General features: G+C 28.0%; 5 protein-coding genes and 1 long non-coding RNA gene across 6 annotated transcripts; 4 read left to right on the forward strand and 2 right to left on the reverse strand.

The window, feature by feature from the left end:
* Positions 1-5,764: 5,764 nt before the first annotated feature.
* On the forward strand, positions 5,765-6,391 carry LOC136081124 (uncharacterized). The gene has a single exon (XM_065798411.1). It carries the CDS (start codon positions 5,765-5,767, stop codon positions 6,389-6,391), a length of 627 nt encoding a protein of 208 aa, XP_065654483.1.
* Positions 6,392-24,012: 17,621 nt separating this feature from the next.
* LOC100203121 (ubiquitin-conjugating enzyme E2 E2) lies at positions 24,013-40,626 on the forward strand. The gene is made up of 6 exons (XM_065798996.1): positions 24,013-24,167; positions 29,124-29,174; positions 29,252-29,384; positions 38,039-38,083; positions 40,266-40,368; positions 40,445-40,626. Exons 1-6 carry the CDS (start codon positions 24,103-24,105, stop codon positions 40,540-40,542), a joined length of 495 nt encoding a protein of 164 aa, XP_065655068.1. The 5' UTR covers positions 24,013-24,102; the 3' UTR covers positions 40,543-40,626.
* Positions 40,627-53,040: 12,414 nt separating this feature from the next.
* On the forward strand, positions 53,041-90,953 carry LOC100204196 (ATPase ASNA1 homolog). The gene is made up of 9 exons (XM_065798997.1): positions 53,041-53,212; positions 73,611-73,758; positions 73,844-73,901; positions 74,497-74,587; positions 83,344-83,494; positions 86,879-86,986; positions 88,445-88,589; positions 90,021-90,079; positions 90,681-90,953. The coding sequence occupies exons 1-9, from the start codon at positions 53,100-53,102 to the stop codon at positions 90,804-90,806; spliced, it is 999 nt and encodes a 332-aa protein (XP_065655069.1). The 5' UTR covers positions 53,041-53,099; the 3' UTR covers positions 90,807-90,953.
* Positions 90,954-92,304: 1,351 nt separating this feature from the next.
* Positions 92,305-104,812, forward strand: LOC100207769 (lymphokine-activated killer T-cell-originated protein kinase). The gene is made up of 5 exons (XM_065798999.1): positions 92,305-95,377; positions 102,126-102,301; positions 103,414-103,845; positions 103,919-104,047; positions 104,428-104,812. The coding sequence occupies exons 1-5, from the start codon at positions 95,217-95,219 to the stop codon at positions 104,526-104,528; spliced, it is 999 nt and encodes a 332-aa protein (XP_065655071.1). The 5' UTR covers positions 92,305-95,216; the 3' UTR covers positions 104,529-104,812.
* LOC105844431 (repetitive organellar protein) lies at positions 104,732-107,717 on the reverse strand. Its single transcript, XM_065798998.1, has one exon. The coding sequence runs from the start codon at positions 107,563-107,565 to the stop codon at positions 104,785-104,787; it is 2,781 nt and encodes a 926-aa protein (XP_065655070.1). The 5' UTR covers positions 107,566-107,717; the 3' UTR covers positions 104,732-104,784.
* An 8,524-nt stretch (positions 107,718-116,241) lies between these two features.
* Positions 116,242-120,956, reverse strand: LOC136081589 (uncharacterized). The gene is made up of 6 exons (XR_010638927.1): positions 120,845-120,956; positions 119,698-120,712; positions 118,496-119,030; positions 118,278-118,389; positions 118,125-118,196; positions 116,242-116,458 (listed from the first exon to the last, which is right to left on the reverse strand). It is a non-coding gene; the product is annotated as an uncharacterized LOC136081589 (long non-coding RNA).
* Between the last annotated feature and the right edge of the window lie 23,223 nt (positions 120,957-144,179).

The following is a 144,179-nucleotide window of genomic DNA, read 5'->3' on the forward strand; positions in this document are numbered from 1 at the left end:
CTTAACCATCCATACAAACAGCAAAATAAAAAAAAACGTAAAAAAAAGGATTTATTAGAATTTAACTTTAGTTTAAAACCAGAAGCTTAGTTTTAGTGGTAGAGGTTGAAAGACAAAGCAATCAGTTTGTTTCATACCTATTATAAAATGACAATATAAAAGTATGATGACAGTTTTCCTAATATAAAGTAAATTTTTGATTATCTTTATAATATATTAGTAAAATCAGCTATAATCAACGGTTGCTTTCAAGGAATATAAACGTGTTTAAAGTGTTAGGCGTAAATAATGAACAATTTATAAAGGAAGCTACTAAGCTACTATATTACACTATATTAAACTACTGAATTTGCGCTAATTTTTTGTAATTAACCTAAATAAATTTTAACTTGAAGCCTATACCATGTGGTTTAAGAGCTGGAACAGAAACACGCTCAAAAGCACTGGGGCAACCGCCTGGCTGAAAAAAAATTAATTTATCAAAAAAGGTATGCTTAACTCTTTGAACTTGGTTATATATGATAAAACAAAAATAGATATACAATTTAATTTTATCCATTTATTTAACCAAAAATTGAAAATCATAAATTTTTATAATTTTATAAAAATAGGTTAGGTGCCACTCATATAGTTAAAAACTAGTCATTGGAGTGACGCCTAAATAAAATGAACAAACAAACAAAAAATTCAACAGCAGTATTAATAAATAAATGCAAGGGTAAATTAAATTAATTTTAAAAAATAATGATTAAGCTATAATAGATTAAATAAAAAGACAAAAAAATATGAAAACACTCAATTAGTAACTACAATAAAAATAATTAGTAAAAATAATAACAAACTTTACGAAAACGAAAAGGCAAGCCCATAAACTTCGACAAAATAAAATAAATTATATTTGTTATTCTTGGTGGACACAGAAAAACGAAGAAAATTTGTAGCGAATTATTTTTGTTTTAATTAGTTCTTTTTATTATATTTTTGAAAATTTTTCAAACTTCTTTTCTTTTAACTTTTTACTTTGCTTTTAATTGATTGTTATTGTTTTATTTAAAATAAATGGAATTATATATTTCATCAATAAAATGTTAATAATATGAAGACTAGTCAGATCACACTAATTTCACTTTACGGGCTTTCTTCTTTGCGAAACTAGAGATGACATTTTCGTTCGTTAAAGTCTTGGCAAGGCAGTTTTTAATTAAAATCACCATAAGGTTAGTTAGGGCCAGATTAACATATTCAGGGGCCCTAAGCACTTAACCAAGTATGGTGACCGAACAAAGCCATCCAATAGCAGGTAAGTGCAAGCTGCTGTGCAACAATAATATTTATTACAATATTATATACACATGCTAATATCTATAAATCACACTGTCATGCATCATGTAACTATGATGATGTAAGTTGTAAACACCATGTATGAGTATGATGTAAACAGTTTCGAAACACTAGTAACTTTTATAATATTTATAAATCAGACATTTCGTTTCCTAGACTTTGAAAGTGCAAAATCGTTGATTACATTGTCAAAGTCAACTGAAGTAAGCATATCTGCCTTGATACAGAGTAGAAACAGAGAGTCCAATCTTTCCTGCTTAATTGTTGTTCTAATTGGGTTTTTGAGTCTCTTAAGCTGTGAAAAGAATTTCTCAGCAGAAACATTTGTTAGCATGAAGGTAAGGAAAATGTGATGTGTAATATCCAGGTTTGGAAAAACACTACGAAGTAGTGTTTTTCCAAACCTGGATATTACACATCTCGAACAGTAACATCATACAATTCAGCATAAGTGAAATCACTTTTGTTCCCCTGAAACTTTTAGCTGAGGTACTTTTGAAACTGCTGTAGTTCTCCAACAATGCCATGCTGAGATCTTCCTGGTAAAATCTGACTATGGTATGACAGCTTTTGAAAGATTCTTCTTAACGGTAGGTTATTGATAAATGAAAATTGTGCTGACGCATCTTTGTAAACTTTACTTCTTTTTTACATTTCAGTCGTCAGTTTGTCAAATATGCTGTAGAATGTAAACACTTTAAATGTATCCCTGACATTTATGTCTTCTGAAGCATCAACTGGTAAACCATCATCAGCTTGTTTTCTTCTTCTCCTGATACGATTCTTCAATTGCTTATAGTCAACATTTGTTAGAATTTTTTTGGCAGTCTTCTCATATTTATCAAAGTGGTACCTCATGTCGGTCAGATAAACTGCCAAACTCTGATTGAGATTTCCACACACTACCAGATTAAGTTCTTCGTGTTGCAATGCAGTAGTTGTTTTATGAAAATGTTGCAGTATGTCCTGCCAAATTACCAGCATCAACACAAACTACAATTCCATCATTTTATTAACTAAACTTGCTGCTTCTCGCACAGTGTGACCTTTCTGTGACTGGTCGTCAGCAATGTTCTCCAGTGCATCAACTATTTCTGAGATTCCAGAACAGCACTAGTTGCAGCTGAGTGTGCTTCCCATCAAGTATCTGAAGGGGGTCTTTAAACCTTCTTATCTTGTACATGAGATTTCAAGACATCCCACTTGTGCGTAGATGTAGATAAAAATGTGTATAGATTCTGAACAATTCAGAAAAAATTCACAGCATTCAGGCAGCAATCAACAGCACTGAGACCCACAAGATTAAAGGAATAAGCTGCACTCGGACAGAAAACTGCATACTTGTGCTTTTCTTACAGTTTTTGCTGCATGCCTTTTTAGCAATCCTATACACTTTGAGAAATCAATTTCACATACTTCACACATGCACTGTTTTCATTCGCCATGTTTTTACCGGTGTGAATTTTTAATACAAGAAAGTTGAGAAATTTTTCTACTGGTTTACTATCTGCTGGACATACATACCTGACAATAATACTAAGTTGATCTACATGAGATAAATCAGGTATAAAATTCACTTATAAGCTAAAGTAACCAGCATTCTTTTCCAAAATTGCCATATCTGGTAATGTGACCAGCCAAAAACGGGTCAAATTGTGATATTAGTTTTAGTTTTCCCAGAAAATTACCGTTGTCAGTTGAGCCAAATATTTCATGGGCTTCTGGAAAAGGTAAGCCTCTTTCAGTCAAAGTTTTCACAACAGCCACAACGCGCTTTAAAACATTACGCCAGTAATCTTGTTCTTTTCGCTCCTTTTCATCAAAACTTTGACTCAAACCGTATAAAGTCAAAAAAAATTTGACTGTATACTGTCTTCTGGTTAAATACGTAAGCATTGCTTTTGTATGAACAAAACTTTTCCCATGATGTTTTATGACAACAGGATTTCTCTAGTCACTGAACCGTTGTGCAGCAAATCAACTTAAGCGTGGTCTTGGTGAAAGAAGTTTGCATACAAAACAGTACAGAGATCCTGTAGACGGAGAGTAAAGAAGCCATTCATGAATGTTTATCGCAACATTAGGCATCTTGTGATAAAACATAGATTTTGAGAAAAATCTTGTCTTCTTGCGTTCATTAGGGAATGAATAAACTGATTTATGAAATAGTCCGCAATGATGTTGACAGTCTGATGATCCTTTGTCCAATATGCGACATCATCATTTTCAAAATCCTGCCAGATACCAGGATCATAACCTCTATTGCAATTACTACTGGATTTCTGTGATGTCACTAATGTGCAGGTAGTCACCAGCTTATCATTGTCATCATCTCCTAACACATTCACAGACTTATTCACTGTGAATTCTGCAGACGTTGATTCATTAACTTCACTTTGACCTGTTATTGTTGTTGCAACAGCAGTAACAGAGTCATCGTCTGCTGCTACTGCTACAAAATTATCAGAATGTGAATTATTGTCCGTATTTAGCAACAATTTAAATTTCAAATTTCCTTGGAAGAATAAAGGCATTTTTTGCACGACAGCTTCAGCCTTATGTTTCATTTCTTCTGCTTGTTTTTCGTTTCTGTGCCCCACTTAATTGCTGACACTTTATAATTTATTTTAAACTTATTTTAATTTAAATTTTAAGATAACTTGGTTACAATATGGAAAAGTAAGGTAGTCCTAAACTAATAAACACAAGGTTTTCAAAATACATTCATATTTTACGATTTTCAGATAAGGTATAGCATTTCATATTTAAAACACAGTAAAGAAAAAAAATTAAAAAAAAATTTTTTTGGTCAAGATTTTGGGTCCATGGAGCCTAAATATAAACTACAAGCTGCGATAAACAGCTTGTGAACTAATAACGGTATGATCATGAAATTTCCACAGCTTTTTAATAACAGATGGTTGCACTCACCCTACCAAAATGAAATAATTTAACAAATTATTTATAATTTAAAAGGAAACCGGTTTAAGGGCTAAAAAAAGCCCCAAAAAGGTTTCGAATGGACGCTAAAATTTTTGGAACCGGTTAACTAACATGAATTATTTTGGTAAGGTGAACATACATATATGAAATAAACAACACCTGAAAGTTTCAACACTATTAGGCAAACCAATCACAAGATTATTATCGCAGCGCGCAAAAATCTCATATTTTGAGAAAAACAAAAATAAAGATTTTTCATGAGAAAAATAAAAAATATATACAGAAAATTATATCTTGCATACCATTAAATGATTTTACGTTCATTAGAGGAGGTAAGTTTATTAGAACACAAAATTTTTTTAAAGCAGAATGGATCTTTCCTATTTCTCTCTTAGTAACGACAGTTCTAATATTTATTTCAAATTGTGACGTTCCTAAACCTTGCTTTTCAACATCTTTGTTGGATTAAAAAGACTGCTTCCAATCGCAAGAAGGTTTTATACAAAAAAAAATTAAAAAAATAGCTATTCCTTTCTTTTTTGATAAACCAGTAGAGATTTCAATTAAATCATTATGGCATTGCGGACAATGTCCAATTAAAATAATAATTGATTTTAAAATGATTGTGTCAATAAATATAAAACATTAAGGTAATTCATTTGAATTATTAATTTGTACATTACTATTAATACTGCATTGTGTTATTTTTTTGTAGATATTAACGTCAAGATTTCAGATTTTGTGTTAGTCGTGGTGCCCCTTTCCATGCGGTGCCCTAAGCACGTGCTTAGTGCGCTTAATGGTTAATCCGGTACCGAGGTTAGTAAGGCATTCTTCAGTCATTGTTGATTGCCATTTGGATTTGATGAGATTAAGCTTACTGAAAGAGCGCTCTCCTTCAGCCACTGAAACCAGGATTGTGTAAAAAATGCGAAAGTAAAATAAAATAAAATACTGAACTTAAAACTATTATGTCTTATCTAATAAAGGGCAAGAAGAAGACTAATATGTCTTATCGCCAAGCGCTTGACGATAAGACATATTCTTCTCGCCCCTGCTACGTATATTTCTTGTTATTAACATACGGATTGTATACATTTACGCGGCAAAAAAAAAAAAAAAAATGCAGATTGAAGAAAATATTGACTGAACAGAATTTACCAGAAAGGTAAATTCTGTTCAGTCAATAAATGGTCAACCCTGTTGAGCTAATAGAAAAACTCTACTTGGTGATATATCATTATAGACTTTCTAATTTGTCCGTGTAATATACTTAATTTAATATTAATAAGTAAGAAAAAAAAAAAAAATTTAAAAATGTAATGAATAAAGCAACAGGATTTACTAAATATGGCAGTTACATTAAGTGGAATAAAAAAGCTTATAAAGGAAATGTTCGATGAATTTGAAAAAAAAACAGAAGCAATGATGAAAAAACAGGAAATAAATTTTGCAAACATAATAAAGTACAAATACAAAGATGACAAACCAGCGACTGGATAGAGTTGAAAAAGATATAATTGACAATAGTCAAAAAATTAAATCGATTAAATCTGAGATAACGGAAATAAAAGAAAGTTTGAACTTTCACGGAAAGCTTATTCATAAAAAAAAAAAAAAGAATAATCTTGTATCTTATGACACAGAGAAAAATTTTCGCAACGGAAACCATAAAGACAACAACGAATATATGGATATGAAGAAAAAGCTAAGAGAGATGGAAGACAGTTCCAGAAGAAACAATTTACGCATAAATGGAATAAAGGAAACAGAAAATGAAAACTGGAATGTAAGTAAAATAAAGGTTAAAAAATCATTCGAAGAGTGTTTGGGTTTGAAGGATATAAAAATTGAACGAGCGCTCCGGACTGGATTTAGGGATAAAAATAAACTCAGGACAATAGTTTTAAAACTTTTGGGTTATAAAGACAAAGTTGAAATCTTGAAAAAATCTGTAATGTTAAAAGGTAAAAATATATATATTAATGAAGACTTTTGTGCTGAAACAAATAAAATAAGAAAAACTTTGAGAGAAGAAATGAAAGTTGCCCGACAATCTGGTAAATACGCTTTCATCAATTATGACAATTTGGTCATTCGCGATTGAAAAACAAAAGAGAAGAATTATGCTGGAGACGTTAAAACGATTCATGGAGATAAGTAAGAATTTTAATGTCATTTTATTTTTGAATATTTCACTGTTTAAAACAATTTTTTATTTATTTCTTAGTTCTCTATTTTTTTATTTTTTTATTTGTAATAATTATCTGAATTATCATGGATGTTTTAAACGACAAAGGTTTTGAAAAACAGATGTTTGATCCCTTTTATAATAACTTATTAAATAGTTTTTCAAATAAATTTACTGAATTCACCATATATTGATACTTATGATTTTAAAATATTAAATGATTTTCATTCAATTTCTATATTGCACATCAATATACGAAGCATGCAGCATAACTTTGATAAGCCTAAGGAATTTTTAAATATCTTAAAATACATATTTGATGTCATAGCTATTTCAGAAACTTGGCGTGACTCAGAAACTTTAATTGAATCTAATTCAAATTTCATCTTACCAAATTACCGCATAACTAGTCAAACACAAGGAAGAGATAAATATAAAAATAAAATAAAAGGTGTTGCACTAAACTGGTTCAAAAATTTTTTACTAGACAGAAAACAATGCGTTATTGCTCATGGAAAAAAATTTTCAAAATTACTCAAAATAAAATGCGGTGTCCCCCAAGGTTCCATTCTTGCACCTCTTTTGTTTTTAATATACATAAACGATCTTCCTAAAGCCTCAAGTAAATTAGATTTCATAATGTTCGCGGACGACACCAATTTATTTTATGCATCCTCATCAATTACAGAACTTTATGAAACTACAAATACTGAACTTGAAAAAATAAACAGTTGGTTAAAATCTAACAAATTATCGTTAAACACAAAAAAAACCAATTACATTCTTTTTCATTCTAACCTTAAAAAAATACCACCCGATTTACCTTCGCTAAATATAGATACTAAAGAAATAGAGAGAACCCAAGCAACTAAATTTCTTGGGATACTTATTGATGAGAACATCTCATGGAAATCACATATAGATATATTAAATACCAAAATATCAAAAAACATTGGTATCCTCTACAAAGCGAGTTCTATTCTGTCTCCTGATAATTTAAAGTTTCTATACTTCTCGTTTATACAAAGCTACTATATATACGCTAATGTTGCATGGGCGAGCACTCATAGATCCAAACTAACCACACTATATCGAAAGCAAAAACATGCTGCAAGAATAGTTTTTAATAAGGAAAGACTCTCGCATGCTGAGCCACTTTTAAAAAATTTGAAAGCATTAAATGTATATCAAATCAATATATTCCAAAATTTATTATTTATGCTCAAATATAAACTTGGACTTGTTCCTTCTTACTTTTCAAAGAATTTTTTCCAAAATTGCAAAAATAGATACCATACCAGAGGAACGGGAAACATCAACGTACCTTTTAAAAAAACAAATCTCTCGCAGTTTTCCATTTCGTACCGTGGTCCTTATCTATATAATAAATTAATATCAAAAAATACTCAACTGGAAAAATCGAATAACTTAAATACTCTGAAAACGTTATTAAAAGATCTCATTTTAAACACTAACAACTTTATGAACTTTTATTAACCCAAAAACATTTAAAACTATGTATAAATCTAACTTTGTTCCGAAACTAATGTAAACTCTAATAACTCAAAAAACTCTAAATAACCCAAAAAACTCTAAATAACTCAAAAACAACAGCAATAACAAAAACACAAAAGCAAATAATAGGCTTATTTATCAACACTCGAAGACTATATATTACCTATTTAGCAATTTACCTATTTAGCAAATCGTGTACCTACTTATATTAATGTGTATTAAAATAAAATCAAAAAATTAAAAACTTCTTTTTGTCTGCATTCTTTGTTTTTTTTGCATTTTGGATTTTTATTCTCATTCTGCCGAAAAACGATAACATTTTTTTTTTTTTTTTTATTATTAAAAAAAAAAAAAAAAATAAACTTATTTTAAAAAAAAGCATCCAAAAATATTAGTAACGCATAGCGGTTTTTTGATGACAAGACCGTCGGTCTTCTGCAAGTTTTCCGCGTTCTTTGAAGTAATTTCTAACACTTTACAGTTTTACTTTATATATTTTTTTGTATAACGTAACTTTGTAATTTTTTTTTTTTTTAATTTTATTTACTTTGTAAAGATTCTATTATATTTTACGAATTTGTAAGGATTAAAGAACAAAAAAAATTTGAATAAAAAAAAATAAAAAAAAAGATAAATAAGGCGGAGGTCTTTGTTTTTACATTTCAGAGAAGCTTACATATAAAATTATGCAAATACCGTCCTCCGAGTGGTACCGTAAAACCTTTTGAAGATTTTATAAAAAATAATATTTAATAATAATAATAAACTATGCATTATCGGGGATATAAATTTAAATTTATTAAGTTATGAAAAAAGTTTAAATACAAAATCGTTTTTTGATATGCTTTATAAATATAATATATACCCACTTATTAATAAACCAACTAGGATAACTCAAAGTTCAGCAATTGCGTTTGACAACATCCTTTTAAATCACTTTAGAAACGTCATTTGAAACAGGAATATTTAAAACAGACATAAGTGACTACTTTCCTATCTACATTAAAATTAATTATCTTGATATAAATTTGACTACTCGTCCAAAAACAATTAATTTAAAAAAACGCAATCTATCAACGTTAAATAGCAATAACTTCTCGCCAACACTATACGAAGAGAAATGTATGCTGATGACACTAATTTGTTTATGTCCAACAGTGATATTAATCAGCTATATGGTGAAATGAATATTAAGCTGTTAAAAGTAAATAAATAGTTCAGAGCTAATAAACTAACAATAAACGTTGACAAAACTCAATGTACATTATTTTATAAAAAAATGCAGTAAGCCTGCCACTTAAATTACCATTTCTTTCTATAAATAATTAACAAATTTAAAAACAAGAATGTTTAAAGTACCTAGGAGTATGTAGATGAAAACTTGTCTTGGCTTTCCCAGATAAAATACATCGAATCAAAAATTAAAAAAACTATTCGTTGTATAGTAATAGTATAGTAATGTATAGAGTTAGTCCTTTAATTAATACTCAAAGTCTTAAATTAATATACTTCAGCCTAATTCATAGTTATATTAATTATGGTAACATTGCGTGGGCAAGCATACAACCCTCTTAACTTAAAAGGATATTTAGTGTACAAAAACATGCTTGTATTATATAAGGAAAATTATATACGGAAAAAGCAAATTTGAGCATGCAAAGCCATTAATGAGGGAAATGAAAATGATGAATGTATACGAGATATATACATTTCAACACATGATCTTTATGTATTATCATTTAAAAAATCTCACAGCGAAAAACTTTGAAACAAAATTTAAGCCAAATCAAAACAATAACTATTCTCTGAGATTAAACGAAAGGCACTACCTCGTAAACTAAATAAATACAAAGAATATAGCATAACATATAGAGGGCCTAAGATATGGAACAGTTTTGAAAATAACCACATCAATATGGTGAAAACAGTAAATTCATTTAATTTTTATATAAAAAAAGAAACTTTGAAATCAAATAACAGCTTTGAAGTTTAACATATACATTATCGTTGTTTTAATATATACTATTGTTTTTTAACCTAATTTTTTTGATATATTCAACGAAATTTATTCCTCTTATTGTTTTTTTTTACAAAGTTTTGTTATTTTTTTGAAGATTTTTTTTAACGGAGTTTTTTTTTGTTTTTTTTCATTTTTATTTTACTTATTTTATTATAATTACTTTAATTTCTTTGCACTTGTTAAAGCTTACATAGGAGCTCTATAAAAAGATTGTGGTGGCTCTGGTCATCCATATCGTCTTTGAGCCCCTGTCTGTTTATATAAATATATATATATATTTTCTTTTTTTTATGGAATAATTTTTTTATATTATTGTATGAACAGCAATATATATATATATATATATATATATATATATATATATATATATATATATATATATATATATATATATATATATATATATATAAAGTAATTCTTAGGAGCTTATTAATTTCTTTTTATGTTTGTATATGTTATACGATTTGATTAATTTTTATGTTATATCAAATTTTATATGGTGTATATATATACGCACACACACACACATATATTTATACATTTATATATATATATATATATATATATATATATATATATATATTATATATATATATATATATATATATATATATGTACACTTTGGTACCGTCATACATGGACCCAAATTTGATACATGTTTGATGTTTGTGGTTCTCTCTCATATATATGTCAATGTAAAAAAAAACTTGATGTTACTAATTCATGGACTTATAAATTACTAATGATTATTGTAGAGAAAAAAATATTTGAGTGGACTTCGTCCCCCCTTTTTGGGGGGGGTTAAGGTTGGGTTCAAGTAGTCTCTGTTGTGGGGCTACTTGAACTTATAGTGTAAAAGCCCAGTAGTGTAGTACAGCCCTGACCCTATTGAGGTTTCCGGTAAATCTCTTGGATAGCTGATGATGTCTTGTAATAAAGATTTTTACCCATTTGATACCTGGGAGATTTTTATTGAAACATTGAACATCACTCCCTAATTGATCTAGATAGGATTTCACAGTAATTCAAAAATCAAATGAGGTCAGTGGGTGGAAAGTTAAAACTTTATTCAAGTGATCACAAAATGACTGTTATTCTTCAAGCGTGAAGAGAACTGGGTGCCCTGCATGTTTCTTTGTGATAGTAAGGCGTCGTCTTCAAAGAGCTCTCTTAATGCTGGAACTGCTGATTGTAAATTGTTCTTCAGTAAATCGTTGACTCGTAGCTCCACATTCAATATTAATACAGGCTTGCTCTAAGTTTTGATCCGTGTAGTCTTTGTAATCTCTAGGTCCCAACTTTCTTTTATATCTGCGAACCATTCTGGTAGAACTAGTTATGATAGCACAATGTACACGCAAAAAGGTGTATAACAATAACTTTAACGAACCATCAACATTGTTAAGGTTTACATTTTATAACCTTACAAATATTAAAAACATGGTTAAAATAACAGACTTATCAACTCCTTTTAATTATATTATTACAGTTTGGGGTTTAATGTTAATGGAAAACATATTTATTCATTTTTAAACAAAAGCTGCTACAATAACATTTGGGTTCAACAAGCCCCAATTTTGAACTTTAAATATAAATACAATTTTTTAATCAAAATCATAAAAATAAAAGACGATTATAATTGCTACATTTTGTAGCAACTGATACTTCTTTTAAGAAATGTTGTCAAATAGTTTTTATCTTTTTTGACTGTGTCTGGACAAACAAAAGTTTTACACTAAATTTTTACCATTATAGTGGTTTCCTTTGAAAAAATGTTTTTTTGATCAATTCTTGCAAATAAACTATACCTTTTTTTTATGTTACTTAATTTGAGTAATTATACACTTAATTAACTTATTTACTTTGATACCAAATAATTATATAAAAATAAACAAATAAATTGACATTTTATTATTTTGGGTTCAAGTAACCCCGGGCAGCTCAAGTAGACGCATGACGGTATTTACGTATATTAGGCTTGAACAGATATAGATACTTTGTTATAAATACTTTTAATTTTATAATTATTATATTATATGTAGTTATAGAATTAAAATTATGTATAACAAAGTATTTTCAAATTAGGTAACAAAGAAATACCTTGTTTTGAAGGTATTTATTTGTGAATTTGAATTGTAAGGTTCTGAGTTATTTTACAAATTATTGTAAGATAACTCAGAATCTAGTTGCACAATCCAACAAATATGAATAAAACAAATTTCTCGTCACATGGTCGTTTAGTATCTCCACAACGTCCAAGAAAAACAATTTCAAATTTCAACATTAAAGTGGTGATTTTATATCAGTTTTCCTTTTTCTAGGTGAGATGCTTTTATCACTACTAACAAGCCATGCTGAGGCTCGTTAGCCAAATAAATCTGTAATGGGTACGCGATAACGATTACATTAATTGCAAATATACTTTTTTTTCGTTCAATATTTTTGTGTTTTATAATAATTTAAAAACAAATTACTGTATGGTATAGAAGCAAGCAAGCAGTTAAAGGTATCAGAGATGTTTTTATATTAAAAACCTGGAGTTTAACATTTAAAAAAGTTTAATAGTTAAATCTTTTTTTATTAATCAATACATTGGTATGGCACCAAATATGTTTCCAGAAGACAAAAACATGTTTCTATTAAACAGCTTAAAAAATAATTATTTAGTACTTTACTACTTTACTACTACTAAGCACACTCTACAAAGTCACCTTTGCACCTTAATCAAAGTCACCTTTGCACCTTTATCAAAGTCACCTTTGCACCTTTGTCAAAGTCACCTTTGCACCTAGTGAGTTGATGTATGAAACATGTGCAAATATAAGATGATGGAAAACAATGGAAACAAATTGTTTAATCAGAAGTTATCATAAGGTGATTCCAGGTATGCCTTTCTCTAATATTGATCACACCACCACACACATTAGTTATTTACTTTTAAGATGTATATATGAAAATTATATGGATATAGAACTTTTTTTAACTTGACTCTTTGATTTCTTTTTCTCTTTTTATTTTTTATTCTCGTCGTCGACTTTTTTGTTATACATTTTTGTCAAATCCTTTTTTATCTTTTAGCGATCAGAGTATAAAGTTTTTATTATTATTATATTGTTTTTAACTTGTCTTAAAAATTTGTGTTTTAAGATAATTATTTTATTCAATATTCCTATTCAATATTCATAATTATTATTTAAGTTGTGTTCGTTTTTTTAGAGCTAAGTTTGGTGTCGCTAGCTATTATGGGAGAAAAATATCGACTGATTTATGAAATAAAATTTGAAGCGTGCTCTTCGTAAGTTGGAAACAGATCTATGACTTTGAACTTTTTACTTATTCGATATTAGGATGATATTTGAACAAAAATACAGTATTTATTACAAATATAAAATGTTTATGTCAAGAACTAATTTACTGACTAATGAAACCATGTAATTTAACACGTATGAAATATTTCCTCGACGTTGATTTTTTTTTCTTTAAACGAATCCTAAAGCTTGCAACTTTAAAGCATAATTATTGCAATAATGAAATATTTTTGACCCCTTTGAAATTTATGGAGACCAATAATTCACCTCAATGTCATGTGCCAAAAGTAACGTGAAAAGCACACCCATAAATTATGTCTTTTGGTCATTTCATGGAGATTAAAAAGTCAACTGAATGTCACGTGCCAAAGTAACATGAAATATACGTTTTTGTAACGTCACTATGCCTGTTGGGATAGTCAAATACTTAAATAACAAAGTCTATATTTCTCTTTTTCATTTTAGAAAATTTGTCAGTTATATGATCAATAGATATAATAATGTGCCTGTGAACATGCAGCAAAGCCAAACCCATTAATCAATTTTGGCCTATTCTCGATCTTAACCATTTTTTCAATCAATAAAATACAAAAATATGTTTTTGGCCAATTTATATTTCATAGTACCAGTAATTTTATTTGAATTAGATACAGTTTCTTTTTTTAGTACAAAGGAACCAACGTAGGTAGTAAATTCATTATACACATTCATTGATGTACTTACAATAGGTGGTTGACTATTCTGATCTTTAATTGCTTGCAGACCCTGAGGTGGATTTGGAGAATTTGATAGTTTTTCGATTTCGACATTTAATTTACTCGAATTCGGAGAAATATCATTAGTAATTTCATTATTTGGGCGTTTGTCCAGCCATTTTGATAAATTTTGTTTAGCATTGCGTATACTCATATTAACATTAATAGTTAAGCTTATAGTAAAAGTAAGTAAACATAAACTCAAAACAAAATGCAAAAAACGATAAAGTTTTGTAATAAATAATAACACAATTTACATTTAGTCATTATCACTACCTACTTTATATCATGGCTAAATACTTTGAATAAATTAATTGGTAATACCACAGATTATATGATACTAGCTCTGTTTACTCGGGATGTAAACAAAAACCACAGTAATACGGTTCTGTAGTTATACCGACCGTATTACTACCGTGTTACACGGTATAGAAGATTATCTTCTATACCGTGCAAAAACTATGAATATTATCACCTCGACAAAATCAGAGTTACCGTATTGCAGGCATAAAATTCTTATTAAGTATGTTATCATTAAAATTTACAATTTTTATTAAACGAACAATTATTTAAGTAAATCATTAATTAATGTATTATTTTGAAAAAAATACGAGCTATGGGGAGGTTAGGGAGTGGAGATGCCCCCTTCGCCTCGCCCCCCCCCTTTCAAACACGCCCTTGTTTTAGAACATCTATATGATGAATTTCTTCAATCAACTTCTCTTCTTTTACATCATTTATGTAAAGATTTGCTAGGACTTTACATTTTTCTTTCTGACTAAGTTTTTCTTCATCACTAGAATGGAGAACAACATATGAACGAAAACATATCCGTCGTCTTTTGAGCTGTGCCCATTCTGTATCTTATCTGCTGGAGCAGCGTGTCAAGAGCAACATTAAATACGTTCACCTCAAAACCCTTTGATTCGTTTTCGTGAAAGTGGGCTGTGTTCATCGACTCGCCGTGAAGTGTTTTCTTTTTCCTTTTTCTCTTCTTTATAAAATCATTTTGAAACCCAAACAAAACTAACCCAGATGCATCCAGTTTTTCTTTTTGGAGGATTTAGGGCCAAGAAAAACGTAGTTTGTTAAGATCATTGATTAGAGTCTTTAAAAAATTTGTCTCGTCATCCAAAAAAATGCTTTCTGATTGAAGAAGGAGACGGATATCGCTGAAACATTGGAGAGCCTTGAACCAGAAAGAGGCCGATGAATTCAAATGATTAAATCCTGTTTTTGAGTGCCTTAACTAAAGCCAGTTGATGATCTAAATTGATTTCCTCAGAAGTTTCAAGGACTTCAGTATTTCTTTTGGTCGTTTTGATAAAGGCTAGACAGTCTCTATGTGCACACTCTATCTTGTTAGAGACGTTTGGTGAGTTAATGAAATTGTTTCAGGAAATTTTACAACTTCTGTTTCTGATCACTTACCTTAATTTTGTATTAGTCCCAATTTCAATAAATTATTTATACCACGCAGACACAATTTATAAAGCAGGAGTTTTAAAAACTTTAATAAAGAAAATTTTAAATCTGATTTATCAAAAATTGACTGGGACGATGTTATAAAGTCCTATGATACTAACACATGTTTCCAAACGTTTGTTATTGAAACAACATTGATTTTAGATCGCTCCTCCCCGCTTAGAAAAACAAGTATCAAAAACTTCAAACATCGATTCAAACCATGGATTACAAAAGGAATTATATAATCTATTCAAGTGCGCAATCTTATCCAACAAAAAATGATATGATTTAAAGATCTTATTTATAAAAAAAATTTGAAAGAATTTTTTAAAAGGTGTAAATATATATTAATTACATTAATTAAACTTAGTAAAAAAACCCATTTAAAATTTTTTTTCTCAGAAAATGTAAAAAACCTTCGCAAACTTTAGAAAGGCATTATCATTCTAATTAATGTAAAATTTTAATAAATCATCTTCCAACTGTTTGCACGAAAATGAAATATATATAACTGATCCAACTCTAATCTCTGAATCATTAAACACTTTTTTTACAAATGTTGCTCATAAACTCAAATCCAATGTTCATTTGTTTTACATTAAATATCAAAAGTATCTTAAACATCCAAATTCAGTTTATTATTATCTCCAACAAATATTCTAGAAGTTTCATCTCTTATATCTAAATTGAATCCAAAAAATAATTAGGTCTAAACAGCATTCTTACAAGTATTCTTATAGATTTTAACTATGAATTTTCAAACATTCTTTCTAAACTATTTAATAGCTCATTTATAAATGAAACATTTCCTGATATTTTCAAACTATCTTGAGTTATTTCACTTTCATGGACTAACAGACCTATTTCTCTTTTATCTAACATTAGTAGGTTTCTTGAGAAACTTATGTATTCTAGAGTGTACTCTTTTCTAAACTCATTTAATTGTTTAAATGATTTTCAATTTAGTTTTCGATCAAAACATTCTACTTGCTATGCATCAATAAGTATAACGGAAAAATTAGGAAAGCTCTTAATACTGGTCATTTCGTTTGTGGTGTTTTTATTGATTTACAAAAAGCTTTCGATACCGTTGACCATAGTATTTTGATTTCTAAATTAAATCATTATGGAGTTTTCGGTATGTAAATGACTGGATTCGATCTTATCTTTCAGATCGAAAACAATTTGTAAGTATTAATGGTTTCATTTTAGTAATAAATCACTTATGTGTGGTGCTCCTCAAGGTTCTGTCCTAGGTCCTCTTTTATTTTTAATCTAAGTTTAACAACCTAATCAATTATGTTCACCTGTTTGCTGATGATACAAATCTCTTGTACATCAGCAAATTGTATCATACTTTATGTAAAATTTATCCATATAAATAATAATAATTTTTATATATCTAATATAAATTTAACCATAAAATCAAAAATTACAAAGTTAGGTTCAATGTCACTCATATAGTTTAGAACTAGTCAATGGAGTGACACCTTAATAAAATAAACGAACAAAATAAAAAAATGTTAGGACAAGAAAATAATAAAGAAAATAAACTACATAATACAAGTAATAAAAAAAAGAAGTAATAGAAATAATAATCAGAACAAAAATTTTAAAGGAGTAAGGCTAAGAAAAATGAAAAAAAAAAAAGAGACGAGATAAGACGAGTAAGAAAAAAATGTAAGAGAAAACAAAAATTTTAATTACATAAGTTCAGAATGATAGAATGAGAGAAAAAAATTTTCGTCGAAAAATATAAAAAAGTAAATAAATCCAAATTTAAATTTAAAAATATATATATATATATAAATATAATACATACACTACTACATACAATATTAAAACCTATATTACGCATTACATAGATTAAGACATGCATATTATTAAAGTATATTAAAACCTATATTACGCATTACATAGATTAAGAAAAAATCTGCGAGTGTTCTCATATGGTGTTTACGGAAACCGTGCATCATTTTAAATAGCTAACTGTTTTAAAATATAATTGAATTAGTGTTATTCAAAATTTAAACAACTCTGTTATCAAAACAATTAGTTTTAATTGAAATATCATCAAATCAAGATAAGAAGCGAGAAAAGATTTTGCATTTTCTCGTTGAAAATCCTGGTGTATCAAACAAAGCAATTTCAAAAGAGATGTAGATTGCTTTAAGAACAGTGCAGAGCATTGTGAAACGATTTAAGGACACTGATACAATCAAAAGGAAATCAGGAAGTGGAAGAAAAAAATGTTTTGTTAAACAGAAAACCGGAGATTTCTGTTCGAACTCTAGTCAATAAATTTAAGACGCTTAAGTGCTTCCATAATACAAAGAGTAAAGAGAAATTGTGGCTATAAATCTTATAAAAAGAAATCCTCGTCGTGAAGAAAAGCAAGAAAATGTTGCAATTTGTTGTTCAAAGCTACTTTATAAAAAATTATGTGGCAAAAAATCTTGTTTGATTATTGACGATGAAACTTATTGTGCTGCATATTTCTGATCTCTTCCAGAACACTTAAATTATTCAGCATTTAATCGCAAGAAACTGAGTTCCAATTATAAATGCATTGGAATGCAAAAATTCGCCGAAAAGTTCTTATTTTGGCAAGCAATTTGCGAATGTGGTGAAAGAAGCTCTTGTTTTGTGACTACAAGTACAATTAACACCAAAATATACACAAAAGAATGCCTCAAGAAACGTCTTTTGCCGTTTTTAAGAACACAAACGGGTAACCCGTTATTTTGGCCCAATTTAGCATCATGACACTATTCTGGAACAACTTTAAACTGGCTTTGAGAACATAAAGTAGATTTCGTTAAAAAACTCTGCAATCCACCAAATTGTCCCGAACTACGTCCTATCGAATGATATTGGGCTCTTGTCAAAAGAAAACTGAGGTTCAATGTAAAAGGAGCCAAAAACATTAAAGACTTCAAAAATAAATCGATTAGAGCTACCAAGAAAGTCCAGTTGAAGCAAAAGCTGATGTCGAGTGTAAAACGCGAAGTGCGTGCGTTCTCAAGATCAAAACTTTACAAACTTTCTTAGGTAAAATTTAAGAATAATAATATATGTACTTTCAAAATATATATAACATTCAATATCAAAATACAATAGTGAAATAAATATCCTTTAAAATGTCCGCACAGATTTTTTCTGATACATATCTTAGCTAAACAAAAGTAAATATAAGATATAGAAAAAACAACATTAACTAAATTGACAGAGAAAAATGCAAAAAAATAAATACATTCAACATTTTTTATATACATTAATACACGATATATACACAATGTACAAAATTAATTAAAATTGTTATTTTTCTTTTCTTTCCATAAAATTTAAATTAAAAATAGTAGAAAAAGTTTTAGTTCTTTTTTATTATTTTCGATGACTTATTTCTTCTTTGTTTTTATTTGTTTTTCTTGTTTTTTATTTTTATTTATTTAAAACTATTCTTGTTTATACAATCATTTTTTTTCCAAAAAATTTTTTTTGATTTTTTTTTAGTTTCATAAAAATGTTAATACGGATCTAAAAGGTATATTTCACTGGTTAAATGCTAACCTAATATGTCATTACACCGAAAAAACTGAACTAATTTTTTTTTTCATCTCCGAGAAAAAACTATTTCTTTGAAAATGTTGAAATCAAAATCAAAATTTATAATAAACGGCTATATCCTTTAAAAGTTATTAAATATGTATTAATTGATGCAATCTTTCATGGAACTTTTATTTAATGAACTAAGCAAGAAAATCGAGCTAACGATATGCTTTCGATATATATATATATATATATATATATATATATATATATATATATATATATATATATATATATATATATATATATTTTTAAACATCTTCGCTTCCAACAAGGCTGCAAACAGCCACTAATTAAAGTTGGAAGTTACTGAAAGAGAAAAGATGAAAATTGTAGAGCAAGATAACGATTGACGGACAACTTAAAGGATTGCAAATTATATGAATCAGGAAAACAAGATGAAGGAAGCGAATTCCAAAGAGCTGATGTTCGAGGAAAAAAACTAGACGAATAAGCGTTTTTGGAGCAATTAGGAACAGCCACAGAAAAAGGATGAGACTTAATTGAATAACGAGTAACACGAGAATGAATTTTAGTATATGGCACAAGAGACGCTAGCTCTTTAGAGCAGTGCCCATTAGAATATTTGTAGAAAAGAGAAAGAGTAGCAACATTACGACAATCTGATAATGGTTGGAGGTTGGCTGCAAGAGCAGGTCCAATTATGTTTACAATGCGTTTTTGCAACTTGTCTAAAAGAGAAAGGGCATCGTTAGAAGATCCGCCCCAGACATGGCAACAGTACTCCATACAAGGCCGAATTTGAGATTTATAAAGAGAATAGAATCCGAAGTAAGAAAGTGACGAGCTCGATAAAGAAATGCAACCTTAGCAGATGCTAATTTTGCAACTGATTTGATATATGGTTTCCAAGAAAGATTGGAAGTAAGAGTTAATCTTAGAAGATGAAGAGTAGATGACTCATCGAGTACATCACCATTCATAAATATAAGAAGATCTAAACTATTGCGGTAACAATTGGCTGAAAAAATTTAGTTTTATCTGTATTGAAGTTCACCAGCCACTGTGAGCCCCATGCTGTAGCAGAAGTGAGATGATGCCCCCTCCAAGCAATCAGAGATTGTTGGTTCTTATCACGACAAGAATAAATGGAAGTATCATCAGCAAACAATGCCACCTTAGATTTGAGAATATCTGGAAGATCATTAATGTAAATTAATGATCTTCCAGATTAGTTATGTAAGATGCACATTTGTTGAAAGGAAGACAAAAGATTTCTACCCAAGGGCCATCACAAAGAAAATCACAGAAAGAATCCCAGTCAGCTTTAAGGTAGTTGTAAGAGGTACGATAATAGGGGGGTTCAGGTGATGAAAAAGAATTAGATATTAGCTTTAGAGAGATCAAACTGTGATCAGAAGCACCTAAGGGGGAATGTGGAGAAACTGAGCACTGACTAGGATCAGAAACAAGACATAAGTCGAGTAGAGAAGGTAAATGATTCGGGTTGTCTGGATAGCGAGTTGGAAAGTTGACTATTTGAGTTAGGGATTGAGAAAGGCAAAAGTTGTGGGTTTTAAAACCTGCAGAGTCACTGACACTAGAGCCAAGCCATTCAGAGTGGTGAGCATTAAAGTCACCGACAACAACTATATCAGCTGATGGATAAAGAGAGAGGGCTTGGTCAATATGATCAGAAATAATATCAAAAAGAGTATAGTCTTGAGATGAAGGAGAGCGATATAGAACAAATAGAAAGGCAATGGAGTGAAGTGGTGCTAAACAAAAGCACATGAAAGAATAGTCTGTGGATTCAAATTTAGTTTCACAACAAATTGGTGAATTCTTACCAATGTAAATGCCCAGGCCAAGCATGTGACTATTGGAGTCTTTACGAATTAAAGGAAGATAACCATCAACACTAAGATCACAAGATGAGACAGCTGAACTCAAATTAGTCTCACAAAGAGCAAGTAGGTCTGGTGAACTTTGCAAGAGATAAGACTCAACAGAAGAAAAGTTACTTCAAAAACCACGAATATTAGTGAACGATAGGTTTAGAGAACTTGGTAATGATCATGGTTTTTTGTGTTTTATAGTTTTTTGTACTTTATTCATTTTAAAATTAGATTGAAGAACTTGAATCAAAGCATAGATAGTACTCAGAACACTGTTTAATAGCCAAAGCAATTGCCTCATAGCTACTAATAAACCCTAAGCCGTAACAAAGGGCTCTAAATATAGCCTCGGCAATGCACACCCTAAGTACAAACAGGGACACCATCCATGCGCAACATGGCACTGTTAATACTTTGATATTTTTCAGCTGTTGATGGAATCAGCCTCTCTGAGAGCTACCACAGAGTTCGGGAAACCTGACTACCAGCCGGCCTCAGAACCATAAAACTGAGTTTTAGAGCTGTACCCTCATTAGGAGATAATAGAATGAGTTGCGTAGTCATAAAAACAGAGACACAAGCAAAACCCAAACATTGAGTCAAGAAGATCCAGCATTCAACATCCTAAACTGGAAACAATGTATTAAAAATACATCTGCGCCAGCCTAATAGATGAATTCGTCATTATGTCGATAAAGTTACACTAAAGAATATTTACTATGCATTATTCTCATCTCAGATATTGTTATCAAGTTAGGGGTCAAGTTGAAAACTATCGACTTAGCAATTTGCTATCGTCTCAGCGTCAATCCATTAGAATAATAAACTTTCAACCAATTAAATCAGATACATCGAGTTCCTTCAAAAAACGTTTCATTCCAATATTTCCAGCATTAGTAAAGTATGCTAATCTTCTTTTTGTTTTCGACTCCTTAAATAAAAACTTACCATCTCCTATCATAAACTTGTTTACTGAAAGTAGACTATTACATTCTTAATCTACTAGAAAAATACACTATGGAAAACTAAATATACCATCTTTTAAAACCCAGTAGTATGGTAAAGTTTCTATCGTTTATCAGTGCGTTTGTGAATGGAACAAAAGTCTTGCATGCATTTTGAATGAGTCCAAGAAACTATATACTAAAATACCTTTACTCCATCTTAAACAATATCAATTTAAAAAAATACAGAAAAACTTTTTATTCTAACTTTTAGACATATTATCCTTACGATTAAAATCTTCTTTTAATTTTCTTTTCGTCAATTATTACTACAATTATCATCAGTGCAATTATCACTACAATTATCATCAGTACTTTTTGTTTAATTTTTTACTTTTTTATTAAAACCTGCACATTATGATTTCTTATGAATTATTATTAAATTATGATTTCTTATGAATTATTATTAAATTATGATTTCTTGTTTCTATGAATCTTTACGATTAAAATATTCTTTTAATTTTCTTTTCGTTATTATTACAATTATCATTAGTACTTTTTGTTTAATTTTTTCTTTTTTATTATTATTAAAACCTGCAAATTATGATTTCTTCCTGTTTGTTTTAATTTATGTGTTATGTGCTTTAACCTATGTTTTTACGGTCCATAAGATTCAACGTATGTCTTTGCTAATTATTACTTATATTATGTTTAAAAATTGGTGTCACTCCTTTGATTAGATTCCTGTATGAGTGACACCATCCTAAATAAATCATTACCTTATTATTATAAATAATTTTATGCTCATAACTACCATTATATTATTAGTTAATATAATTATTTTTTCATTGTAAACACACTTATTATCTAGTCATACTAAGTACTCGGATTTTGAGGCGGTCTATTTAGTATGACTAGATTGCATTTGACTTTAGATAAAAACTCTCTTCCACAAAGCAGGATCGTTTCTAACTGCTTGATCTCACAGTTGAATCGCCTCTTGATCCTAAATTAAAAAAAGCATTTAAGAATTGTGGTATGTTTTTAATATTTGCAGATATTAATTGATATGTTTTTAGAATATGCGGATATGTTTTTAGAATCTACAGATATTAAATGATATGTTTTTTAATATTTGCAGGTTTTTCATTAAACAAGAATGTGTACCAAACTCACCCGATTATAATCTTCTTCTTCAGAGGCCGTTGAAAAATTTGAAGAGGAAGATGGCTTTCTTGGACTCTCGGGTTCATCAACGTTATTGATAGCATGGTCCGTCTAAAAAATAAAAGTTTTTACAATTTTGGAATTAAATTATGAATATAAGATTGAGAATAAAAAAATAAAGCTGTTAACTTATACCTTGACTACTTGGTCGGACGTAGAGTTATTAGATGCCTTTTTTTTAAAACTTTATCGAAGCCACACTCTTTCAATGTTCGTTTGTTCTTGTATTCTTATACAACTTTTTTCTGCCTTGGGACCCTGAATCATGCTTTCTACCTTGGGACCCTGAATCATGCTTTCGAAAACTGGAAATGACATTTATACTCTAAGATGTGTGTTACTTAAATAAAAAATTTTAAATAAAAAAGTTTTTCATTTGATTTGAAATCGAAATGAATTTTTTATATAGAATTTAATTCTCAAAAGAATTAAAGAGAGTGCTAGGTAAAATGTACCCAGTGCCCTCCTTTCCACCTGGGCGGCCCGGGCTTTACTTTGAAACTGCTTATATTTTATAATTAAATTTCAAACTTTATTAAAGTAGAATTTGGCGTAGAATGAACTTTATTAAAGTAGAATGGACTAAGAATGTTTAGAAACACTTTATTTTTAGAGCGTTTTTCGATTTTAGATAACGGGTCACATGAAAAGGTGTCGTTTACAACGGTTTCTATTTTATGTCAAATTACTAGAAAGTGTGGTTTAAAAAAAACTAAATAAGGAATAATTTAGACTGAAACCATGTAGAAAAAAAGTTCTCTTACGCCCTTAACATTTTAAAAGCCTAAAGCGTTAACGTTTTTATCAGAACAGCATTGAAGCTTTCGCCTCATTTTTGCGCTTAATTAAAAACTTGTTTTGGAAATTCAGAGTATGGCTTAAAGGTAAATAACTTTTTACGATTTCACAAATGGAACAAAAAAATGGCTGAGAAACAAGAAGTAAAAAAAAAAGAAAAAGAATCCCGAAAAAGAATAGGAGCAGGAAGGTACATCTACTAGAAATCAGTAAATATAATAGTAAATCAGTAAATATAAATAATAGACTAAAATATATTTAAAAAATTTTAGTTACGTAAATTAAAAAAGTTTCAAAGTTAAACAAGTTTAAATCTATGAATATTTAAAAATTGCTTTTTAATTATTATTAAATTGATTATATTATGCATAGCTTATCTAAAAGTTATTAATTTTATACAATTGCAAGCAAATTTAAAAGAAAAGTTGAAATAAAAATAAAACTAATTGTAAATTGATGACTTTAAAATTTTTGTATGACTTAATAACGTTAAAATGTGAATTAAATTGTGACTTAAAATCTTTAAATTAATTATCATATTATAGGTATGTGTGTAACACATACCTATAATATGATAATTAATTTAAAGATTAATTATCATATTATAGGTATGTGTGTAATTTCAAACTAATAATATCTTTGATTTTTACTAATTTTTTAAAGAGGCTGAGTTAGTATTATAATTTGAAAATTTCATAAAAAAAGTAACAATCCTGCAAAAAGTTATGCCCATTAAGTAACACAATTTGATTACAACATTAAATTGCTTAATAAAACTGTGACCAATTTTAAAATGTCACATTTGGGTAAAGGTAGTTTTGTTATGAAATTTTGTAGTTGTTTGTGCTACTTTTGCTTTATAATGAATTTTATTTACAAAACTTAAACTTAAAAAGCCTCAACACTACTTCAAAATCAATTTTATATCTGAATAACGACAAAGTTTTTTAGATAAGTTCAATATTAGCAAAGATAAATGCAAAAAAGAACAACACAGAAATAAAGTTTAACTATTCTATTTTTTATAAAGTAAATGTTCATATAAAATTTTCAAAAGTAGCAAGATAAAAAAAATATCCTTACAACACATATGCCAGGCAAGCTATGATAAAATAGTCACATACTTTAATTGTTGCCGTGAATCAACTGATACGCACCTACCTACACATTATCTTTGTTTTTGTTATTAATATTATATATTTAAATAGTTGTTGTTGTTATTATTTATTTAATAACTATTAAAACCAACAATCTGATAGCTGATATGTTAATGCTTAAAGCATTAACATAACAGCTATCAGAGCAGGTTTACTAGTATTTGAATCATTATTTTGAAATGCGTTATCACAATTTTTTTTTCAAATATTTTTTCAAATTGAAAATAATACTTTATATCTTTTGTGTTATTGTTCAACCAGTATCACTTACTTCAGTTATAAGTAAAGTAATGGAACGTATCTTAAAAACTACATTTATGTAGCACTTAAAAAATAACAATCTCTTGACTAAGGAACAACATGGATTTTCTGAAAAGAAAAACTGTTGTACAAACCTTATAGAATTTATGGATCTAATAACTCAAGCAATGGAAGATAATTTACCAGTAGATATCATTTTCCTAGATATGAAAAAAAGCTTTCGATTCCGTGCCTCACAACAGATTGTGTCTTAAACTAAAAAGTTATGGATATAACAAAAAAGCAGTTAGATGGTGCAAAAATTTCGTAAGTAACAGGGTGCAACGTGTCGTCTGCAATGGCAGATTTTTAAATTGGTCTCCAGTTACAAGTGGAGTACCGCAAGGGTCTGTCTTGGGTCCGTTTATGTTTATTGTTTATATAAACGACTTACCAAATGAGTTATCAACGAACTGTAAAATGTATGCTGATGATATTAAACTAATTAACATAATTAGATCATCTTCTGATATAGAAAAGACTCAAACAGATCTAAACAAATTAATGACATGGTCACAATTATGACTATTAAAATTTAATGTCAGCAAATGTAAACGCATGCATATAGGTAGCAAAAATACTAGGCATATATACACAATGTATGATTCAGTGCTAAATAGAGTTGAATTACCAGAAACAAAAATTGAAAATGATTTAGGAATTATGATTTCAAACGACTTAAAATGGTCCAGTCAAGTTAATTATGCGTCTGGTAAAGCTAATAAAATGTTAGGTATAATAAAACACTCATTTAAAAACTTAGACATAAACGCATCTAAATTATTGTACACCTCTTGTAAGACCGCATCTAGACTACGCAAATTCAGTGTGGTGTCCTTACTTAGAACAAGATAAAAAAAAAATTGAATCGATACAATGTAAAGCAACACGAACAAAATGTCTTCAAGGGAAAAACTATGAAAGTAGACTAACCTACTTTAAATTAACGACTCTTGAAAAAAGACGCTAACGTAATGACTTAATCCAACTTTTCAAAATAGTAAAAAAAATAGATAACTTAACATTGGAATACCCACCAGATTTAATAACTTCAAATGCGAGAGGTCACAACATGAGGTTTCATAGACAATTAATTAAAAATCCAAAGAGGTACTATTTCTTAACAAACCGTGTCATTAACAGCTGGAATAATTTAGATCAAAACATTGTAGATTCTAAAACACTTAATCAATTTAAATCAAAGTTGGACTTATTTTTAACATAAATTGGCTGTTAAAGCCTAGATTACCTAGGCTCTGTACATTGTCATTGTACATGTACACAGTTATTAATAAATAAATAAAAAAAAAAAATAGTTGTTGTTGTTATTATTTATTTAATAACTATTAAAACCAACAATCTGATAGCTGATATGTTAATGCTTAAAGCATCAACATAACAGCTATCAGAGCAGATTTATTAGTATTTGAATCATTATTTTGAAATGCGTTATCACAATTTTTTTTTCAAATATTTTTTCAAATTGAAAATATCACTTTTATATCTTTTGTGTTATTCACCTCCCAAGCTTGAGAAGGCCACGTTTTTTTTTGTTTTGTTAATTTACCTCCCCAAGGCCAAGAAGGCCACTACATACGAGGAGGCTACTTAATTGTGGTTATAACCCTCTCTCAACTCTATAACTCCAAAACACGAACCTTGACGAACAAGGCCGCTGCTTGGAGAAACAAGTTGGTCAAGCAAGCTACCATATCGTGGTTACAACCCTCTTCTAACTCTTTTAATCCAAAATACGAACCTTTATAAACAAGGCTGCTGCGCAGAAAAACAGGTTTGTTCATTTGAATTTCAAGTTCAAATTTGAAGTTCTATTGAAACTTCAGTTATTTCCTCACATTTTCCAGCCATCTTTTTCCTATTTCTCATTGACATTTTTAATTATAAAAAGTATTACTTTTAAATCTAAAATAAATTAATACATATAGGTTTAAAATGATTTTTTTTTTCTTTTGCAGTTTTGAAAATTATGTTTAAAAATCTTTTTTTGTTATAAATTGTTGAATAACATTATATTAAATATATTTTAAATAAAGTTAAAGTAGAAAGTTATACTAATTTTCAATATTACTAAACAAACAAAAAAAATTTGAACAGATACGAATTAAAAATAACCCTCCAAAAAAAAAATTATTTTAAATTTAAAAAACAAATTAAAATTAAACCCAAAATTACCCAAAAAAACCCGCTGAGTTTTTTTTTAAAAAACCCGGATTTTTTCCAACCCTGTTGGCAAACATCAGCTATATCTATTTTTTAAATCAAAAAAGAGTCATTAAAAAAGTACAAAACTTAAAATGAAACAATAAAATGAGTTTAGAATTTAGAAAACAAATAAGACTTTTTAAGAATTTTTTTTTTCGATTATCTTTTTTAGATGATTAAGGTTCTAGAGCTACCCCTATAAGTTTTAGCTTTATAAATGTTATATTCTAGATTTTTAATCTAGTTTTTAAATATTTTAAGTGTTTTTATTTTTGATAGAAAGATGAATAAAAAAATAAATTCAAAACAAGAAGAGATTATAAAATATGTGTATGAATTTTATTTAAATTACAGAAATATTGATAAAATGTTCACTTATGACCACTTTTAAACTTTAAATTTAAACAAGAGATTTAAACAAGAGCAAAAATACTTTATAAATGATTTTTCCTTTTTGTTTTACCTTTTACCTCAAAAGAGATATATGTCTTTAAATCCAGTTTTGTTTTTAGTTGTCACCTGTGAGCATGTAAAATGACGTTCCATATTGTTACTGCATCTTGTATAACTGAATGTAAGGATAAATGTAGCTGTTGCTGAAGTTCATAGAAGTCAAAAAATTATGAAAATGTGTTTTTCTAGTTTTTGCTATAAAATTAAACATGATTTTTTGCTGTTTAAAAGCTTGCTAGTTATATAAAGCTAAAGAATATAAATAACAAAACTTAGATTTTAAATTAAAGGTGATATTTTCCAATGATTTTTTAAAATCATTTTTTAATTTGAATTTCATGCTATATTTTGCTATATGATGCTCTTATATCCAAAAATATTGTTGGCTTAGCATAGGAACAGCCACAAATAATCATATAGACTAATTCAAAGTAGCATATGTTGGGCATTAAATTGCACAGTTCATGTTATTAACATTTTATTTGACGCTCTAACTGATTTATCCAGCCATAAAAAAAATAATCAAAGAATCAAATAATGGAAAATTAAAGAATCCTGATATCTTTATACCTGTGTGACATCATTTTTTTAAGACCAAGCACCACTGTCATTGTTCTAATCTCTAAGTTAATCCAGTGTGCTATTGTGATGTAGTGAATCAAGTGTGTTGTTATAATGCAGTGAATCCTATATGCTTTTATGATACAGTAAATCTTGTGTGCTGTTAATGGATGAAAGCATAGTCTTTTTTGATTCATTGTCTATTTATCAGCGATTAACTCAAAAAAATGTGCCTTCTAAAAGGCATCGTATATCTAGGTTATTTAACCTAGATATACAATGTATATCTAGGTTATTTAACCTAGATATACAAAGAGTTCTAAAAATAACAATTGCTGTTTTTAAAACTCTTGGTTAACTTAAAATCCATTTCATATGCTTGTTAAAGATATTTTAAAATTTTTTCATAATTTTTATTTGTTAATTTTATTCTAAATTAATGGTTGTTTTAGAATACAAAGAGAGCTTGGAGAACTATCTCTTGATCCTCCTCCTAATTGCAGGTCTCTATTATGATTGGTAATTTAAATTTACTGAAATTCTTTTCTGTTGATAAAATTTTTGCTGTTATATAATTTAGTGCTGCTCCAAAGGGAGACAATTTATATGAATGGCTGGCTACAATAATGGGGCCACAAGGCTCCCCATATGCTGGAGGAATATTTTTTTTGGATATCACATTTCCACAAGATTATCCCTTCAAGCCTCCAAAGGTATTTATCTATAAAAAAAATAATTTTTATTAAGAATAACTCTTAACTAATAAATCTTATTTCTTCTATGATAACCATTCTAGGGTAAGATAAAATGCTTATTCTAATTTTGCTTTTTCTATGACAACTAAGATGAAACTAAGTTCACAAGTGTTTAAGCTTATTCTACGTCAGTGTTAAATTTGTTTCAGTATTTTTATCATGGTTTTTTAAATCTTTATTTAAACAATATTTGTATCCTTTGTTTACTTTCCTAAATTAATTCATAATAAAAAAAATTAATTAAAGTAAACCAATATTTATGTAAATATTAATATCACATCATTTTATTTCAAATTATAGATTATAAATTTACAAAAAGTTTTGAACACTATGAAAAAATCAGTGAATTTCAAAATCTATTTAAAATCTGTAATTAGTGTAAATAACTGTATTATATATAAACTATTGTTGTGTTGCGACAGAAGGAACGTTGTGGGTGTGTCATTTATTACATTGTATATAACGTTTATAATGTTTATTATACCCTCGGGGGTATTTGCAAATGTATATATATTGAGTAAAGATATTTACAAAGCGTGTGAGAAAAACAAATATAGAATTAATATTACAAGCTATTTCGGTATTGAGTATCGTGATAAAGTTTGCAGATTTGGTGTCGCAATATGATGGTTCGGGTGAATTTTCAGAATGGATACAGAAATTGGAACTGATAGCAAAACTTCAAAAAGTTGACGAGTTGCATGTGGTGCTTCCCTTATTGCTCTCTGGCGGAGCGTTTGCTGTTTATCAAGGTCTTAGTGATGAAATAAAAGAAGACTACAACGAAGTGAAAATTGCACTGACTACTGCCTTATCTGCTTCTCCGCTAACAGCATATGAAGAATTTGTAAATCGCCGTCTTGAAGAAAACGAGTCTGTTGACGTATATCTCGCAGAATTAACGAGGCTGAGCAAGCTAATATCATCTCACGTAAGCGAAGAGTGGATAAGGTGCGCATTCATTCTCGGGTTACCTGACGAAGCAAGAAAACAGCTGCAAACCGCATGCTCAATATCAACATTGTCGCTGTACCAGATCGCTGAAAAATCAAGAAGTTTGGTAATTTTATGTCGTAAAGAATCATGTTTTGTTAGTTGCGTGAATCCTGTTGCCATCAGTCCAAGTCAGGTTCCTCAAGGATGCGGAAAAAAGACCATAACTTGCTACCGTTGCGGCGAGGATGGACATATCAGTCGAAATTGTAGCGAAGAAATTGACAAAAAGAGGTGCTTTGTGTGTGGAATGGACAATCACCTGGCCCTGCACTGCTATAATAAGTGTTCGAACTCAAAAAACATGGAAGAGAAGCCACCCGTTATTGTGCGAGCGGCTTCCCACAAAATTTAAAACCGCCAACTCTCTGCGTATATGTTAATGGAAAAAAAATAAAAGCATTGTTGGATACTGGATGCTCCAAATTCATTTTAAGTCGGGAAATTGTAAACGCAAAAAATGTCAAACTCGCAAGAGAAAAGGTTGTTATGATGAATGGAAACTCAATTGAAATAAAACACCAGATTGTTGTTAATCTTTCTATAAATGATACCACCATCGATTTGGAATGCCTGGTGGCAGACATTGTTCCCAAATATCAAATGCTACTTGGTATGGACGCAATATGACTGCTTGGAGTTGTCCAAGTCGGGAGAGACGGCGAAACCATAAACTTCAATGTGGAACAACTAACTATCGGTGCTACTGCTGTTTCTCAAGAAAAAACGAGTGAAGTATCCTCGTCTACTATTCTAAAGCTGATTTATAAAGACTAGCAGAATTCAAAAATGGCAGTTAGAGCGTGTCTTGGAAATGGCTGATGGAACCACCAACTTTAACTAACAAAATTCCAAACTATCGTATCTCTGAGGACGTTAAAAGTGAGTACGCAATGGAAATAAGTGAATGGATAGCACAGGGATGGCTGAAACCATTTGAAGGGAGATGTAATGGCATCATTCCATTGATGACAGTAACTCAACGAAATAAGTTAAAAATACGTCTGGTGATGGACTACCGGGAGTTGAATCAATTTGTATCCAGTCATACTGCAGATGGCGATGTTTGCAGTACCAAACTTCGCAACTGGAGAAAGTTGGGAGAAAATCTTGAGATAATCGACTTAAAGAAAGCGTACCTGCAAATTCGTGTTGACGAAGCATTATGGAAATATCAAGTTGTGGAATATGAAGGGCAGCGTTACTGTCTAACAAGATTGGGTTTTGGTTTAAATGTGGCGCCCAGAATAATGATTAAAATCTTAAAAAAGGTATTATCCTTAGATAAATTTGTCGAGTCTGGGACGGATTCATTTATTGATGATATCATTGTCAATAATAACATAGTGTCAAGTTGGAGAGTTCAAGAACTCTTGAAAAAATATGGCTTGGATTCTAAGTTGCCAGAAAAACTTGTTGGTGGTCGTGTGCTTGGATTGCGAGTGTACAAACAATGCAACCAAGTCCGTTGGAAACATGACAACATACCCAAAGTTCCGGAAGGAAAAATGACACGTCGGCAAATCTTTTTTTGGTGCGGACAGCTGACCGGACATTTTCCAATAACAAATTGGCTGCGCCCTTCGTGCAGCTATCTCAAAAGAGTTTCGAGTAGTTGTGGATGGGACTCTTTGGTGAACGAATGAGTTGTTAAATTAGTAAGCAGTTTGAATAAAAGACTTACAAAGGAAGATCCCGTTCATGGGTCATGGAACGTCAAAAACATTTCTGAAGCAACATTGTGGTGCGATGCAAGCAGTTTAGCTGTTGGCATAGTTTTGGAAGTGGCTGGGGAAATAGTAGAAGACTGTTTGTGGCTGAGGAAACAAGATGATATGGCTCACATTAATCTTGCAGAGTTAGAAGCCGTGATAAAAAGAATTAATCTAGCAACAAAATGGGGATTCGAATGTATTAACATAAAGTGTGATTTGGCTACTGTTGTCGGTTGGTTGAGCTCCTTAATTATCGGTGCCAAACCCGTTAGAGTACACGGTCTTGATGAACCGCTTGTCCGTTGCCAGTTGTCGTTAATTGAAGACCTGTGAAGGACCTTGTGAATGACCTTGTGAAGGATCTTGTGAAGGAGTGAAGACCTTGTGAAGGAGTGAAGATGAAGACCTGTGAAGGACGTTGTGAAAGACCTTGTGAAGGAGTGCAATATAAAATTAAAACTTTTCCTGGTAAAGTCAGCAGAAAACAAAGCCGATGCTCTTACGAGGGTACCACAGAACTGGCTGCATTCAAACCATTCTGCAATGACAGCAAACATTGTACCGCCTGATGTGAAGTCGTTTCATAATCTTCATCACTTTGGAGTCAATCGAACACTTTATTTGATGAAACAGACATATCCGAAGAAGAAAGTTTGCAGAAAAGATGTTGAATCAGTCGTGAAAAGTTGCAAAAGATGTTTATCGGTGGATCCTGCGCCAATTAGATGGGAAGAAGGAAATCTTGAAGTTGGAAAGAGCTGGCATCGTTTGGCTATTGACATAACCCACTACAAATCAGAGATTTATTTGTCTATTATTGACTGTGGAAAAAGGAGCAAGTTTGCAATTTGGAGAAGGCTACAGAACGAGAAAGAAACAACAGTGTGCTTCCATTTAGAAGAAATATTCCGAAAAAGAGGACCTCTGTGGCAAGTTCTACTTGACAACAGCAAGACTTTTTGCTCAAAACTCGTTGATGAATTATGCGCAGAATGGGGAGTGTCCATCCTGTTTCGTTGCGCTTACAGGCCATCTGGAAATGAAATTGTTGAACGTCATCATCGCACAATCAAGTGCATGGCAGCCAGAAGTGGCAAAGACCCGTTAAAAATGGTATATTGGTATAACATAGCTCCCAGAAAAAATGTCGAGGAAACATCACTCCCCTACAAAGCTATATTTTCCTACGAGTGGAAAGCACACACAATTTCTGCCAAAACTAACGTGGAAGTTCTCCACAACTATACACAAGGACAAGAAGTATTTGTAAAACCACCTGACTCAAAATGCATGAGCGAATGGAACAGAGGAAGAGCCTCAGATGAAGGACGAGGAGTTTTGGTAGAAATCAATGGATTGCCGAGACACATGTCGGACGTCTGTCCTGCTCCCATTGTAGCTGACTTGTCTATCAGAGAATCGGAAGAACCCATTGCGGATAACCTAAATCTCCGAAGATCGACGCGAGTGCCGAGGTTTCCGAATAAGTATGCGGACTTTGTGATCTAGAGATCAAGGGGTGTTGTAATTAGTGTAAAAAACTGTATTATATATAAACTATTGTTGTGTTGCGACAGAAGGAACGTTGTGGGTGTGTCATTTATTACATTGTATATAACGTTTATAATGTTTATTATACCCTCGGGGGTATTTGCAAATGTATATATATTGAGTAAAGATATTTACAAAGCGTGTGAGAAAAACAAATATAGAATTAATATTACAAAATCTGAGGCTTATCAGATTTTAATTTGGTCCAATTCAAAATCAGATAAACAAAATCTGATAAGCCTCCTCCAAAAATAATAAAATATTTAAAAAAACTACATAAGTCTCACAGGCAGCAATCTTAGCTTGAATTAAAACATTTAATGGGCTTTCATTCAGAATTTTTATAATATCCAATGACCTTCAAAAACCATTGAAAGCATTAAATTTTAGTGCTTTTAACCTCCAAAATCTGCCATAAGTTATTTAAAAATAAATTAAATAAAAAAGATTATTGCTTTTACTGAGGGACTTCTTTAAGGAAACAGAAATATAAAAACATGAATCTTAACTCTAAGTTAAAGTTGGAATTAATGACTTTTTCCGAATCAATGGTAGTTTACCTGCAAAAAAATATGTCGCTGTTTTATTTGCCAATGCATTATTAGTACCAACTGGTCAGCAGTTGTGTTTGGCCTGTATTATTCAACTTGCAGTTGTAGATGTTCTATATAAAGTAAAAATAACTGTTGATAGATCTGCTTGAATAAATCAATTGACATTGATTCATATTCTGCTTCCAAAAAAAAACCAAATAAATAAAAAATAAATTATGTTAAACCGCCTCCATTAAAAAATAAGATACTACAGAATTAAATATATCTCCTAATTTGGTTAAAAATATTGGTTAATTGTAAATTCCAAAATAGATGGAATAGCCTAATAGTAATGATTGAACATTTAAAAAAATCAAAATCATGCATTTAAAAATCATATATTGATTTAAAGCTAAGTATAAGTTTTAGAGATATTTTAAAACAGTTTTAACTCAGCACTTTTGTTGGTAAAAATAGCTTTTGTGTTGGTAAAATTATTAAAATTTATTAAAATTAGCCTTTGAGTCACAAGGATGATAACTTCTTTGGATACAACAAGCTTATGTTTGATAGGCTAAGTAAAATTAAGTCATCACCGAAAATTATTATTCAATTAAGTGTCATCCTTTTTCTGTGACTGTTCCTAAGTGCTCCAAAAACACTTGTTCATCTAGTTTTTTTCCTCGAACATCAGTTCTTTGGAATTCGCTTCCTTCATCTTGCTTTCCTGATTCATATAATTTGCAATCTTTTAAGTCGCCCGTCAATCACTATCTTGCTCTACAATCTTCATCTTTTCTCTTTCAGTAACTTCCAACTTTAATTAGTGGCTGCTTGCAGCCTTGTTGGGAGTGAAGATGTTTAAAAAAAAAAAAAAAAAATGACGATGATATAAAAAGTACAAAAAAAAAAAATTTAAAATTTTTAATGCTAAATCTAAATCGAGTATTATTAATTCGTTGTTGGGGCATTTTCTGCTGCTATTGTAATTTTAACCAAATGATGGACAACACTACACTACATATTTTCTGTTTTTTAAAAGAATGAATGAATGAATGAATAATAGATAAAAGTTTAACTTTTATCTATTATTCATCCAAGTATCCATCAAAAGAATTAACGCAAAAAAAATCTATTTGCAAAAATTTTTTTTTTTTTGAAAAGCAATAAAACATCAGATGTGATGATCATCAGATGATCATCATTAGGTATGATGAACCATGTTTTTTCCAATTTTTTGCTTTTTGATATAGTGTACTATTAAAAATTTAAGTATAAATAAATTTTTCATCCAAATGGTTTTTTAAATTGATGTTTTTATTCAACTTTTTTGTTTGAATTGTTTTGCAAATGGTTTTTTAAATTGATGTTTTTATTCAACTTTTTCGTTTGAATTGTTTTGCAATATAAAGTGAGAAAATAAAATTTGGTTTAATAAATCAAATTATTTTCGGCAAGTTTAAATATATGTTTAAATTATTTTTTTTTGAAAAAAATTTCTTTAAGCAAAAGTAAAATAATTTGTTTTTTTTTATTTTAAATTTTTTATAATTTTATAATTTTTTGGTTTAATGCTTGCAATAATAATAGGTTTAATATTTGCAATAGTAAGTTTCTACTTTTAAAACTATTATAAAAAATAATTAACTTTTCAAAATGCTTACTATTTAAATAAAACTTTTTTGTTTTAATTTTAAATTTCAATTGCAAAATTATATAAAAAAAGATTATTTTAGAAGATTAACATTTTTTTTGTTCAAGATTTCTATTGTAAAAAAATACCAAAAAACTTGGGTATTTTTTACAATATGTTTGATCTTGATATCGCTTTAAATAAAATGAAAATTCAAAAAAATGGTATTATGTTTTTCAAATTCTGTTTTAGATTTCTTGTTAAAAGCATTTTTAGTTAAATGCTTGTTATGTGTTAACAACATATAAGATATAAATATAAACATTTGTATGGCCAACTTTTGTGAGTCTTTGAGTATATTAAGTATATTTAATAGTTAAGTAACATAACTGTAGTAACTTAACTGGTTGTTTTGATTTAGTTTATAGGTAAATTTACTGTGATTTACTTTATCCATTAAGTAAATCAAACAAAGTATAACTTTAAAATACTATTGCCTTCCAAGCAGAGATTTAAATTGATTTATATTCAAAAGCACTTTATGTTGAATGAATTTCTCTGTGCAAGAGAGCAAATGATCATACTTCTATTAATAAGACCAATTTAGCTTGATGTACTTTATTTTTCTTAATGACAAAAAAAAAAAAAAAAAAATTTTTAAACATATTGAATTTAACAAAATCATAGCATACAATTTATAAACTAGTTAATCATTTCTTATCTTTTTTTTTTTTAATGTTAATTCACTTCCCCCAGGCTGAGAAGGCCACTACAGACCAGTAGGCTACTTAATTGTGGTTATAACCCTCTCTTAACTCTATAACTCCGAAACACAAACCTTGACAAACAAGGCCGCTGTGCAGAGAAACAAATTGAGCGCAGTACTACCAGGGACAAGGTAGGGATTGAACTCAGAACCTCTCACTTATGAAGCAAGTGCTCTACCACTACACTACCAACCCTCGGAATTAGGGTCGGTATTCGGCAATGTCTACCTAACTGCCGACCTTAAAGTGTTTGAGGTCGGCAAAAAGTTGCAGACTTTGTTTCTATGTTTTATAGTAAGACCTTTGTATCAAATAATTTTTGCCGACCTGATGCCGACCTCTAAAAGATTGAGGTTGGCAAATTATTACCGACCTCATTTTTCCTAATTCCGAGGGTTGCACTACTACCGCACTAATTGATGTTTATTCTGTGATCAATCAGAAAAATTAATAAGGTTAAAAAAACTTTTGTTAAAAAGCAATTTCAAAACAAAAAAATCATTGTTTTATAAATTTGTTATATAAAGTTTACTAAAAAAATTCTCTAAAATAATTTTGCTTACAGACTTGAATATGGTTTATCTGGCAATGCATATATATAGAATTTTAAGTGCATTGAGCACTTTTGTATATTAGCACTTTTATAATAGGACAAAAAAATTGTATTCATGTGTATTGATGTAACTTTGTAACATAACACAAGTAAAACAAACATTAAAAAGCAACTTAAGTTTGATAAAAAGAATTTTCTTTTCTTTAACATAGTTTAGGTATTTTAAAAGTAAAAAAAAAATTGTAAAATGAAGCGTTTTAAGTTTTTTAAAAAAAGTTAAGTTTAATAATATAAATTTATGTTTATTAATATATAATAATACTGTTTCCTGTTTATTAAAGCTCCTTGTTCAATACCCTAATTCCATTGAAAAATATATATATTCAAATAATTACTATAATTATGTTTAATTAAATTTTTATATTTGTTGTGATCAGGGATGCGGAGTCCCAAAAAGAACTCCGGATTTGAAAGTCATAAAAAGATTACTTTATCATAGTTTTTGGTATCCAGGAACTCTAAAAATATAAATAAGTTTATGGACTACCTATAGGAAAAAAATTAAGACTTTTAGGTTAGAGGAACAATTGTTTTTTGAGCCGGGAGTCCTTGGGTATAATGGCGGCAAGGACTCCGGGACTCCAGAACTCCTGACTTAAAAATAATAAGTTTCAAGTCATTTAATCTGATGAATTTTTTTATTATAGCAGATAGTAAGTCAACAAACATGTTTAGAGCTTCTGGACACTACAGACTTGGAAAAGGTAGAGATATAAAGCCGGAGTCCTTTTGGGACTCCGCATCCCTGGTTGCGACACTTATTTAAATTTGTAAATATATTTCAATGTTTCAATAAAAAAATTTTAGGTTATTTTTAAAACTAGAATATATCACTGCAACATTAATAGTCAGGTATGATTTTCAAATTTTGTTTTATTTTTGTTTTATGCTTGTTATTTTTTCCAACTTTCATTTTATCCTTATATATTTATTACCGTAGAGGTGTAAAAAAAATTAAATTTCAATTAAAAGTAATTTGTTGGTTAGAACTTTGTTTTAAGAATTATGTCAATCTTTTTATCTTGATCATTAATGTTGTTTATATTGTAGATAATGTATAATGATAATAATAATAACAATAATAATTATTATTATTATTATTATTATTATTATTATTATTATTATTATTATTATTATTATTATTATTGTTATTATTAATTACAGTTAAAATAAAAATAAGTTTATATAAAAGTGTATAAACTGTTATTTGTCATGAAGAGATTGTTATTCAAATTTTTGAAAATTTCATTATTTCAAATTTTTTTATGAAATTTACACCTCCAAAAAGGTTTATGGAAAAAAGGTTTTCATTCTCTCTGTTCTATAGTTATGATTATCTTTTTGACAATTTGTTGTTTTTTTCAAATAAAATTTTTTATTGAATTTAAAAAATTTTTGATGCAAAATTAAACTCTTTCAAAAAATTTTCAAAGCTTGAAATCTTTAAAACAATATAAATAAAACCATGTAAATAATCTCTATTACAAGATGGGGAAAACCATATAAATAAAACTATGTAAATTATCTTTATTATAAAATAGGAAAACAGCAAAAATGATTTTGGGATCTTCTAGTTGCTGAGTTATCTAAATTTTAACTTTTTTATTAAAACAAGATTTCAGAACTCAAAATCTGCCATAAAGAATACATTATAAATCTTATAATATTTTTAGAACTTATCATATCTTTAAAGCGATTTAACATTTAAATGTCTAAAGTTTTATTCTACTTGAAATAAAGAAGTCAAAAGTCATAAACCCTGAAAGAAAATTTAAAATAGGCATAATCATCTAAATAAGTTTGAACAAATAAATCTCAATAACAATAACAACATCAATGGCAAAAAGTAAAAAATATTTTTTCACACAATAATTAAGTTTAGTAATCTTTTTTTGCTTTTCTAATTGTTTTTTATTTTTTTAAATTTAATGATATTTTTTCAAACTTGTTCATGTTTTAACTGCGTAATCCGGTTCCCAGCTGTTATGTCCAGTAATTACATACAATGTGTTAGTGAGTTTCTCAAGCAGTTCGTGAGTGACAATTGCAAGAATAAAAAAACAACAGCACTTAATTTTTTATACTTATTATAACTTATTATATCTAGTTGTTATAACTGCTTTTAGTTCTTATTTAACTTGGAAACAATTTGACCAAGGCTGTGCAACAACCTTGGTCAACCTGTTTCCAAGTTAAAAGTTGCAAATAAAATCAAGTTAAAAAATATTTAGTTGCCTCCTTGAATGTACCAGCCCTCAACTGTAGTGGAACCAGGATGAGACGATTAAAGATGATCAACAGACAAGAGAGGAGGTGAATTAGGAGGATCAACAGACCGTTTATTTTGTTTTACAAAATATAACTTCTGGTCTGTTGATTTTTTGCAATTCTTATTGATTGAGTAGGTAATTGATATTAATTTTTTGAAATTATTTATAGAGTGACCAGTTGAAATTTTAATTAAAATTTTATCATTATAATTTCTAAAATAATTTGAAGCTAGCACTTGACAATAATTTGAAAACTTATTATTATATTATTATTATATTTATTATATTTTATCATAAGTTCTACAGAGTTTTTGACCAGAGCCTAAAGTTATTTATAAAGCAGTTTCATTGTTAATTAATTAAAAGCAGTTTCTTTGTTGAAAGGGTTATAAATAAAAAGAAAAGTAATCAATATTTTTTTATAATTAGTAAATGTGAAATATAAAAACCGTGGGCACAGCATAAATAAGTTAGCACAAAACACATAAACGAATAGATTACTAAACAACTTTTTTCTTCTTCAGTAAACTTTTAAATGACTTTTTTGCCAATCAGAATAGATTATTTTTATAAAAGACAGCAAATTGCCAAGAATAGACAGTCTTTAAGTTTTCAAATAACTTTAGAATGCTGAGAGATATTTTCAATGAAATTTTTTTCCATAATGGTGAACCTATACAAACTCTTCGTTGAAGACATACAAAGGCTCGAATTACTTAAAAATATTTTCCCCTTTTTTTATAATATTTTAAAAACTTTTTTAGGGTGTTATTTGTTTGGATGTTCTTAAAGATAAATGGTCTCCTGCCCTGACCATATCTACTGTTCTTATCTCTCTCATTGCTCTGCTTTCTGATTGTAATCCTGGTAACTATTTTTGATTATTACCTAAATGAATTTCAATTTATTTGAAACATTTTAAAATAAACTTTTTATTTCTTAGCTGATCCTTTAGTTGGAAATATTGCTCAGCAGTATATAACAGATAAGGAAACTCACGATCTTACAGCAAAAGAATGGACAAAGAGATATGCAACTTGATGTGGTTTAAAGTTATTTGTTTCTAATCATTTCAGATGTGTGTTTTTTTAAAACTTTTGTTTTGTCAATACATTGCTAATTATAGTCTAATTTTCTTTCTAAATATATAAGTAATCCTATTTGGTATAAATAAATACAACAGCACTAATAATTGTTATTCTTTTGAAATTTTTTTAATGCTTTAAGAGAATTTTAAACAAAAATTCTCCACTTTCGTTTAAATTAAACATTAAAAATAATGTCTTATATACATCAGCCCTTGGCAATGTCAACCTAACTACCCACCTTAAAGGCGACACTCGTCAATAAATGGAGACTTCAACATATAAGAAATGCCATAAATTGCCCAAGTGTCTTAGCAAAGATTTATATATATATCAGCCCTCGGAATTAAGGTCATTATTCAACAATGCCGACCTCTAACAGTTTAAGGTCAGCAATTTATTGTCGACCTCATTTTTCCTAATTGCGAGGTCTGATATGTATATATATATATATATATATATATATATATATATATATATATATATATATATATATATATATATATATATATATATATATATATATATATATATATATATATATATATATATATATATATGTATATATATATATATATATATATATATATGCTTTTTTAACATATTTCGAATAATAGCTTCCGATTATTTTTCTATGTAAAATAATGTCTAACTTCAAACAATACTAAACACTATTTTAACAAACAAAAGCAATATTTATCAAAATTTTACCTAGATTTTTGTATTTAGATATCTAACGTGTTTATTTTTATTGTATGCTGATCTGAACCCAATTCGTATCAGCTCGTTTGTTTTTAGTTTGCTCTTGCATTTTTGTTTATTTACTGCTGTGAAGGCTTCATATTAGATGATAGTACAGTTTACATAGATATTTCATAGATACTCTGTGTTTAATATTATTTTTTATTTTTTACTAAGAGCGAAACTTATTCTAATTTACGTTTTTTGTTTTTATTCTTTTGTATTATTATGTTTGTTATTTAAGTAATAAAATGGGTAAAATTCCACTACTGGAATGTAAAAGAATCATCGTCTTTCATAAAGAAGATTATTCTCAACGACAAATTATTCAAAAAACAAATTATTCAAGGACAGTCATTAGAGAAATTATAAAAAAATTTAAAAACATGAGATCTCTTGAGGAAAAAACTCGAAGTGGAAGACCTCCAAAGCTTACAAAATATGACATAAAGTATTTTAAAAATGTGTTTCTGCGAAATCGTAAAAAAACTTTCAGTGAACTAGCCCAAGACTTTCAGGCTGTGACTGGGACAAATGTTTCCTTATCTTGCATTCGATGACATTTGCTAAAAGCTGGGTTAAGAGGGTGTGTTGCAGCTCAAAAGCCTTTACTAAGTCGTGGCAATAAAGAAAAATGACATAAATATGCAAAACAGCATAGTAATTGGACGCAAGAAATGTTAAACCATGTACTATACACAGATAAATCAAAATTTGAATTGTTCGGTAGCAGAAGACGACAGTATGTAAGAAGAAGAGTAGGAGAGGCTTATCGTCCTGATTGTCTACATCCAATAATCAAGCCTGGGGTAAGTTCTGTTTTAGTTTGGGGTTGTATTTCATCATCTGGAGTAGGTGATTTCATCAGAATTGATGGCAAACTGACAGGAGAACAATATTTAGAAATTTTAAGACATTATGCATTACCATCTGGAATGAGACTAATTGGTCATTTCATTCTACAACAAGACAATGATCCCAAACTTTGTTCCCAAGTGGCCAAAAATATTTACAGGACATGTGTAAGGAGGGAGTTCTCGAAGTAATGAACTGGCCTGCTCAAAGTCCAGATTTGAACATTATTAAACATGTTTAGGATTATTTGGATAAAAAAAAAGGCTGAATATAACCCCAAAAATGTAGAAGAATGTTTTCGATTATTAAAAAGAGAGTGGGACAATATTCCACAAAATTTCATTACAAATTTATATGAATCAATTCCCAGATTCGCTTCTGTGATCAACGCAAAAGACGGACATACGAAGTATTAATTGTTTTTTCTTTTTGTATCATATTTTATTGAATTATTTCTAGATATTTTTGTTTGTAATATGTGTCTATAAACCTAATTTTTTTTTACTTCATAAGTCCTTCATATTTTTACGATAAAATCAAAAATAATTATAAACTTATGGTGGGCTAAAACTTATTCACAGTACTGTGTATATATATATATATATATATATATATATATATATATATATATATATATATATATATATATATATATATATATGTAAATTATGTTAGTGTAATTTACAAATAGAGTGCTCAATGTTCTTAAAGAACAGAGCAATAATAAATTAGTAAAAAACACTTATCTAACTTTTATCTTCGACTTGAAGTTTCACCATTGCTGGATCATCAGGAAGAGTTACTAAATCTCAAAAAAAATTCAATTTATAGAAAAAAATATTTTACAGGAAGTTATAAATTATTATAAAAAATTTTTAATTACTATATTTTTTTGTTAACGGGAAGTTACAGAAAGTAATTATGAAATAATTCTTTGGAATGGGGATAGTTTAATTTGGTCATTTGTTTTTATAATTTTTTAAGAGGTATTTATTTTCGTGCCTACATTTAGAAATTAATTCAGATTTTTTATTTAATAAATTTTCTTGATTTAAATGAGTAATTATTTCAAATTTTTCTTGCAAACATAGCATACATTTTTTGGAAATGTTATTATTGGCAGGGGCAGATTTTAGAATAGACCATTGTAAATTAAAATTTTTATTTTTTTCTTTTAAATCCCAAATATATTTTGACAGCATAGTCTCTTTTGAATATTTTTTGTGTTTAAACGTTTGTTTGTGGTTGGCATAACGTTTTTTCCATTCCGCCCTAGATGGTTTAGTTATTTATAAAAGATTAACCCGCGGGCTCTGCCCGCGGGTAAATTTTATAATTAATTAAGTCATTTTGTGGGCGCCGCAGCCCTACTGGAAATTGGATTAAGTAGTTACGTCCTATAAATACGTCTTATTATTATTTGAATGGACATGTCACTAGACATGTCATATAGATAAGCCGTATTAATAGGACTTACATGGGTGGATGGGTGGGAGATTGAGCGCCGCATTGTTCCTGCCATCAATCATCGCTAATTGGATTAATTGGATTATAATAATCCGTTATAAAAGTCAATGTAATGTTTTATATTTGTCATTATGGCTTTGAATCCTTATGTTTTATATTTGTCATTATGGCTTTGAATCCTTATGTTTTATATTTGTCATTATGGCTTTGAATCCTTATGTTTTATATTTGTCATTATGGCTTTGAATCCTTATGAGAACAGAGGTCGTAACACTGCTATTGCTATCGGTGGTGCTGCCGCTGGTAATCATTTATATGAAAACGCTGATTATTATATAGATCAATTATTAGGTGTTGGTGGTCGATATATTAATCGTGCTGCTGCTGATGCTGCTAGAAACATATTTAACGATAGAGAAAACGATAATCGAAATATTATTTCCCCTCCTGGCTCCAATATTGGTTCCGTTAGAGATCGTTCTCCTATTAGATCCCAACCTTCTAGTAATCAACAACAAGGTGTAGATCAAGTTGATGCACCTATGGCTGATGATATGGTATATAATGGTGCTGCAATTCGTAATGGTGTTGTTGCAGGTGGTAATAACAGTGCTGGTGGGGCGGGTGGACCTACCATTCCTCGATTTCATGATCCTCTTTACGATGATGAATCTGAAATTATTACATTTAAGACAGCCTTTCGTGTTATGACTAAATCTGAAAATGCAGATGAAGGTAAAGTTATTACATTGCCTTGGGAATTTCTGATTTTATGTCATTCTGACGAACACATAGCTAAAGTATATGATTGCGGTGCTTATGCTTGGGCACCTGTTTCTGCAGAGGTCTATATGAAAAATGTTAGAAATCATGCTGAAATACCTATTGGTGCTGGTGGCTTCTTACCTGTTGGTTTTAATCATATTCGATTAAGATATCTCAATCAAAATAGTTCTTCATTATTACCTAGAACAGTTCCTTTTACTACTACCGGTAATCTTACCAAATGGTTTAGTGCTACAGCTCAACACGAAGATAATATTGTTGAAGAATTGCCTAAGGAATCTTTTATTATGTGTTATGATGAAACTGGCGGTCAATTGGGTAATGCTGCTAATATTGTATCTACTAAAATGTGTGCTGCACATGGTTTATGGATTAAAAAAGAACTAAATAATGGTGAACAATTTCATTGGCATTACGAATATCCTATTGGTCCTAAATGTACTATTCGTGAATTAATGGAACAACCCTATTGTCTTTTAAAAAATACTTCTGGCAATAAATATCAATTTTTTGGAGCTCCGCGTATGGATTATATGTGTGGGTTTTTGCAAAATCGTGTTCCTACTCTAGGTAGTTTTGGTGATGGGTTTACTGCTGGTAATATATTAAATATTCCTAGTGTTTCTAAAGATTTGCTAACTACGCAGATGCTATTAACTCCTGATCAGTTCTTTACATCAAGTACTGATTATGACGATGGTAATCATAAAATTATTAATAATGTTAGTTTGGTAAAATCTAATTGGATTCCTTCTAATGGTATTCCGTATTATGATCCTAATCAACAAAAACCTATTTACATGCAATTAGAAGCATTTATGAATGGTGATAATATTCAGGCTTATCAAATTTATTATACGTTAGAATTTATTCATAAAATCAGAGTTTGGAAAAATTCAAGATGTTCTTATAGTATCAATAATTTAAAGAAGTTTACTGGAGTTACAATGTATAATGTTAATAGAATGCCTAAGTTTATTTATTCTGCTGATACTGAATTTGGTTACATTAATCATACTGCTAATGTGCAATTTTATATGCCTTGTATATCGAATTTTATATAGCAATGCTCCCGTAACTGGTGTAGGTAAAAGTGGAAAGAAAGAACTTACTGCAATTACTAATAAAGACGAACCTGAAAAGAAAAAAGCAAAGGACGATGAAAAACAATAATATGTAATGTTTATTTTTATTTTAATAAATTTATACAAAATTTATTTCATTCTCTATTTCATTAACAAGAGTTTGATAATACCCAACCATATTAATATCTTCCATAATTTCTGGTTTATAATCTTCTAATAATCGTATTAATAAGGCGGTTACGTGTTCTTTGTTTTCTCTCCAAGCGGCAATGTCTCCTTCACTAAATCGCTCCTCTAATAATCGATTCATCACTATAATGAATGCTCTGTTCTCAATAGCTTGTCGTTCGCTACTTACAAATCTTGTAACGTCTGACTTTGAACTACCATTCATTGTAACAACTACAGGTCTTTTAGGTATCTTTATTGCGAAATGTCACTGTTTGCTTGTGTCACTGTTTGTTTGTTTGCTTGTGTCACTGTTTTTATGACTAGGCACTGTTTGCTTGTGTCACTGTTTTTATGACACTGTTTGCTTGTGTTTTTAGACACTGTTTTTAGACACTGTTTTTAGACACTGTTTTTATGACACTGTTTGCTTGTGTTTTTAGACACTGTTTGCTTGTGTCACTGTTTGCTTGTGTCACTGTTTTTATGACTAGGCAACTCATTCTATTATCTCCTTATGAGGGTACAGCTCTAAAACTCAGTTTTATGGTTCTGAGGCCGGCTGGTAGTCAGGTTTCCCGAACTCTGTGGTAGCTCTCAGAGAGGCTGATTCCATCAACAGCTGAAAAATATCAAAGTATTAACAGTGCCATGTTGCGCATGGATGGTGTCCCTGTTTGTACTTTTGGTGTGCATTGCGGAGGCCACATTTGGAGCCCTTTGTTACGGCTTAGGGTTTATTAGTAGTAATGAGGCAATTGCTTGGGCTATTAAACAGTGTTCTGAGTACTATCTATGCTTTGAGTCAAGTTCTTCAATCTAATTTAAAAATGAATAAAGTACCAAAAACTATAAAACACAAAAAACCATCATCATCACCAAGTTCTCTAAACCTATCATTCACTAATATTCGTGGTCTTCGAAGTAACTTTTCTTCTGTTGAGTCTTATCTCTTGCAAAGTTCACCAGACCTACTTGCACTTTGTGAGACTAATTTGAGTTCGGCTGTCTCATCTTGTGATCTTAGTGTTGATGGTTATCTTCCTCTGATTCGTAAAGACTCCAATAGTCACATGCTTGGCCTGGGCATTTACATTCGTAAGAATTCACCTGTTTGTCGTGAAACTAGGTTTGAATCCACAGACTATTCTTTCATGTGCTTTCGTTTAGCACCACTTCACTCTATTGCCTTTCTCTTTGTTCTATATCGATTTCCTTCATCTCAAGACTGTACTCTTTTTGATGTTATTTCTGATCATATTGACCAAGCCCTCTCTCTTTATCCATCAGCTAATATAGTTGTTGTCGGTGACTTTAATGCTCACCACTCTGAATGGCTTGGCTCTAGTGTCAGTGACTCTGCAGGCATTAAAGCCCACAACTTTTGTCTTTCTCAATCCCTAACTCAAATAGTCAACTTTCCAACTCGCTTTCCTAACAACCCTAATCATTTACCTTCTCTACTCGACTTATGTCTTGTTTCTGATCCTAGTCAGTGCTCAGTTTCTCCACATTCCCCCTTAGGTGCTTCTGATCACAGTTTGATCTCTTTAAAACTAATATCTCATTCTTCTTCATCACCTGAATACCCCTACTATCGAACCTCTTACAACTACAGTAAAGCTGACTGGGATTCTTTCCGTGATTTTCTTCGTGATGGCCCTTGGGTAAAAATCTTTCAACTTCCTGTCGACAAATGTGCTTCTTATATAACTTCGTGGATTCAGGCTGGCATGGAATCTTTTATTCCCTCTCGACGATTCCAGGTCAAGCCTCACTCTCCTCCATGGTTTTCCTCACACTGTGCTGCTGCGATTGCCAATCGAAACCGTTACTTCCATATTTATCAGCAAAACAATTCTCCAGAAAACAGACGTCTGTTTATTACTGCTAGAAACAACTGTAAAAAGGTTTTGTCTAACGCCAAAACCCGCTATTCTCAGGTCATGAAATCTCGTATCTCATCTCAAAAATTAGGCTCTCGTGACTTCTGGAGAATCTTTAATAATATCAATAATAAGGGCAAATCTATAATTCCACCTCTCTTGTATGGTTCAGACTTTGTCACCTCACCTAAAGACAAAGCCGAACTGTTTGCTAAAAACTTTTCATCAATATCATCTCTTGATTCCACTAATTGCGTTCTACCTGATATTGCCAACAAACAGGTTGATCCATTGCTTGACATTCATATCACTCCAGCATCTGTATCTAAAGTGATTTCCTGTCTAGACTCTTCTACAGCTTGTGGCCCAGACAACATACCTGTTATTGTCTTGCAGAAGTGTTCTCCAGAGCTGTCGTCTATACTCTCAAAACTATTCAACAAGTGCTTATCAGAGTCTTGTTTTCCAGCCTGCTGGAAAGCCGCATCTGTTATCCCTATCTTCAAAAATTCTGGGGAGCGATCTGATTCGTCTAACTACCGTCCTATAAGTCTTCTTCCTATCATAAGCAAGGTTTTTGAATCTTTAATTAACAAACACTTAATTTCTCATCTTGAATCTAATAACTTATTTTCTGACCATCAATATGGATTTCGATCTTCTCGTTCTACAGCTGATTTGCTAACAGTAATAACTGACAGGTTTTATCGTGCATTAGATGAAGGTGGAGAGGTTAAGGCCATCGCTCTTGACATTTCAAAAGCGTTTGATAAAGTTTGGCATGCTGGTCTTCTCCATAAGCTTTCTTCTTATGGTGTATCCGGCAACATCTTTAAGATCATTGAATCCTTCCTTTCCAATCGTAGCATAAAAGTTGTCCTCGATGGACAACACTCTTCTTCTTATTCTGTAACTTCAGGGGTTCCTCAAGGTTCTATCCTTGGCCCTATACTCTTTTTAATTTACATTAACGATCTTCCAGATATTCTCACATCTAAGGTGGCATTGTTTGCTGATGATACTACCATTTATTCTTGTCGTGATAAGAAACCAACACCCTCTGATTGCCTGGAGGGGGCATTTGAGCTTGAAAAGGATCTCACTTCTGCTACAGCATGGGGCTCGTATCAGCCTTGTATGGAATACTGTTGCCATATCTGGGGCGGATCTTCTAATGATGCCCTTTCTCTTTTAGACAAGGTGCAAAAACGCATTGTAAACATAGTTGGACCTGCTCTTGCAGCCAACCTTCAACCATTATCACATCGTCGTAATGTTGCTTCTCTTTCTCTTTTCTACAAATACTATAATGGGCACTGCTCGAAAGAGCTAACGTCTCTTGTGCCATCTACTAAAATTCATTCTCGTGTTACTCGTCATTCAATTAAGTGTCATCCTTTTTCTGTGACTGTTTCTAAGTGCTCCAAAAACGCTTATTCGTCTAGTTTTTTTCCTCGAACATCAGCTCTTTGGAATTCGCTTCCTTCATCTTGCTTTCCTGACTCATATAATTTGCAATCTTTTAAATCGTCCGTCAATCGTTATCTTGCTCTACAATCTTCATCTTTTCTCTTACAGTAACTTCCAACTTTAATTAGTGGCTGCTTGTAGCCTTGTTGGAAGCGAAGATGTTTAAAAAAAAAAAAAAAAAAAAAAAAATCATCTTTAACATCCGATTTAAGGCAAAGATTACCCTCCATCATCTGTTTTATAATTTGCACAATTTCCGGTCGTTCAAGGTGCATTTCTTCGCATCGATAGATATCTTTATTGATCAAATCTTGAAGCCAAAATGTAGAATAAGAATTTGTGTTTGGTGGCTGAAAAGAGCCAATGTCGTCTTCATCGTACACCGATAGTAATGCTTCAGCTATTGTTGTTTTGCCACTGTTACTTTTTCCTATGAATATAATTGTAGACTTTTTTTCTGCTGTGCCATTCATAATATCTACTATATTATAAAGAAGCTCTTTTAATGAATAACCGTTTTCCTCAGCTATACTTCTAAACACTTGAATCGCTGTAGCATACCCCTTTAATAAATCGACATCGATAGTGTGAAGATTGTATATACATTGACTCAAACGATAACATTTACACACTTGAAAATCTTCCTTAAATAAGTAACTATTGCACAACTCGGTATAACTAAAATTTGTTTTTAATGCATAGGCTTGCTGAAAAGCAATATTCTTAATAGACTTCAATTGTGTTGCATTGCATTTTCGTTCTAGATTTCGAAGTTGCGCATTATTTTGCAATTCCCTTACGTATCTACCATTATTGTAGAGTCGCTTATCTACTATCAAGTTGTGCAACTTTTCCTTATTTGATTCACGTTTAGACCAACTTTGGGTTGGGGCAGAATTAGATAATACAACATCACCTTCTATAATCTCAGTATTATTCTAGAAAAAAAGAATTTATTTTGTGTACAACACAAAGTCTACATGAACATTTACTATTTTTAAACATTTTATTTACACTTTCAAATATACCATCTCTCATTTTCATATATTTTTTATGTATAACCTTTAGATTAGAAATAGCAGCTCTTACTTCATTTGGTGCATACTGTTTCACTACATCAATTATACCATCCACATTATCGTTATTTACTTCAACATCGCATTTCGGTGCAATTTCGGCACAGGCACCTGCAATATTACATCTTGCGTTTTGATCTAGGTCGTTTAGGGCTTGGCTCTCCTCTTGCCATTTCTTCACAAACGCTTGATGACAAAGAGTCTCTTCGTTCAAATTGGGATGATTGTCTATCTCCGGCCATTAAATCGCTAGTGGAGGAGGACTCTCCAAAATCCTCCTGCGTTTTAATTTCCGCTTCGGTACAACTGAAGAAGTATCGCTCACAGTCCCAGCAGGCGAATGATCTGGACTTGTGTTTAAGGCAAGCTGGTACTGATTCTTCTGATGTTTCGAGTCTGTCAAGTATGTAGACTTTCGTCGCATCGTAATGTTCCTTGTTTTTGATTGACACAATGGAGACGTTACAACCACAGTCTGTACATTTGGAGGATTGTTCCTAATATTCTAGGAACAATCCTCCAAATGTACAAAGGATCGTTCGTAATACATATTCTACATTCTGGGTTTCCGTGAATGCTGAAGTATCGTCTGAAAAATCTTCTATAATCCCACACGAGTTTTCCATCGGGCTTACACATTGTGTGGACAAGGTAATGTCCATGATATTGTGGTTTGTTACACCCGTGATGATAGGCAGCAAATTTGATTCTTCCAAAATCGTTAACCCACAATTCTTTACCGTCTGTAAGTTGGATGTCATCCTCAACGTTGAAAATAATGTGCAATGGACAATAGGTTACAGTTTGTAACTCAACTGTATCTTTAATTACAAAAGGTTCAACTGTTAATGGATTTATACTAGATCTTCTTGCAAATTCTTCAATAGCTTGTTTAGGAGTAAGTCCTGTGAACTGTTTACTCTTCCACATTCTGATGCTAACTGAATAAAACTGCCCTTTATATAGTATTTTATATTATAATCCAATTAATCCAATTAGCAATGATTGATGGCAGGAACAATGCGGCGCAGTAATAAAAATGACAAAATTTTCTGTTTTTGGTTATAATTGTATAAAATATAGTCATATAGAAAATAGTATTAAAATAGAAAAAGAAATAAAGCCGCAAATGAAAACAAAAAAAAAGAATAGTGTCGCAAATAGAAACAACAGAATGAATTTAAAAAAATTTAAATTTAAAAATTTTCTAAGTTTTCAGTTCTTTTGAAATTTTTGATATGTTACAATTTAGATGTATGCTGTATTCCATATGTTACAATTTAGAGCTTTTCTTTACTGTCTCATAGTTTTAAAAAAAATAATAAATTTCTCTTTTAAAATGTGTCGCAATGTATAGCGTAGTGTCTGTCTAAAACAATTTTTAGTAGAATTAAGTAATCTTGCATAAATCAGTCAATAAATAAAACAAAAAAAAAAAAAAAAGCTGACACCTTTGTCTAGTTAAAAAAATAAACAAATGGTTATCGAAAGGAATAAAATGAATGGTAATATACAATTATATTAAGTTATTTATTCAATTTGCAACTTTGGCAAAGTCCACATTTATTTATACAAAAATATCTTTTGTTGAGTGTTTGAATCTCTTTATTGATCTTAAAAAGGTATTTTTTTTCTTTTTTTTTATACATGACTGTAAAAAAAAAAAGAAAAAAAATAGGTTAAATAGAAAAAAAAAATTTTTAATTTAAAAAAATATAAGAAAAAATGAATATACCTTTCATTTGATTGCGAATTTTTTTGACCAAATTTAACTATCCCCATTCCAAAGAAAATTATTTCATAATTACTTTCTGTAACTTCCCGTTAACAAAAAAATATATTAATTAAAAATTTTTTATAATAATTTATAACTTCCTGTAAAATTTTTTTTTCTATAAATTGAATTTTTTTTGAGATTTAGTAACTCTTCCTGATGATCCAGCAATGGTGAAACTTCAAGTCGAAGATAAAAGTTAGATAAGCGTTTTTTACTAATTTATATACATATATATATATATATATATATATATATATATATATATATATATATATATATATATATATATATATATATATATATATATATATATATATATAAACACACACACACACACATGCACGCACGCATGCACACACATATTTGCTAAGACACTTAGGTAGTCATGTTTTGTTGTATATGCTTTTGTGTTTTTGTTACAACAGTTTTTTTTTTAATAGTTTACAATTTTTAATCCATTATTATCATAAAATATTTTTTGAATTGTTACAAAAATGTTTTAATTTCTTTTTATTCTTTTGTACAAAAGAGAAGAGTAAAAAAAAGGCATAAAAATAACTGATAAGAACTAATTTAGGTTAATCAAATTTTTAAACAAAACAACTTAGTTAAACTAATTTGTTTTTTTTGTTTTTTTTTATCTATTGTTTTCTTTATTTATTTTTGTTTTTATTTTTCATGTGCATTTAAATTTACGGAATATCTATTGACTAAATAATTATGTGATAATCTTTGTTGATATATGTATAGTTAGTGTAATATATCAACAAAGGGTTTTTGTTTTAAAATTTCTAAAGTTAATTTTTCTATAAAGATTATAAGTAAATTATATTTTAAGCTCCAGGACTACTATGTTTTAATCTTTGTTTTTGAAGTCAGTAATAATGAAATTTTTTTTTTGTATTTTTTAATACTTTTTTTGTGTGTGGAAGTAGTGTAATCATGTGAAAGTTGTGTAACCACCTTTTGTGTGTAACCATCTGGAAGTGGTCTTAAGTCTTAGAAATATTTGATTTAAAAAAATTTTCTATTACATTAGTTTTATTTTTAATAATTTACAATATTTAATCTAAAGTTATCATGAAAAATATTTTGAATTATTACAAAAATGTTTTAATTTCTTTTTATTCTTTTGTTCTAACACTCATAACTCAATTTGAAACTTTGCTTTCATTATAAAATTAAAATAAAAACACAGTAACATGGCAACAGCTGATGAGGAGTTGTCTCCCACAGTTCAACATTTACTAGATCAACCTTCTTTAAAATGGATTTTTGTTGGAGGTAAAGGCGGAGTTGGAAAAACTACTTGCAGGTATTTTGATATTTATATATTTTTTCTGAAATATAATATATATAGGGTTCAAGTTAAGACCAAAAAATCTAATCATAAAAAATTAATTTTTTTTTTGAAACTCTTTCTCTTAACACCTAACTGCGAAGACTGAGAAGGAGGTTGCATTAGTACAAAATTGTATCTTTTGCACTTTATTTTGTAATTGTTATTTTTTTAACATCTTATCTCTCATTTTTACATATCATTTCATTATATTCTAATTACACAGGAATTTAAAACAGTTTAAGCTAATGCTGTAATTTACAACTTAAATTATAATTTAAAGCTAAAATTTTAAATGAAATTTAAAATGTATTTATTACAATTAAAATGTATTTATTACAATTACCATTAGCCCTAAATTAAGGCAATTAGGCTTAACTGTCGTCCTAAAATTGTTTAAGGTCAGTAAAAACTGCCGACCTTCTTTCTATGTTTTATGGTAAAACCTGTCAAATTTTTCTCCACAAACCTGATAGACCTGATGCCGATCTCTAACAGTTTAAGCTCAGCAAGAAATTGCCCACCTCATTTTTCCTGACTCCGAAGGTCATATTACTTTTACTCATTGTTTTAAGATGGTAAATACTTAAGATGGTAGTTATAAATTTATGGTATAAGTTTAATTGCAAATATTAGAATATTTAAACCATTTTAATAGTTATAAAAAACTATATAAGTTAAAGTTGATGAAAACATTAAATTTCATATTTTCCCAAAAACATGTGCAATCTATAAACCAAACGAGTAAGATCAAATCAAAAAAATACAATTAAAAAAAAAATACTGAACTTGTTATTAATTTAATCCAAGTTCTCTCAAGTTTTATTGCTTCTTGACCTAGCATAATAATAAAAATTTATGTGTAATTAATTTTTTTGTTCAACAAGTTTTTAAAGTAATGTTTTTTATTCAATTTTTTTATTAAATTATTTTGCAATAAAGTAAAGTGAGAGAAAAAAATTAAATTTGATAAGACAAATTATGTTTCCATAGTAAGTGTAATTCTAAGTATATACTTAAATTTCTGGGTTTTTTTGTTGTTGAAAAAATCAAATTTTGAACAGAATGAGTGAACTAATAACTGATTTTAGTTTTTAGTTCACTCCTTTAATGTATGCAATATAGTTTTTCTACTTTTTAAACTATTTTTACAAAGCAAAATATGATGCCTTTACAAAGTTTAAAAATATTTAACAATATTGATTTTAAAACTGATAATGACTTTTTTAATGAGTTTTTTTTCTTTTTGCTTCTAAATCTGTTATTATTGCTACTGCTAGATCTATGTTTGATTTTTAGGGAAGCTTTTATTATGTTTAATGTTATTTAATTTGTTTCTTGATTTCCCTTTTTAAAGAATCAAATATTACAGATGTGCAGTTTCCATTCAATTTAAATAGTTATTATACAAAAATGTTAAAAATTTGCAAAGATAAAATTTAGGTTATTTGAACAAGAACTCTTCAAAGAACTCTTTAAAGAACTCTTTAAACAACTCTTTAAAGAACTCTTTGAACAAGAAATCTTTAAAGAACTCTTTGAACAAGAAATCTTTAAAGAACTCTTTGAACAAGAAATCTTTAAAGAACTCTTTAAAACGAATTCCTAAAAAAACTTGCGTATTTCTTGAAAATATTATATTGCTATAAATAGTATTGAAAAAAAAAAAAAAATTGTATTGCATTTTTCATATTCTATTCAAAATTTCTTGTAAATAACTTTTAGTCAAAAGCTTTTTATATCAACATCTAAGATATAAATAAACACACTGCTATGTGTTTAGTATAAGTATATTTATATTTATATATATAAAGTATATTATGATTGTTTTAGTTTACTTTATAGGTTAATTTAGTGTGATGTACTTATCCATAAAGTACATCACACTAAAATTAACATTAAAATAAAAGTCAGAAAGTATTGACTTCCATCCAGAGATTTAAAGTAATTAAAATTTAAAATTTTTTTTAGTTTAATGAAAATCTTTGTGTAAGACAGCAAATAATCTCACTTTAATAAGCATCTTTGCTTCCAATAAGGCTGCAAGCAGCCACTAATTAAAGTTAGAAGTTACTGAAAGAGAAAAGATGAAAATTGTAGAGCAAGATAACGATTGACGGACAACTTAAAGGATTGCAAATTATATGAATCAGGAAAGCAAGATGAAGGAAGCGAATTCCAAAGAACTGATGTTCGAGAAAAAAAACTAGACAAATAAGCGTTTTTGGAGCACTTAGAAACAGTCACAGAAAAAGGATGAGACTTGATTAAATGACAAGTAACACGAGAATGAATTTTTGTAGATGGCACAAGAGACGCTAGCTCTTTAGAGCAATGCCCATTAGAGTATTTGTAGAAAAGAGAAAGAGAAGCAACATTACATTGATATGATAATGGTTGGAGATTGGCTGCAAAAGCAGGTCCAACTATGTTTACAATGCGTTTTTGCAACTTGTCTAAAAGAAAAAGGGCATCATTAGAAGATCTGCCCCAGATATGGCAACAGTATTCCATACAAGGCTGGATTTGAGATTTATAGAGATAGAGAATAGAACCGAAAGTAAGAAAGCGTTGATCTCGATAAAGAGATGCAACCTTAGCAGATGCTAATTTTGCAACTGATTTGATATATGGTTTCCAAGAAAGATCGGAAGTAAGAGTTAATCCTAGAAGGTTAAAGCTAGATGACTTATCGAGTACATTACTGTTCATAAATATAGGAAGATCGAAATTATTGCGATAACGATTGGCTGAAAAAATTGAGTTTAATCTGTATTGAAGTTCACCAGCCACTGTGAGCCCCATGCTGTAGCAGAAGTGAAATCCTGATCAAGAAGTGAGGGCCAAGGATAGAACCTTGAGGAAGTTCTGAAGTTATAGAATAAGAAGAAGATACAAGGACAACTTTTATGCTACGATTGAAAAAGAAGGATTCACTATTCTTAAAGATGTTGCCAGATACACCATAAGAAGAAAGCTTATGGAGAAGACCAGCACGCCAAACTTTATCAAAAGCTTTTGAAATGCCAAGAGCGATTGCCTTAACCTCTCCACCTTTATCTAATGCACGATAAAGCCTATCAGTTATTACTGTTGGCAAATCAGCTGTAGAACGAGAAGATCAAAATCCATAGCCTTGTTTTAAATAAAAAAGTGCTTAACGCATTAGCTTAACGCGATATTTGATGTCATAGACTTATCTTTATTTTTTTTATAGACATTAAGTGTTTTAACTACCGCAATAAATAAATGACCGCGAACTGGTTTAATTTAGCAATTAACTAAATTAACTAAAACAATGTATAAATGTTGTAAATGTGAATATATTATGAAAAGTTTGTTGTGTTTTCAATTGTTATTTTAATATCAATTTTAGTTCAATATTACGAAGTAAAATATATAATATATATATATATATATATATATATATATATATATATATATATATATATATATATATATATATATATATATTTATATGTATATATATATATATATATATATATATATATATATATATATATATATATATATATATATATATATATATTCATTATTTCTAAAAATTGTAATTGCATTAGTTAATAAAAAAAACAATTATTTTCTATTTTTTAAAACTTCTGGAGTAAACAAAAAATATTAAAATATTGATAAAGGAAAACCCTTGTTAATTGCGATTTTGTTTTGACTAGCAAAGAATAAGTTAGGTTTTTAAGATATTACATATATTAAGTATATTTATGTTGCTCAGCGTTTTCACTTGCGTTATAAAAAAATATAAAAAAGTTTAATGCCTGTTTTGAGCATATTTTTGCACTTATTAAGATCGCGTTCGCCAGGAATTTAATGAATAAATGTTTTACGTTATCTTATAAATTTTTTATACATTTAAACAAATCACAAAAAAACACAGCTATAGAAAATAATCGTTTTTAACAACTAATTTTTTTTTTTTTTTTTTGAATTTTATTAAACAAAAAAAATAATTAAATTACATAAAAAAGTCTTAACTATGCAAACTCTTTTGTTAATAATTCTCAAAACAAAAAACTTTTTAAATATTTCTATGCAATCGTGCAAACTTTAAAAAATACTCAATTAAAACAATATAAGTATAATTAATAAATCGTATCATATCTGTTTATAATAAGCATTTGTTAAAAATTGTTCATAAAAAATTAAGTTTCTTAACTTATAAACAAACTTAAAAGTATTTTAATTTTATTACAAAACTCTTTTTATTCGTCAGCAAGCAATTTATTTTAGAGTAATAAAATAAAAAGAAGGAGATAAATATGAGGTAATCTTTGTTAAGAAACATTCAATTTATTTATTGAACAATATTTGTTTTTATTTGCGTACCTACTTAAATAAAATATACTGTTAAAAAAGTCAAAATCAAGCTTAATGACGTCATTTATCTATATAAACTTGAATATATAATTTTTTTTTATTACATAATTAGTTCGCAAAGACTATCTGTTAAAAGATCATCGTCACTATCAATGTCCTTCGTATCACTTATTTCGATTAGTTGATCGAAATCTGCTAAGTTTTTTTGAGCTACTTTTTTTTCTGCAATAGCAGTGACACATTTTCGGCGTTTTTGCGTGTACTTGGCGAGAGAACGCTCAATTATATTATCAAAGTCTTCTTCTGACCAAAGGCTATGGTTTCCAAGAATTACAACACAATCAGTAAGTGTTTTGTGACTCAAAGAGAGGCGTTTATCCGATAAGATATTGGTGACAGTACTAAATGTTCTTTCAACTTCTGAATTGGACCCCAATATACACATAATTAATGACATAAGGCAACAGGTTTTGATATTCCATAAAGTATTTTTTAAAAATAATTTTCCGCAAACTGCGCACTGGATGACAATCAAACTCAGTTTTAACAAGCCGTTTTAGTTTTTTTTATTCACTTAATGCAACATCTTTTTGAAAACCCGCGTTTTTTAAAGGTGATTCAAAATGTAAATATGGTTGATTTCCTGCACTCCTGATTCTGGGTCTTCAATTATCCAATATATTGGGTCAATAACTTTCATGCTTCTATACAATATAAATTCTCTTAAATAGTCCTGAAACCTGCATGATAATATCGAATATAGTTTTGAAAAAATGGTTTTTTTAATTCGACAAAGTAGCGATTTATAAAGCTGTCAATAAATTCGTCATCTTGCCCAATACATTTAATTTTGTCTTCTATCTCCAATAGGGTTCGAGTTATAGTAGTAGGAATTTCATGAGCCAATAGCTCATTAGTTTCGAATATTTTAGACACAGGAATAACTATTTCCAAGCTGTCTAGATACAAACCAACTTTGTAGAGGAAAGAATGGCACTTAAATGATTTCAATAGGCCTTTCACTTTCGCTACAGTTTTGGAATTGGTCTGTTCAATAATTTTGATAAGCCATAATAAAAGCTGGCCATGTTTCTAACAGATTCAAAACTTTTTTCCTCCTGTGTCCAACAAACCTTGTTCCGGTAATTTGTGGTAAGTTGTAATGCGTTAAACCGAGGCATTTTGAAGCTGCTTCAACTTCAGCTTTTAATTTACCTGAATTTCTTAATAGATAGTAATTTGCAATATAAAAGTCATCAATTTTTATAAAATCAGGAATTTCTTTAAATGCATCTTTTACAGCCAATTCAATTCTATGATTAATGCAATGAATTTTAATCAACCATGGACGGTTTTGCTGAAACTGGGAATACTGCCCCATCTGCTGTTGCACATACAACTTTGTTGGTATAATCTTCGGTACTTAATTTAAATAATGATTTATCTGATTCAAAAATACTGTTTATACCAATGGTCACGGAGTTGGAGTTGCTACCACCAAAAAGTGACATATCCAACAACTCTGTTACCATGTAAATCAATACGCCATAGTTATCAGTTCGAACTAAAACTAGTTCCTTTTCTTTTCCAGTTTTTCTTGTTTGACTTCCATCACTAAGAATGGAAAAAAAATTGCACTTTTGGAGGTTTTCAAAGCATTTTTCCCGCACAGAGTCAGCACAACATTTAATCATTTCTCTGCATGTGTGCCCATTCCATAAATTGTTATTTTATATATATTATATATTATATTTTAAATCAACCAATCAGACTCCACTACCGCGACTTTGAGAGAATGTTAAAAGAACGGTACCATTGAGGGAACAACTTCCATATATATATAAAAAAAATCATAGTAGAAAAGTAATGAATTACAAGTAACAACATAAAACAAGTAAAACTTAAAACAAAGTATTTCAACGCAAATTGCAACTAATTTAGGACTTACCAAAACAGAAAAATGTGCATGAGGCATTGTTGAGTGGCACGCCAATTCATAGGCAATTTTTATAAGGTTATGGTAGGAATTTTGCATGTGTATTTCTCTCAGTGCAGAAGACTTGTTGACAAATTTTTGACAACAACCTAAACAAATAGTAGCATTTGTTTATTTTATTTTTTCTGCTTGTAAAGGCGATGATCACGAGACGAAAAAAGTTTCACGACGATAATCGTTTTCATCGCAGACAAATCGCTGTTTTGATTTTTACTAAAAACCATTTTTCACCATTAATAAGAAATATGGCAAAACGGGAAGTGTTGAATAGATGTGTTTTTAAAAAAACATTGTTAAATATTATTTGAAATTGTTATAGAAATAGAAAATAAAAACAGCGCCACCACAACGGAAAATAAATTTTTGCGACAAAATTACTGTAATAAACAAAGGCTACAAATCAATCTTTCATCACTTAATAACGCGTTACTAAGCAACAAAAGAAAAAAAAGAATGATAATAATGTTTCCTTTTTATTAATAATAATAAAAAGACAACATTTTTATTGTATTGATTATTAACAAATAATTTATTTTTTTGAGAACAATGTTTATTATGGCTGATATTTGTTTATTATAACGTTTTTAATTATAACGGGTGACGGGAACAATGTCGAAAAATGAATTTTGGAATAGTTTCGAATATATTAGAAAGGCCTAATATAGCAAAAAAAATAAAGAATAGTGTCGCAAATAATAAAAGGAATAATGTCGCAAATAGTAAAAACGGACCCATAGATTCATTTGCGACACTATTCCGTTTTTTTTTGTTTTCGACACTATTCATTAAACTCCTTTGCAACATTATTCCTTCTTATATTTTCAACACTATTCATTAAATTCATTTGCGACATTATTCCTTATTCTGTTATTCGACAACCAATCAAGCGACAATTTGCGACACTATCCCTTTTTCACATTTTCGACAATCAAATTTGCGACAATCAAATTTTGCGACATTATTCCTGTCACCCATTATAACATGTTATTAATAGTTTTGTGAAAATAATTTTTTTTAACAATAACAAAATATATTTTATAAAGTGATCGAACCTATGAGATGAGAATTTATAAGATAATATTATTGAAAAATTTTTAGCTTTAAAAATTGTTATTGAAAAAATATACTATAAATTAAGTTATTTATTAATTCCCAAAATTATAGTATTATCCAGAACATGCATTACTGCGTTAAAGTGATCGTCATATTTAATGCAACTTTAGTCAATTATAAAACGTTATTACATTTTATATTTCGTGACTTTTGAATAATAGGGTTCAATCTCCATTTTTTGACGTTGGGAATCGACCATAAATTACGCAATGCTAAATTTCACTAATAAACAAGACAAAATAATCAAAAGTTTTCACTTGCAGCGCCTAAAGTTAAAAAAAAATGAAAATAGCGTATTAAGTTTAGTGAAAATCGCCGAGTTAAAGAACTTAAGAACTCCTACTACTGTTTTTCAAATAAATTTAGCGTTGCATAATTTATGGACGATCCCTTGAGAGAATTGAAGGGTTTAGTGCTAAAAGTACTTAAGTCACAAAGTAAATGTTTTGAGAAAATCTACTTTGATCAGCCATTTTAAATCCTTGTTTTGAAGTGTTATATCTCTGATCAAACTAAATTTTCTTAAAACATTAGTTTTGTGACTTAAGTACTTTTAGCACTAAGCCCTTCAATTTAACTTGCGATTTTATGTTATTCAATTATCCGTTGTTTATATTGATCAAATATGTATATTTTTTAATGTTATTTATGTTTTATAATTAATTTTACATTATTAATTGTATTATTTTTAAACTTGCTTGTTTACAAATTGGTTGATAGTTCCAACTTTATTAAACAAAGTTGAAATTAACAATGAAAAAAGAAAAACATACAATTTTAATATTATATAAACAACAATAATAAGATTAATATACTAAAATTATATAATTTTAAACGCAAAACTATTATAAGTAAATACAAAAAATTGAACTTTTTCACTATGCACCTTGGGAGATAGAACCTTATAATTCTCATCTACCGATATGCTATTTTGTCTTAAACCAATTTATATTACTTAACAAATAATAAAAAATGTGTGTTCTAAGCAATCAATTAAACAAATTTGATGTTTTGATTATTTAATTTAACCAAGTTAACAAATTTTTACTTTAGATTTAAAAAATTTATAAGGGTATAACAAATTTTTAAATTCTTTCAACATTACAAAAGGGAGATAGAACCCTATTATTCTAATGTGACGATTTACAAGATTTAGCAATTATTTCAAGTCTAATTATTCTACTTGGATAAATATTTAAGTTAATAAACCAAAAATATAATTTTTTTTTTTTGCTTTTAACTGAAAAATGGAATTGATTGACAATGAAACAAAAAAATTTAACTAATTTATAAACCCTTACACTGTTGGCTACTCCATCTTTATTTTTGTCTTCATTTTCTAATTGAATTGCGTGTTGATGAGTTGCTCCTGACAAATGTCTACAAATACTTTTTTAACATAATTGGTGCCATTTATAAACCGTAGAGCAGCTGCCCTCACGGCACCATTGGTTTTGGATAAGATTTTCTGTTAATGAAGCTTACATAAACTACATATGATTTTAATGACATTAATCTTCCTTTTTTCTGTGAGTGTTTCAATTTTAAAAACATCGGCAAAGTCCCAAGACTTAAAAGTTTTCAAAGTAATTTTTTGGTTCTTCAAAATACAATTCATTATTGAATTTTAAACAATTTGGAGAGAATAAAAATATACTAGGTTTTGATATTCGAGTTTGTCTTATTTTACATAGAAAAATACATAGTCATTAGTAAAGAATAAAGACTGTCATTAAACTAAAACATGCCTTAGTTTTAAATTAACGGAGTCGGCAACAACAAGTAACTTTCTTTTCTAATGTACCGGCCCCCTCCTCCTGTATATGTTAAAGTTAAAGGTATCCATATACTTTTAACTAATTAAAAAAACAAAGAGTAATAATTAATGAAGAATTAATTTTATGTAAATTAAAAATAAATTATTCATATACTGGCACATTTTTTTAATATCTTGAAAAAATGTCTTCATATTTTTGTTTTCAGAGATTACAGAATATAAATGTTTTTTGTAATATAGGTTTGTATTTTTTACTGTATTTTTTATTAAAATCATCTGCAAAAAATATTTAGTTAAGGATTGACGAACTTTTTTCATTTTGTAAAATATTTAGATAAAAGGTGAGCGTTAAATATAATCGTTATAAAAAGATAAGAAATATCATCGCAATAAAAAGTTATAACAATTATTTTTAACGTAACTACTTTCAAACTTTTGTAAAAAATATTTTTACATATCGTCATTCAAAAGTTAATGTGGTTTTTTTAAAAATTAATTGCTTCTTATATCTTACCGATAATTAAAAAGTTAAAAAATGATAAAAAGTAGCTTAACCAAAATTGCTCTACCCGTACGTAAAAATCGCTTAAGGCGTATGTAAATCGCTCTAGGCGTAACGGTTTAAAACAAGGCCTGGGATGGTGGTTGGACGAATCAGATTGCTCTCAAGGATATTTGAAGATAAGGATAACAGATGCTGCTTTCCAGCAGGCTGGAAAACAAGACTCTGATAAGCACTTGTTGAATAGTTTTGAGAGTATAGACGACAGCCCTTGAGAACACTTCTGCAAGACAATAACAGGTGTGTTGCCAGGCCACAAGCTGTAGAAGAGTCTAGGCAGGAAATCACTTTAGATAAAAGAACTGGAGTGATATGAATGTCAAGCAATGGATCAACCTGTTTGTAGGCAATATCAGGTAGAATGCAACTAGTGGAATCAAGAGATGATATTGATGAAAAGTTTTTAGCAAACAATTCAGCTTTGTCTTTAGGTGAGGTTACAAAATCTGAACCATACAAGAGAGGTGGAATTAAAGATTTGCCTTTATTATTGATACTATTAAAGATTCTCCGGAAGTCACGAGAGCCTAATTTTCGAGATGAGATGCGAGATTTCATGACCTGAGAATAGCGGGCTTTGGCGTTAGACAAAACCTTTTTACAATGGTTTCTAGCAGTAATAAACAGACGCCTGTATTCTGAAGAATTGTTTTGCTGATAGATATGGAAGTAACGGTTTCGATTGGCAATCGCAGCAGCACAATGTGAGTAAAACCATGGAGGAGGTGACCTGAAATTGCCGAGAGGGAACAAAAGAATGTGAGGCTTGACCTGGAATCGTCGAGAGGGAACAAAAGATTCCATGCTAGCCTGAATCCATGAAGTTATGTAAGAAGCACATTTGTCGACAGGAAGACAAAAGAAATCTACCCAAGGGCCATCACAAAGAAAATCACGGAAAGAATCCTAGTCAGCTTTAAGGTAGTTGTAAGAGGTATGATAATAGGGGGGTTCAGGTGATGAAAAAGAATGAGATATTAGTTTAAGAGAGATCAAACTGTGATCAGAAGCCCCTAAAGGTGATTGTGGAGAAACTGAGCATTAACTAGGATCAGAAACAAGACATGAGTCGAGTAGAGAAGGTAAATGGTTCGGGTTGTCTGGAAAGCGAGTTGGAAAGTTGACTATTTGAGTTAGGGATTGAGAAAGGCAAAAGTTGAATCTCTGACACTAAAGCCAAGCTTTTTAGTGTGATGAGCATTAAAGTCTCCGGCAACAACTATATTAGCTGATGGATAAAAAGAGAGGGCTTGGTCAATATGATCAGAAATAACATCAAAAAGAGTACAGTCTTGAGATGAAGGAGAGTGATATAGAACAAAGAGAAAGGCAATAGAGTGAAGCGGTGCTAAACAAAAACGCATGAAAAATTAGTCTGTGGTTTCAAACCTAGTTTCACGACAAATGGGTGAATTTTTACCAATGTAAATGCTCAGGCCAAGCATGTGACTATTGGAGTCTTTACGAATTAAAGGAAGATAACCATCAACACTAAGATCACAAAATGAGACAGCTGAACTCAAATTAGTCTCACAAAGAGCAAGTAGGTCTGGTGAACTTTGCAAGAAATAAGACTCAACAGAAGATAAGTTACTTTGAAAACCACAAATATTAGTGAAGATAGGTTTTGAGAACTTAATGATGATGATGGTTTTTTGTGTTTTTATACTTTTGGTACTTTTTTCGTTTTTAAATTTGTTGAAGAACTTGAATCAAAGCATAGATAGTACTCAGAACACTGTTTAATTGCACAAGCAATTGCCTCATTACTATTATTAAACCCTAAGCCATAACAAAGGGCTCCAAATATGGCCTCGGCAATGCACACCAAAAGTACAAACAGGGACACCATCCATGCGCAACATAGCACTGTTAATACTTTGATGTTTTTCAGCTGTTGATGGAATCAACCTCTCTCAGAGCTACCACAGAGTTCGGGAAACCTGACTACCAGCCGGCCTCAGAACCATAAAACTGAATTTTAGAGATGTACCCTTATTAGGAGATTATAGAATGAGTTGCCTAGTCATATAAACAGAGGCACAAACAAAACCCATGCATTGAGTCAAGAAGATTTAGCATTCATCATCCTAAACTGGAAACAATGTGTTAAAAATACATCTGTGCCAGCCTAATAGATGAAGAAAGGGTGCCAGACTGGTCAACAGATTCTGTTTACCCCTTAAGTATTGCTCCATACTTGGCTTGCAAATATTTAGCTCGCAAAGCAATTCTTTTTTACACTGAATTCGAAACTTATACCATAGCTTTACAACAAATATTGTTCTTGTGTAACTCTGTTACCGGAAGATGCCATTTTCTTTACTGAGTTTTACTTTTTAACTGGAAAATTTGAGTAACTTGAAAACTTAAATAACTTGATAACCTGACTAACTTGATAATTTTATATCAGACACTCAATTTATACTATAAAATCCGATTATACATCTATTTTTTATCTTTTAACACATAATAATATAGAATAATTATAGCTATTTGAAATAACTTGTTTTATTTTTTATTTTTACATCAGAATATTCAAAAAATTTTGTTTTTATAATTTTTTTAAGATATTCTGAATAAAATAGTTTTGTTTTTTAATTAGTAAAAAAACAGTTTTACAAATTTACATCATTTGAGATGTTTTTAAAAGAGTATATTTTGCAGAAGCTTTATTTTGCCCATGTAAACTGTTTTGCACGGGTGTGGAGGCAGGCATGGGCGTTCGCCCCGTCAATCCTTCCGAAGCTTTTATATATTTATATATATATATATTCATATATATATACACACACATACACACACACATATATATATATATATATATATATATATATATATATATATATATATATATATATATATATATATATGCAGTGATCGAAATTTACTTAGCCGCACACAATTTTTATTCGAAATTTTAATTTTTAAGGAAAATTTATTAGGTAAAAAAGAAAATATGATTTTTATTGTATAGCTTAGTTATTAAGTATTTTATTAGTAAAGTATTTATAATAAAAATATATCACATTAAAAATAGAAGAAAAAAAAATAATAAGGAATGCACTTTTCATATGCGAATTTTCGTTAGACGCACTTTTAAAAATTAAATAATGAAAAGGAAAAAAATATATTTTTTAAATTTTAATATTTGGTGGGTCCTCCGTGGTTCTTAATCACTTCAAAAATTCTATTTGGCATTGAATTAATGAGCGATTGGAGTGTCATTGGTTGAATTTCTTGCCAACACCTATTGACTTCATCTCGAAGCTTTTTAATGCTGCTTTATTGTCATCCATTTTCATAAACCTTTTGAGATAAGATTCCCCAAAGGTTCTCAATTGGATTGAGATCTGGACTATATGCAGGCCATCTCATCACTTTGATGTTTTTGGATTCAAACCATGCCAAAGTTTCTCTTGATTTATGAATGGGTGCATTGTCTTGTTGGAAAATGACTTGATCAAGTTATTTTTTAAAATATCGATTAAGACATCTTCTAATAAATCTGTATAATTAATGGATTTCATTTTTGTTGATATAAAACATATCGATGTCTTTCCATTGATACAAAATGCTGCCCATGTCATTAATGATCCACCACCAAAATTGCGTGACAAACGAGGTGCATTGTTTTTTCGCAAATCATGCCAGTAATAGCTAAAACCATCTGGTCCATCAAGATTAAACTTCTTTTCGTCAGAAAATACGACATGTTTCCACTTTTCTCCAAAATCCATATATTTTCTGGCGAATTCAAGTCGTGCTTCTTTGTGTATTTGCTTTAAACATGGTTTTTTTAGTGGTTTTTGCCATTTTATATTATCAGATCTTGACAATATTTGTTGAACACGTCTAGGAGTGATTGTCAAACTTAATTCTGATATGATTTGACTCGCAGTTAACTTTTGTTTTGTCGCTAATTGTCGAATTTGTTCCACGTTCCTTTTCGTTATCTTGTAGTTTTTACGTATTTTTTGATTGACGCCATATATTGACCCAAGTTTCAAAAAGTTTCTAATCACCTTTTCAGATCGTCCAATTTTTTGTCCAATTTCTCTATTAGATAACCCGGAATCCTTATATGCTTTAATTAAACCTTTTTCATGGTCATTTAAAAATTTTCCATGTGCCATTTCACTAAAAATATGAAACATTGAATTTTAAATTTATGAAAAATATTTTTATAAGTCAATTATGAAATTACTTACAATTTAAATTGATTTTTTCAACACCAAAACCAAAAATTATATTTCAAATTTAATAAAACAGAACTGCGTCTATACAAATTTCGCACTCAAATAAATCAAATAACTAAATTTTTTTATATAAAGAAATTATAATAACAATGATATCAATTATCTTTTAATTATCAATTAACAAACAATGGTATAAATAAATCACATACAGAAATTTCTTAATAAAACGTTTAATTAAGTCTCTATAATGAAAAATCTGATAAAATTTGTGTGCGGCTAAGAAAATTTCGTTCACTGTATATATATATATATATATATATATATATATATATATATATATATATATATATATATATATATATATATATATATATATATATATATATATATATATAAATATATATATATATATATATATATATATATATATATATATATATATAGAGAGAGAGAGAGAGAGAGAGAGAGAGAGAGAGAGAGAGAGAGAGAGAGAGAGAGAGAGAGAGAGAGAGAGAGTAATTGTGTGCATAAATTTATAATATTTAAAGTAATATAATTATATAAATTTTCTCCTATCCTCTGCTCAATCCTATAATTTTGCCAGGGCCGGGGCTAAGTTAATTAAAAGTCTCATTTTTAGCCCGGGTCAGGACCCTGGTAAGTTACTACTGGTCATATGAACCTACTTTTTTATAATTATCTTCATAAAGGAAACTTTTTTATTTAAGTTTCACACTTTTGAAAAGTATAGTTAGTGCTTTTCTACATGAGAATATATATTTTACGAATATCTCATGAAATTTTTTTAATGGTTTTGCTTGTGAATAACAAACAATAAAAAACAGATAACTGCAAGCTATGTATAAAACATAAAAATTATAAAAAGAACTTTAATATCTATTTTGATTAAATAAAATTTACTAAGCAACATAGTTGTGTTGGTTAAACTACCTAGTCAAATTTTTTATGTTTTTTAAGAAATTTTTTAAAATCAATTTTGAATTTTTTTCTTATTATTTCCAATCATTTTACCTTAGAAAATGCTTTTACTTAGAAAGTATTTTATCAAATATATAATAACTATACATTGTCTATTTTTTAAAGTTATGAAAAGAAAATTATTCAATAACAAAATTAATTTTACTAAGTTTCAAACAGTTTTTAACCCAAACTGGTACCCATTGCACCAACCTTTATTTATCAACGGTTTGGATATTAGTAGCTGTTTCTAGTTATGTAAAAATATTTTTTAAATTAAAAAAATATATAAAATACAGAGGAAAAAAAAAAAAAATTTAATGAATGTTTTGAGAATTTTGAGGTGATGTTTAAACAAAAGCAATTATGTTGGAACAAAAAAAAAAAGTTTCAAAGAAATTTAAAGTACTTAATTTTTAAATAGTGGTCTTTTATTCATTTTATTTAAACAATTATGTTCTTTACATATGATTCTTTATTTATTTATTTTTTACTTGAAAAACCATACTATTTCAAACAAAAAAGTTGTTAATGATCTGAATTTCAATAAAATATGATAGATATGATTTTTTAAATTGTGGTTCTATATTTTTTAGAAAAATTCTATGGGTATTGTAACAAAATAATAAAATAAAAATTTACTTTTGGCAGGCTTGGACAAGAATGGCGCGCAATCGAGTGTTTTTGCTGACCACGCAAATGATTTTTTTTTGACAACTTGTTCACGATTGTTTAAATGTTTTGATGATTTAAACATTTCAGAAATACACTGAAAATAAAAATGATAAGCTTAACCTAAACTAGGGAAGAAAAAAAATAATAATAAAGAAAAAACAATTATAAATAATATATATAAGCACTAAAACAAAAAATAGAAACTTAAGCTCAAAGCAAAACTTTTTGTTATGTTTTTAATTGCGTTTAAAATATATGTTATTAAAACTTAACTTTTAAACGTTTATTCAATAAAATACTTATCTACTAAAAATGATAAAATTACTTACAAGCAAAACAATTCTATTTTTATCCAGTGTAAAGTTTTTAGTTTATTAAACGTTATTTTTAAATTTATGCAAAATGCTTTTAAATTAAGTAACAAATTAATACTAATGGTTTTCTTTGTTAAATAAACAAATTTTATCAAATTTATTAAAAAGTGTTTTATTTTTAAATTGTATAAACATTTTTTCAAAAAAGTTGCAAAAAAAAAAAAAAATTGTTTAAAAAAATAACCTAGTCTTTTTAAAATAGTAATTTTTAATAATTTCATGCTCTCATTAGTAAGTCAAGTTAAAAAAAAGTTTTAAATTTTTTTTTAAAAAAAACAACAACTAGCAATTCAATTTAATTTTAATTTGAGCATTACAAGCAATTTGTAACTTTATTTATAAGCATTTCATGAAATAAATTTAAAAATTATTATAAGAGATTTAAACTCATTTATTCCTATTGTAATTAAATTTAAAAAAATTTCAAAAAATACATTGTTTGTTTAGAAGATTTAAAAAATTGTAAGTTTAATTATAAAAGTTAATCATATTAACATTACAAAATACTTCAAAACTTTTCCATTAATCAACAAAATACATGCTTATATAAGCAAATAAAGTTATTTTATATTCTTGAACATTTAAAATGTTCCTAAATGTTTTAAAAGGTTCTAAGCAAGTAGTAATAAAAAGTTTTAAGCTTGTTCATGAATTAAAGTAACTTAAAAATAATTCTTTTACAAAATAATCATTTAAAAAATTTTCAAGACATGGAAAAATAGTTTCAAATGTTTAAATTTATCATAAAAAATACATACCTACAAAAAAAATAATTATATAAAACATTTTTTCGAAATTTTCACAAAATGCATTTATATACACATTCATTATAATTAATTTTATGTTTTTATTTATAGCCTTCGCGTAAAATAAAAACTTTAAAAAAGATCAACGATTAAAAGTTATTCATAACATAACACTTTTTTATTGCATTTAAATTGTTAAACCATCAAAATAGCTGTGGTCAAGTTGTAAAGAAAAAAAAACTATTAGCACGGTCAGTTACAATGTGTGATTGCATGCCATTCCTGTCCAAACCTGTTATAGTTTTTTTGAATTAATATTGTGGTTTTCAAATTTTTTTCATAAAATGTACCTGCTATGCAATATACTTGCACTTATTTAGAGCTCAAAAAGTCTTGAATAATTACAATCATTAACTGTTATTACTAAAATTTATTATTATATGTTATTATATAAAAAGTTTATAAAATGATTTGTTTTGACAAAAACTGATCATTTTATCAACTGACAAAAAATGACAAGTGACAAAAGACAAAAAAAAGTGTTTTAAAATTGTTAAAACTTATATGATACACGACCTATATGCATACAATTCAAATTATCTCTCATTTTCAGTAACCTTATCATACTCATTTTCAGTAACCCTTAAACTTTCTGGAAATGAAGACGAGGGGAGGTCTTTACGAACTTATATACTGGGGTTAAAAAGAAATAATTTAGTTATCTTTATATAAAAAAAAAAAACTAATACCAGAGAGAAGACTAATCATCGGATCGTTGGAGAGGTCAGTGTGCTTTCTAGAGTTTTTAAAAACTAAAACCACTTATTTAGCTCTTATTAATAGTTTAGTAAGAATTAAAGAGAGTTCTGGAGAACACTTTTGTAAGACTATGATGGAGATGTTGTGTTATCAACAAGTTAGTTAACAACAAGAAGTTAACAACTAGAAGAGTTTAATTAAAAATCAACTTTAGCATCAGAAGCCAAAATGATTTTGATGCCTAACAATAAGTAAATCCGTTTAACAGGAATAGCAGGAAAAACATGGCTATTAGATTCAATAGTCAATTTAGGGGAAAAGATCTTTGAAATTATTTGCCTTATTTTAAAGTAATAAGATTAGACCAATGGATTAGAGACGGAATGTCAAACTTGCTTTAGTTAATGAAACTTTTAAACATTTTCCAAAAGTCTCTAGAACCTAACATCTGAGATAATATACAAGATTTAGTAAACTGAGAATAACGGAGCTTTGCATCAGACAGAACCTTTTTACATTTACTTCTTGCAATAGTAGAATAATATTTGTTTTTAAAAGAGATGTTCTTGTAAAAAATATGAAAAAGTTCTTATGGTTTAATATAAAAACTGCACAAGAAGGCGAAAAACATAAAGTAGAATGAGGCTTGACTTAATGATTGGCTGATAAGAAGGAATAAAAGCACACATACCTGCTTGGATCCAGGAGGTTAGGTAAGATGTACATTTATGCATACAAAATATGAATATATAGAGAAATAAAGATATAAACTTTAGTATTTATATAGTGTAGTAATTGCTGAAAGAGATGATCAGATGGATGTATAGCATGACTAACAAGACAAGAAAAGTAGGCATAATTTTAGACAGAATTAAAAAGCATTTTTAATTCTAAGAATTTTTATTATTGTTTTTCGAGAAGATTAAACTGATTTGGGTATCAGTATGTATAGTGGTAGCAGTATCAGAAGAAAATTGTAGAAGTAAGATAACTTGTAGAGAATGCATTACATATGATATGAACAAGCTTTAGTTTAAGAAAAGAAGATGCTTGAGATTATGTTACAGAAACAGCATAAAAGAAGAAGGCTAAAGCTTGATGATGATGACAATGATGATGATGATGATGATGATCATGTTGATCATAAAGATGCTTATATATAAATATACATGAATATATATAAAATATAACATGAATTTTGAATTTAAAAAACTTTAGGATGTATTTTTTATCAAACCTGGGCCCGGCCTAATCAAATTTCAATCCTGGTTGTTTCCTAATGACAATTTAAACCTTTTTTTATAAGCAGCACAAACACAGCCTTGTTGCTTTAATTTTGTACACCCCGTAAAAATGTTGATAAATTTATGATTCCTTGCATCTTTTAAAATTCTTTCTGGAAGATGATTTCTCGATGCAGCTGATATAGTTGGTATAAAATCATTTTCATTTTCCGTAGTAGATTTGCATTTCTTTGGTTCATAATTTAAAAATAAATTGTAGGTTACAATCGTATTTATTGCAAAGTGATGAGCCGGTGAAAAACTGTAACATGTTTATGAAAGGTATTGATTGTACTTCTCAATATTCCTAATATTACTGAGTGCTGCATTATAACAAAAATTAGACAAAAAAAGCTATTTTTTCATCTAATGTACTCTTTAATGTGCTCTTTATATTTCTCATCAAATGTACTTTTTAATGTGCTCTTTATATTTCTAATCAAATTTACTCTTTAATTTCAAATTTAGAAGTAATAAGTACATAAGATTTTGTACTTTTATTCATTTTTACATTAGTTTTACATAGTTATATACATTGATTTATTTAAAAATATTAAGAGAGAATTACCTAAACTTGTCATTTTCATCCTACTATATATTTTCACATATATAAATTTATTTTTTATGAGTTTATAGTAGATTACTTTGTTTATTCTATGGGTATGTTGCTTTTTTTCTTGGCTAATACAGAAAGTTGTTACAAGAAAAGTCTAATTGATAGAGTTTACATATTTGATGTAACAAGCACCCATGACCTATTTTACAGGTCCTTTTTAGCTAGTATATTATTAATGCTATAATAGTATATATGTTATTCTTATAATAATAATAATAATAATAATAATAATAATAATAATAATAATATAAATTATTATTGTTATTATTGTTATTATTATAGTAAGCACATATAAACAACGGGCTTGCTAACTGCAGTTAACAGCAAGCCAGCTGGCTTGCTATCTGCTGTTACTGAAATTCTATTGTTCGTTTTAACATGCTAAACCTTATCAAAAGTTTTTCTGCATTAATGATCTTTCTACATTAATGATCTTTCTACATAAATGGACTTTCTACATTAATGATCATTCTGGCGATCTTTATTCTAAAGTATTTGGTTATGGCTTCATTTTACACTCATTACCACTTGACTAGTCATTCAGGAAAGCAATATTCTTTTATTGTATCTAGCCCTGCATGCTTTAAAAAAAATGTCTTGTTTTTTTTCCTCACACTTAATTCATTGTTTTCTAGTAACTTTCAACTAAATAATGGTTGCATGCAGCCTTGTTGGGAATGAATTAGGTTAAAAGTTAAAAAATCTTTGTATAGTTATAAAATTATAAATTTTATCTTAATATATAAATTTTAAACATTAATATAAAAAATTTGTTTTAAATGTAATTATTTTAGACTAATATATAAAATTATAATAATTAAAAAATTGTATTATATATTATATAAAAGTTTGTTGTACTATATATTTTATAAAAGTATATTGTATTATATATTATTATAAAAGTTTAATCTAGTTAATTATAAAAAAAGTATTTTAATTTTAGTTGCAGTTTAGCTTCACAGCTTTCTTACTGTCGTAAAAGCGTTTTAATCATTTCCACTGATCCTGCTCACAATATATCAGATGCTTTTGATCAGAAATTCGGAAAGAAACCAACATTAGTAAATGGATACTCGAATCTGTTTGCAATGGTGGGTTGCTATGTTAACTTTATTTTGTTTAATATAATGGTAAATTATGTTGTTGATTTTTTTAAAGAAAAATTTTTTCACATAGGAAATTGATCCTAACTTTGGAATGAGTCAAATACCTGAAGATGTTATAGAAGATGATGGTTAGTTCTCAAATACTTTCAGAAAGTTTTTAACCATCAAAGAAGAAGATTTAAAAAATATTGAATAATCTATAAAAGTTATTGTAGAGAAATGAATGAATATCATGATAAATACATCATAAAATGATTGATTATTTCATTAAATACATCATGTTTGATCGTCAGGATCAATGCATTGTGTAATGATGAATATTTCATTATGATAAATGATAAAACAAGGTTGAACTAACACTGTATAACACAAATACTCCTAACTCATAGGTATTTTTTTGGATTCAGAGTTTCCTCCTAGTCTAAAAGTAAACAAAAGAACAACCTGATCTAAGAGTAGCCACTATTTAAGTTGGGAATAACTAGGAAAATAAAGTAAAATATTATTAAGCAAGAAAGTGGTTAGCAGACAACTGTAAATTATATAATTCCAGAAAACATAGAAGTAAAGAGTTTTAAATTACTTACAAGTATTGAAAAAAAAATTTGAGTACAAAGAGACACTTGGAACAATCAATTTGTAATGATGTTGTTTCACTCTCATTTATACTTTCATTCTTGTTAGAGATTTGATACAATTACTAAAGTTTTTAATTTTTGTTAGGTATTACTTCAGTTGGTAAAAAAATGATGGCGGAGCTACTTGGAGCATTTCCTGGTATTGATGAAGCTATGAGTTTTGCTGAAGTAATGAAGTAAGACTCCTATATACTTTAGTTAAATTGTAATAGATGATTAAATTGTATTTTTTTAAAACATTACATTAACTACTAAAATGATAAACAATTAAAATTCAATATATATCATAAAACATGTAAATAATACCAAAAATACATTTTTATGTGTTTGTAAAAACAAACTAAACTCAATGCTTCAATCTCTATTTTTTTACATTTGTCTTACATTTTTTATCTACATTTATTTGTCTACATTTTTTCAAGATACTTGTCTACATAAAACTTGTTATAGAAAGAGTTTTTAATTAAGTTTTATATCATTAATATTTTCTTGTTCAATAGCACAATAATGATTTCAGCTTAACATAATTCATTACAATGACATATTTATATATTTATAATAATTTAGATTAATTAATATTATCATAATAATAACACAAATGTTTTTTTTTCCTGTATGTTTATCATAGTAGTGTTGTGATTAGGTGCGCTGTTCTATGTGTTAAATGTCTCTGAAAATTCAAACTTGTTTGCATGAAAATCTATTTTGTTTTTTGATCATGCTAACTTTTTAAGTACAAAGCAAAATAATTTAAGCAAAAAAAACTTGTAACTCTTAGAAAAGTTTTTTTTTTTATATGTATACATGCACAATCTTTACATATACAATTTACAAATTTGATTTACAGACTTCATATTTAACTCATGCATATAATGTGTTTTACAATGTATGTGTATTTTATTTTTAATTTCTTCAAATTTTGTTGCTTTAATTTATATTTTTGCTGAATACTAATGTTGAATTTTGAATACATTTATTCTTTGTTATTCATTAGTTGTTACTAGGTCATTGTTACAAAATCAAATGTTGAAAATGCTGCTTTTAATTTAAATCAGATTGTACAAAACCTTACAATAAAAAAATTGGAACTGGTTTCTAACATTATTTTTAAGTTTATTAATGCAACTTTTTCAAAATCTAATATTATAATGAGAAAAAAACCATTAAGTTTAATTTAGAATTTTATTACTTATAAGGATAAATAACAGTTAATGATACAGAATTTATCAATAACTTTGCTGAACAATTCTTTGAACATTTTTACACAAAAAAAATTTTTTAATTACCTTTGCTTCCAAGAAGGCTGCAAGCAACCATTATTAGAGTTGGAAGTTACTGAAAGAGAAAAGATAAAGATTGTTGTGCCCCCTCTAAGCAATCAGAGAATGTTGGCTTCTTATCATGACAAGAATAAATGGTAGTATCATCAGCGAACAATGCCACCTTAGATGTGAGAATATCTGGAAGATGGTTAATGTAAATTAAAAAGAGTATAAGGCCAAGGATAGAACCTTGAGGAACCCCTGAAGTTACAGAATATTAAGAATCACTTCTGCTACAGCATGGGGCTCACAGTGGTTGGTGAACTTTAATTCAGATAAAACTCAATTTTTTTCAGCCTGTCCATCTCGGAAAATTTTTATATTACGATTGGAAAGGAAGGATAAAATAATCTTAAAGATGTTACCAGATTCATTGTAAGAAGAAAGCTTATAGAGAAGACCAGCATGCCAAACTTTATCAAAAGCTTTAGAAATATCAAGGGTGATGGCCTTAACCTCTCCACCTTGATCTAATGCATGATAAAACCTATCAGTTATTACTGTTAGCAAATCAGCTGTTGAATAAATAAATCAAAATCCATATTGATGATCAGAAAGTAAGTTATTAGATTCAAGATGAGAGATGAAGTGTTTGTTAATTATAGATTCAAAAACCTTGCTTGTGATAGGAAGAAGACTAATGGAACAATAGTTAGACAAGTCAGGTCGCTCTCCAGAATTTTTGAAAATAGGAATAACAGATGCTGCTTTCCAGCAGGCTGGAAAACATAATATTTTTGATAATAGTTTTGAACTTCAAGCTGTAGAAGAGTCTAAGCGTCTAAGAGTCTAAGGAAATCACTTTAGATACAGAAACTGGAATGATATGAATGTCAAGCAATTATTCAACCTGTTTGACTAAATCAGGTAGAACGCGACTAGTGGAATCAGGAGATGATATTGATGAAAAGTTCTTAGCATACAATTTAGCTTTGTCTTTTGGTGAAGTGACAAAGTCGGAACCATACAAGAGAGGTGGAATTAAAGATTTGCCCTTATTATTGATACTATTAAAGATTCTCCAGAAGTCACAAGAGCCTAGTTTTTGTGATTAAATACAAGATTTCATGGCTTGAGAATAGCAGGCTTCGGCATTATGGTTTCTAGCAGTAATAAACAGACGTCTGTTTTCTGGAGAGTTGTTTTGCTAATAAATATGGAAGAAACGGTTTCGATTGGCAATCGCAGTAGCAGTGTGAGGAAAACCATGGAGGAGAGTTAGACCTGACCTGGAATCGTCAAGAGGGAATAAAAGATTCCACGCTAGCCTGAATCCACGAAGTTATGTAAGAAGCACATTTGTTGACAGGAAGACAAAAGATTTCTACCCAAGGGCCATCACGGAAAGAATCCCAGTCAGCTTTAAGGTAGTTGTAAGAGGTACAATGATAGGGAGATCCAGATGGTTAAGGAGAATGAGATAATAGTTTTAGAGAGATCAAACCGTGATCAGAAGCACCTAAAGGTGAATGTGGAGAAATTGAGGACTGACTAAGATCAGAAACAAGACATAGGTTGAGTGGAGAAGGTTAATGATTCGGGTTGTCTGGTAAGCAGACAACCCGAATCATTAACCTTCTCCACTCAACCTATGTCTTTAGGGGTTGAGAAAGACAAAGATTGTGGGCTTTAATTTCTGCAGAGTCACTGACACTAGAGCCAAGCCATTCAGTGTGATGAGCATTAAAGTCACTAACAACAACAATATTGGTTGATGGATAAAAAGAGAGGGCTTGGTCAATTTGATCAGAAATAACGTCAGTAATAGTGCAGTCTTGAGATGAAGGGGAATGATATAGAACAAAGAGAAAGGCGATACAGTGAAGTCGTGCTGAAAGCTGAACTCAAATTAGTCTCACAAAGAGCAAGTAGGTTTGGTGAACTTTACAAGAGATAAGACTCAACAGAAGAAAAGTCACTTCAAAGAAGTTTATAATATTATATATAATATTATTAAAAAAGTATAATTAATATATAAACACAAAAATATGGATGGCTTAAAACATTAACAAAAAAAAAAAACCATTAACAGAAAAGTGTTATTGTTTCACTTGTATATAAATACAAGACTTACTTAAGAAAAAGTACAAGAATTAGTCAAGGTGTAACATTTTAGGCAGTTTTAATTTTTTTAAACATATTTTAAACAATTTTAGTAATGATTTATGACATTTTTCATTTATTATTTAATGAATATAATATATATATATATATATTATAATACAAGACCAACACTCTTCTTCATTTCCAGTAACTTCTGGGTTACCTCAGAGTATCTCTTCTATCCTTGGTCGTGTTTTGTTTCTTATCTACATTAATGATCTTCCTGACAACCTTACATCTAAAGTAGCTCTTTTTGCTGAAAACTCAACTTTATATTCCTGTCTTGATAAAAAATCTTTTTTTTTCGATCGCTTAGAACAGGCAGCCAATCTTGAATCTGCTCTCACTTTTGTAACAGATTGAGGCTCGCAGTAGCTTGTAAATTTTTACTCCAACAAAACTCAGTTATTTACTGCAAACACCTATCACAATACTGTAACATTCCTATATTAATGAATGGCAGCCCTCTTACTGAATGGCAGCCCTCTTAAAGATGATAGCTCAAAAAGCTATCATCTCTAGTTCGATCAACTAAAACTCATTTTTGGTTGACTCACCATTCAGCAAAGACTCATTCTTTTACTGTATCTGTTCCTGCATGCTTTAAAAACTTTTATTCATCTAGTTTTTTCCCCCACACTTCAACCCTTTGGAACTCTCTCTCATATTCATGTTTTCTGACTCATACAACCTTCAACTTTTCAAGTCTTTTGTCAATTGTTTTCTTGCTTATTAACTCAATTCTTTTTTTCTAATAACTCCTAACTTAATAGTGATTGCTTGCAGCCTTGTTGGGAGTGAATCAGAATTAAAAAAAAAAAAATTAATCAATAGGTTAAAATATGAAGGAGTTTACTTAGTTGAATAAAAATCTTACAATAAATATAAATATAAAACATACATGATGTATGTTGCAAATATGGCTGATATATCAGGCTTGGCCAGGAAGGCATTTGATTTCACGTCATAATATGACCATGGCTGTTATGATGTTTTAAAAATTTGTATACATTTTAAATGCGCTAAAAAAATTATCTAACTAAAAATAAAAAATAACTTTAAAAAAATTTTAGTTGAAGTTTTACAAAAAACTTAAAATAAATAAACTATAACAATAAAATAACTTCTTAACAATTATTTGCAGTAATGTAAACAAGAGAAAAAATCATTTCTTTAAAAAGTTGATATAATTTTTTTATATGAAGACATTTATAATAGCAATTACATACTTATATAAATAACAAGTATATATATTTACCATATTCATTAATACTTTGAATAAAAAGTCATTAGCAGTGGATTTGTTACTTTATTTAATGTGTTTCAATAATTAAAAACGTAAGTAAAAATCAAAGTTATTTAATTCAAATTAACTTTAATGATTCTAATATAAGGTTTATTAAAGAGACTATAGTTGTTTAAAGTTGTTGCTTATAAAATTTAAATTATTATTATTTTTTTAAAATTACATTTATTATAAACAAATCTTATATAATTAAATAATATAAATAAAAATTTATTCAACTTTCATTGATACTTTAATTAAAATCATTAGTTATTTTATTTGAAAGCGCTAATATAAAAACATTAGTTATTAGTTAACCTGTCGAAGTTATTTACTTTTAATGTAGTTAAAAAAACTTTTTTTCAGTGCATTTTTAAAATGTTAAAAACGGGTCAGGGTAACAACATCAGTTTTTACCATGTTTAATAACATCTGTTCAACAACATCTGTAAATATAATGATGCGTAATAACATCTGTCCAACAACATCTGTAAATATAATGATGCGTAATAACATCTGTCCAACAACATCTGAAATTTCATTGATGTCTAATAACATCTGTGCAAAAATTAAATGAATATTACAGATGTAGTTACATCTTTTTAACTTTCTAAGTATAACAACATCTGTGCAACTACATCTGGAAATTCTACAGATGTAGTTACATCTTTTAAATTATCAAAGTGTATCAACTTCTGTGCAACTACATCTGTAGATTTTATTAAATAATAATGCATTATTTTACCCAGATCTTGTTACATATAGGAATTTTTTCAGATGTAACTACATCCGCAAAAATATATTAACTATTAAGGCATTATTTTAACCACATGTTGTTACATATAGAAATTTTTTCAGATGTAACTACATCTATAGAAAATTCTTCCAGATGTTATTGGACTTGATATTGGAATATTCCTAAAGATGTTATTAGGGTTCATTGAATTTTTAGATGATATTGGAGAGATGTTGTTAGATTAAAAAAAAAATACATATGATCTTGGACAAAAGTGTACAGATTATATTAGACTACTTCATAGAAGTTGTTGTAAAGATGTAGTAATCTTTTCCCTTAAAAACCATGATCAAATCATCAAAACAAAATATTATTTATGTGGTCATAAAAAGGCTTGTTTATGTCTTCCTGGCCAAGCCTGTATAATAATACTAACTTGAACAAATTGAATTAAAGTTTTTTGTTTTGTTATTATTATTACATATTGTTATAATAATATGTAAAGTTATATTAATATTATTTGTTATTTTAATCATATATATCCTCTTATTAATTTTTATAATTTTTTATATACAACTTTTAAAACATTCAAAAGTTTCTTGACTTCCATTTTATATCCAACATTTAAAAGTTTCTTGACTTTCATTTTATATACGACATTTAAAAGTTTCTTGACATTTATTTTATATATAACATTCAAAAGTTTCTTAACTTTCATTTTATATACGACATTCAAAAGTTTCTTAACTTTCATTTTATATACGACATTCAAAAGTTTCTTGACATTTCTTTTATATTTACGACATTTAAAAGTTTCTTAACTTTCATTTTATATATGACATTCAAAAGTTTCTTGACATTCTTTTTATATACGACAATTTTATATACGACAACTAATACGACATTAACTTTCATTTTATATACGACATTTAAAAGTTTCTTGACTTTTATTTTGTATACGACATTCAAAAGTTTCTTGACATTTATTTTATATACGACATTTAAAAGTTTCTTGACATTCATTTTATATACGATATTCAAAAGTAAATAGAAAAAAAAGTCTTTAAAATCTTTATTTTAAGTTAACAATTAATTTTCAATACATTATAATTTCTGATTGTAAAATGGGCTTATTAATTTATTTATTTATTAAGTTTCAGATCAAAATTTTTTTTCAGACCATCTGCAGCTTATTAAGACCCTCACCCATTAATTAATTTTAAATAAAATAAAAGTTTGAATGTAAAATCTTTTTTTCCTATAAGAAAGTTGTCTCTTAAATGTGTTAAGTCCGCAGGCTTCACTAATTACCTGATCACAAAAATAAAGTTAGTATCTCAATCATGACATGCGCAACAAATTTCACTGGGTGTTTTAATGTTTTTAGAAATTTTAAACATTTAAAAAAATTCTCTCCCTTTCATTTGTTATACAGTGGGGTACATTAGGATTTTGGTTTTTCTCCAACTGAGAGTAATAATTTAGCTAATAATTTTGAATCATCCGTTATTATTAAAAAAAAAGTTTTATTTATGTCTTAAACAAGTTTTTCAAAATGTGTTTTTCACTTGGAATAAAATTATATTTTCATATTTGATGAATATAAAATTATAAAAAAGATTGTTTTTATTAAAGATTATTTTTTTAACTTCAGGGTTTAGGATATGATATGATTTATATTTATTGTAAGAAAACTATTGATGGATTTATAAAGTAGCTTTAAAAACGTCTTGGTATTTTTATTTGGGTTACGTTTTATGCAATTAAACTTTAAATAAATAAGAATTGCGACTTTACCAACTTTTAAAAAAAGTTCTTTTAAAAACATTAAAAACAAGAATAGTGTTTTAAACATCTTTATATTTTTATTGTGCACTTGCTCTTTTAAAAAGAGAAAGAAAAGTTTTTTTTGTAATTAAACTTTAATGAACGATAATGGAAAGACAAAATATTTTTCAATCAAAGTTTTTTTGAAGTTATTTTTTAAAATAAAAATGTATCATTATATTTAAATCATTTTTAATAATATAACAATGGCATATTTACTATTATAGAGATTAAAACAAAACTTTATTTATATATTAAAATGTTTATTATATTATTTAAACGTACCGTTTTCAACGAATGTTTTAAGGAAATTAAATAAAAAAAGTTTATTATATAGTTAAATTGTTTGATAAAAGGTTTTAAAAAAAGACATTTTTATAATTTAATTTCATAAAAATGTTTGCTGGTTATTAGCAGTTATGACTTCAAAACTTTCATTTGTTCTTTATAAAAGGTGAAAACCGGCGTTTTAATTTACACAGAATGACGTAAATTAATAGAAAAGAAGAAAAAAAACCTCAACAATTAGACTTTTAAAATGTTGCTTTATTGTTACGTTAGATTAAAAGTAATTATCAAAAGAAAAATAAATTTGTTCTTTTGAAAACAAAAGAACAGATTTACCTTTAGTGGCAAAAACTTTGCTAAATTTAGAAATGCAAACTGCGGCAAAAAAATCAATTTGAATAATGAGTAATTTAAATTTAAGTAATAAGTTAAAAATTGAATCAATTTAAATAGTTGTCCGGCCGGGCGATTCAATTGCATCAAAACACTAATTCCAATTGCCCTTCGAAAGATTCGGGTGGCATTTGCCATCGGGCAACCACTAGTGTACACCGCTGTTATAGTATATAATATTTATATTTATATGTTTTGTATATAATATCTATGGAACTTCAAAAATTATTTCTTTTATATTTTAAAAAGTTTAAAAAGTTTAAAAATTTGTGAGCAAGTGTTAGGATTTGAACCACGGTGATGCACTTCAGATACTCTGCGAGCTAATCACTTTGGCCACTAAGGCCTATAGTTCATTAAAAGTTTTAGCACTTTAATAAACAAAAGTTTTAACTTCAATAAACAAATAACTTTATTAAAAGGCAAATAAAGGATAAAAATCAAAATTACGGAGATATTGTCGCAATGCAGTTTTCAAGCAAAACTGTATAACTTAGTATAAGTTTTAACATAATTTGAAGTTTACATAAGTTAGATATTTGCATACACTTTCATTCGCATTTTCTTATTAAAAAAGTGCTGTGAGACTTTCTTGCTTTTTACTTGGTTGCAATGGCTGCCAAGAGTACCGTGTCAAACATGTCTGAATGGGCACTACTACTACTACTACTACTACTACTTCTTCTTCTTCTTCTTCTTCTACTACTACTACTACTACTACTACTACTACTACTACTACTACTACTACTACTACTACTACTACTACTACTACTACTACTAAAACTATTAAGTTCAGCGTTAGTGTTAAGAGATATTATTAATAAAGCATATTTTATTTTGTTCTTCCTTACAAAACATATTTTATTTTGTTCTTTTTTGCAAAACATACTTTTTGATTTTAGATCTACTTTTAGATTTTTTGATAAAGTAACAAGTAGGAATTAAATGTTTTTAAAATTATTATAAATTGCTTATTAGGTTGGTTCGAAGTATGGACTACTCTGTTGTAGTGTTTGATACTGCTCCTACTGGGCATACTTTGCGTTTAATTTCATTTCCTTCTGTGATTGAAAAATCACTAGAAAAACTTATTGCATTAAAATCTAGAATTCAACCATTTTTATCACAGGTAAACAGATTTTTTTCTCAAGAAACATTCTATCGTATTTACAAAAAAAAAAAAAAACTTTGTATGAAGTAAAATAAATTTTTTTTCTTATACTAATAAATACTAAGTTATCATTGGAATAAACAACAATGTACACTACATCCTGTTGTTATATATTTTAAGGAAATTTCTAAAACAAATATTCAGCATAAGTCATTCTGTTTTTTAAGTGATGACAATGATCATGATAAATGCTTTGTGTATGAATTTCAAAAGAAAATAGAGTACATTAAAGAATATTTAGTTGGTATCAATAAAATTTATTATTTTTCTAATGGATGTTTCGCTCATTATAAAAACTATAAAAACTTTATAAATCTATGTGACCATAAGGAAGATTTCGAGATTACAGCTGAATGAGTATTTTTTGCAACATGAAAAATCTACTTGTGATGACATAGGTAATACGGTTAAAAGAATAACAGCAAGAGCAAGTTTGCAAAGATTATTAGAAAACCAAATATTGACAGTTGATGATATGCTTGAGTTGCATCACCAATATAAACCAATAATAATTTATAAAATTACCAAAGAAACAGTTAATTCAAGGCAACAGCAACTAAAGGAGCGATTTGAAACAGGAAAAACTGTTCTAGGTACCAGAAGTTCTCATTATTATATACCCATTTTAAAATTTGAAGTTAGTTTTAAAAGAACAAGCGAACATCAATGTGTAGACAGATTTATACTGTCAAAAGCAGTAACATCTGATGTTTTAATTGTACCAAACCTAAATGATTTTGTTGCATGCAAGTACAATTCCTTTTGGTGGATTGGCATGGTTACAAAGATAGGTATTACAACAAATGATATTCGAATTAAGTTTATGCACCCTCATGGTCCTTCTTAAAACTTCATTTGGCCACAGAGAGATGATATCTGTTGGGTACAATTTAATTGCAGTAATCTAAGTCCCAACAACAAAATCAGGGCGAACATATAACATTGATGTAAATGATTATAGCATTATAACTAATAAATTTTAATTTTTTTTGAGTTTTTAATTTTTAAATTTTGTATATTACTTTTGTTTCTTGAACTTCTTTTCAAGTGCTCTATTTGTTTTGGAGCCTTTTTTTTTTAAGTTTATTTGTCTTAGTTTGATAAATATGAAACTAATTTTTTATAAATAATAAATTTAAGTATATTTGAAGATGTTTTTATTTTTTCTATTACCTTTGAAACTATAATTTTTTAGGATCAGATTCTATAAAGTTACAAAGAAAACAGAAACAGATAGTCAACAACAACTAAAAGAACAGTTTGATGTTCCCAAATCAGTTTCAGTTACAAAACTGTCAAATTACACCCTTTTTTTCTTGTTTTAATTTATAAAAATATCTGTTTTTCAGCACTAAATTCAAGTAGGTTTGACCATGTTTTTATTTCTGTTTTAGAAAAGACCACTCCCCAATTCTTTGTAATAACTATAACTTAACTATTCAGGACAAATTCTAAAAAAAAAAAATTGAGCTACATCAGCATTTTTGTGATTGGACTCGTCCCAGTAAAATTGTGGTAAACATTTAAATTTTAGGTGTTATGTTCGTTTTTAAATATTTTAAATTGTTTCATTGGATTCGTTAGCCCAAAATATGTAAAGGTACAAATTTTCAGCTTTTTAACATACATATAACAGAAACTAGGACCAAAACCATTTTTAAAAATGGCGGATTTTTGTTGGTTGGAGGCAAACTTAAAATAGCTATATCATTGGAACCAATTGAAATTAGATGATAAAATTTTCAGGATGTTCATAATTTACTAAAATCTTTAAGTGGTTTAAAAATCAGCAAAATCTGAGACTTAGGGTTGCATGCCCTGGATGTTTTCTCATGGAATCGTCCATATAAAACTCTTCAGAAAAAAATTATCATCACCAATTGTGTTTTAACAATTTTAGAAAAAAAGAAATAAGGGATATGCTTACATTCAAAAGTTAAATCTTCACAGAATAAAAAGTTAATTAAAATATTTATATAATTTAAAACAGTTTAAATGTATATATTTTACAGTTTTTGTTTAAAGCATTGCACACATTTTAATTTTTACTGAGTATTACTTCTGTTTCAGCTTTTAAATTTCAGAAAAAGATGAATAGAGACAACAATAAGTATTAAACAACACAATTCTTGTTATAAATCCATGTCTTTCCATACCTAAATGAATTCTGCGTAATCATCATACTTACTGCTACATTTTTTATAAAAAATAATGTAGCAGTAAGTTGCCCATTTGAAAAGTCTCCTTGATTATAAATAGAGATACATTTATTTTTGTAATTGTGGTGTTTTTTTTTTCATTAAAAAAAGATGTTATAAAACCTGTTTGACTGTTACTACAGATAATAGCAGCAATATTTATTATTATTATAGTTTTCAAGTTTCAAGTTCATATGATGTAGTATACTATGCATTTAGGTACAGAGTTTAGGTACATGAGTGTTTATACTGAGAATTGTGTTTTTTAACAATTATTGTTATTTTTATACATTTCGTTTATATAAGAAGCTAATAAAATCAGTAAAAATTAAAATGTGTGCAAATGTGTTTTAAACAAAAACTAAATATCTCTATAAGCTTATATTTAATTACTTTTTATTCTTTTTATTTTTGAATGTATGTTTATATTTTCTAATTTAAAAAAGTTTTGTATTTGCTTAAAATTTATTTTTGAATGTATCCTTATCTTTTATTTTTTTTTTCTGAAATTGTTAAAACATGATTGATGATAATTTTTTCCTGAAGAGTTTTACATACATTCAAGTTAAAATTTAAAAATTTTAAGCAAAAATTGCTTGACTGAATATTGGAAAAATCTGATTTAAAACCCACAATTTAGTTGTGGGTAAGTGTAGGAAAATAGGAAGGGCATCCAGTTGTAAAAAGTTGACTAAACTCTTATGTAATATCATATGTACATAAGATAATAATATTACAGAAACCTGGCAAAATCACACAAGTGTGGAACTATAAACATTAAACTTAAAACAAAAACTAAAGATGCATAAATAGTTAAGTACTTATGACTATCATTGTAACTACATTCTGAAAAATGTACTCTAGTTTTTTATAGTGTGGCTATCAATGATATCTTGATCTTGAAAGATTATGAATTTAAAGTTTAAAGACAGCATTTGATTAGTCATTTATCTTAAAACTTTCCACAACATTTTTTTTCCTGATCTTTGAGGCAACATCACTGATATCAAAACTATAAAACATAAGTTTTTAAATTTCTTATTTTTTCTTGTTTTTCCCATTTCTTAATTATTTCTTCTTTTTTTTATTTTTATTTTCACTAATTTTTATAATAGTAATTACTTATTATATTTTATTATTTTAGATGACTGGATTATTAGGAATGGGAGATTCAAGTATTGATATGCTTACAAATAAACTTGAAGATACATTACCAGTGATTAAAGAAGTTTGCAATCAGTTTCAAAATCCCGTAAGTTATTTAGTTTTTTAATTGTCAATTGTCAATTACTCTTTTCAATTATTATGATTATTATTATTATGGAGAAAATTATTATGTTATGGACAAAATAATTGTGTTTTAATACCATGTGCATATGAAAGCTACTTTTGTTTTAGATCAATTGCAGGGTGAAATACATATGCATTTTTTTTTGTAAATTTTCTTGTTAATGTAATGTTTAGATTAGTTTTTAAAATGTTGTAATATACTTATTAAAATAGTAGCATATTGAATTTATAAATATACAAATATTTATAAATAAATTTATGTTTAATAATTTAAATTGTGAACATGCAAATTCAAAAGTGAACATGTAAAATATGCGCAACAAAAAAAACACCTCAATATCAGTTTTTTAGAAGAAAAAAAAGACCCTTTGAATAAACAATGAAAGCCCCTTCAAGATAACTATCAACTTGTTCATTTGAAAAAATTTAACTTTATATCTTAAATCTAAAAATGTGGCTAAGATTTTTATTTAACAAGGTTTTTGTGGTTGAGATGTTTTTCAAATTTGTTTGCTGATTTTTTACATTCTAAAAACTAAGGAAATTTTTCAGCTTGGATAAGCATTTTTTGTATTGCTTGTTCATTTAGAATTATAGAAGATGTATATGCTTCACATAAGATTTATTTGCTTCACATTTAATAAATTTGTAATATCATTAATCATTTTTTAAAATCTCAGCAATTTTGCTTAGATAATTCATTCAGAGTTTTCCGTATCAGTTATTTGTTTCGTATCAGTTATTTGTTTTTATACTTAGTTATCAGTATCAATGCATGCTTTAGTATGAAAATTCTTTTAAACATAAAACACTTTTCCATCTTGCTGTGATGTCTTTTGAATGTTTAAATCTATTTAATCGCACTTTATACTGAGTTTGATATTTTTTACAAGCTTCAAAAAAAAGGGAGAATGTTTAAAATAAATTACTATGTTTTTATAAGTTATATTTGCTACTAAATATAACTTGTAAAAACACAAATTACACTAGCAACTAAATGTACCTTAGAAGCTAGAATAAGAAAATTATTTATAGAACTATTGAATTGAATTCACATATATTTTAGGTAGTATGTGTTAAATTAAGTTAACAAACTCTAAGAATTGCTGATTTTTGAAGAAAGTCATAACTTGTAAATGAAATAGATTAATCATCATTTAGTTTGTTTTGGATTTTTAATGTATTTCTTAATTGGAATGCGTTCCAAGTAGTAAATACATTAAAAAGCAATAGTTTGGACATATATAATTATATACTATTCTATAAAATAGTATGGTATATAATTATATAGACATATATTATACAGATGGTTTTATACTAATTTTATAATAATGATAAAATTTTTATAGTAATGATAAAATGTTTGATGATAAAAACATAATATATTAAAAATTTCAGGAAAATGCAACTTTTCTTCCAGGACCATACAACATTTGTTTGTGTGTGCATTTCAGAGTTTTTATCGCTTTATGAAACAGAAAGACTTGTTCAAGAACTAACTCGAATGAATATTGATATATCTACAATAATTGTCAATCAACTTGTTTTCCCAAGAACATCATCTGGTAACACTTTTTTACTTTATCTTTATTATACATATTATGTTGCGTTTGTTTTATATATTTGTTTAGTGGAAGTTGGAAAACTTTACTGTAAATTTGGATATACTACTGGAAATAAACTACTGGATCAAGTTGCAATGCATTTATAAATAAAAAATACTGGGACAGAAACACTGAAATTTCAGTGAAAGCATTTGAATAAGCAGATTGTAGTACTTATGTTAACACAAATGCAAATTTGAACAAAATTTAAAATCTTATTTTAAAATGTTATTCATTTAAAATGATTAATCAATAAAAATGATTAATATCATTAAAAAATGTTGTAAATAATTGTAATGTTGTAAACATTACAATACAATAGTATCTATTATACTTATAACTGAACTATTTGCGCACTTCAAGCTAAAAATGGTTTATTGTTAATTTAAAAAAATAAATATATTTAGTACCATTTATGATTTTTTTTTTAATTATATAATTAAATAGAATTTAATTATTTAGTTAATTTTAAAGAGTTCTTATTTTAGCGCCAAAAGTTATAAAATAAACAAAGGCTAGTATTTTAAAAATACAATCATTTTTTTGCTTACCATTTTCTCTTTTTTAATTGAATTCAAAATAAATATATTTCAGACACCAAACAAACTGCGTTCTCACTTTCTATAATTTATTAGAGTAATAGAATAAAATAGTGAAACCTTAGTGAAGTTAAACAATAAGTGAAGTTAAACAATAGTCAATAGAAGTTATCCCGGAATAACTTCTATTAAAGGGGTAACTTCTATTAACTAAGGGATAACTTCTATTGATTATTCTTCAATCAGAAAAATTTTTCTGCACTTTACTTGATCACATGATTACGATATTTTTAAACAATAAGACCATTTTGTCAAAATATTTTATTTCTTGATCAGGAATAAGTTCTATTGACTATGATATAATCAGCTATTTGTTAAAAAGAAATCTTATTAAATAAAGAAACTTAAAAAAAAAAGATCATACAAGTTTTTTTTTCACTTTCCAATGGGAAGTGATGGGAAAGTGTTTTGAAGTAAGGTCGAATTTAATTATTAGTAATAATATAAATTTAATGTCATGTGACATTTAAAATCATCATGTTACTTTTTATTCAAATGTTACTGTGTTGCTTTCGCTGAAATTTCAGTTTTTGTTATATATCCCAGTATTTTTTTATCTATAAATGCATTGCAGTAACTTGATCCAGCAGTTTTTTCCACTAGTATATCTGAATAATTCATAAATCGTATCATGTTAGTATGACATAACACCATAATATATTAGACATGCTAATATGATATGACATAACACAAAATGCACATACTAATATTTTATTTAATGTCATTTTATTAATTTGTTATTAAAAATGAGTTACCTTTTCATTCTGTATTATATATTGTGAATAATTTTTAGGTACAAGGTGTGATCTTTGTGTTGCTCGGTCAAATATCCAAAACAAATATTTTGAACAGGTATTTTAGAAAAATAGCAAAGATTGACTGTTTATCTCTGTTATATGTTTGCTTGTTTAATAACATTTTTATATTTTGTTTACTCCATAATCAGGGGTTATCTTTTTCCGGATATTAAAACTTTTACTTTTTCCGGATATCCAAAACGTTTTCCATAATATAAGTTTAGGAATATATTTTTGTAATATATTTGTTTTTTAAGTAATTTCACTTATCACCCATACTAAAATTAAAAAAAAATTAGAAAAAAGAATTTGAAACAACTAAAAGCAAAATTAAGAGGAAAATAAGGGAAAATATTTTCTGGATTTTTTCTGCATGTTTTACCCAAACAATTTACCAGATTTTTAAAATCTGACCTGGATGATCTATGCATAATCCATATGTGACTTGAACTTAAATTAAGAAGTTGATCTCTTTATTTTAAAAATAAAAATTATTTTTTATTCATCAAATCTTTAGTACTCAATCAAAGCATTAGTTTTTTTTATAAGCTTCTATTCATATACTTTTTTTTCTTTCAATTTAGAATCATAAAACAAGTTCAGTGTTAATATTATTGTACAGGGTAAATGGGTTAATAAATTTTCTCTGTTTTTAGATTAAAGATTTGTATGAAGATTTTCATGTAATTAGACTACCCTTATTACCAAGAGAAGTTCGTGGATACGTTCAAATTAAAGATTTTTCAAACTTCCTTGTTAAGCCATATAATCCTCCAGCCTGATCTCCTCCCCTGGTCTAATACAAGATATACTTTTGTTGAACAATTCAACTGGAGTTAAGGTGTTGAACAAATGGAAACGTGTTAAAAGAATGGAAGAAAAAGTTAGAAAGTTCATATTTCTTGAAATAAATTTTCTAATAAACAGTTTATGGTATTGTCATTTAAGAGTTTTTAAAGAAGCAATAACCATATACTTTTATTTTGATTTTCTTGTCCTTTTCCTAATTTAACTTAAATGGTATTTAAGATTATCTTGGGATAATTCAGAATTAAATTATATTTTTTACTTATAGTATTTTGAGTACTTGAGTCATATTATTTTATTTATTGTGTTTTTAGGTCATGATTTTTAAACTTTTTTATTCGAATTTTATTAAACATTTATTTTTTTTTTCTTTGTTCTAAAATGAACTACTTTTACTATTGTCACTCAGGGTATTACACTCAGCTTTTTTTATTGTCATAGATATAGGGTATTCATTTTTTCATCAATTATTGATAAAACTTAGTACACTAAGAAGTCATTTTTTGTTTACAAATTTAAATACAAGTTGTTCTGTATGTTACATTGCTATGTTTTGTTCGATTTGAACTTAATGATAAAATATAGATTTTAATTTAAATAAAAACATAAAATTAAACATAAACATAAAATTAAATAAAAACATAAAATTAAACATAAAACATAAATTTAAATAAAAACATAAAATTAAACATAAAACATAAATTTAGGATTGAATACTTATAGGTTTTTCAGCTTAACAATTTTTTTATTGATCAAACTAAGCTCTACTGTCTGTTATATTGTCATAACCATTTCACAATCACCTAAGTTATTTGGTGGGGGGAGAAGGGGGGGGAGGGAGGGGGAAAGGGGGTTAACTTAAATATATAATTTATACTATCTTTTGTTACATGATATATTGCCTATATCTTGAATCTACCAGAACATAGTTTTTTTATTTGTTTTATTTCTGCCAAAATGTTTGTTTTAAGATGACAGTACTTTCAACATAATTATAATAACAGTTATAAACAAAGTTTCAAAATTATGAGGGTCTTAGTTAAAATATGTCACAAAATATAAGTAACAAAATGTTATTAATTAGTTATTTATTATTTTCATATTTACTAAATTCATTACTTATTAAATTTTTTTTAGTTTTGTCAAAACATGAGAAAATGACAAAGGCAATAGTGAAATGATAGTGACAGTATAAAAAAATTTAGGTGGTTAATGTAAACTTTTTTTTGTTGTTTTAAGAGCCATTATTTATTTTAATAAATATATTGCAAAGAAAGGCATATATAAAAGGTTGCTGATTTTCTATTCCACTTTTGTTTTTTCTCCCTCAAAAAAATGTCTCATATCTTACAAGAAAAATGTATTTAAGAGTTATAATTTAAATAGTCAAGCATGTTGATTTTTAAATCTGGGAAAGTGCAAGTTAAAAAGTTTAGATATACAGTTGTTTTTTTTTATAAACAATTTTACTTTAGCACATTTACAATGCAAATGTACTGCTCTGGCTAACATGAAGAAAAAAATCTTCTTTAGAAAAACAAGCCCAAATATAACATAACAACAATAATAAATTCAATGGTTTTTAGTTCTAGAGAGTGGAATTAGGAGAAAGAAAATGACAAGCACAACAAAGGTAACCTTAGCAAACTCTGCAATGGACTGTATATTTGGTTTCCATGGATTATAGTTTTTATGAAAGGTTAGCAGTGAAAAATTTTATGAAAAGATGTAAAGTAAAGGACTCAGTACGAGTGGTATCATTTATTAAGAATATCAACAATAACGCAGTAAACAAATGAGTTTTGTTCGCGTTTAAGTTCACCAACTATTGTGAGCTGCAAATCATCACCTAAAAGTTTACCAACTATAGTGAGCTGCAAATTGTTACCTAAAAGTTCACCAACTGTTGTGAGCTGCAAATTGTTACCTAAAAGTTCAAGATCGACTGTTTTAAGCAAATTTGTGTTAAATCATAAATGTGATTTAAATTTTATGTTGTCTACTATTTTTTTATGCTGTAATGCCAGTTAGAACTTGAAAATATTTGATAATTAAAATTTATGCTAATTAATTTTACAAGCTACAACTTGCATATTTAATTTATATATTATTTATGTATAAACATATTGCTTATAATGTTTTATTAAATAATCACTGTTTTTAATTATTTATAGTTTAAATTTGCCATTGTTTCAAGACCTAAAAAATATCTAAAAAAAACAGCAAGAGTAAATAAAGCTAAGCATCAAGAAAAAAAAAGTGTCATAAAAACAGTTGATTATTTACTTTTATTACATACTAATTTTTTATTATTTCTGTTTTTTTTTAATTTTTTGATTTAATTGTTTTTGTTATTTGTAATTCATATTTTATATTTACATTACATTATATGTTTAAATTAGTTTTTTCATTTGTTAATACTACTCTGTCTTTAATTTTAATGTCATAATGTTTTTTTATCCTTTATTTTGTTAAAAAAATTTTTTTTAATCAATTGCACTATTTTAAAAATTTTTATTTAACAAACTTACTGAACTTAGTGAAAATTATAAGCAAATTGATTTTGTTGTAACAGCCTGTTTTGGACAGGGAATTACATTACATTTATGACTAATGACATAACATTAATGACAAGTAACATTACATTAATGACAAGTAACATTACATTAATAACAAATAACATTGCATTAATGATGAATAACATTGCATTAATGATGAATAACATTACATAAATGACAAATAACATTACAATAATGATGAATAACATCACATTAATGACAAATAACATTACAATAATGATGAATAATATCACATTAATGACAAATAACATAACATTTATGACAAATAACATCACATTAATGACAAATAGCGTTACATTAATGACAAATAACATTACATTAATGATGAATAACATTACATTAATGATAAATAACATTACATTAATGATGAGTAACATTACATTAATGACTAATGATATTACATTAATTACGAGTAACATTACATTAATGACGAATAACATTACATTAATAACAAATAACATTGCATTAATGATGAATAACATTACATTAATGATGAATAACATTACATTAATGACAGATAACATTACAATAATGATAAATAACATCACATTAATGACAAATAACATTACATTAATGAAGAATAACATTACATTAATGATGAATAACATTACGTTAATGACAAGTAACATTCAATAATGACAAATAACATCACATTAATGACAAATAACATTACATTAATGTCAAATAACATTAACATGCTACAAGGTAGCACTGTTTTTTAAATAACATTCTACGAGGTAGCACTGTTAAGACTGATATTGTGCATCTGGCAATAAAGTTTTATGTATCTGTTGATAAATTCTTTCTGAGAGCTAAAATTCATCAACTTAATAGTTAAATTTTTCTACTGTTAAATAAAGTGTAAAAGATGGTCCCCAACTTAAAGTAAAAAAGGATGATCTCTAACTTAAAGTATAAAGGGTGGTCCCCTACTTAAAGTATAAAGGATGATCCCCAACTTAAAGTATAAAAGATGGTCCCCAACTTAAAGTATAAAGGATGATCCCCAACTTAAAGTATAAAAGATGGTCCCCAACTTAAAGTATAAAGGATGATCCCCAACTTAAAGTATAAAAGGTGGTCCCCAACTTAAAGTATAAAGGATGATCCCCAACTTAAAGTATAAAAGATGGTCCCCAACTTAAAGTATAAAGGATGATCCCCAACTTAAAGTATAAAAGGTGGTCCCCAACTTAAAGTATAACGGATGATCCCCAACTTAAAGTATAAAGGATGGTCCCCAACTTAAAGTATAAAAGGTGGTCCTAAACTTAAAGTATAAAGGATAATCCCCAACTTAAAGTATAAAAGATGGTCCCCAACTTAAAGAACAACTTGCATATTTTGCTTTTGCTTTGAAAGGCATTTTGAAAGACACAGTTTACACAGTTTACAGTAGTTTAAAATATGTTATTGAAATATCAATTATAATTAGAATATTTTTTTTTATTTATTTTTATTATTCAAAGTTGTTAAACGACTACTCTTTTGTAATTTATTGGGGAAACTGCTGGTGTGTGGTATGCTTAATTTACATATGTAAATAATTTAACTTTAAATGTAATTTTGTCTTTTCTTGTTTATAATAGAAGATAATATGTAAAGACTAAATTTTCAACACATTTTTAGCTAGCCTATGGCAAGGCAAACTGCATTCAGTTCACAAGTTCTTTAAAGCAGTGTTCAACTTTTTCAAAAATTCTTTGAAGCAGTGTTCAACTTTTGAACAGTTCTTTGAAGCGGTGTTCTACAATTTTAGTAAAATATTTGAAGCAAATGCAAAGTTAATGTTTTTTTTAGTTTAAAATGTCTGAAATTCAATCTCAGTTTATGACACCTGTAGCTAATAAAACCGTTTCAGCTTTAAAAAGTACTTCATCAAAAACTTTTGGGAATACTCCTCTTGTAATTCCACCTTCTCCTTTTATGAAAAAACTTGGTTGTGGTACTTTTGTAACTGTTTATAGGTTAGTATTTTTTTTAAAAAAGAAACTAGGGTCTATATTTTTAACATGTTTTTTATTTATTATAATTTTTATTTTATTTTATTTTTAAACAAGTTCACTTCGGACAAGGCTGCAAGCAACCACCAAATTAGGAAAATGAAGAAAAAAAACGTTTTCGTAATTCTCTTGAATATTTGGTACTGTTCTTAAGAGTAATTTTTTATTGTAAGATATCAGTAATTACACGCTCCTCCTACACGCAGCTCCTCTCACAAAAAATTAAAAATTTAAATCAAAACAATATGCATCATACCTATCATACTATATATAAGTAGAAAGCTGTAACTTTCCTCATTCAGAAAGTTTATAATTTTAGTCTACACCTATCATACTATATATAAGTAGAAAGCTGTAACTTTCCTCATTCAGAAAGTTTATAATTTTAGTCTACACCTATCATACTATATATAAGTAGAAAGCTGTAACTTTCCTCATTCAGAAAGTTTATAATTTTAGTCTACACCTATCATACTATATATAAGTAGAAAGCTGTAACTTTCCTCATTCAGAAAGTTTATAATTTTAGTCTACACCTATCATACTATATATAAGTAGAAAGCTGTAACTTTCCTCATTCAGAAAGTTTATAATTTTAGTCTACACCTATCATACTATATATAAGTAGAAAGCTGTAACTTTCCTCATTCAGAAAGTTTATAATTTTAGTCTACACCTATCATACTATATATAAGTAGAAAGCTGTAACTTTCCTCATTCAGAAAGTTTATAATTTTAGTCTACACCTATCATACTATATATAAGTAGAAAGCTGTAACTTTCCTCATTCAGAAAGTTTATAATTTTAGTCTACACCTATCATACTATATATAAGTAGAAAGCTGTAACTTTCCTCATTCAGAAAGTTTATAATTTTAGTCTACACCTATCATACTATATATAAGTAGAAAGCTGTAACTTTCCTCATTCAGAAAGTTTATAATTTTAGTCTACACCTATCATACTATATATAAGTAGAAAGCTGTAACTTTCCTCATTCAGAAAGTTTATAATTTTAGTCTACACCTATCATACTATATATAAGTAGAAAGCTGTAACTTTCCTCATTCAGAAAGTTTATAATTTTAGTCTACACCTATCATACTATATATAAGTAGAAAGCTGTAACTTTCCTCATTCAGAAAGTTTATAATTTTAGTCTACACCTATCATACTATATATAAGTAGAAAGCTGTAACTTTCCTCATTCAGAAAGTTTATAATTTTAGTCTACACCTATCATACTATATATAAGTAGAAAGCTGTAACTTTCCTCATTCAGAAAGTTTATAATTTTAGTCTACACCTATCATAAAAACTTATTAGGACTGAAAAAAATATATAAAAATCCCTTTTTTGGTTTAATATGCCACTTTCTCATGCTGAATATAAAAAACAGAGTCAACCCTACCATCACCCAAAAGGAAAGCTAATGTTGGAAAAAAAAAAAAAAAAAGCAGGCAGTAACAACATTAGATACCTTAACTGCACAATTTAGGATTTTTACAAGTGTATAATAGGGTAGGGTGGGGTAATATGGATTGTTGGGGTAATATGGATATATTCAAGAAGTATCCATGGAGTAAGTTATCTATACATAATTCTAAAACTTGAAAATTACCAACAGTTTCTACACATAATTGGCTTCTTTTTTTTTGCGTTAACAATGTTTATATTTGATTTACATAAAGAGTTAATATATAAAACACGTTGTTTTAAAAAAAATATAAAAAACATTATGTTTTAGAACTTTTGTCTGCAGACTTCAGTAATATTACTTATGGAAGTTTAATGATGTATATTCATTAGTTGGACCATGATGTAACAATATGTAAAATTTAATTTATAAGTTCTCTAACCCATATTGATAAATAAACAAAAATCTAAAATGGGGTAAAATGGATATACAAGTAAAATAATAGTGGGGTAAAATGGATATATATAAAATCCTACTTACGTTATAGTATTTTATTACAAAAACACAAGCTACACGACATTTAAATATACATTTATGCTCACTTTTGCTTTTTAATATAGTATTATACACTTTTCAGTGACATATAATAGTTTTATATAATGCTTCTGAACTATTTACATTAAGATCATAGTTCAAATTTGTTTTCCCTGAATGGCTTAGGTAAAATTTAAACTCCCATCTAAATGTTTTATATTTTATTTTTGTATTCCTCTTTACTTTATAATTAAATTATAGACTTTATATAACTAAAGTTTGTTTTGAAATATTTTAGATAAAATAATAAAACTGAAATAAATTATTATGCCTCGTGAATACTAACGCAAGACTATTGGTACATATGATCACAGCAAACTAATGACTGCCATACAGCTTGTTAAGAAGGAGAGTCAGTATACAGTATATCAAAGTCTTCTGGAATTCCTTATGGGACATTATACAGACGATCCAATGATCAAATCCAAAGGAATGACAAAAGAATCGGAAGCGGTCGTGGGTTTGTTTTGAATAATTCTAAGGAAAATCTTCTAGTAGAAGCCTTGATGTACTTAGCTGATAAGGATTTTCCACAAGATAGAGAAGATATCAAACTGATGGTTAAATCCTATATAACATTTATTGGCAAAAAAACTCTATTCAAAGATGACAAGCCAGGGAAAGACTGGTGCATGTCTTTTGAAAAAAGATGGAATGTAGTCCTTGGAAAAAGAAAACCTGAACTTTTGACAAAAGCAAGAGCTAATGATCTTTCTCTAAAAACATTGACAGATTTTTTTGAGTTATATGAGAAGACATTAAACAATAATAATTTATTTGATAGACCACATTGCATATTTAATTTAGATGAAACAGGTTTACGTACAGATCCTACAGCAGGAAAAATCTTTGTTCGTAAAACATCAAAAACAGCCTATTACATTGCTCCATCATGTGGTAAATCAATGTATACTTTACTGTTTTGTGGGTCAGCAAATGGACAGTGTCTACCTCCCTTTGTCGTCTACAAAGCCATCTACCTTTATGATGCATGGTGTCAAAATGGACCAGAAAATGCAATGTATGGTGTAACAAAATCCGGTTGGATTGAGGACTATATTTTTGAAAGTTCGATTGACAGGTTTATTATACATGTAAAGGATTATGAAAAGCCTTTGTTGCTGCTATGTGATGGACACAACAGCCATATAACATATTTTACTGTTAAAAAGGCTCTGGAGAATCATATAATTTTACTTTGCTTACCTCCGAACACAAGTCATGCACTACAACCTCTTGATGTTGGTTTTTTGCTCCATTGAAATCCCATTGGAAGAAAATCCTTAAAGATTGGTCAGAGAAAGCAGACATAAAAATGTTGACAAGTCTGTATTTCCAACTTTACTAAAAGCTCTTATCAGTAAGATAGATAACAAACTCCTGAAAAGTGGTTTTAATGGTAGTGGTCTTTACTCTGTTGACAAATCAAAACCTATGAAAAAGATAGTGAATATGCAACCAAAGCATGAGGAAGTAGATAAGTTTAACAAAAAAGAAAATGTTGTAAAAAACCTGCAAAGAGCAATCGATTCTGTACTTACACCTAGCCCAAGTCAACCTACACTGACAGCACTTGCAAATTCATAAAAAAAACCCAGAGCACGTGTCCAGGCCAAAAAGGGAGAAATTTTAACAGCACAAGATGTTGTCGCAAGGTTACAAGAAGAAGAAAAGAATAAAGCTGAAAAGAAGACTGTATCAGTAAGTAAAAGAAAACTGCTTGTCATAACTAATACAGTTTGACTTTTTAAATACGTGAAAAGCATTAAGTGTGATATCAAATCAAATATAATGAGTATCCTTATATCAAATATAATGAGTATCCGCATTACCCCACCAATGGGGTAATTTGGATATATGAAAGGTGTTGTTAAAAGAGGATTAGTATGTTAGTTATTTAAAATATATTTATGTTTTACTCATTGTGATTTTATTGTATACACCCTGAATGTAAAGAAAAATAACAAAAGTTTTTATGGTGGTTTTTAACTAAAAAAAAAAATTATGTTAGAAAAAAATATATCTAAAATTCTATCTGTATTACCCCTCCCCATCCTATGTCCCATCAAGCTCCAGAAAAATAAGAAGCCATTGTGGAGAAATTGAAAAACAAGTAAGAAAATTTTCAAAAGCATTATTTGTCTATGAATATTCAGTTGGAAAATCAAAGTTTGTATGTGTACATCAACTACATGTGCTTTTGTCTAGTTTAATTGCTTGTTTTTGTCAAATGCTTGTTTTTGTCAACAACACCTGAACATAATCCTTGAAACACTGCACAAGTTTGATTAAATTTTTCCATTGTATTCATATGAATTTCCTCCTAGAAATGTATCTGATAGTGCAAATGAATTTTTTTATTTAAACATGTACATCATGCAAAGATGTTGCAAAGTTTCATTATTGTTATGCTTTAAATAAAATTGACAAAAATAAGTGCAGTACTTGGTACCAATTGTATAAAGTTCTGGAAAGTAATGGAAAAGAGTATATTAATAAAGTTGATAAAAAAAAAGGAAAGTTGATGATCTTTACAGTACCTTTTCAAAATCTCTACCTTTATTTCTTTGAATAGAAACAGTTCAAGTTATATGATCAAATGACCCAATTTTAGAGTGATCCATTCTTCAAGTGAATTTTGCTGAAAGTTTTTCAACTACGTGGCAAGATGAAGTGCAGTCAACACATTGGTACAAGAAGCAAGTTACTGTGTTTACTGCTGTATTTTGCTACCAAGTTCATCAGCTGTTTTAGATGATTTAAGCCATTCGAAGAAATCTAATTTTGTATTTGTTCATAAATAATATCTAACAATGTTAAAGTGCAAAATCTAAAGTAAAGTACCAATAACTTAAAATTTAATATTTTGTTTTTAAGAAAAATTATACAAATACAATAAAAAAGTTTGAAGTTGATGCATTATTCAAAAAAGCAAAACCAGGTGTATTTACTGCACATCAAATAATGGAACAAATAATGGAACAAATAAAATGTGACCCCATTTAAGTGAAAATTATCTAGTGAAACAACTTATAACTTCAGATAAAATCACCAAAATACTTTAAAACGTGTATATAAATTTGACAATGACATAACATGGGTGTGTTCTAAGTCAACTAAATATGAATTTTTTTTAATGAGAATGAAAATTGACTTATTATTTCTTTAATACATTTATACTGAGTTTTAAATTTATTTAAAAAAAACCATTAACCTGGTATATAAACACCCAAAAGCATCTGGCCATGTTGTGATGTCACATGATGTTTACTACTAGTAATTCAAAGATATGCCTCATCGAAAATTTGATTTAAAAATTATTTTTTAGCTGTAAAACCTTTAAGAGCATGGTCTAAACCTTTTGTTTAATGCCAATGTTTGTCAATCTGGTCTAAAATTACCAACAAAAAAAGCTCTTAAATAGTAGGTAATGTTGGACCTTAAAAGAAGCGAAATTATGATTAAATGTCAACAATAATTTGATGTTTTATATACAAATGTTTATTACATTTTATAATTGCTTTTTAACATAAAATAAAAACAAAATTTTACAGTTTTTAAAATGATTTCTTTTCATATCTATGAAATAAATTATGAAAATTTTATATAAAATATGATTGTTTTTGAAATTTTTATGTAATCCTCATTATTTTTTATATAATTTTATTTACTTTTATTTACTTATTTAATTTTACTTATTTTGAAACCCGACATGACTAACTTTGAAAGAACTTTTTTTTTTTGTGGTAATGTTTGGACTTGTCTGAAGTTTTGACCCTTAAACAAAATTTTTATTTTAAGAATAGTGTTATTTTAATATATAAAATACATTTAGGGATTAAGAGCAGATATTTTTCAAAAAAATTAAAAACTCTTTCTCAAGAGAATTGCATCCAAACACATTTATTGACAATGTTACAATCGATTTATAGTTTATTAATAATAAAATTTATAGTAGTTTAAAGAAGGAGGAGTTCGAGCAACTTTAGAGAAAAAGAACATTTACAAACAGTTTATAAATGAGATGAAGTTATTTAGATTCATTTGAAGTGTTTACTGAAATTTTTAATAATGTATACATATTACTGTTTGTGTGAATACAGTCAGTGAGAGTGTTTATTTTTATGAATTTATGAAAAGTTTATGAAAATAATTTATGCACATGTAAAAATGAACAATTCAAAGTAATTAAACTAGTTGATTAAAGCAAAATAGAAAGCAAAACCAGTACAGGATAAGGAAGTTAGTTTTGCCAAGTTTTTATTGAATAAAAACAATGATATAGAAGTTAGTTGTGTAAAGATTTTATAATAATATGGAATAAAGTGACGATTTCCAGTTTAACTTTTTGAATATTATCCAAGAAAAAAAATTCAGATTGTTAGAGCCAATTTTTATGATCCATTGATTCTTATTGTTTTTAAACTATTATTTCAAACTTTATTTATTGGTAAGCCTGATTGAGATGATAAGTTAACAATTGAAATTCAAGAAATATGGTTGTTAACAAAACTGAAAGTTAATGCCAGATTCTTATTCATGCAGTTTTTTATGTTAAAATAAAAACAAATGGTTTTTTTTTAATTTTAAAATGACAATTATATGGCAGATTGTATTAAATGTAAAAGAATTTGTGGGAAAACTTTACACGGTCCTGTTTTTTTATTTATTTACAAAAATTGAATATAAAAGTTTGTTTAGGTACAAGCGTATTGATCCATCAGGCGATGTTGCTTCCCCTTGGGCTTTGAAAAAAGCTAAACATGGCCATGCACGAAAATCTATTAAACAAAGACTTACAAATGAAGCAGAAATTTTGCGCTCACTAAACCATCCGAATATTGTTGCTTTTAAAAACTTTTGTCAGACTAGTCAAGGTTTTTCAAACTTTTGTATATTTTAAAAATTATGTGTGTGTGTATATATATATATATATATATATATATATATATATATATATATATATAATTTCTTTTTAGCATCAAATACCTAAAAATTCTAATAAAAGAAACTTTTACCAATGCTTTTATTTACTCTGTCTCTGTCTGTTTATCTGCGAGCATCAAATCTTGCAATCAATTTTTGAGTCTCTTTCTGATGATAGATTTTCTTCAAATTTTGCATATTTACTCTTGCTTGATGACAATACAATATTCAATAATTAGTTTTGTAATAAGTCAATTAATTTAGTTAATTTTAATTAAGTTTACTTTTTATTAGGAAAAAAGAATAATAATTTTTAAAATAAGAATATTGATTGTTTTCATACTTCTACGCGTTTAGCATATTTGGATAAGGTGTTGACTTCGTAAACGGAATGTCTGTGGTTCGAGACCCGCATCTTCCTAATTTTTTTTGTTTTTTTACACACACATACAGCAGAATGCTAATAAAATAAAATAGTAATATAAGAAAAAATTGATTGCAAAATTTGTGTTTTAACAATATATAAAAGCATCAAGTTTTAAAAATTCGTTTTTAGTTTTACTTAATTTGTGAAAAGCCTTTTAATTTAATTGGCAAGTAGTTTCGCCAATATAACAGGATTAACATCCTGCACATTCAAATTTATTTAAATACCCTATTTAACCAAACAAAATCTGAACTCAATCATCAAAAAAAGTCTTAAGCCTGTCACCGTAACTTTCGTTTTCTCTAGATTCCTTTTGATTCTAAATTCCTTTGTAAGATTCCTTTTGATTTTAAATCATCTGTTGTCTATCAGTTTCATTGTGCAGGATGTAAATCTCGTTTTTTTGCCATATCATAACGTATCGCCATTTAAAAATAAATTTAAATGTTTAAAATAACAAATTAAATTATCACGATGAATTTAATTATAATCAATACATATATTCATATATATATATATATATATATATATATATATATATATATATATATATATATATATATATATATATATATATATATATATATATAAACACATTTATTTATTAATTGAACAGTTACTTTTTCTGATTTTAAGGTGACATGTATCTGTCAATGGAAGATTGTGGAAAAGGATTAGATAGCATAATAATGAACAAACAGCAAGATGATGATATGTTTACATCGACGCAAATATTAAAAGTTTCGTATTCACTTGCGAAGGCTTTAGATTACCTTCATAATATTAAAAAACTGCTCCATGGAGACTTAAAAAGTGGAAACGTGCTTATTAAAGACAATTTTAGTCAAGTTAAGCTTTGTGATTTTGGTGTTTCGATTTTTCTTAAAGATGATTTAAGTGGTCCGACAAACGAAAATGCTTCATATGTAGGTTCGGAACCATGGATAAGTCGCGAAGTTATTGAAGATTCGATTATTACAGACAAAGCAGATATATTTGCATATGGATTAGTAATATGGGAAATGCTTGCTCTTGATGTACCTCATGTGGCCCTTATGACTGAGTCAGGTAACTTTTTTCATTATTTAGTTTCTTTGTACTTTGTTTTACGTTATAGAAAATAATAATCTTTGACATTCAGCGGATTTGGATGGAAGTTTTTCCGATACTTCTAACTCCTCATTGACTTATCAAGCGTATTACGATGCTCTGGGAACAAGACCACCCTTGCCAGATCACGTTTATGATAAATCATATGAATCTGTTATAGGTATATTTATATTATATTTTTTTAAATCTTTCATATACTAAAAAAATTTTTTAAAAATAATAAAGTAAAAATAAGTTATAGTAAATTTGAAGTTTATTAATAAGTTGTATTTCATGCACTGACAAGATATAAACAACGTAAGCGTTAAAATGTTATGTAGTTTGTACTCTAATTTATTTATGAAGTTTTTTTTTCTGCAGTCTCCTTTGAAAGGGTTGCATTTCCTGGCTCGTACGATTATAATTTTACACTCTACTTGATAAGATATACACAAAACTTAATAGAAAATATGACACACGATCATATATTTAAAGTATGATCTCAGGACTTTAAGATTTCACTTTATATTTTAATGTTAAAAATTACCTTTATATTTTCAGCAATTTTTGTTTGCTGTACGAATGAAAATTATAAAGAACGACCAAATGCAAAATGTCTTGTAGAAAGCGTTTCTTTGATAATCGATAACATGGAAGTTTAAAATGGTTGGATTCTTCGAGTATTGGGCATAATCTATGAAGTTGTTGATATTCGTTCACACTGTTTTAAATATATAGGAAGTGGCATTATACGGTTAGAACTTAGAAACACCTAAAGAATATTATTTGCTTAGGAACTTAAAGAAACATACTATCTGCTTAGGAACACCTAAAGGAACTTATTATCTGCTTAGGAACACCTAAATATATACAACTTATTTATTATTGTGATAAAAAATTTTAATACAATGTATATTTTTAATCGGATGACCACATTCTTTGTGAGCGAGCGAACTCTTGATTTACCTTATTGATAATAGACGATACATCCGCGTTACTAGGTCTATAAACTATGGACTTGAAGTTTTTTTCGCTTTTCATATTCTGTTCTTCCTGCTCTGAAAATTTTAAGCGATTAACTTTTCCCAACGTTTTTTCCTCCCACTTTCTTACTTCTTGGAACCATTGGTTCGGTATTGAAACCCCTTCATTTTTTAACAGTAATGTTTGGTTCTGAACTTGCTGAATAAGGTTTTCTACAGTTTCGTTGTTTTCCATATATCCAGAATCTTGGAAACTATCTCGGGTTTCTAAAATTTGTGAAAATCTAGAACCCTCCTGTCTTATTTGATTAGATAATGGTGGTGAAAGCGCGCTCTCGCCTGCATGGCAAAAACTTTCCGAGTGTAAACTTTGGCTAAGTTTATTTTGCATCCAGGTTCTTATTTTAAAGTTTACTTTACGTTGCAAATTTTCTATATGTTTTTTTTTATAGTATTGACTGTCTTTTAAGTTATCTTGTTCGTTAATACTGCTCTGCTTATTGTCAGAAGAATATTCATAACGTAAATTGATTGAGTCGTGCGTTGAAATATATGTTTCTGCAACTGATGTAATAGAGTTTTTTTTATCTTGGATTATTCTGTTTAGCTTTTCTGAGAGATAAAGGAGAATTTGCGTTGTTTCTTTGTTGGTCGTTTTTTTTTCTAGTTCTACTAATAATGAACGTCTAACAAACTCCGTTATTTGCATTTGACAATCGAGCTGCACTTGGGCGTTTTCCAACTTTGATTCCTGATGTTTTAATCGCATACTAACATCAAAGAGTTCTTTCTTAAGTTTTGATATAGTATTTTCGTACATGATCTCTTTCCAAAGAAAATCTTCAATACTTTGTGAACTATTATTGTTTGAAAGCTGGTTTGTTTCTATTTCGATATTTGTAATTACCACAGAATTTTCTTTGACAGGCGTTATATGTTCCTCTAACTTATTTAATGAATAGCTTTCTACTTCTAATGATTCGCTAGTGCTGTTAATTTTTTCTTTGCTCTTTTCTTCCAAAGATTCGTCAGCGATTTTTACCTCCGTCACTTCGGTGTCGAAGTTTTTTTTGCATTTAATGTCCTTTTCTTCTACGTTTGCCACATCGGTGTTAATTTCGCTTTTACGCTTGATATCTTCGGGTTCTTTATCTTCCTTGTGAAGTTTTTCTATTTCTTCTTCTAGTACGTGTATTTGCTCTTCTTTAAAAACTAACTTTGATTCGATGTTGTCTAATTTTAATTTGTTTTCAATGAGTTCAGATTTAATTAAATTTAGTTCGGCTGTTAGTTCCCCAATTTCGTTTTGATACTTCTTTGTTAAGTTTTCTATTTCTATATTCCGCTCACAAATGGTTTCTTGAAGCTGAGCGTGCAACAGTTTTTCACTTTCAAACATTGTTTCAAAACTCTTTAAGTTATTAGAATGTTCCGCTTGAAGTTTATCGTGTACGATTATAAGTTCACTTAAGTTATTATTTAATTCTAATAAAGTTGTATCTTGATTTTCAACTTTTGATTTAAGTAAGTTTATTTCGCTTGCATGTTCATCTTTTTCCTGGCGCATTCTGGATTCAACTTCAACAACTTTTTTTTTTTCTGAGTCTAGTTCCGTTGTCAATTCATCAATTGTTTTTGGTTTTGGTTTTAATGTTAATTCAGGGATCGATTTTCTACTTGACTTATTATTTGCATCTGTTACTGATTTTTTACTTGTGTTGGCACCTTTTGATTTACTGCTTGTGTTAAGATTCGTTAATGATTGGTTGGTTGTGTTAGTACTTGTTGCTGATTTATTAATTACTTTAGTGCTTGTGTTAACGCTTGTTGCTGATTTAACACTTGCAGCTGGTTTGCTAGTTGGATTAGTGCTTATTACAGATTTTGTTGATTCTTTTTTAGAAAGATCCGGTTTTTTATTAATATTTTGTTTTGAAAGAATTCCATTTTTTGTAGAATGAAGAGTTTCTTTTTTAAAGCTATCATTTGATGTTGTTTTTTGCGTTAATTTTGTTTCTATTGTTATTTTCGTTTTCTCTATTTCTACATTTTCTTTTTTTTGTAAATTTATTTCTTGTGTTTCTATTGGGTTTTCGTTTTCATTTTTTCTGATTTCATGATTTTTTTCGTTTATTTCAACGTTTAGCTTCTCGTTTAATGCGTTTATCTTCTCGTTTAAAACGTTAGTTTCTGTAATTTTTTCTTTTATTTCAGCTTTCAGTTTCTTGTTTAAAACGTCTAGCTTCTCGTTCAAAGCGTTAGTTTCTGTGATTTTTTCGTCTTTTTGTTTTATAATTTCTGTTAGATTACTATTAATTGTTTCCAAGCAACAGATATTTTGTTTAGAACTTTGACTTAAAGTTTGTAAACTTTCTTCTTTTTTTGCTAAGGTTTGCCTTAAAACGATCATTTCAACAGATTTTTTGTCATTTTCTATTTCTAATTTAGTTACAAGTTGTATCAAGTCTTTTATTTGACAAGAATATTCATTGTTTTTATTCTCGGAAGTAGAAAATTCTTCGAGTTTTTTTTTTAGTTCTCCTAATAAATTTTGATCCTCTCTAGTTTTTTGCTCTTCGTCTTTTTCGTTTATCTTTGTACAGTATACTCTACAAAGCGTTTCGATTTCATCTCTGCTTTCAGAAGTTATATGGCCAATTGTTTCCTCATTTGTTGAGTTTTCTGTACTAGTTCCCTCAATAACGGGTGTGTTCATATTATTTCAAGGAATATTGAAGCAATAATTCAACAAAAAAAATGTGTAAAAAACTATTTATTTTTATTCTTGCAAAGCCACAAATACGTAAACTGTTTTTATTCGAACGAAATCGATCAAGTTACCGTTTTACTAACGTCATTTTGAAAGCAAAACACATTCTTATTAAAAATTTATTTTTTTAAATAAAAAATTGTGGACGATTAACAAAGCTTTATTTACTTTAAAATATACGACAAATAAAAAATCTTTACTTATTGTCGTTGGGGCGTCACGTTTTCGATAAAAATATAATCAAAATTTTAAACTTTTTCTTTTTCCTTTCACCTTAAATATAATCGCTTTTTTATAACCGTTTTTAATTTTTTTTCTTTTTTTTTTTTTTTTAATTAGAGGTTAGTTTTTAAATCTTGAATGGAAATAAAATAGATAAAAATAAATAGCAAGATATAAATACTACGATATAAATATAGTAAATAAGTAAAGTGATTTCAGGATTTAAAAAACGTAACAGGAGCTCGTTTTATAACTTTTGTTTTAGTTTGATTTCTACTGAGTTCTTTGAATTTTTTAGATTATTGTTTTAATTTTTTTTCCCTATAATTATCTTGATTTCGCGGCAATACGTGTATTTTAGTGTGTCAAATTAAAATGAAAAAATGCCAAGTTAAAGTTAAAAGTGCTAAATTAAAATAAAAAGGCTAAAATAAAGTGAAAAATGATAAATTAAATGGAAAAAATGTCAAATTATAATGAAAATTAGCCAACGCAAAAAGGTGTAGTTTTACAACTTTTTTCGTTTAGTGCTTTACTTGTGATTAACAAACCAACGCAAATTCCTATTATACAAACTTTAAACTAACATAAATATTTATAACAATGACCATTTTCCAGATTTTCTAAACTTTAAATACTGATAGTTGGGATGGCAAAAATCCCGGACATTTTCAATCCCGGGATTTAGGGATTGAAAAAGTTGTCCCCGGGAAATCCCGGTATATCCCTGGATTGAATAGAAAAAAACGCAATTGTAGAAAGACATAAGAAGAACTAACGTTACTTATGAAATACTTAAAATTAATTTAATTACGATATAAATACTTCATTCATTAATGAACCTAAGTAATTTAAATTATAAAACAATACCTTAAAATGATAACACAGTATAAATAAAAATAATAACTAAAAATAGTATGAAAATGCATGAATATACATGAGTTATATTTGTTTTTGAAAGTACTACCCTAAAAAATCAAAGTATCAATCATTTCATCGCTTAATCGTATTTGATTTTTTGATCATAAAAACTGAGAATGCTTTTTCGGAATCCATACTTGTTGGCCGTATAGATAATATATAATCATGGTTTTTTAAAGGTGGTCTGATCATAAGCTACTACTTTCAAATAACAGTATTTCTTTTTGAATTTCATAAGTTATTTTTTACCTTTATATCTTGTGTTCGTATTGCTGCCAATCTTTTTTCAATCACTTCATTTAACTTGTTCATTTTGATTGTTTTGTCATTAATCTACTCAAGTCTGATATACTAAGCTCAAGAAGATATACTAAGCTTCTTAACGGTGTTCTCCACTTTTAAATTCGGTGACTCATAGCATTATACAATTGTTTTCCTATTTTAGATTGTTGTTCATTTAGTTTTGTCAACATAAACTTTTATGCATTGTCAGAAGAAATTAAAGTTGCGTCTTGTCGACAAAGTGCTACCACAGTTGCTTTATCGGGAGTAAAAGTACTACTAAATCAGATATCATTCTACATTCTTTCTCGTTCATCTTAATTGAATCATCAATGTTGGAATCTAATTCTAAATTTAGAATTGCCTTTTTAGCACAATAATTTTATTTTTTAAGTTCTCATTTAAGCTGCTACATCGGATTTTGCAATCCATGATTAAACGGATGATCTTTCTAAACTCAATTTTTACGTACTTTTGTAAATAATTTTCATTTCTGTTCTTTTATATATTTTCACAATTTTTCTGATGTTTTTGTTATAACTAATAATTCGGTGCCTAATTTTAACTTCAGATGTTTCATTAATAAACAATTAATCATTTGAATCTCGAATATAATCTATCTCTGCAAAAACAATTTCTTCAATTTCTAAAAATAACGATAACTAAAGTTTATTTAATAAACCTTATGTATTTGGATAACTTCATCAGTTGAACGGACGTTAAGTAAACTTTTGTAGTTTAATAAACTTTCTATATTTTGATTACTTCATTAATCAAACTTTTGTAAATCACATATTTGTTATTAAATTGAGTGGACATAAAAATAAAATTAAAATCACGCAAACATTGGAATTAGAATGAATTGGAAAATTCAAAATAAAAAGGTATTTCTTTTATTAAAAATGTTTGATCTTTCAATTAGCAAGTGTTAAAATTTTATTTATTTTTAACATTTAACATTATATTTTTCCGTTTGATAAATATAACAGTTCTCATAAATTTACAATTAAGTTAATGGCCGGAGCGAGAAGAAGGCATTGATTTGCTTTATCGCCGAGCACCGTGTTACAATTTAAAATTTTTACAAAGTTGTCTCAAGAATATATAGCATAAAAGAAAAATTGAATGAATGTTTACAAAAAATATATAAAAAATAAAGTAAGATATCGTTTAATACATAATATCATAAATAGATCGGGTAAAAGTAAGAGTGAATATGTAAAACTTTACATAAGTTTAATAAACTTTATATAAAAATATATAAAAGATAAAGTAAGAAATTATTTAATACATAATATCATAAATAGATAGGGTAAAAAAAAAAAAAAAGCGAATATATAATAACTTTATATATATATATATATATATATATATATATATATAGATATAGATATATAGATTTTTTTTTCTATAGAATTTATTTGAACTTTCCAAGATAGATTTTCATCAAAGTTAACACCTCAAAAATTTAAAGATATTTGCCTTTTGATGTTAGTTTTATTCATCAAAAGATTGGGAAGAATAAGTGGTATATCTTTTGTTTCGCTTGGTTTGTGGAAAAGAGAAAATTTAGTTTTTTGAACATTCAAAGACAGTTTGTTTTTCATTTACTTTATTTAATTCTCATTTACCACTGTAAAAAGTGTTTCAATATTTTTTTGAGAATAAAAAAGATTCGAGTCATCTGCAAATAAAATAAAATTTAATGGGTTTGATGTTGAAGACAAATCATTTATGTATAATAAAAAAAGTAAAGGTCCAAGTATAGAACCCTGTGAGACTCCACAATTTACAGTTTTTTAGGTTGTTTCTAAATTTTCAAATTATAGATATTGTTTTCTGTTTGAATGGTAATTTTCATACCAAAGTAAGTTTGTCTCCTTTATTCCGTAATATTCCAGTTTTTTTATTAGAATATAATGATTTACCGTATCAAAAGCTTTCGACAGATCAATGAAAACTCCTAACGTAAAACAGTCTTCTGTAAAAGCATTATATAAGTGATTAACTAACTCTACTATTGCGTGATCTCTTGAATGTTGTTTTTTGGAACCAAATTGCTTACTGTATAACAAGGTGTTTTCAGTTAAATGATTATACAGCCTATTGTACACTATACGTTCAAGCAATTTCGAGAAACAAGATAAAACAGATATAGGCCTGTAGTTAGAAGGTTCTGACTCATCTCCAGACTTAAATATTGGAGTTACTTTAGCAATTTATAAATTATCCAGAACTTTACCTGATTTAAGTGACTGATTGAAGTTATGAAACAAAGATGATTTAATTATATCATAAACTAATTTTAATATATTAACGCTAACTTTATCCGATCCTGCACTTTTGTTACTTTTTAAACTTAGTAATGCAGTCCGCAACTCACTTATATCTAGCTTTGACTCTTTAATTTTTTTATTAGAATTTGTTAGATAATAATCAAATGTTGAAGAACTTAAAGGAATACTTTGTGCTAAATTAGAGCTAACATTAATGAAGAAACTGTTAAATTCTTCAGCTATTAGTGCTTTATCATAAATTGATTCACCGTCAATTAAAAGTTTTTTTGGCAGAGCGTTATTTTTATATTTGTTTTGTCCAATTATTTCTTTAATACCATTCCAAGTTTGTTGAGTATTTCCATTTGCATTTTCTAGCAATTTCGAATAATATAACTTTTTAGAGTATTTTTTGATTTTTTCAAATATATTTTTATTGTTTTTATATTTTGCTTCGTTTGAATACGTTTTTATTTAAAGAAATTTTTCATAAAATTTTTGTTTTTTTCTTGATTATTTTAATAAGCTTTTTGTTATCCAAGGGCATAGAAGTGGTTTTGAATTTAGATAAAACTTTTTTACAGGAAACGCTTTTTTGTATTTTTTACAAAATTGCGCAAGGAAAAGTTCATAAGCATCGTTAGCATCACATGATTGGAGAACAAGCTCCCAATTAACGAAGTTAATTAGAAGATTGTGAAATTGTTATATGGAGTTTTCATTGATCTGTCGCTTGTAAATAATGTGCTTTGTGGAAATATTATCAGGGGTTATGCTTTTTGTTATTAGAAATGTGGGAAAATGGTCTGCTAATCAGTCTTTATTATACCTGTACTAAAGCAGCTATTAGAAAAATTATTAGTAATTATGTTATCTAGTAGGGTAGAGGAACTTTTTGTGATTTTTGTTGGCTTAGTTATTGTTGAAATGAGGTTATTTTGTAAAAGAGTATTTACAAAATATTTAACACTGTTATTTGACGCATGATTAAAAGATTTATATTCAGGTCACCGACTAAGTAAACATGCTTTTGTTTTTTATTAACTTTTGTTAAAAAAGTGCGTAAAGAAAATTTAAAATTTTTTAAATTACCAGCTGGGTCTCTATAAATTACATTAAAAATTATGTTTTTAGAATTTTGGTTAATTATTTCAATGCACAATGACTCGCGATCTTTTTCATTCACACTGAGGTCATTGCGTGGTATAAAATTAATTGAGTTATGAATAAAAATGCATACACCTACACCGGTACGGAAGTTTCATGGTTGATGATTTAACGCGTAATTTGTAAATTCAAATTGAAAATTATGCTCGACATATTTACACCAGGTCTCAGTAAGACAGATTATTTTAAAATTCTGATTTAATTCATGCATTAGAAGTTTAAAATCTTCAAAATTTTTGTTTAGGCTTCGAATATTAATGTTTAAGATTGAAAATGTGTTTTTATTTTGTTCGAGATAGAAATTAGATTCAGAAATTGAATAGTATTTGCTTTCTAACGATTTTAGGTTAAAATATTTAGTGACATCATTATCATCCATTTTAAAATATAAAATTAAGATTAGGGAAAAATTAGTTAAAAAATAAAAAATAAATAAATACTTATATAGATTTAGTGGCATCAACAGCATCTCGTTTCTTTGCAGTTCAATCACAAATGACTAGTTTGTCGTATGATATGACCGCAAATTTGCCGAATTCCCTTTCTTTTTTCATTCGTTGTCTTAAACCCTTCCTTATTTCTGTAGTCTCAGCACTAAAATCTTCATTTATAAAGATGTTTTTTTCTTTGAGTTTACAGATTTTTTTAAGTATTTCAACTTTGTCTTTATAATTTAATAACTTTATTTCTCTCGGTCTGTGTTTCTTGACGTATCTCGGTTCAGATCGATGTGCTCTTTCGATTTCTATATTTTTAATGTCAAGGCATTGCTCAAATTATTTATGCACCTTACATTCAGATTCTACCCATGATTCATTTTCGCTTTCTTTTATCCCATCAATTCTCAAATTGTTCCAACGTGAACGATCTTCCAACATTCTTAGTTTGTTCCTGATTTTTAATATTTCACTTTTATCTTTAACTTCGATGTTAATTTTTTTTGTTTTCTGTTTCACTATTTCAAACTTTGACGAAATTATTTTATCTTGTGCAGAAATAAATTTCTTAATCTCATTGAATTCGGTTTCTAAAAATACTACCTTTAGACGTGTTGCGTTCAAATCATTTGCAATATCGTTAGTTTTTGTTATGTTTTTAACTGTATCTTTTTTAAGTTTATCTAGTCTCTCCGTTAAAATTTTCATGTTTGCAGAAGTAATAATAACAAAGTTTTTTTCTTGGTCTTTTAAAATTTCCTCTGTTTTCTCCAAAATAATTTTACTCCAAAATAATTTTTCTCCAAAATAATTTTTGATTTTCTAGCATACCAGCTACCATTTTCTCAATATTTCCGATTGATAATAATTTATCCATTATCTTGTAAAGTGTATATATAATTCTTTAAAGTATACTTTTTTTTTTTTTTTTTTTTTACTTCAAAACAACCATGCTGCATAAACACGTTCGTTCACTTCCGTGTTCAAGAAAAAAAGAGAAAGTATTAGTTTTAATGTTATACTATATATACATTTTTTACATGTTTAATCGCACAAAATATGTACGATTAAACATATAAAAAATGTATATATAGTATAATATTGCAAATAAGAAATAATGTTTTTAGTTTGCACTTTCGATAAAATACAGAAAGAGAAAAATAAAAATAAAACATTGCAAAGAGGATAAACAGCTACAAAACCAAGCAGCTGCAATTCCTAAGCCTATATTTACATTTTATGATGTCTAAATTTCTTAATTAAGAAGAAAACAAATTAAGCTAAAACTTTTGGTACTTTGACTTTTTTTAAGACGATCCCGAAATCCCGGGAAATTTTGGAGACTAATCCCCTGATTTCGGGACGAACAATTTGTTCAGAATCCCGGGATCCAGGGGTTGTCATCCCTAACTGAGAGCTTTTTAAACAAAAACTCCTATATTGTATTCATAAGGCAGAATTACAATTAATTATATACTTTAATTAGTATAAGTTATACGTCTATATCTAATAAACAACAGGGGTTGATATTTTACCGGAGCCAGGGCCGGGGCCGGGTTTGTGACCGGGGCTGCATAAACATTTATACGTTTTAAAGTATAATTTTTTTATTCAAAATTCATGTTATATTTTGTATATATATGTTTATATAAACATCATTATGATCAACATGATCATCATAATTATCATTACCATCATCATCATCGTCATCATCATCATCATCATCATCATCATCATCATCATCATCATCATCATCATCATCATCATCATCATCATCATCATCATCATCATCATCATCATCATCGTCATCATCATCATCATCATTATCATCATCTTCTCTTTCGGCAAATACTACACCGTATAAATACTAAAGTTTATATAAATATGAAAGGATATTGTATGCCAGCATCAAAATAAATGCAAACATATATATTTATATCCATAATATATATACATAAAGCGCATCTCAGAGCTTTTATTCCTTCTGGACTGAATGTTTAGAAGCTTTTATTCCTACTCTTCAAGTCAAACCTCAATCTACTTCAAATTTTTTTCACCATCTTGAGCAGTTGCTTTATTAATCATTTATTTCATCTTTTTAAATGATTTAATTTAGTTAACGTAATTTCAATTTATTTAAGTTTTAAAACTAATATAAATTAAAATTGCGCTATCGCCTTTTAACTTTATATAAGTAATATAGCATTATAGGTCTTGAAATTTATAAATAACATTTAGCTATAAAAGTAATGAAATTTATATATAAGATATAGTTATATTTTTTATAACTATTGTAATATGATTATATACTTTTATACAATACTACTTATACTATACTTTTATTATATAAAACTATATATAAAGTTATAAACTTATATAAAACGTTTTCATATAGTGGGGTATTTAGAGAAAAAATGTTTGTGCACTATACTTGTTTATGTTTCGAAATTTAAGAAAAATTAAATGATCAAGCTTTTTGCAGTGGAAATTTTTTAGTAACAATTTCTATCAAATATTTTTTAAATTCAATATCATTAGCAGAAAAAAAAAATTTGCATTAATATTAAGTCAAAGATTACTAATAAAATTAATAAACTCATAAACAAATATTTTGGATCACTGTTTTCTTTGGTTTATTCATTATCAAAAATCTTCCTAAAATACCGTCTACCGCTTTTTCATCATGCACCTGTTTGTGCAACATCATCTTCTACATTCGTATCCTAATCGTCTGATTACGATTGATTCGTATCCTGATTGTCTGATTTTGTAACTTAATTTGTAACTGCAAAAAACGAGGGTAAAATAGTTACCATTTTAAATGTACATTCATAAATCAAAATTGGATTTACATAGAATAACTTCCCAGCCGGCAAATAACGTTGAAATAACGTTGAACTTACGTTGAAACCTAACGTTGAATTTACGTTAATTTAACGTTTAGAATGAAAGTTTTTTTCAACGTTAAATCAACGTTAGGTTCAAAAGTTATATCAACGTTGATTCGACGCAAAAAAACGTTACAATAACGTTGAATTTACGTTGAAACAACGTTAAGAATGACAGTTTTTTTAACGTTGATTTATCTACGTTAAACCGGTTGTTAAAAAACATTTTGTTATCACAGAAACCGTTGATAAAAACTGAGATCACCATCAAAACGTAGTATGCATATCCAATAGTGCTGTTGCACTTCTTTATTACATTATTAAGGTAGATTACGGATAATAAATCTACTCATAGTCAATACTTAGACTATTTAGAACTTTTTCAGTTTAGTCTAGTTAAAATAGTATTATTAAAGCAAGAGATAAAAGTTGTTTTATTGAAAAATGTATTTAAATATTACATATATTTACATATAATTGAACAAGATCTACAAATAACTGAATATAATCTACATATAATTGAATAAAATCTACACAAATTTCTTCTCTTTTCCATCACCTTTTAAAAATGAAGCGTATTTTAGAAAATCAAACAATATTCCATTAACCGAGGTTTCTTTTGCTCCATTGAATACAATAGAAGAAGCTGTAAATAAAAAAAATATATTAAAAAAAAAAATCAAAAAAGACAAACTTGAAAAAAATATAATGAATGGAAAGGAGTTACAACTTATAAAGGTATTCCATTTACAAAGCCATATAAATTAGTGTTTCTAAGTATATTTTTCCACCTTCGCCTTTCATACCCAGGCCATAAATTTTTTCGAAAAAATTTTTAAAAGGTAATTTAACTGTTAGACAGGGCTGTCCCGAAGTGGTCTCTCATGGGGAAGGGGGGGGGGGGTTGTATGTATTTTTTGCCAACTAGAGACACATACACAAAAAAAAAGGTCCTCAATATTTGCAATTAGCCAACTATAGTTCAAAACTAGCTAAATGTGACAAATTAAATGCTTATATGACAGCTTTGGGGGGGGGGGGGTATATATTAGTAGTAAATCACTTAAAATTTTATTTTCATTTTACACTGAATTTCATCAATAAAGACTCATCAGAAATGATGAGTCTTTATCGATGAAACACAATGTAAAATGAAAAAAAAAAATTTGCTAAGTGATTTTTTACTAATACATAATTGCTCTGTTCTTTAAAGAACAGAGCAAATATGTATTAGTATTCACCTGACCTCCAGTTGTTCTTTGATCAAATCAATAGGTAAATATATATATATATATATATATATAAGTTTAATTTTGCTGTGAGCATATAATCAGCAAGAGTGCTCGATTTATATATTTATATATAATTATATATATATATATATATATATATATATATATATATATATATATATATATATATATAATTATATATAAATATATAAATCGAGCACTCTTGCTGAATAATATATGCTCACAGCAAAATTAAACTTTTATATATATATATATATATATATATATATATATATATATATATATATATATATATATATATATATATATATATATATATATATATATATATATATATATATATATATATATATATATATATATATATATATATAGAACCCTTAGATGTTGTCCGAAAGTTTTTTCCATATTTTGTTGACAAAAAGTAAAAATTAAAATGCAAGACCGGAATTTTTTTTTTTTAATAATGATAGACTGCCTGCCCCAACCAAACCCTCAGTCGATGTAGCAGCGCTTCCTTGCGGGTCAGGCTATTTGTCAGTCAATGTAGCAGCACTCCCTTGCGAGTCAGGCTATTTGTCAGTCGATGTAGCAGCACTCCATTGCGAGTCAGGCTATTTGTCAGTCGATGTAGCAGCACTCCCTTGCGAGTCAGGCTATAAGATAGTCGATGTAGCAACACTCCGCGCATGATTTACAGTAAAAAAAATAAAAATAAAAACATTTTATTAAAAAAAATAAAAATAAAAACATTGTTTATATTGTTAAAAACATTCAAAATGTTTTAAAAACATTCAGAATGTTTTTAAAAACATTCTGGTCAATTAAATATGCGTTTTTGTGTTTTTTTTAAAAAACGATTAATTTGTAATTAAATTAATGGTTTTTACTTTCGTCCAACACGGAAATGTTGGACGAAAGTTAAAAGTAATTAAAAGTGACGTATATGTTGGCGTAAGAATCACTTTTTCCTTCCACTCTTCCCAAAGCCAACAAACTATAGATATATATATATATATATATATATATATATATATATATATATCTATATATATATACATATTGATTTGATCAAAAACCAACTGGAGGTCAGGTGAATTGACACTTCATCTAAATCTTTGATAACTGAACCTGTAAAATAAATTACAAAAAAAAATTATTTTTAGGTATAAAAATTGAAATTTATAAAATCAAAGCACATAAAACTAATACCTGCTTGGGAAAATCTCTTTGTTTATGTTTTCTTTTTCGTAAATAGACATTCTCATTATAACATTTTTCTTTTGTAGTTGTGAATTCAAATTTTTCACAATCTGTTTGCTTCCTGTGGAATTGAAATAGTTATATGAATAGTTATATATTTTGTATCAACAAAATAACTCTTCCTAACAAAATTATTTAAAAAATAATAATTGTAATAGATGTAATACCTGAAGAGAATTTAGTTTTGATTTGTGGAAACTTAAGCTGATTCTTCTCAGCATTTTAGTGCAGTCAATGCTTTGGTACCTGGAGGCCAATAAACAGTTTTATTACAAATCCAATTAGATGGAATTACACCTTCTTCTCATTGTAAATCTTCATTCCAAACAGCTCCTTTCCACATACTTGATTTTGAAAAAATTATATGAACTATTAAAAAAAGAGGAAGAAACCATAATACAAGTGTACTAACAGGCCTAGTTAAACTAGTTAAATCTTGACATTTTATAACTGTGATACTTGCTAAACAATAATATTAGTAGACATTATTAGCATAGATAAGAATTTCTTTATTTTATAAATTTATTATATTTTAAATTCATTTTTATGAATATATTTATTATTCTATAAATCTGCATAGTTCTGAATATATTATGTTCAAACAATTTTAAAACCAAATAATAACTTGAGCGTATTTTAAGAAGTCAGACAAAATGCCATCAAGTAAAGTTTCAGTTGCTTCATTGTATTGAATAGAAGAAGCTGTAAATAAAAATAAAAAAGTTTTATATATTTTATAAAGGTATACATTTCATACCATCATATAGTCTGATAAACTTCTGTTAGTATAACAAGAAAAAAATAATCAGTCCTGATCTGAATAACAAGTTAACACCAGGAATAGCATCTGGTTGTAAAAATTGCCTAACCTCGCTCATAATGTATTATAATTGTATTAATGAAAATGAAACTGTAGACATTTAACATTAATTGCCCTTAAACCATTGAAATTATACTACCAAATAAGAAGCCATTGTTCTAATATATACAGTTATAAGTTATTATAAGTTTTGACATAAAGCTGTAAACATAAAATTAAAAAAAGTTCTGAAACTAAATGATATAACTATTTAATAAAATACTTATTAAAATTCACTCCTGATATTTGTGTTTTTTTTGTCATCTAATATCTTGTCCACTTCAACAAATTTAGCTACCAACAAAATAAAACTTGTTTGGCTTATAAATTCACTATTATAATCAGGCTTTGTCATTGTATTTTGGGATTTCTTATATCAGTAAGAAAATATAACACTCTCTTTTGAAACTCTATAATTTAAAATAGTTTCACAAAACAACTTTTGTTGAACATTTTTACAAACCTAATAAAATTAAACAAAAATTCACTAAAAAATATATAATAACATACTGTCTTCAGCCATCGAGAACTTATCAACGTTATCTAATTTTGGTACTCTGTTTCCTTTTTTCTTATCCTCATTGAAAGATAAAAGAACTTTGCTTCAGGCTGCAAAATCACTTACTGTCAAAAGCAACTGTGGTTGTCAATACTGTTATTTTGGTCTTGAGACTGGTATACAAAAAGCTGTTTTTGCAGATAGCATAAAGCTTCTGCTATCAGTATAGCTAACAGCTTGTTTAATTATTCACGTGAACAGCAGTGCTCTACTGCCATTTCGCCAGTGTGTGATTAAAAGAGACATCGTTTTTTTCAATTTCTTCTGAGAAAAACACAGTATCATTGTCACTTTGAGATAAATAATCATAAAGAAATTCTTCACTTTCATAATCGCTTTTCAAATTTTTGTCTTCTTCTACTTAACTAAGATTTTGTGTAAATTTTGAATTGTCATTATATTTTTCGACTATCTCTTCTTCACTATTAGAAGATGATTCTGCCAGAGCTAGAATATTAGAGTGGCATTTTCGCCAGTTTCTTAAACAAGCCATTAATTTCTTTTGTCTTAAGAATAAGTAGAAATTTGAATACTAGATAAAACGTTTTTGAAAATTCAAAATTCAAAATTTCACACATAAATACCCTGTTTTGACATTAAACTAAAATATTGCTTTATTACTTTAAGCACCAATTCAACGGACGGTTTTTTTATAATTAAGTTTTTTTGTCAACGTTGATTTATCGTTGAAACAACATTAAATAAACAACGTTTAAATCGTAACGTTGTTTTAACGTTGAGACATAGTTGAACAACGTTGAAACAACGCTTCAACCAAATTTCAACGTTGAAACAACGTAGAGATGCCGGCTGGGTTTACATATAGATGATTTTCTGAATGGAAGTTTCTGAAATATCCTGCGCCATCCATGTTTATTTTTGACATTAAAAAATTAGTAACGTCGCGACATAACATATGCCAGCTCTGTTTCACCAATTTTCTTTAGCAAATGTAACTAAATTGAGCTAAAATACATCAAAAATAAAAAAATGTATATTTAGTTATTAAACCTCTTGGTTATTGCAAAGATGAATAACTACTGTTACACATTAATACTAGCGTTTACAAAATGAATTTAAACTGTTTATAAAACTTACGAAAAAAGTTCTTGCAGCAGGACTTTCATAACGAGAAACCAGCAACTCATATTTTTTAACTGTGTCAATGTCGTTATTAATAATTTCTAAAATATCGGAGTCTATTGATTTGTTGGCATTTAGGAAGGTAGATTGTTGTGATAAGAACTCTTTAACTTCTATGAATTAAAATGGCGCACCCGTTATTTATTTATCTGTCGTTTTGCTTTCAGTTGCTGTAAGAAAGTAAATCTTGAAAATACATTTAAGTCTAACTTAATTATTTAGCCAATAAAAAATAAGTTTTTAATAAGTTTTTTATTTCGTTTTAATTATGCCTATTTAAACCGCATGACTAAAGCTGTTATTTAGTCCTGACCAATGCCTGTATTACAATGTTATAATATAACAAACGTTTATTAAACGTCGATCAAACGTTTAGAATAACGACTTATATTAGTCAATATTGTAAACGTTTGATCGACGTTTAATAAACGTATATATTAAAAAATTTAAAGCGTAGGTTTTAAATCTATAGATGTTTACGTTTAATTAAGGTTGATTAAAGGTTTACAATATTGACTAATGTAGGTCGATATTCTAAACGTTAGATCGACGTTCAGTCGATCGTATATATAAAAAAGGTTGAATAATAAACGTATGTATAAAAAAGGTTGAAATATGCATTTCAAATCAAGCGTCGATTTTCAGTCAATAATAGGTCGCTAAACGTTTTATCCATTTTTCGACCGATTTTGACAAATATTGACCTATTCTGAACCAAACTGTGTTTACTGGGTTGTCTTACAATGTAAGAGTAGGTATAAAAACTTGAGTATCGTCAGCAAAAAGATTGAAGTGTAGTATAATAAATGATAAGTAAATATCGTAGATATAAATAACAAACAATTAAGGCCCTAGAATAGATCCCTGTGGAACTCCGCAGGTAGTGTTTTTTAATTTGGTACAGGTTTTGTTATAAGATACACATTGCTTAAATACTTCATAATTTTAACATTATTAAGATTTAGGTTTAAGTTGAGGGTGAAGGAGGAGGGGTGGGAGGGGGTATATTTGTGTATATACATAAAAAACTCAACATTATTTAAATTTAAGCGAGATTTAACTTCAACCACAAATGATTACGAGTCGTTATGCATTAAAATTATCAATAAAACGTCAAAAAACATTCTCATCCAGGCTTTATACAGACTTCCTCAGGACGCATTAAGGTATTTGAAAATAATAAAAAAAATCATCTATAAGTAAAAGGGTTTATTTTGTTGGTGATATCAATCTCAATATATTAAATTATGACAGTAAAAAAAAAAGTTAAAACTTTTTTAATATTATATTTCAAAATAGTTATGCTCCACAACCTATAAAAATCCTATATAGCATGATCAAAAAAGTCTGTTATTACCCTTTTGAGTGAACAAAGTATATACCCTTTGGTACCTAAAAAATAAAAAATTTAAATCTTCTACTGACATCCAAGCCGTAAATTTCATTTTGAATTTGATGAATAAAATTACTGTTTTTTTTTAATATTTGACGTATGTACCTCTCTCAAGTATATCTATGAGCAATATTTCACTAAAACCTTGAAAAAATATATTTTTGCTGAAATTATGTTTCTAAAAGAATTTGAATAATTCCAACAAAGTAAATTACAAAAAAACACAAGGTGCATAAATATTTTTACTCGGAGACAAAATGATATACAAAAATTTTTCAAAGGTTTTCTACATAATACTTTTTTTTTTCAAATATCTTCTTTTGGTATTTTAATGACTTCTTAATGGCTTTGTGGTTATTAAGCAAGACTTAACATGTTGTCCTTCTTTACAAGTGCTTGCAATTGCAGTCGAGAATACACTTGAGCAAATTATGACCATACTTAGGGCAGCTTGGTTGTCTATTGTATCTTTCCCAGTGCACCTTGAAATAGACTTGAATTAGACCAAAGGCTTGATAGTCTCTTTTAAGAGATCCAATTCTTCTTAAGGCTCCAATGTCACTGAGTTTGCCTGATTCAGCTTCACACCAGCAGCAAGGAAGGATGCTTGCTTCTGTGTGCTTGAATGCCACATATGATATTTGCAAGTTCAAGATCAGTGCTGATTATAAATTGGAGCTTGTTTGCTTGAATGAGATTAAACAGTTTTTTGACATTAAAGTAATTTTTTGCAACATCTTTAACTATTGCAACCAAGAGTAAACGCTTAACTCCAGTGTCTCTGGTAATAGTCCTTGATGTAAGTCGCGATGTTTTTTGTTTGTGGCTCTTTTTTGTTGTGGTGGTTAATGATGCACCCGCTCATTTATTAAAAACCTCCTCCATCGAGGCTTAGTTTCACAATGTGGTTGGCAGAAATTTTTCTCTCTCAAACAGTCTTTGAACATAGGTCCTCTACATCAATACAATGCACAACTTGTCTTGCGGCAACTTCTGCATCGGTTTTTTCAAAGGATGTTAATGAAAAAATGGTGAAAATATTATCAAGGTTTTTGCCTATTTCAGCAAACTTTTGTCAAAAATAAGGTTCAACAACTTTGCCTGCACCAACTTGATTTAGTGTAGTAGCCAACTGTCTTATTTTTGAATTTGATAAGCCAGTACTTAATTTCACTTGCACAAGACAAGCTATAGTCAAGGTTTCTGAAAATGGTGGCTGGTGCAGAGATGAATCTAAATAAAGGAAAATGCAGTAGGGTACGATTGTGTGGATATCCACAATGAAGAACTGTGAGATATTTGATACAATGTTTCCTGGCAGATGCAGCTGGTGTGGATGGATTTGTGGAAGTGCTGGGTTAACTGGCAACTTGCAATGGATGAGGCTGATTCATTTAGATTCGTCCAATGCTGCAAATGAGGCAGTCACATGCAAGACTTGTCAGTGGTTTGATTGTGATAGACTTAAAATCGTATAGAGCTGGAAGAGGAGCACCTTTGTCATAATTGCTCAAAAGAAACCTGCACTTCATGCATATTCCAAGAGGTGTTCTTGCATCGATAAAGTCTATGTTTTTGCCAATGGTCTGCAATACTATTGTTTTTTGAAAGTCTTTCAGTTTTTGACCTCTTTTTGTTATGTAAAGTAAGCACACACGTTCGCAAAATTCATCATGTGTCTTGGCTTTTGTAGGCATTTTCAATTTTTTAGATACAAAATCTCAACAATTTATACCATACACTTACCACATAATGGGTTAATCGAAAGACAATGGTGTTTCCTGGAAAAAATGCCAAAAATGATAATTTAGCATATTTTCCTTGTATTTTAATGTCTTTTTTTAAATGCTCATATTTTAGGTTTATTTATATTTCGTAATTTAACTTAACATTTTTAATTATTTGTGAAATGTTTATAAAAATCAAATTATCTAATTTTTTATTAACTACAACTTTATTTTATTCATTATATACTGAAAACTGATATATTTGATGATTGAGACACATATACACTCGTCAAATATTTTAAAAAACAGTAGTTTTATTCATTAAATTTAAAGTGAAATTTCCGGCTTGGATGTCAGTAGAAAATTTAGATTTTTTATGTTTTAGGTACCCAAGGGTATATACTTTGTTCCCTCAAAAAGACAACAAGATAATTTTTTGGTCATAATACATATGATTTTTACTGGGTGTAATTCCTTTAATCAATAAACACGAGTAACTAGAGAAAGTGCAACATCTTTACATCAAATTACTACAGATAAATTTATAAATATAAAAATAAGGACATGAATATTTAAATCTGATACTTCTGATCACTTTCCAATTTTTATCTTATCTTAAAAATGGAGCTATAATTCCAAAAATGAACGGAATAAAACGTTGTAAATACGTTTAATAAACGACACTTCTATTAGATATTTTCAAAACCTTCTAACCCCCTGTGTTAACTGCTAAATCAACAACTAAATCTAAACGCTAATAAGGCGTATGATATCTTTCTAACTGACTTTCTTTACCTTAATTAACAAGGCCTAAAAGTTATTAAAGTAATCAAAACAAAAACAGTTCTAAACCCTAGGATCACGAAGGATGTAATAAAATCTTCAAAAAAAAATGTTTGTACAACAAGTTTCATATAAAAAGAACTCTTAAAAATAAAACTAATTATAAAAGTTATAAACATTTGAGTCGATTTCAGTCGATTTGAGTCGATTTCAAAGCGCTCAAAGACACATTTCTCTGAACTATTAATAAAACACAAAAGTGATTTAAAAAAAAAAGTGGCATATTATTAAGAAAGTAATCCAAAAAAAAAAACTGAACTTTACTTTCTGAAATTTTTTCTGAACAAGGTGTTTTTCCAGATAAGCTAAAAATTGCACACGCCATCCCAATTTTAAATTTGGAGAGTTTTTGGATGCTGCAAATTACAGACCAATCTCAATTTTTTATTGTTACTCTAAAATATAAGAGTTATGTATAATTGACTATACTTCTTTTTAAATGTAAATAATATTCTTTAGCATAAACAGTTTGGATTTAAATTTTGGGCATTCCACTGATCATTCCATCAGTCACCTTGTTCATTTGATTTCACCTAGAGAGTTATTTGACTAATATGAAGCATTACATATTATATAATGGAAGAAAAACGGATTATAAGACAATTACTAGTGGTGTTCCACAAAGATCAACTTTAGGATCACTTGTTTTTCATTTATATAAATGATCAATTCTCTAATAATTTAAGTTCAATTTTGTTTCTCATTTATATAAATAATCAATTCTCTAATAATTTAAGTTCAATTTTGTTCGCGGATGACACTATCTTGTTTTTTTCCAGTAAGGGTATCAGTAAAGTATTTCAAAAAGTCAATAAAGAAATTGATAAATTATTCCAATAGTTTAAATCGAACAAATTGTCGTTAAACATTAGTAAAACTAAGTACATTTTGTTCCATCGTCTTCATAAAAACTAGATATTCTTATAAAACTTCCGGATCTTTTTATTTATAGCAAATTAATAAAAAGAGAACCAATGAGGTTATTTGGTGTGATACTGAAGAACCAATGAGGTTATTAGGTGTGATAATGACCAATGAGGTTTTAGATACTGAATACATAACAAATTATACTAATACATAATTTTGCGCATAAACGCAATGATGAAATTAGGGGAGTTTCATAGAATATGCCTGTTCTCAGATGTTTCTCTATCCAGGTAAGGCGGAATGATTTTTAACCATATGATCAGCCCCTAACTTTTACATTTAAAAGTTATTTACTTTTTTAAATTACGTTACATAATATAACTTTATTTTAAAATCTAGTTTACTTTTACATTTAAAATAATTTTTTTTAAGAAATAATATATAACGTTCAATTTAAAAAAATTATTTATTAAAGTAAGTTTTATAAAAAGTAATATGCTATCAAATGTAAACGAAATTTAACAAATTTTCATAAACGGAAGTAAAGAAACTCATACAGAGCTAAAATAAAGAGGTGTTACTTAGCAGATCAATTCTATGTAGTCAGAGAAAGAAAGAAGTCGAAGAGAAAGAAAAAAGTCGAAGAGAAAGAAAAAAAGTCGAAGAGAAAAAAAAAAGTCGAAGAGTCGTTTTGTTTGTTTGTTTTGTTATTGTTTGTTTTGTTATTTCACCTTCCCAAGGCCCAGAAGGCCACTACAGATAAGGAGGCTACTTAATTGTGGTTATAACCCTCTCTCAACTCTATAACTCCGAAACACAAACCTTGACGAACAAGGCCGCTGCGCGGAGAAACAAGTTGAGCGCGGTACTACCAGGGACGTGGTGGGGATCGAACTCGGAACCTCTCGCTTATGAAGCGAGCGCTCTACCATTACACCACTACCGCATTTAATCCCCAGAACCAAATCTTATCGTTTTACATCCCCAGAACTAAATCTTATGGTGAAAAATATTTTTGAAATTCAAATAAAACAAATAAAATTTAATTTAAATTAAACTAAATATAAACTAAATATAAAACGGATAACTTCACTAAACCGCATAAATTTAATCCAACCCGTAAACTGTATAAATTAAATCTAAATCTAAATATATACTAAATATTAATCAAATTATTCCACTAAACCGTATAAAGTTAATCAAAATTAAGTGTAAATTGAATATAAATTGGAATATTGGACTAAATCGTATAAATTAAACTAAATATAAAACGAATATTTGTGCTAAACTGTATAAATTTAATTAAACAAAACATAAACTAAATATAAGACGATTTATTGATTACTTGGGTTATGACTTTTTGACTTTTTTTTAAAAAAAAAATTTCCTGTGTCCATAAATCGATGAACTTTTGTTAGAAGATATTGAAAACATGTTCAATTCCTCTGGGTTGTAAAAAAAGGTCATCCCGCGATTAAAATTACGAAACGTCATTTATTTAATCTTGTTACTGCTACTGCTAATACGTGTGGCTTTGCTGAAAATCATTTAAAACTTGTATAGATTAGAAGTGTTTAGAACTTTAAAACATTTTGCAAAATTCCAGAATATTTTAGACGACTTTAGAACATTCTGGAACAATTTAGAACATTCTGGAACAATTAAGAATATTCTAGAACAATTCAGAATATACTAGAACAATTTAGATTGTGTATATATAGCTGCTATCTAATTTTACAGTTATTACAGAAGCATTGCATGGAGACGTACAAGCCTAGCGATAGTAGCATTTAGAAGAATAAGGATGTCTGGACCAATAATCTGGTAAAATTTAAAGACTCTTAAAAGAAGAAAAATGGCTTTAGAAGAATATTCACTTGAAGAAAAGTGCAAAATGCCTCTCCAAAAGCAAGTTATCGGACGTTACCACTTCCTTAGACCAAAAATCAAAGGAAGAAAGGAGCGAATAGCGGAAATTTCCAAAGAAGTCACCAAATTGTGGAAAAATAAACTGACTTTTTCTTAAGTATCTGATCAAGTTATACAAGCAAAGCTTAATTAAATACTGAAATATTATGATGAATGTGTCAAGAAGGGAAGCTTTGAACCCCTTGATGAAAGTTTTGATATTACTAAGTGGACGGAACATGGTTATCTTCCGAGGACAAGCGATTGTACCATCTTCATGTGAAAAAGCAAAGAAACAGTATGATATTCTGCAGGTCAAGCGGCCAGTAAAAAAACGATCCATCCTTCTAAAAGACAAAAACTTTCTAATAGGCCATCCAACTCATCTTACTATCCTGGTTTTAGTGGTTCTGACTCTGAGGCTGACGACAGTAAATATGAAAACGATGATGATGATGATGATAATGATAATGATGAGGATGATGAGGATGATGATGATGATGATGATGATGATGATGATGATGATGATGATGAAAAAGAAGAAGAAGAAGAAGAAGAAGAAGCAGAAGAAGAAGAAGAAGAAGAAGAAGAAGAAGAAGAAGAAGAAGAAGAAGAAGAAGAAGAAGAAGAAGAAGAAGAAGAAGAAGAAGAAGAAGAAGAAGAAGAAGAAGAAGAAGAAGAAGAAGAAGAAGAAGGAGATGAGACTATTCCTACACCAAACAGAAAACATCATAAAAGAAAAATTGTAGTCAACTTGGTGACCTTACGATATGCAAGCCATTGGCTCGTGAATGCGTTGACATCCTAACTCCATGTCAATTAGCTATTTAAAAGTCAACAATCAAAGAGGCAATCAAGCTGAAAAAAAATGATTGAAAAGTTCCATATGGAAAGTTGGTCCTTACACTTTGATGGCAAGCACATCAACGGAATCGATTATCAAGTGGTTGTCCTTAAAAATGAAAGAAGAGAAATTAAATTAGATGTCCTGGGCTTGGTAGATGGCAGGTGAAAAACTATTGCTTAAGTCCTCGATGAATTTCACCTATTCAATACAGATGATTATTACAGATATCACCAGCGTTAACACTGGAAAAAGAATGGTGTTGTTGTAATACTGCAGCGAATGTTCACAGAGAAACGGATCAACAAACCTCAGTTTATCAGTTGTCAACACCATGTATTAGATAGAATCCTAAGTTTGGTGATGGATGAAGAACTTGGAAGTAAAACACAATCACCGAACATCGAATATCCGCTTGTATCTCAACTGTTGAAGGAGTAAGAACAACGGAAAACAAAATTTGCTAACGGAATAGAAATAGTTCTTGAAACATCAGGATGGAGATATGATATAAAAATTTTTTTTCATCTTACTCGAGTGTTCCAATTTTTTGATGAAAAGGGACATTTTCCATTGATCAGGTTTCAGAAATTACCCAACATCAGCAATGCGAGGTGGAATTCCAGAGCTATACTAGCGATCCTAGCCTTCATTTTAATTCCTTCAACAAGGACAATTCTGCAGAGAGTATGTCAATTTATATCGTATGGCTGGAAAGACCATTGACTTGCAGACCAACTGTACAATGAAAACAACTTTAATAACTTGGCTGAAGTACTGAATCGATGTAAAAAGGTTTTAAGCTCTTTAAAAAATCACTGAAAGCGAGAGCCATTCATACCACAGATCCCCAGAAGTAATCGATACGCAGAGCGTGCAATCAAAGTAATGAAAGAAATGTATTCGTCATGCAAAAATAAAGACAAATTGCACTTTTTATTCCTTCTATGCAACAAGCTAGAGCAGGGTCAACGGTCTGAGTCATTGCTGGATTGAAAATTTATTTTATTACATGACTATGATATTTGAATACATAGTAATATACATTTGAATACATAGTAGTACTTATGCCCAAATCAATTTTTTAATGCCGGGGTGAACTTAAATGAATGAGAACTTTTAATGGCGGGGTAAATACATTTGAATACATAGTAGTACTTATGCCCAAATCAATTTTTTAATGGCGGGGTGAACTTTTTTCAAAAGATACGCAAATAATAGTTCATTTCGTGCTTTTTAGGTGAAAGTTCATCAAACTACAGTACAGGAGTATGGGGCTGAAAAAAAGTCATAACCCTATTTTTTTTATTTCTATTATCCAGATTAATCAATATTTTAAACACAAATTAATACAATCAAATGTGATTATTTTGTTGAGCCACCTTTAGCCATGATTACAGCTTTAATTCTGTACGGCGTGCTATCAATAGAAGGCTGTACTATCTCTGCATTTAAAAACGATGGTTAGACACATGAACGATTTTTTTCATAAGTAAATATAAGGGAAATTTAAAATGAAGAACTGCGGTAAACCATATAAATTAAAGATAATACAAACTATTTTTAAAACAAATAATTCTACTAAACAGTATAATTAGGATTAAACTGGGTTAGTTAAACTAAATACAATTTAAAGCCTAATAATTACATAAATGGAACACAGTAAAGGTATATGTATGTTTTAATGTAACATTACTATAAAATAAAATTTAGCACATACGCACACAAACACATTTTTATCGGCCGAATTGAGATTAAAACAGACTAAGTTACAAAGCTTTTAGGAATTTTCCTGGATGAACACATTAAATGGTAACATCACACTGATTACATATGTACCAAAATTTCTAAAAATCTTTGAATTTTGTATAAAACAAGAGATTCTTTAAATAAAAAGAGCTTGTCACTACTTTATTACTCGTTTATCCAGAACTGTTTAAGTTATGGAAATATTGATAAAAATAGACTGAAACCGTCAGAAACACGCTGTTCGTTTCATTAATTTTGCGGACCCTCTCACTCATTCAACAAAATAAGATTATTTAATATATATGAATTATGTGTGTATATATTTGTATATATATATACAAATATATATATATATATACATATATATATATATATATATATATATATATATATATATATATATATATATATATATATATATATATATATATATATATATATATATATATATATATATATATATATATATATATATAAATTAGTAAAAAAACACTTATCTAACTTTTATCTTCTACTTTAAGTTTCACCATTGCTGGATCATCAGGAAGAGTACTCTTAAACTTAAAGTAGAAGATAAAAGTTAGATAAGTGTTTTTTACTAATTTATTATTGCTCTGTTCTTTAAGAACATTGAGCACTCTATTTGTAAAATACACTAACATAATTTACATATATATATATATATATATATATATATATATATATATATATATATATATATATATATATATATATATATATATATATATATATATATATATATATATATATATATCATATATATATATATATATATATATATATATATATATATATATATATATATATATATATATATATATATATATATATATATATATATATATATATATATATATATATATGTATATATAAATATTAAACTTTGTTTGACAAAAATTTTTAGCAAATCATTATTTCTTAGGGTATAATAATTTAGTTCCTAACATTTTTGAAAATATCTTTACTTTAAAACCTACTAATAAATATACCCTAAGAAATAATGGTTTACTAAAAACTTTTTTCGAAGTTTAACCAGTTTTGTATTGACTATCTACGTTTATCTTGGAATAAAGTTATTTTCAAAATTTTATTTTGCTTTCTTCTTACCCTGTTTTAAAAGTTAAACTTAAAAGTTTTGTTCTTTTTATATACAACGCACTGATGTGCTACTAATAGTAACGTTTTGAAATTGTTAACTTTCTATTATTACTGAGCATTAGTTTATTTTACTGTTTTTGTTAAATAAGTTGTTTATAGTACTATTCTATATACTTTATAAAGTTTATTTTCTTTCAACATTGCAAGAAGTCTATTAGTTTATTTTATCTCGTTATTTTAAGAAGTTTATTGATCCATTTTAAAAACGACTTATTTAAGGTTCTGATGACAAGATCTTTGAGTATGATCTTGGCATTTTTTTCAAAAAATTTTGAAAAAAATGCCAATATCTACCTAATATATTAAAAAAAGAGTGTTTAGAGGAAACCAACATGTTACCATGACAGTTTAGTATAGGCAGTTTTAATCGAACTTCAAAATAAAAAATAACGTTCAAGTCAAAATAAATTACTAGGTAATGCCGAATTTCATGATGTAGAAATCAAACTTGATGAGGATAACTACAATATAAAAACAAAACTTTGAAATTTTTGTTTCATGGTTGTAAATGTAGTGAATGTTGTTTAATAAATGGTGGAAATTTATCACTAAAAAACAATTTACAAAACAAAAATGGGTACTTGTATGAGTTACAGTTACCATGTAATTCGTGTAACTTCTTTGCAAAGTATGATTCATTTCTTCCTAGCTTTGAACCAATTTTAATTTCTCCTGGAAAGTCTGTTGCTGCAGTAAATTTTAATGCTTTTGTGGTTATTAGAGAACTTGGTAAAATTTATAAATCTCTGCATACTTTTGCAGCATTTATGAATATGCCACCAATTTTTGTCCTATGTCAAATACTGGTTGTGACAGTCTTATAAACTAACAACTTTATTTAAAAACAAAAAAATTTAAGCTTTCCATTAGACATTCACAAAAATGTAAAACCAATTTTCAGAGAACTATGTAATCAAGATTTACTACAAAGTGTCTTTGAGTCAAACACAGAACAGTAATGAAAGCTTGGTTGGTGATATTTGTAAAAGATGCCCTGGAGGTAAATTTTTTTGAATTTTTTTGAATATTTTAGAATTATTATTTCATTTAAAAATGGTTTTCAAAGAGTAGTAAATGTTTTAAAAGCTTTAACAAAAGCAAAGTAAAAAGCAAGAAGCAGAAAGGAATTAAAAAGGGTTCTTGGATAAAGAAGCAGATGAAGAAGAATCAATTCTTTTTTGTGAATCTGGAACATTTTATTTGTGATTTTATTATTATTTTTGATTATCTCCATATTATATTTATAGCATATCAGACAAAAATAAAAATATTTCAGAATGAACCCCCAATAAATTGAATAATTTTTGAACGCTGAAAGGTTATACTATGAAACTTAAAATTTATTGATAAATATAAACCTAGTTAAAAACAGTACAAAAAATATTTCATCAACTTGTTGCTTTCACGTTAGGGGCTGGGAAGAGGGGGCAAATATTTTGGGGATTTTTTGTTGTTAGGCTCCAATCATAGCAGTTTTTTTTCAAAGCATCAAATGCTTGGAGCTTGTTTTGTACTTCTTGGCTAGAATGTTTTGAACTTCTTGACTAGAAGTTAACTATCTCAAAGACCAAGTAATGCTGGATCCGCTACTGAAAATACATATATTCACTTCTTTGTTTTGAAAAATTCTTTAAATTTAAACAAAAAATCATTTTTTTTTTTCTTTTCAGTATATTCGAAATATACATTTTTATTTAAATTAAAAAGCCTTCTTTTTAATCAAACAAAAATGTGACAATTTTTAGATTTCTTTGAAAATAATAATAAAATTTTTTATCTTCTTTTAAGTATAAAACATAAAATAAAAGTTTTATAAAAATTTTTTATCTAAATGTTGATAAAGTGATATTCTTAGATAAATTTCTTAAACAATGTTTAAGAAAGAAGATCTCAGTTCTTAATAGTTTTTAGCAATATTTAGGAGCGCGTTAATTATAATAAACTTTATTCTTTCTTAAATGTTAATAATATTATTTATAAAAAACAAGTTGGGTTTAAATCTGATCATTCGACCGATCACGCAATCATTAACCATTAATTATTTATATATTAATTAAACATTATATTTATAAAACATTTATATATTAATTAAACATTAGGTCATATGAAATATTTAACGCTTTTCATATGAAAAAATTTTAACTTTTTGTCTTTATTGATCTAGGAAATGCTTTGATACCGTATATCATAATATCCTTCTATATAAACTTAGAAATTAAGGTATCGCTAATTCTAACATAGCTTGCTTTAAGTTGTTTAAGCTGTTTTGAATTGTTTAACAAATAGGAAGCAATCCATTTTATATGATGGCGAAAAAACAGGCAATGACAATTACGTGCGGCATTTTATTTCTCGTTTACATAAATGACTTGAGTAAATTCTGAAAAATCTTAAATTCAATTTTGTTTGCCGAAAATACAAACATATTTTATTCTGATAAAGATGTTATTGTTTTATTTGCAACAGTTTTGCAACAAAGAGCTTGCGAAACTAAGCGAATGGTTTATATCGAATAAATTGTCTATAAATATTAAAAAAAGAAAATTTAATTTCTTTCATGAAAAAAAAGGGCATTCCCTTAAAACTTTCTAAAAGTAATAAAATCAAAATCTAAAAATAAAAAAAGATTTTTAAATAGCTCTTGTCAAGATAGAGCCAAACCTGCTTTAAATCCCTTTATTCTCCATTATTCAATTGCTATCTAAATTACACTAACGTAGAGAACTAATGTATCTAAAAAGTATAGTAGGTATAAATATATATACACTGTATATATATTTATACCTACTAATAAATTTTATTTTTATGAAATATATTTTATCAACTATAAAATTAAAAAAAATCTTTTTTCAAATGTCAAGCGACAAATAAATAAAAATTGTATTTACATTTTAACATTCAAGATAAAGTCTTAAAAATAGTTTGTGTTGTTCTTTAATCAAATAATAAAAAAATATTTTTTAAAAATGGCTGCCAATTTTCTGAAAATTAGTCAAAAAGCCACAATTGAAACATCAAAGATAAAGTCATACTTATCTTTTACTTCATTTATAAAAAAATTCCACAAATAGTCCTTAGTGTGTTAGGTCCATATTTAGTTAGAGATTTTAAAGATAATTCATTATTTTAGTAGGTACGTGACAATTGCGTTTTACGGAACCGAATTTTGTGCTAAAATTTTGTGCCACGATTTTCGCAGTCTCTTCAAAGTTAGCGTGCTAGAGGAAGGCTTTCTGAAATAACTTTTTAGTATTCGTTATCAACATAGAGTATTTTTAGAAAGAAGAATAGTTGAAGCTTATTATTAATTTGGTTTTAATTATACTCAATTGATATATTACCGAGTTTATTGATGTCAAAGTTTTAGTTGTACTTCTGTGGTGAAATTAATGTCCAGGATATAGTCTATATTTTATCTATTCAATTTTTATTTTTAAGTTATTCATTTATCTATGCACCTGCCAAATTTCGTTGAAAAATATTATGTAGCAGTCACCCTATTTCTTGCTGCACTTTTGTTACCTAATTTACATTTTCCCTGTTGTTAGCGCGGGAGACAGAGGGGTCCATTGATTATTTGTATATATATATTTTTTTTATATATAACATTCATATTAATAATATTATTAGCAATATTTAACTTATTTCATAAATTGATATTATAAACCTAGATACTTTATAGTGAAAATATGATTTAAAAATATGTAAATTTAAACAAAATTGTTTTATTAAAAGGATTTTTAGTAAATAATAAAATAAGACTTAAATTTTATATTTCATTTAGAAACAAAATGGAGAAAGAAAATAAAGGTTTCACATAGTATTTTGTATCATATTCATAATATAGTTTATATATGAATCAAATTAGTTATGAATCATATCTAATTTGAAGTTTGAACGTTGTCTTTATTTAACAAGGAAAGCCTTTAGATTATAATTTATAACTAATAAATAAGTTATTTTTATATAAATTTATTAAATTAATTTTAAATTATTATTTGGCCACTATCTAAACCTTTATGTATAACTTAAATATTTCTTTCGCTGTTTTAGATGCTCTAAGTTGTGAAATGGCGTCAGCCAACAACATCAGTTAGTTACTTTCTTTTTTCAATAGCTCGGTAGTTATTTTTATTATATATATATATATATATATATATATATATATATATATATATATATATATATATATATATATATATATATATATATATATATATATATATATATATATACAAATGACTTACTAAATGCAAATTTTTATATTACTTTGTAAAAATAAAGTTAATTTAATTTGTTTAGATGAAGTTGCTTTACAGAGGATCAGTCAGTTATATCCCTATTATATGAATTAATTTAGTATTTAGTCATTTATTATTAGTTTTCAAATACAGTTCTTAGATCAAAAAAGAATAGGACTGTCGACTATCTAGACACTCTAGATTTAAGTTTAAGAGAAAAGATTGTTAAATGGTCAATTAATGTAGCACGTAAAAACAGATTTACAAATCGACTCTATCGATGCAAAGTAGGAGATGAGATTTGCAAAAGACAAAAAATGGATGAAAAAGAAAAAAGAAAGTTAGAGCGTGACCTATCTAAATTAAATTTTGAAGAGATTATTAATTCATATAAGCACTTATCCAATGACCAACTATTTGATTTAGAAGATGTCATGTCAGATAGAATTGTTGGGAAGAAACTAGAACATGAATGGTACTATCCAAAGACATGCAAAAGTGTTTTATATCGCGGCAGAGTAAAAAAAGTTAATAAAAGAAAAAATGACTTCATTTACACCATTTCTTACTGGAAAGATGATGAAGCTGATAATGAAGCTGTAGACTATTGCATGAAAAAGATCCAGCTTGCTGCTGATGCTGTTTCCGGTGAGTTACAATTTAATTAATTTAATAACACTGCAAGTGTTGTGACTTGCCAAAAATGTATTGCAAATGTTGTGACTTGCATAAATAATACAGCAAGTGTTGTGACTTGTATAAATTATATAGCAAGTATTGTGACTTGCCTAAATAATACAGCAAGTGTTGTGACTTGCCTAAATAATACAGCAAGTGTTGTACTTGCATAAATTATATAACAAGTGTTGTGACTTGCCTAAATAATATAGCAAGTGTTGTGACTTGCCTAGTTACATAGCAAGTGTTGTGACTTGCCTAAATAATACAGAAAGTGTTGTGACTTGCCTAAATAATACAGCAAGTGTTGTGACTTGTTAAGTTTTTTGATAGACGGCTCTGGCTTACCTTCACGTGGTGTCTATCGTTAAAAATGGTTAAAACAGTTTCATTTTTGGAATTAATTATTTTAATCATTCACTAAAAGCCAAGACAAAATTGTATTTTCTTTAAGATAGTTTTATATTATTATTATTACTTTTTAATATTTTATTTATTTTTTATTTTGAAACAGAAAATTTGTTTGTTAACCAAACAAAATGGCTAGCTCGTTAACTATACTGTATGGTCCTTACTTCTGTTAATGTAATAATCACATGAAAGACTTTATTATAGGTTTTTGCTATACTTGGTTAGAAAGATGACATGTTTTTTACAGCCAATTGACTTATAGCCCCACATTAGTAGTTGTATAATTTTTTTTGTAATATATATCCAATTAAATAATAATTTTTGGTGAGAAGTGGAAAGGGCATTAGAATGCCTCTTTTTTATGACATATTTGGATACGCCCTCTTTTAAACTCCACTCTCTTATGACCATGGATGCACCACTAATGTATCTTTTAATCTAGTGGAATATGTTTTTTACTTCTTTGTTGTTGTACTTTAAATATTCAATCAGATATTTCAAGAATTGAAACATTTTTGGATATTATAGTACTAAAACATCATTAACATATCTACTGTGAGTTTTACATTAACCTCCCATATTTGGTGGTTGTCTGGTATGAATTTATTTTTTAACTTATTTCCAATTTTTTAATTTATTTTTTAAATTTATTGTTCAAATTTTGAAAAAAATATTTATTTTTTTTAGGTTGGGTGGAGAGGTGGGGGGGGGGGGGGGTTGGCAGGTGGTGGGCATACGCCCCTTTGTAATAGAAACACCACTTTTATACGTAAGATTGTATAACATAATTTTATATTGCGTACTAATTTTACTCATTATAGTAAAGATATAAATATTTATAAAATCAAGTCGTTTTTGATCCTAGGGTGTGATACACCAATCGCCACCACACCCACCTCTATTGCTAACATTCACCTCTCGTATATATTTTGGTAGTTTACTATAAATTTAAAATAACTTTTTGTGTATTTATATTGCTTATGTAATTAAAAAAAAAAAAATTTCTGAAAAAAGTGTCCAGTTTTATACGGGCGAGGTGGTGGTTCGGTGCCCCCTCTGTCCATCTGATACACCCGGTTAGAGTTTAACATAAAGTTGTAACCCACTCTTACACCTATCTTTTGACACCAAGATATTTGTATTTCGATAAGAATTGGCAAAGTTATGACAATTTAAGTGAAGGAAAACATTATTTTGACCACAGTTTCTTCAACAAATCCATATATAGAAAAAATCGCTACTTAAACCGTCATAACTTTTGAACCAATTGTTTGATTTTGATAATTTTTTCACCTTTAAAATACTGTAATAATCCTCTTTCTAATGATATATAACATTATAGTATTCAAACAATTTGAAATTTTTTACTCACGTACCTAATTTTAGGTTTTAAGACTTTGAAAATCAAAAATGTCAATTTTTACAAGAAAAAATAAGATATCTCAAGATATATTTATGAACTTTCAAAATCCCTAGCTAAAAAGAAAGATATTAATGCAAGTATCAATTTCAAATGTAAAGCTGTGCGTATAGAAGAGGTAACATAGTGGTTTATCGATCATCTTTTTGTAGACTTATTTATTATGATTAAAATAATACGAAAAATATGTAAAAATACATATATTCTTCCATGAACAAAAAATAAAACTCTTATTTCAACATACGAACACATTAAAACATTCAACTTTTGACCAATTAAGCCATGATCCTTGGTTACTTAACTGCATATTTTAGAGTAGACTAAACCAAACGGAAAAATATTCCAGTCTACGCGAAATTTAGTTTTAATAGTCGCGCGAACACTGAAAGATTTTTGCCAAAAAATTAATGCCGTTTCATTTTCTAAACAAAAGTAAAAATATACCGGCTAAACTATATTTTATTTATAATAATATAATATATTATTAAAAGTAAAATACGGTTTAGCCGGTATATTTTTACTTTTAATAATATTTTGTTATTTACATATTATGTAAATAACAAAATATTATTAAAGTCTAAAAACGAACAGTACAAATTAGAATCTTTTTTTAAGTCTCTATTTAACTTTCAATTTATCGATTTTTATAATGCGTTCCATAAGAACGCACTCGTTCAATTCGAGTGTTATGTCTTTATATTACCTGTTTCGTAATTATCAACTCTAAACGCGTTACTAGAATAGGGTGTGTCGATTTTCACTTTTTTTTGAAATTTGATAATGGCTAGTATTTTTTTTTGTAAATCAGTATGCAAAACATGAAAATAATTTTTTTTTTGGAAAAAAAATCTTTTAAGCTACTTTTTTTCACCCTTGAACTATTATTTTTTTAGACTTTTTATTCTTGAAACTGAAGTTTGCCGCAATCCCCGAAGAAGATCGCATTTATTTACCAAACCATGAAGTAAACTAAGATTTAACTTTGTTCGCAAAATTCTGCATTTCAAAAATTAGTTTAACAAACAACGTGTAAACAACAATTATATTTTAAATACACACTCTCCTTTTCGCAATGTTTATATCATTTTTAGATCATATAGGAATGATGAACTGTGTGTCTTACATTTTATTTATATATCATTATGTGTGTGTGTGTGTGTGTGTGTGTGTGTGTGTGTGTGTGTGTGTGTGTGTGTGTGTGTGTGTTTATATATATATATATATATATATATATATATATATATATATATATATATATATATAAACTTTTATTTCGAAAAATTGTTTATGTATATATTTATTTATATAATAAAAGTTTATATAAATAAAATTAATTTATTTTACAGAAAGATGGCTCAATGTTTTTAAAAAGTATTACTGTATTAGTAAAACGCCTCCGTCTTACTTTTTTATTTGTAGATAAAGTAAAGTATTTTTAGAGCATAAACAATTTTTTGAATCTTTTAAAAAAATAAATTGTAAATCAGCTTGTCAACTTAGTAATTTGATTGGAAAGAGTTCAGAGTTTCTTCCATCAGAACTCCCAACTTCCTGAGATATTCTCAAGTATGGCCTATATTTAAGGGAGATTAGTGAAAAAAATTACAGAAACTATACTGTAGATCAGCTTGTAAAAGATATTATTCCAGGAGTTTTGTTAAAGCTAATTCTCAATTTATAAATCCAGTTATTAATTCTGAAAGAAGAATCAAATGTAAAGTAAAAGATTTGTGGTTATTGGCTGTTAAAGTTAGTAATGGCAATGTAGCCTCGCCAATTAGAAATAGATTTATGGAAAAACTTGATAAACTTTTTGATTTGTTTACATGCAATTGTAAAATACTTTTTTGCTTAGAGAATAATTGTGAAGAAAACTGTGACAGAAAAGCTCACATTGTATGTACTTGTTAAAAAGAAAAAAAAATTCCTTATCTTGAGTTGAACTTTGTTAGAAATCAAAGAGAAAAAGTTGGAGCCAAAGCTATCTTTCAAATAGCTGGCATTGATCATATTGAAACTCGAAAACAAAATAAAAAAAATAAACGATTGTCAATAGAAAATCAGGTTTCACAAATAAAAAAATAAAAAACAATCCAGGAGATTCTTAATCAAGAAAATGATTTTTTTTCCCTTAAGAGTGACTCAGATGAAGTCTGTGAAGATGCAAATGATAAAATAAAAATTAATATTTCAAAAATAAAAAAAGTGAAAGAAAAAAGTGTATTATATAACACAATGAATATAAAAAATATAGCATTAGCAAGCTTAAGGCATCATACAGGTTTAAGAGAAACTGCAGAAATAGCAACTGCTGCCCTTATTGATGCTAAAATTATCACTAAAGCAAACACTTGCTTAATTATTGATCACAACAAAGTTAAGCAAGCTCAAGAAAAAACTGGAAAAGAGTTGACCTTAAAACTCCAAAATGAACTTAACAATAATGGTTTGAATAGCATTTTTTTTGATGGCAGAAAAGATGACACTAAAATTTTCTTTGATGTTGAAGGCAGAAAATTCCCAGGTTTAATGAAAGAAGAACATTATACTGTGTGCAGTGAACCTGGTGGAAATTATCTATTCCATTTTGTTCCTGAAGAGTCAGATTTAAAAAAACCTGCAGAGATAATTGCTGATCATTTAATCGAATGGCTTAAAGGAAGATGTTTACATTTGACATTGGAAGCCATAGGTTGTGATAGTACTAATTTAAATACTGGATGGCCAGGAGAAGTAATACAATGGGTTGAAAAAAAACTTAATAAAAAACTTGTATGGATTGTATGTGATCTGCACACTAGGGAACTTGGGTTAAGAAGTCTTATTAAGTTTTTTGATGGTCCTACTAAAGCCAGCAATCATTGGTCAAAACCGCTGGGAAAGATGTTGAATGATGCTACCAACCTTGAAATTAACCCAGAATTTTTAAAATTGTGTGAAAACTCTCTACTTATCTACGTTAGTCATGACCTTATCAAAGATATAAGCACTGATCAGAGCTATGAGTACCAAATTGTGACATCTATTAAAACAGGAGTTCTGCCTTAAAGACTTGCATTACTAGAAATCAGTCCTGTATATATATATATATATATATATATATATATATATATATATATATATATATATATATATATATATATATATATATATATATATATATATATATATATATATATATATATATATATATGTATATATACATTAGGGTGGAGTGAATTTTAGTTTTTTTTACAATTCGTTTAGCCTGGGTGTGCAAAAGTTGTCTATTCATTTCAGAAATACTCTGGAAAAATATCAATGTTCTAGGAAATTATCTTGAGGTTCCTCAAGACCTCTAAAATTTTAATGGGTCCTTAATATTATGTAAAAAAAAGTTTTTCAAAAGTATGTCATGTTGGGTCTCAAAAGAAGCAAAATTTTATAAAAATTTCAAAAATAACAATTATTTTTAAACAAAAATTGTTATTTTATAGTTTATTGCAGAAAAATTGACCTTTTAAACTAAAAATAAAAAAAGTTAATTTTTTTTAATTATAATTTCAAAAACATTAAATAATGATTTTTTTTTATAAAATAATTGTTATTTTTGAAATTTTTATAAAATTTTGCTTCTTTTGAGACCCAACATGACATACTTTTGAAAAAAACATTTTTTACATAATATTAGGGACCCATTAAAATTTTAGAGGTCTTGAGGAACCTCAAGATAATTTCCTAGAGCATTGATATTTTTCCAGAGTATTTCTGAAATGAATAGACAACTTTTGCACACCCAGGCTAAACGAATTGTAAAAAAAACTAAAATTCACTCCACCCTAATATACATATATATATTACGTCCGTACGTGTGTACAAATTTCAAACCATTTATTTATTCAAGTTTTATATATGGTTCGAAAGAGCTTTGAATTTGTAATAAAATGGTGAAAAATTTATGAAAAAAGAATCATTAAAAAAAAAGTTATGCTCTTTATAGTAACATTGTTTTCTATGAAGCATTGCTAAAGGAAAATGCAACTTACGTATAAAACTCGCGTTCGGCTAACGGCAGCTTTGTAATAGAATCATTGTTAACTTGCGCTTGATTTTGCACACTGATCTCAAAATATAACTGGATAGCGTATGCGGCAAATATTTTGAAGCCAGTTTTGGCCTCCTAAGATGGCGACGGTTTCGGTTGATTACAAATGAAGAAATTTTTGTTACGAACTTATATGTCATTTACATATATAAATATTATGAAATGTACATGTCTCAAATATAATTTTTGGTTTTACATAACAATAATTAAAAAAAAAAGGCAATATTACATATTTACGTAAATTTCTCTATTGTTTAACAAAATATATTCTAAACAATAAGTTTGTATAATTATTATTATTAAAAAAGCAAGATATTATAATAATATCTTGCTTTTTTAAAGATAAATAAATTTTATTAAATAAGATAAAATTTTTTAGTTTTTTTTTAATTAAGAATTAGTTTATTTAACATTAGTAAAGAACAAATAAGGATCTAGTAGTTATACAAGTTAACAATTTCCAAACAACTTTCGAATAATTATTTTAAGTTTGAAAAACTGAAATAATTTTATTCATATTTTATTTATTTTTCATTTAACTACTTTCTTTTAATTTTAGTTTTACTATAAATTATTTGTTTAATATTGTTTATAATACAATTTATGCACCTTTTAGTTCTTAACTACCCAATGCTGTGTGCTAGAAGGTTAATAACATAACTGCATGGTAGGCAGCTAAATATCTTTTTAAAATAAACTATTATGAAATTAGTTTTTTAAATAGATATCACAAATTTACAAATGCTGCATGAACTATTAGCTGAGCTCTGTGAGTACACACAACTCAGGGGTTCCTTCTAGAATTTTTTTATATAGCTATTTGTGTCTTATATTATTATTATTATTATTATATATATATATATATATATATATATATATATATATATATATATATATATATATATATATATATATATACATACATATTTATTTTTCTAGTTAATTTGGCAGCCAAACTGCCAAATGAGCCAAAGAACAAGTAAAATATATTGTTATCACTTATAGTTGAGTCAAACATGAGGAGCTAGATCAATTATTATTTTCAAGAAATTGACTGATCTCAAAGCAGCACTTGCTAATGCATTTTGAATTCCAATTTCATTTGGAAAGAGGCAATCTATTAAAACAACCAATTAATTTGGAAACACCTTTCTGTTTCTTTGCATATAACACTTATGGTTGGTTTAATCAAATCCTATGTCTTTGAATTTTAAAAAGCTATTTTGTTTTAAATGAAAAGGGAGTACTGGTGCATTCTGACATTTAATGAGGATATTTTTTTTTGAAGTCATTTTATCTACGTATCCAGCAATATATGGGATCAAAGTTTTTTTGTATTCAAATAGATTGTCGCAGTTTGGAATATCTGCATTATCGTGATCACTAACTGTTGGTTCTCTCTCCAATAAATCATATTTTCTTATTAATTCAATTTCTTCTTTTTTCAATTAATTTAAAGTAAAAGATATTTTAGTACTAAAATCACCAAAAGAATCGTCTAAAACATATATATGAGTTTTATCTCTGATGCTGCAGTTTTCATTTGAAAATTAAACAGTACTTTGCATAAAAAGTTATTTATATGTGAATTGTTGGCAATTGATATTGCTGTTAAACATTTCTGCAGATCTCACAGCACCAAAAAAGAGCTCTAGATGGTTTTGACTGAGCTTATATGATATAAATAATTTAATGGTGAACCTTCTTTTTCAACCCAGTCAAGAAATACCTTGAGCAGATTTAATTGCTGCCAAATATCCAATGAAATCAGTTTTTCGATTATACAAGATCATTTGTGTAGCAGTAATCTCTTTAAGACTAATGATATTCTTTAGCAAATCATTTTCTTGAATTTAATGTCATATAATCAATATTATGCAAATAAACTCAACAACATATTTATAAAATTATTTAACAGCTATTTACAGTTCATTAATATAAAAAAG

Source organism: Hydra vulgaris, chromosome 06 (assembly GCF_038396675.1).
Source record: "Hydra vulgaris chromosome 06, alternate assembly HydraT2T_AEP".
In the NCBI taxonomy this organism is placed as follows: Eukaryota; Metazoa; Cnidaria; class Hydrozoa; order Anthoathecata; family Hydridae; genus Hydra; species Hydra vulgaris.

Coding starts and splice junctions, on each gene's coding strand:
- LOC136081124 (XM_065798411.1), top strand. CDS start 5,765: ATGACAAACCAGCGACTGGATAGAGTTGAAAAAGATATAATTGACAAT.
- LOC100203121 (XM_065798996.1), top strand. CDS start 24,103: ATGGCTGAGAAACAAGAAGTAAAAAAAAAAGAAAAAGAATCCCGAAAA. Junction 24,168..29,123: donor AAAAGAATAGGAGCAGGAAG/GTACATCTACTA, acceptor TGGTTGTTTTAG/AATACAAAGAGAGCTTGGAG. Junction 38,084..40,265: donor ACTGCAACATTAATAGTCAG/GTATGATTTTCA, acceptor AAACTTTTTTAG/GGTGTTATTTGTTTGGATGT.
- LOC100204196 (XM_065798997.1), top strand. CDS start 53,100: ATGGCAACAGCTGATGAGGAGTTGTCTCCCACAGTTCAACATTTACTA. Junction 53,213..73,610: donor GTTGGAAAAACTACTTGCAG/GTATTTTGATAT, acceptor TTTTAATTTTAG/TTGCAGTTTAGCTTCACAGC. Junction 88,590..90,020: donor TTTCCCAAGAACATCATCTG/GTAACACTTTTT, acceptor AATAATTTTTAG/GTACAAGGTGTGATCTTTGT.
- LOC100207769 (XM_065798999.1), top strand. CDS start 95,217: ATGTCTGAAATTCAATCTCAGTTTATGACACCTGTAGCTAATAAAACC. Junction 95,378..102,125: donor ACTTTTGTAACTGTTTATAG/GTTAGTATTTTT, acceptor AAGTTTGTTTAG/GTACAAGCGTATTGATCCAT. Junction 104,048..104,427: donor ATCATATGAATCTGTTATAG/GTATATTTATAT, acceptor TTATATTTTCAG/CAATTTTTGTTTGCTGTACG.
- LOC105844431 (XM_065798998.1), bottom strand. CDS start 107,565: ATGAACACACCCGTTATTGAGGGAACTAGTACAGAAAACTCAACAAAT.